At 35.8% G+C, this 144,179-nt stretch overlaps 4 protein-coding genes and 2 long non-coding RNA genes across 18 annotated transcripts in view; 4 read left to right on the plus strand and 2 right to left on the minus strand.

Annotated features, from left to right (window-relative positions):
• Positions 1-8,008: 8,008 nt before the first annotated feature.
• LOC18424570 (protein LATE ELONGATED HYPOCOTYL) lies at positions 8,009-36,459 on the plus strand. Of its 2 annotated transcripts, XM_020676657.2 has the most exons (8): positions 8,009-8,251; positions 8,427-8,447; positions 8,568-8,759; positions 8,883-8,994; positions 9,135-9,196; positions 33,133-33,363; positions 33,471-34,979; positions 35,833-36,459. In XM_020676657.2, exons 3-8 carry the CDS (start codon positions 8,721-8,723, stop codon positions 36,313-36,315), a joined length of 2,436 nt encoding a protein of 811 aa, XP_020532316.2. In that variant the 5' UTR covers positions 8,009-8,251; positions 8,427-8,447; positions 8,568-8,720; the 3' UTR covers positions 36,316-36,459. The 2 variants fall into 2 exon arrangements, with proteins under 2 accessions (XP_020532316.2, XP_006829218.2); XM_006829155.4 differs by lacking the exon at positions 8,427-8,447.
• A 7,553-nt stretch (positions 36,460-44,012) lies between these two features.
• Positions 44,013-84,015, minus strand: LOC18424571 (Protein kinase superfamily protein). 11 transcript variants are annotated; one of them, XR_016041371.1, is made up of 16 exons: positions 83,333-83,998; positions 53,922-54,039; positions 53,671-53,729; positions 52,242-52,306; positions 51,551-51,615; positions 51,343-51,436; positions 51,064-51,144; positions 50,855-50,966; positions 49,864-49,915; positions 49,574-49,713; positions 49,239-49,313; positions 48,765-49,147; positions 45,781-46,129; positions 44,826-44,896; positions 44,618-44,709; positions 44,013-44,500 (listed from the first exon to the last, which is right to left on the minus strand). XR_016041371.1 is itself a non-coding variant. In XM_088847781.1 (16 exons), the coding sequence occupies exons 5-16, from the start codon at positions 52,272-52,274 to the stop codon at positions 44,133-44,135; spliced, it is 1,668 nt and encodes a 555-aa protein (XP_088703907.1). In that variant the 5' UTR covers positions 52,275-52,306; positions 53,671-53,729; positions 53,922-54,039; positions 63,922-64,015; positions 83,333-83,945; the 3' UTR covers positions 44,013-44,132. The 11 variants fall into 11 exon arrangements, 6 of the variants coding, with proteins under 6 accessions (XP_088703907.1, XP_088703906.1, XP_088703903.1 ...); XM_088847781.1 differs by lacking the exon at positions 44,618-44,709 and adding an exon at positions 63,922-64,015 and having other exon boundaries at positions 44,013-44,345; positions 83,333-83,945; XR_016041369.1 differs by lacking the exon at positions 52,242-52,306 and having other exon boundaries at positions 44,013-44,345; positions 83,333-84,015.
• Positions 68,999-73,583, plus strand: LOC148780429 (suppressor of RPS4-RLD 1-like). Its single transcript, XM_088845909.1, has 5 exons — positions 68,999-69,201; positions 69,325-69,766; positions 73,067-73,111; positions 73,227-73,328; positions 73,410-73,583. Exons 1-5 carry the CDS (start codon positions 68,999-69,001, stop codon positions 73,518-73,520), a joined length of 903 nt encoding a protein of 300 aa, XP_088702035.1. The 3' UTR covers positions 73,521-73,583.
• Positions 84,016-133,543: 49,528 nt separating the features above from the next.
• On the plus strand, positions 133,544-136,383 carry LOC110006688 (uncharacterized). Of its 2 annotated transcripts, XR_016041374.1 has the most exons (3): positions 133,650-134,226; positions 135,843-135,905; positions 136,036-136,383. It is a non-coding gene; the product is annotated as an uncharacterized LOC110006688 (long non-coding RNA). The 2 variants fall into 2 exon arrangements; XR_002279842.2 differs by lacking the exon at positions 135,843-135,905 and having other exon boundaries at positions 133,544-134,226.
• Positions 136,384-137,361: 978 nt separating this feature from the next.
• On the minus strand, positions 137,362-139,914 carry LOC105420127 (uncharacterized). The gene is made up of 2 exons (XR_966452.3): positions 139,463-139,914; positions 137,362-138,067 (listed from the first exon to the last, which is right to left on the minus strand). It is a non-coding gene; the product is annotated as an uncharacterized LOC105420127 (long non-coding RNA).
• Positions 139,915-143,124: 3,210 nt separating this feature from the next.
• LOC18427407 (Protein kinase superfamily protein) overlaps positions 143,125-144,179 on the plus strand; it is a 6,583-nt gene continuing 5,528 nt past the window's right edge. Inside the window, exon 1 of the mRNA XM_006836454.3 lies at positions 143,125-144,179. This exon is cut by the window's right edge and continues 205 nt beyond it. Coding sequence (XP_006836517.1) covers positions 143,637-144,179 — 543 coding nt within the window. The 5' untranslated portion in view covers positions 143,125-143,636.

Genomic DNA, 144,179 nt, shown 5'->3' on the forward strand with positions numbered 1-144,179 from the left:
ATAATTGACTAAATGTGAAGTAGATGAATACAACTATAAATCGAGTGCAAGAAATAAAGCAAACATAAAAATCACATCACAATAACACGCGATTTACATGGTTCACCTCGTAGGGCTACATCCATAGCCTCGGCAACTAGCAATCCACTATCACAATGAAGATTACAATTTTGGATTACAAGATATCATACATATCTAAACATCGATAAAAGACCATCATAAATCTTTCTTTCCAAATCTGCTTTCCCGACCGAGCAACACCATCGATCAACATCCTCTAACCTCAAGAACAACATAGAGATTTTCTCTCTCTAAAAGTGGCAGTTAATCAACCAAAAACTCATGAGAATATCGTCCCTTTTTCAGAGGCCAAGTCTCTCTCTCTCTTGGGAACCCAACCCATAGCCTCCAAATGGGTGACCCTCAAAGGATGGGTATTATGTCATCCTTCACTCTCTTATAAAGATATCACTTTCTTGTATACCAAGAAAGTTAATTTTTTATTTCCCATAATACCCTAATCTTTAGAAGAAAATATGGGTATGGTGATTTAGCTATCACTAAACCCAACAATCTCCACCTTGATAGCAAAATCACCATAATTGCCTTGACAAACTTTATTTAATAGATTTCTTGATTTCTTCATACTTGCCTCCATTGTGAAATTTTCACAAATACTTTACCTTCATATTTCTCCACCTCAAACTATGGATCCATCAAACTCCACCATTCATCATTTTCTTAAGGCAAGCCTTTAGCCTCGTACACCTTTTGCTCTTATACCAATTATAGGGTTCTCGGTAACCCCTAGGGTGCGGAACCAGGAATCCCAAATACCAGAATCCCACCCAAGATCGTGTACATGATTGGCTAAATGTGAAGTAAATGAATACAATTATAAATCAAGTACGAGAAATAAAACAAAAATAAAAAATACACCACAACAACACACGATTCACGTGGTTCACCTCTTAAGGCTACATCCACGGCCTTGACAACTAGAAATCCACTATCACAATGAAGATTACAGTTTTTTGTTACAAGAGATAATACCTATCTCTAAACATAAGTAAAATACCATCATCGATCTTCCCTTCTAAACCCGCACTCCCGACCGATCAACATTGTAGATCAACATCCTCTAACCTCGAGAGTAACATAGACATTTCTCTCTCTCGAAAAACATCATCTAACCTCGAGAGTAACATAGAGATTTTCTTTCTCTCGAAATGAAAGTTAACCAGCTCAAAACTCATGAAAATACTGTATCTTTCTCTTGGAGACCCATCCCATAACCCCCAAAGGGGTGACCCTTAAAGGATGAGTATTATGTCATCCTTCACTCTCTTATAAAGATATCACTTTCTTGCATACCAAAGAAAGTCAATTTTTTATTTTCCATAATGCCCTAATTTTTAGAAGAAAATATGGGTATGGTGATTTAGCTATTACCAAACCCAAAAAAAATGTATATATACTAGAAAAAAAAAAGAAAAAAGAATTGAATCTTCTAACAAGATTTAGAGGTGCATTCTTTTATCGTAATTCTCTAAGGGCATTTTCTTTTATACGCTAAACTACTCATATGTCCACTTTGACCAATCATATTAGTGTTTAAAGTCATTTTCGCCTAGAATTTATGCTTTTGGAGCTCCAAAAACATTCAGATTCAATGATTGTCACGATATGAAATGAACATTTGGAAACCGTTGCAACACTACAATTTTTTTTTTTTTACTCATAATTTTGGTATTATAAATGTTAGACCTGTAAAATCCAAAGCCAAAATTTTGTGCTCCCATAGAAGTTTATTGTACATTTATTCCCTCGACTAAAACCTAATCTTAAGGGTGGCAAATGGGCTAGGTGGCCGGCCCAACCCACGGTTTGAGGTTAGGGCCTTGGCCAAGGCCAGCCCGGTTTGGCCCAGCCCCGGCCCAACCCCTTTTTTTATGCTTTTCTTGTTATATATATATATATATATATATATATATATATATATATATTGTAACAATCCTAAAATTTCAAAAAAAAAAAAAAAAAAAAAGAAAAAAAAGGAGAAAATATGCTTATAAATAGGTGATGTTCTGTTTGAATATGATGGTCCTTGGGGACCATCACTGTTTTCAAAAACTTTTGCTTTGGATTAACTTTTGCTTTGCCTTTACTTTTTTCCTTTGCCCGCTTTTGCCTCCTGCTGCTTGCAGCTGGCACGGACGTGGTTTTCGTACGATAAAGTTCTGCTTTTAACGCGACACCTCAGGTATGAGGTAGAGCGTAAGAAAATAATATAATAATACGTTATAAGAATTTAAATAGGGGATGTGAGCACTCCCACCCTAAAATAAAACTTTGAGATCTCTCTCTGGTCGAAACACAGTGAACTTCTCTCTCGAACCGAAAATTTTTATCGGAAGCTCCCTCTCAAATAATTGTGGGTAAGTGACATCGTCTTTCTGAAAATAGTCTATTTTTAATAAATAGTGATATTTCCGTCCAGGATCTTTATTTTATAAGTTTTGTGTGTAAGTGACATCGTCTTTCTGAAAAATAGTCTATTTTTAATAAATAGTGATATTTCTGTCCAGGATCTTTATTTTATCAGTTTTGTGTGTAAGTGACATCGTCTTCCTGAAAAATAGTATGTTTTTAATAAATAGTGATATTTCCATCCAGGATCTTTATTTTATCAGTTTTGTGTGTAAGTGATATCGTCTTCCTGAAAAAAAGTATGTTTTTAATAAATAGTGATATTTCCGTCTACGATCTTTATTTTATAAGTTTTGTGTGTAAGTGACATCGTCTTCCTGAAAAATAGTATGTTTTTAATAAATAGTGATATTTCCGTCTAGGACCTTTATTTTATAAGTTTTGTGTGTAAGTGACATCGTCTTCCTGAAAAATAGTCTATTTTTAATAAATAGTGATATTTCCGTCTAGGATCTTTATTTTATCAGTTTTATGTGTAAGTGACCTTATTGTCTCGAAAAATAATCCATTCTTTTTAAAAATAAAATGAAATAATTATTTCTGCTTATTATCATGAATTTTAGGCGCGATAAATTTTATGCGCACGTGACCTCATTATCTTGAAAAATAATCTTTTTAATAAAAATTGTGATATTTTATCTATGTTAGAAATTTTGAATGCTGTAAATTAGAAAAATAAATTTATTTATTTTTCTTGTCTATTGTTAGAAATAAATGTGATATTTCTGCTTTTAGTAAAATTGTGATATTTCTTTCTACTGTTTTGAATATTTAGACATTGTAAAATTCATGTGCAAATGACTGCCTTATTATTTAAAAATTGACATTTTTTCAATTGATTATAGTATTATTGTGAAATGTTTATTTGTGAATTGATATTCCATAAATTGTGATAATTCCGTATTCTTGAATTTTTATAAGAGTTTTTCTATACATATTAAATTGGCAATTATGCTAGAATGCCTTTACAAACTGCTACCTTTCTAAATTTGAGCCCAAAATATTTGATTGGTTATTTTTGAAATGTTATAGAGAGTGACTGTTATTAATGGTTTAAGTGAAATTCATATTAATGGTTTCAGTGATATGTTGAGTACATGATATTGCTGCTTTCGAATGTTTAAAGAGATTTAGAAATAATTTAAGTATGCAAGTGGACTCATCCGGTTCGCCGGTGAGATATAAGTGGACCTATCTGGGACGCCAGTAGGGTTTAAGTGGACTCATCCGGTACGCCGGTGAGGTATAAGTGGACCTGCAGGGATTAAGTGGACCTATCTGGGACGTCGATAGGGATTAAGTGGACCCATCAGGACGCTGATGGGGTATATAGGTGACCTACTTGGGACGCCAGTAGGGTATTTTGTGAAATCCTTTGAATTTTGTCTGCCGTTAAAAGTGTTATAAGCATTTCAATTACTCGGATTGTACTTAAAGTATACATTTATTGAAAGTGAAACTGTTGATGCATTTCTGTTAATAGATCTCATTTGGAAAAATATTGATATCTTTCAACCATGATTATTTTTAGGATTATGATGATCACTTACTGAGTAGCCAAACTCATCAAACTATGGTAAACATTTTTCAGGATAACTGCGGTTTCATTTGTGTCTTCGCCAAGATCAACTTTGGGAAGATATTGTAGTTTTATTTAAACTTTCTTTTGTTACTTTGTAAGACCTCGCCACTGTAAATTTGTCCTATCAATAGATGTATATATGTTTTGTCTGTCACATCTCAGGCATAACAGTACTGTAAATTCTTGGGGTGTGACATATATATATATATATATATATATATATATATATATATATATATATATATTATTTATTTATTTATTTATTTATTTTTTTTATGTCATTTGACTTGGGCTGACCCGGCCCTGATAAGGCTAAGGCCATGCCTGACCTGTGCTATCCCTATAGAGACTAGGGCTCGGGCTAGCCCAACCTATTGCCAGGCATACCGAATCTAATAGTATTTTTATGGGAAATGTATATAAGAGACCATTTACTTTTAATACAAGGAGGTCACAATCGATTTTTTCTATCAGATTTCAAATCAGCTAGTTGTGAGAATGTCATTGATTAAATTCAAAGTTCAAAGAAATTTTTTTCAAACTTTGTGACATACCCCAAGCCATCCGATTTGACATATAATAGCTACTACTAACTGTGACCTTATAACATATATAAATGATCTCATAGTATACAATCCCATTTTTATGACCATAAGTTTTAGGGATAAAACCTAATCAACCCATAAACCAACCTCAATAATTCTTTTTTTCCAAATCGTGCTTTATATGTGCATCGAAAAAACAATGTTCCACGATTAAATACTATCAAAATTTTGGAAGGCGAGATCCGAGTGTTAGAGAACTCAAAAGCCAAAAACATTTTCTCTTGAAAAGCATTATCTACTAATTCTTAGGTAGGGGTGGCAATCAGATGGAAGGCCAGCCCATTTAGTCTAGCCCTAAAACCTAGTGATTGGGCCACAAAATACAGCCCATGGGTCGGGCACTATGTTGGGTTTTGTTGCCATTTAAAGGCCTTATGAGAGCATATACTGAAAACACATATAATGACATGTTGGTTCCAGAGGGAGTGTGGTCTATTTGGACAATGGGGTATTTTTAATACCCAGATATACCTAAGCTTTGACTGGTTATGGTTTAATGCCATGTCCAAAAACCCATAGTCCTAAGCACATGTGAACACAATCGATAAAGATTTTCGAAGTGGGGTTATCCCTTGATGAGATCCGAGTTGTAACTAAGACAATTGGCCAGGGGACATGAACGTGACCCCTATGTGTGAAGGATGACCTGAGATGACAATGGCCTAAATCCTCATCATTGCCATGACACGACATATATACTAGATAGCCGTTCGAGAAGTGGCCTTTTGTGGATAAGGGTGTATGATGTGTATATGTGTAGAAGAGAAGACTCCCTACAACAATGGATTGTGGTGGAAGGACTAATGGAGCATATTGTTGAAATGGAGCATTGATTGACTTTGATAGTCAAATCATAATCCCTGCGAGAGGCTGTGGATCATAGGGTCTGTTGGGTCAGTTTGAGAAGGTGCAATGAGATACAGTCTCTAGAGAGGATGAGTCATCATTATATTTGTCATAATCCTAACTATATGGATCCAATTCCGATTGAATTTTCTTAGATATGTTTAAATATGTTTTAATTAATTTTCAGATAATTAAAATGAATTTTTAGAACTCTCTAGGTATTTTATTTTCTTGAAAAATAATTTTTAAATAAAAAAATCATTTTTTTCTAAATTTGTTTTCATCAGAGAGTAAAATTAATTATTTAGAGACTTTATAAAATTATTTTATTATCTAAAACTATTATTTTAATCATTGGATGCCCATTAGGGCTCATTGGACCCACCAATATTTGGGGCATGAGGCCACATAGCCCACCAATGGGTGGTGCACCTCCTTTCTAATTTCTATCATGGCAATTAAGCCATGAGTTGTTTTGAGTTTTTAGGAAAGTGTTTTGTGTAGAGATTTTGATTGCTTTCAAAAGGGAAAGTGTAAGAAAATAATTTGAATAGATTTATTACTTTCTCTGCACAATATTTGATGGGAATGAAGTTATGAAAACTGAGGGATAATGGTTCAACTTCATTCCTTTAATTATGATGACTGATCTCATAAATGAATTGATAAAATCTCTTCACTCCACATGTCTTCAAGAACAAAACTCAGATTAAATCTCATAATGATGGCAAAATCATAACCATAGAAATCCTAAGCTTGTTTTATAAAACTAGCTATGGGATTTTCATTCTCTATACACCTCAACTCTCTCCATCTGAGCCACAAAGGGGTAGCACACCCCTCTCTTAACTTCTCTCTTCTTCTCTCTCTAAAGTTTAGGGTCTAGGAAAGAAACCTAACCGTAAAGGGTGGCACGTCCAAGCCACATAGGCTAGCCCTAGGTCTTGACTTTATGCTTATGTGTTAAGCCGTGGTCAAAGGATATCCCATGTTATGCTCTTTGGTGGTTTTGCCTAGGCTTTTAAAGTTGTGAGATGAGATTTTGAACTAAGATCCTGTATGACGTTGGGTGAAGGAGACCCGGTGTGGGTTTATGAAGTCCTTCGAGGAAACCTGATGCAAGGTATAAGGTATTCTCTTGGTTTATACTATCTATATTCCATTGCATGTTTAATCAATGGTAAGCAAGTGAGAGTTCGTGACAATCTTATTTGATTTATATATTGTATTTGAACACTTTGTAAGTGACTCGGGTGACAATACAATAAAATAAAGATAGAATATTTTAATTGATATTGACTTGCCCAGTCATATAGTCTACCTTCGACACTAAGGACGGAAGGGCCGGCCCTGCCTATCCTATTTTATTTATTGTTTTTTCTTATTTATTGATCTTATATCTAGCTCGGCCAACCCTCATAGGGTAGGGCCGGGCTGACTTGGGCTGAGGCCACTTGGCTTCATGCCTGGGCCGCCCCTATGGAGAGTGTTTTTATGTAGTTCCCAAAATTTGAGATTGAAAAATTTGAGGTACTTCCCAAAATTAGTGTTCTGGGTTCAAACTAAGAAATGGTAAAACAAATGAAACATGCATAAGGGGAATGCCATCTGGAATAAAGTTTGTGGCTCAAGATACAAATTTCAAACCCTCTTGTCAAATCATGGCTCGGGAACCTATTAATTAATAAAGAAAATTTGTTTGATAGGGCTGCAATCCTATCAAAATAACTAAAGCCTCACATAATATGCAATTCAAACATTGAAAAACCTTTACATCGATCATTTTGACTTGAATATTATGGCTGTGTAAAAAAATTAGGATTTCAAACTCTAAAAAATAGTGTATATTTTAACAAATTATCTATACCATCTAGTTTGCCCTAAAAATAAGTGCTCAAAGATCTACAAAATCTGTATTATTTTTTGAGTTTCAAATTTTATTGTCAGTATTGGAAATTGATTTTAAAGCCATCATGAAAATTTTCGTTGCCGAGAATGCTTTCCAGATGAGGATTTGAGGTGAGGCTCTATTTGGTTTTCATAAAACCTAGGCCTTATGGAGACTTCATCCTTAATTAAGTATTGGACTACTTACCACTCGTGCTCCACAAGTTCAATGAAGGGCACGTGAACCAAAGAAATGGCCACGTGTATCACTATGTTTTTTACGGTTTTGTTGGAGGGCCAAAAAAGCGGCCCAAAGGTACTTGTGGACGAGAAGCCCCCTCGCCACCCACGCAAAAGTGCAGCGAGTGCTGAGCTGGCAGCCCTCTGCCCCCCAAAAATCTCAGCCACCAATATCCCGCCACTTGTCGCCATATCCTTTGCCCATCTCATCTCGCACGGCCGCCGCTACTTTGGCCTCAATAAAAAAAAACACTTTTCTCCACAAAACTAAAAACCCTAGAAAATAGGAGAAAATAGTAGTGGCTGAGAATCGGTCTCCAATTTTCTGTCTGGTTTTAGGTCATCCACTGCCTGCAGAGCCTCACTGGATATAAGCTCTCTCTCACACTGCACACCTTTCCTTCGCTGTTTCACTCTTCCTCTCTCTCTCTCAACTCGCCATTGTAGTTTTGGGGGTCCACTTTGAGCTGCCGTTGAAGAGGAGCTGCGATCTAAGGAGTAAGTTCAGTTGATTGACCGTCATGGTGGTTCTGACTGGGACGAGCTGTGCGAAGTTTGAGTACAGTTTGTCTATTAGGCATGGCTATGAAGATCGCAGAAGGTGAGTCAGGTTCTTGCCTTTAATTTTCTGTTTGTTTGTTTTTTTTTTTTTTTTCTTGTTTCTGATTCGGTTTCCTATTGGTTTGGTTAATGTGATTTTAATGGATGATGGGTGATGGTTTTGAGGAGCGGTGGATGTTACTGATTTCTTTTATCTCTTTATATTTGGTCTCCAGTTGGATTGCCTGTCGATTTTGGTGAGGAATACACGAGAAGCAGTTTTTTTCCTCATCATCTTCGATACTCGATATTGATTCTGGATTCTACTCTGTGTTTTGAAACAGATCCAATGTCTGCTCAATTTTGCTTTTTTGCAGATTGTTTTAGTGATGCGGCTTTTTTGTTAGTAGCCGTGTCTTTTAAAGATTTGTACTTTGAGAAATGGACGAAGGAAATTGTTCCTGGAGATGATCAGGGAAGAGAAAGTGAGAGTCCTTTCTGTGTAGGGTTTATGCACGAATAATTCGGTTATGGAAACTTATTCTCCGGGAGAAGATTTGGTAGTCAAGGTATGAAGATTTATCCTTTTCAAGTTGACATAGACTGCTCATCTTGTTAAATTCCTGCATGCTTAGATTATTTAAGAAAATTCTTTTCTTTTCCAATCTTAAAAAACTCTTAACTTCATCCAGACGAGAAAACCCTATACAATTACAAAGCAGAGGGAGAGATGGACAGAGGAAGAGCACGACCGGTTCTTGGAGGCTCTGAAACTCTATGGTCGGGCGTGGCAGCTTATCGAAGGTTAATTGTTAGCTGACAGTGATTTTAATCAATATGTATCCAAACAATTAACAATTTAAAGGGAAATGTGCTCCTTATATCAATGCATGATTTCCTTACTTGGTAGCCTGTTGTTTCTTCTCATCTTTCATGGGACACAGAGCATATTGGTACAAAGACCGCAGTGCAGATTAGAAGCCATGCTCAAAAGTTCTTCTCAAAGGTCTCTCGGTATCTTCTGACTATATGATGCATAGATCTTTAATCTTACTAAACTAATTAATCTTTTGTCTTTTCTGTTCTTTTGATGGGTTTGCTGACTATTAGTCCTTGCTGGTACATAAACTCATATAGATCAGTGAATAACAAGATTGCATAGGATTTGGACGCCCAATTTCAGGAATTTAGTCATCGATTATTTTGTTTATCTCATCATGTGCCGTAGTCCTCGAATGTCAGCTGATAGTGGCTCTTTTGATATTACCGTGTCTCCTTGGGTAATTCAATGAACACGTAGGAAATCAGCATGGAAATGAAAAGAATCACTGTCGTTGCTTTTTAAAGTTCTTGCTTAACTACCCTATACTCTATTGCAAACAAGTTACAATTGTCTATCATTGAGCAGAACTACTATTGTTTAATTTCTCACATATTTATTTCGTTGTTGTGCACAAAACATTCATAATGAATGTATGATCTATTTCAATTGAAAAATAGACTCTTTTAGGATCCTCAAATACATACTGAATTATGAAATGAAACTGTTTAGCAACACAACCACGTCTACAATGACTTATAGCATGCACAAACGATTGAAGAATGAGTCAATCATCTAAGAGTTATTATTTCATTCGTTTAAGACGAATGTGCTGTACTATTAAAAACTGCCGACAAAGAATAGTTGTAAGGCTTTCTTTAATGAATAAAGATACATACATTAAGCTACATAGTATCACGTTTAACATTAGAAACTCAGTTGCAGCCTTGTAGGAACTCAAACTTGTGTTAATTTCGCTCTCCCAAAGAAACTGTTCCGTTTGATGGATTCACACCTTACCACGTCTCTAAGAGATTTTTCTAAGCAGTTCTTGTAACTAATGTTATGTAAACTCCCAAAACTTTGCAACTAGTAGAACAAAATCTCAATGCTTGCAAGATACGTGTGTTAGGATAGTTTCCCTTGTGTGAAGTCTATTTCGCTGCATGTTAAATTTTTAAATTTTCCCATGATTGGATTGCTGATAGAGTTTAACCAAGAAGTCTATGGTCACTTGGTGTTATGAAATTTTTAAAAGATGCGTTTGTTGATGGGTCTCTATGAACATGGGTTGCATCCCTACATGTGTTGGGTGTGCATCTGCATGGATAGTTATGCATGAGTAGTTATGTGGTTTGTACGATAGTACATTGTCTACGAGGGACTATGTTCAAAACATCAGCAGCCTAGGCAGCTGGAGGCCTTACCAGCCGGTATTGGGAATATTTGTCCTAGTGCGGGGCGGTGGTTCCGGGGTGGCCTAGGGCCCTGTCTGGGCGGGTACCCTACCCCCAGTGCTTGGGCACTCGCCCAGGGCCCTTTTGATGAAGCCTGAAAATGAGCCTTGCCAAAAGGGAAAAATAATTGTATTTTGGCCCCCCAAAATCCTAAATAACCTTATTTTGCCCCCAAAAATTATTTTTTTGGTTCAAAAAAGAAATATTTTAAGGATCACAATCGAAGTTGTACTTTTCGATTTCTTGCGGAATGGAAAGGCATTCCACTGGAAACTTTTTAAGGATTAAATATGTTACAAACATTGTTCGCAAAATCACACGATCTAATCGCTAATCGCCCTGTTAGATCAGAACCGGCCCCTGACTGGTTCCGGTTTTGGGTGGTTAGGGTGATAAACCGGTATAAATTCAAAAAAAATGTATACAAATGCTAAAAAATAAGGAATTTGATTTGTAATGCATTTTTAAATATTCTTTACATTATGGTAACGATTAAAAATTATTTTAGTCACTAATACTCACTTTTATATTTTCCCATCATTTTTAGAAAATTTAAAAAATAGCCCTTGAAAAATATAAAAAGGGTTAAAATCCATTTTTTTCATTAATTTTCAACTTCATTTGAATGTGTTTTATTTTAATCATTCTTTATATGCTTTTCATATTTTAATAGATTTTTTTTGTATCTTTTTTTATTTGTTTTCAACACTTTTTTTACCGCCTGGGACTTGCCCGGTTAGAGCGGTTGAATTGGCCGGTTTTCCGATTAGGCCAGTTAAACCGCTTCCAGGTCCATGTCTGGTTAACTGTTCCGGTTCGATTTTGCGAACACTGGCTGCAAAATACAGCTTTTGGCAACCGAAAGTGATCAATTCAAACGTACTTCTATTAGTTTTTTGAAAAGTTCGTAAATACAAGTGTTTATGTTTAAGGTTTCATATTTATTGTGAGTGTTGTGTTATGCTGTGCTTTTTTTTTTTTTTCATTTAGTTAGCTTTACATTTATATGAAACTTCATAAGTGTCCTCCCCCCCACCCCCTCTTTTGCTAATTTTTTGTGATTATAATATATTTATGGCTTTTTGGCTATTTATGGTGCTAATGTTTGAAAATATTACTCTATGTATAGCTCTAACTATAATTTATAATGCAAAATAATAAATTTATAATATATATTTGGCTATTTTTTCCATTATTTGGCTATTTTTTCCATTATTTGGCTATATGTATGTAATGCAAAATCATAAATTCATAAAACCCAAACCCTCCCAGTGACCCATTTACTTTTCTATAGTGCTTGCCCAGGCAGTTGGGCACCTCAACCTCTTGGACGCCCATTTCCATTTTCTTGAACATTGATGAGGGATGATATGTTACTTGGAACACTGAGATGTAACTCAACCTGATTAAAATCTTAGGCATCTATAACCTTTTCTCATCAATATTTTGGTGATTCTTGGATGGGAAATCAATAGCCAAGATGTGTGAAGCTTGGGTCGGGTGAAAACATTTTTGGTTTGTTTTGTGGAATACGAATTTTTTGCTAGCGACTTTATACCTCAGTTTTGAAGTTTACTGATCTCTTTTTTTTTCGATCTTTTCTTATACATGTGGCATGTTAGATTTTGGTGGTCTCACCACGTTTTACAAGACATCACAATAGACATGAATGCCCAAATAATCGGGACCAAGTTTTAGGGGATCTGGAAGCACGAGATGCTCTCGCTGTCTTCGAAGTGTTAAATGCCCCCATCTCAAAAAAAGTCTAAGGTGCAAACGGGCCCTGACGAGTACATTTCTAGGATATAACCAGATCGAAAATTAATTCATGAGTCCTTGAGTTGCACACTCAAAAGAGTCTAAATTCCAATCCATAATCTAACTTCTAGTCGATAGTCTGACTGATAGTCGATAGCGTGAGTTACGGTCGATAACTTGACTTACAATCGATAACTTGACTTACAGTCCATAATCTGACTTCTAGTCGATAGTCTGACTGTAGTCGATAGCGTGACTTACGGTCGATACCTTGACTTACAGTCGATAACTTGACTTACAGTCCATAATCTGACTTACAATCGATAGTCTGACCTATGGTCGATAGCGTGACTTACGGTCGATAACTTGACTTATAGTAGATAGCCTGACGTATAGTCCATAATCTGACGTACAGTCCATAGTCTGATCTACAGTCCATGGCGTGACTTACGGTCGATAACCTAACTTACGGTCGATAACTTGACTTACAGTCAATAGCATGACTTACAGTCAATAGCATGACTTACAGTCTATAATATGACTTACAGTTGATTGTCTGACCTACAGTCGATAACGTGACTTACGGTCGATAAATAGCATGACTGACAGTCGATAGAGAGTCTGACTTATGCTTGATGAGCCCGATAGATGCTCGATAAGCCTTACATACGCTTGATGAGCTTGACTGACGCTCCATAAGCCTTACGCTTAACAAGCTTGACAGACACTCGAGAAGCCTTACATACGCTTGATGAGCTTGACTAATGCTCCATAAGCCTTACTTACGCTTGATAAGCCTGACAGACACTTGATAAGCCTTACATACGCTTGATGAGCCTGTCTGATGCTCCATAAGCCTTATGTACACTTGATGTGCCTGACAGATGCTCTCTATAAGCCTTACGTATCCTTGATGATCCTGACTGATGCTCCATAAGTTTTACTTACGCTTGATGAGCTTGATTGATGCTCGATAAGCCTTACATACACTTGATGAGCTTGATAGACGCTCGATAAGCCTTGCATACACTTGATGAGCCTTATGAGAGTGGAAGTGGAGGCCGCTTCCTATGGGAATTGGGCATTCTCTAGAGCGCTCATGAAAACAGGATCGGCGCAGGGCCTTTAAATGCACAAGCTTTTTAGAAAACCATAGTTTTTGAAAGTAAATGTGCGATATGTGGGAGGCTTATCAATAAAAGACATAGTTTGTGTCCACTCACTGTCTCGATAAGCATTTGGCATAACACCACATGGATGTTCAAGTCTAAAAGATACCTTCACTTATGCATTCATCTTTCTTGATATGTTCAAAGAGAGATCTGTTGTTTTGAAATAGGTGGGGGATTGTTAGCTTTTTGCTAAATATGTGTTTCAAAACAATATTATTTGTCTGCTATTTTATTTAGCTCTTTGTGGTCTTGTAGGACCACTATTCCCTTTTCCCATCTTTTTACTCTTCTCCTCATATGCTGTTAATGCACCTTACCTCACCCCTCTCTTCCCCCCTCTATTTGGCACTCCTCTCTCACCACTTGTCCCTCCTACTCTCTCTCCTCTTGCCACCTCTCTTTCAAGCTATTAAAATATTGTTTAACTCATATATAAGGGCTTTTGGGATGAGAGAGAAAGCAATGAGATGGAGGAGAGGTATGGGTGGAAAGAAAAACAGAGAGTGAGAGAAATGAAAGTTTTGGGGTGAGGCTTTGGGTTTTCGATGAAAATAGTGAGCTTTCTCTCTCTCTCATAAGGCTTGTACTCTCTCTTTAGTAAGAGATAGTGAAGCACTAGCCTCACATAAGTTTAAGGTAACATGTTCTGTTATATTAATAACTTATTCTGGCATGGGATGATCTTTCATGTGCTTCATTTTCCCAATCGATGTTTTAATGTAGTATATCGATTGGATGATAAATTTTGTATTGAGAGGAAGAAGTATGTTTCCAATTGATGATTTCTGTTTCATACCAATTAGAAAGACATATTAGATTTATAGACTGTGGTTTTGTACGGGTCTTTTGAATCCGCAACTCAGGGACTCAGGAATTAATTTTCAATCTGACTGTATCCTGGGAGTGTACTCACCTGGATCCATCTACACCTCAGATTGTTTTTCGAGATGGGGGTGTTTAACACTTTGAAATTGTTAGATTTTGAGGGTCTCACCATGGTTTACAAGACATCACGGTGGACGTGAATGCCCAAATAATCAGGACCAAGTTTAGGGGATCTAGAGGCCTGAGATGCTCTCGTTGTCTTCAAATAGACACATTCTTTCCATCAATTCTGCTAGTGACTCAATTTTGCTCTCACGTGAAGAATACAATAAGTTAATCAAGATAGTCAACAGGACTAGTCGTGATTTAGGGGGACGTCGTGGCAGAGGGAGGCAACAGTAAGTGAACCGATGGATCAACCACACAGCTGATAAATGTTGGGACAAGTTGTGGAAGCCCACTTGGCCTGATTAGGCAGCTTATGTTTATTAGAGTGGTGGTGTGTATCCAGTTGGTTCCAATGATCATAATCATGTTCTCAATTTGTCTAGTGACTCAATTTTACTTTCACATAAAGAATGCAATAAACTAATCAAGAATAGTCAACAACCAACTACTCATCCCTCCTCTTCCACTGCCACTTTGGCAAATTCACGTACTTCTGCGTTCCTTGTGTCTCAGAGGCTAAATTCCCAAATCATTGATTCAGGGGCCTCTAATCATATGACTGGTAAGTCTTCTATGTTTTCCCTCTTGGTCTATCAGATTCCACTGCTTTTGTTACATTAGTTGATGGTTCTTGTAGCATGTCCGGTAAGGGCATTATTTTTCCTATTTCTACTTTCATCGTCATCTGATCTTTATGTTCCAAGTTGTCATTTAACTTATTGTCAATTAGTGAACTGACCAAACTTCTTCAGTGCTCAGTAGCATTCTGTCCTTCATATTGTGTTTTTCAGGATCTAAAGACGAAGAAGATAATTGGTGGTGGTCATGAATCTTGTGGATTTTATTATCTCGCTTGACTGTGGCTTTGTTGGTGCTGCTCTCCATTCTTGTGTTTGCCCTCTTCAATGCCAGCTAGATCATCCATCTATCAATACTTTGAAGTTGTTAGTTTCCTCATTAGAGTTTTTGCCAACCTTAGAGTGTGAGGCTTGTGAGTTAGGCAAGCATCATAGGATTTCCTTGCATCAGAGAGTCGATAAACGAATGTTTATTCCATTTGTGGTTGGTCATTCACCTATTTGGTATCCCGCTAGAGTTTAGTGTTTGTCTAGTTACAATATTTTATAAGATTTGAGGCTTGTCTATGTTTTAGTTGTTGTGTAAAGAAATTCAAACTCAGTTTGGAAAAAATGTTTGTATTTTTGCGTGTACATAATGCTAAAGAATATTTGTCCCAAGATTCTCAAAAATATTTAGCCTGACATGCCATTCTATATGAAACATCGTGTGGACACACTCCTCGATAGAATGGGGTGGCAGAGAGGAAAATTCATCATATAATCGAAGCAACTCGAGCTTTATTGTTAATTATGCATGTGCCAAAAAGTTATTTGGGGAGAGAGTGCATTGACTACTTGTTATTTAATAAATCATATGCCTTCGTCTATTTTAAATGGAAAATACCAAATTCTATACTTCTTCCTAGCAGTCCTTTGTTTACAATTCCTCCTCGAGTTTTCTGGTGTGCTTGTTTTGTTCATGTTCTGGACCCCCAGCACTGGCAAATTAGACCTCTTTCTGTTAAATGTGTGGTTTTTGGATATTTTTGTACACAAAAAGGTTATGAGTGCTATCATCCTGGTTTGAGGAAAAACCTTAGTTTGATACCATCTTTTTTAGAATACTACATATTTTTCTGATGAGGGTCCAGTTGACTTAAGGCATTCCATTCAAGGAGAGAATTTGCATAATGAAAAGCTCACATCTTCTTCCTCTTCCATTCCTATCCCTTCCGCGATTCTTAATTCTGTTGATGACTCTTTATCACCAGTTGAAGTGTATACTCCTGTAGATTCAGTCTCTGCTCCTATTGTTAATGTTCCACAGGACTATAGGAGTAGCCTCTCGAAGTATATATGAGAAGGAAAGTGAAGTAAGTGCCATTACCACCATCTCAGCCAACGATCAATCTTCATCGTTGTCTACAAATCCACTATCAGGTTCTGAACCTACTCTTGGGCATGATGATGGTAATCTTCCAATAGCTCTTCGTAAAGGTCAATGATCTTGTACTAAACATCCAATTGTTCATCATTTTGTTGCGGTAAATTCATCTTCTTGCTATCAGAAGTTTTCTTTTGCACTTTCCTCCATGCTATACCTAAGTTCAATCTAGAAGCTCTTTCTCATATTGGATGGAAGAGAGCAATGAACGAGGAAATGACAGCAATTCAATCAAATATTACGTCGGAGCGTACTAATCTGCCGGTAGGAAAGAGACCGGCTGGATGTCGTTGGGTGTATATAGTCAGCCAGATGAATCTTTGAAAAGGCTAAAAGCCAGCCTGGTGGCAAAGGTACATGCACAAACTTTTGGTATTGATTATTTAGAGACATTTGCTGTTGTTGTCAAGCTTAATTGTCGTCAAATGCTCATATTTCTGGCAGCAAATAAGGGATGGCTATGTGGCAACTTTATATTAAAAATTGTCTTACTTCATGGTGATTTACAAGAAGAGAAGAGGTGTATATGTATTAACTACCAAGGATTGTTGCTCAATGGAAGTCAGACAAGGTATACAAGTTGAAGAGAGCAATTTGTGGCCCAAAGAAGTCCCCATGTGCATGGTTCGAGACGTTCAGTGAAATTGTTCTAGTGTATGGGTTTCGATGGAGTCATATGGATCATTTAGTATTTATCTAGAGACGATCCTCAAGAATAATTTTCTTGGTGGCTCATGTTGATGATATCATCATTACAAGAAATAATCAAGAAGGAATTAAAATAAATTGAATGGATATCTGCCACAGTATGTTCAGATGAAAGACTTGGGACAGCTGAGGTATTTTCTTGGAATTGAGGTAGCTTGGTCCAAGTATGGTATTATTCTACCCAAAGGAAATATGTCACAGATTTGTTGACAAAAATAGGTATGTTGGGTGCTAACCCAGTTGATACAGCTATAGATCCAAGTACTAAACTATCAGCAAATCAAGGAGATTTATTTGAAAACTCAGGTAGGTACAGAACGCTTGTGAGTGGACTTATTATCTACCTAACTATTTCTCGGCCAGACAGTTTTTACTGTGAGTGTTGTGAGTCAACTCGTGCATTCTTCCAAGACACCACACTAGGAGGCAGTAAGAAGTATTTTGCGATATCTTAAAGGGCCTCCTGGTCAAGGACTGACCTAGAGGAAGAATGGCCACTTTAGTAGTGAGAGCTATTCTGGTGCTGATTGGGATCAACTACTGGCTATTGTACCATTGATGGAGGAATTTGGTAACCTAACGAGCATTAGGTCGATCTCAAGGGTTGAATATAGAGCAATGGCTCACACCACATGTGAGCCATTGTGGTTGAAAACTTGATGTAGGTGATGGGATTCACAATTATTGAGCCGATGAAGATGTCTTGTGAGAATTAGGCAGCCATTCATATAGCTAGCAAACTAGTAGTTCATGAGATGAGAATGCATGTTGAGGTTGATTGTCATTTTATTTGGGAGAAAGTAGCAAGTAAGTAGATAACAACTCCATATGTGAAGTCAGAATCAATTGGCAAAGATCTTCACCAAGGCTCGTAGTTGTAACCAGACTCCCCAAACTTGTTCCAAGCTAGGCATAGATGACATTTATCCTCCTGTTCAAGGCGAAGTATTAAAGATTAGATTATTTTATCTATAGGTTCTAAAATATGGGCTATGGGGCATTCTTGTCTTTTTAATATATTCCAAGCTACGCATGGATGGCATTTATCCTCCCGTTCAAAGCGAAGTGTTAAAGATTAGATTATTTTATCTATAGGTTCTAAACTATGGGCTATGGGGCATTCTTGTCTTTTTAATATACTTGAGAACGTTAATTACACTAGGGTTACATATAAGGGCATTTCTGTAATTTGCAAAGTCTTTTATTATTATAAATAAGTATGAAACATGTATGGAGGTTAAGTGCTACAGCCATCTCTGTCAATTTTCTTCACACTCACTATTCTTTTTTCTCTCACGTCACTCAATCTCTTTCTACATTGTTCTTCTTGTAGCAACCTTTTTAACACGTTTATGGAAGTATCAGCTGGTCTAGAGCCAAGCTTTCCTGTATCCTTAGGGAGGCCTACAACAAACTTCTTTCGAGAGATAAAGATTCCTCTCTTAGACCTGGCCACGTCTATCCTAAGAAATACTTCAACAGACCTAGATCATTGATTTCAAACTCCCTTGCCAAAAAGCCCTTCAGTTAGTGAATTTCCTTTGGAGAATTACCTATAACAATATCTTTCACATATACAATCAGAGTAGTGATACTGATCTTGGTATGATTCGCAAATAAGATATGGTCAATATCAGTCCGAGTATACCCAATTCTTTGGACAACACCAATAAACCTCTTAAATCAAGATCGAGGGGAGTACTTTAGCCCATTAATGGCCTTTCTCAATAAAAACTTTTCCCTCATCCAGCAGCTCTAAATCCAGGTGGAGGTACCATGTACATGTCTTCTGGTACTTCCCCTAGACACATTCTTTCCATATATTTGAATAATTTGTGGTCGAAGGCATTGGTTATGTATGAGGTCTGTTTTGCATCGGATATGGACTTTTATTTCCATTTTATTTTGGTTACTTGTTAGCTAATTTTGTCCTGCTGTTTGCCTCTGGCTCTTCATTTTTGTCAAGAAATTTTTTTCGAACCTAAGTAGTTTTATTTGGAACATTTTCTTTTATTGAGAAGTGTCTATCCAATTAGCTAGGGAGAATTTATAAAAAGGACTCTTTGTGGCAGCTAACAATAGAAATTATACTCTTAGCTGAGATTAAGGGATTACAATAACATTATATTGAATGAACTAAGCAATGCAAAGGTTGTTACACTAGAGATGTTAAGGAGATCAATGCCTAGTTGACCAAAGCACAGGTATTCTTGAAATGTCTTGGAACATTGGGAAAAATTTTGTTATCTAATAGGCCTTTTTTTTTTGGGCTAAGTTATTATCTAGTAGGCCTTACTAGGTTATATTGGCCAAAATATTTCTAAGCATTACTTAATGAGATTGATCTATCAATGCCCACTGTTGCCTATTACCCCCACATCTAGGATAAACAAGCTTTCATGGAACCTTTCTCCACTATTGATGCTCTGCATGCCTTAGAACATAATATGATATAATTATTCTTTCATTCTCCACATCAGCGATCATCCTAGTTTTGATGATGCTCGGGCCATGTTTACTGATTAAGGCACTTTAGCTCTTTAAATTCTTTTAGTGAATGCTTTAGACTATTGTCTCATCTATCTCTTGACAACCATCAACATTTATACATTACAATGATAGAGGAACAAGTGCTGGATTTCCTAGGCTATTTCTTGAGAGAGGTGTCTCAGACTGTTACTTTAGGCATTGACCAATTGCACCAGTATTGAACGCCGATGATAGGACATTATTTTGGATATGCCCTTTTATTTGGTCCTGTCATTCTAAGTAAGAGGTGATGTTATTTGGAAGAGTTTGGGCATGCTAAGAATAACTATCCTAAGAAGATCAGGGTCATAATTGCTCTTGGCTACTGTGCAGTTGATGGTTCATTTGACTCGAAGCATGACATCTCGCACGAGAGCGATTACCTATACTTCTTAGAATCTCATTGAATAGACCAATTATCAGTGGTTTTGGGTTTCTCTTTTAGTGCATGTAGAACATTACCAGATGGGGATCTTCAACAGATGGTTCAGGCTCTTTCCATGATGTCCTTGTCAGGCATACCTTCTTTGTCGAAATCTGTTGTGGTTATGAAATCTAGTACCACCTGCCATGCAAGAAGAAATGCAATTTGCATGTCCCATTTGTTCATTTCAAGCCCCAATGCTTATATAACCTTGCTTCTCTCATGATCACGTAGTTCCTAATTCCGTACATCACTATAGAAGCCCCTAATCCCTATTATGTGTATGGATATGTTATGTGTCATCATGGTGACCTTGTGTTTATAGAGATGTGTCATCATGACCACATATATATTGACAGTAAATGAGCTATTTCTTGTTCCCATGTGTGGCACACCTTTTTAAAGAAATTATTTTGTATATATATATATATATATATATATATATATATATATATATATATATATATATATATATATATATATACAGATATATATATACATAATATCCCTTAAAAGTTGAAGAATTTTTAGAATGCCCTTGTGTAGTTCCATGATTCCCACAAGGGCTAAAACAAATTATAAAGTTCTTTGGTTTAGTCTAGGATACTACATGCTCTTGCATTTGTCATTTTTAAATGTGTTAATTTAGAAAATCTCCAACAAATTCACCTTTCAAATTTCGCTAAGTTTAGATCTTAGGGTCTCATAGTATACTATCCTTTTCAAAAAAGTTTGTATTAGCATAAACAAATTTATTTTGTAAACTAGGATGATAGCAACAATAACCTTTCTGGAAGCGTGAATTCCCTAAAAAAACACACTTAGCAGCTCCATGAACTTATCATTATTAATACCCTAACAAATGAACAAAGAAAACACACCCAAACACTTGAGGAACAACAATAAAAAAAGAGTAATAGGAAAGAGAGCAGTGTGGTGTTTTTCCATTCAAAACTAAAGAGGGTATTCAAATAATTAAATTATATGAGGTCAGCAAGGCATCTTAACAATAAACTTTGGGAACATGCATATTAATTAGTGGAGTCTAGGTCACTTAAAGTAAATGTTGATTTCTCCTTTCATCAACCCCATTTCGTTGAGGAGTATGCGCTCAAGAAGTTTGAAGTAATCCATTTTGAGCAAAACAATTTTAAAATTCAGTGGGAAAATATTCTTTAGCATTATCATAATGTAAAACACAAGTATGCTTGAATTAAGTGTGGATATCCTTGTGAAACAATTTAAAAATGGAGAAAATCTCATCTCTCTCTTTAAAATGTAATAATGTCATTCGTGAATAATCAATGACATAAGTCACAAAATATATATGACCAGGCAAACTATGTACTCTAGTAGGAACCCAGATATTAGAATGAACAACTATAAATGGAATAGGTCTCTATTTATCAATCATAAGAGGAAATGACCATAGTTGTTGGAACCTTGTAGGAAAGGTCACATACCTGCTCCAAACCTTGATTCCGCTGTTCCAGCTAGGAATCTTGGATGGAACGCGCATCCCTATATGTTGATCCGCATTCCCAGCAGGTTCGAACCGTGGTTCTCAAGTGTATGATGATTTTTTCTCTATCTGGCACTGATTGATATGCAATGATTCAGTTTTGTGCCAAATTGTATTGTGAACACATCATTCTTGATCCCTTAAAACATACTATTGTGATAACTTCCCCATGGAATCGTGCTTCCTTGTGACAAGGATCGCGCTCCCTTGATATAGGATTGTACGGACGACGATCCCAACCACAAGGAGCTTCCAACAATCCACGGTTCTGTGGACCCGAGTCCGCTCCTGCTCCCAGAAACACACCCGCACCCGACCACTATGGAAATGACACCCTATGATATTTGCCTAACAGACTAGCCTCACACTCTAAAGTAGACACATACTCTTAAAAAGGAACTAACAACTTCAAATTATTAAGAGAAGGATGGCCTAGCCGACAATGCCAAGAAGGGAGAAGCAACAAAGTGAAGGGCAGCACCAATTAGGTCATGATCCATAAAGTGTAGGCCACCTCATACCGCCACCAATAGTTCTCCTTATCCTTAGATCTTGAAAGACACAAGAAGGATAAAAGGTTATGAAGCAGTGGATAGATTTTGTTAATCAACTCACAACAAACTGAAAGGAAACTTTACAAACATATAACATAGGAACAGGGAAAAAGAAGTAGGCATAAATAATCTGGTCTGGACAAACTAGATAGTGATCTATCGGCTAAAGTAATAAAGGAATTAGGAATACACTTATTTAGAGATGCAAAAACAGAGGATTCACCAATCATATAGTCGAAAACTCTTGAGTAATAACCCAATGAGTAGGTTTTTGAGATACAAGAAGCACAAAATTACCTGAGTTAGCAAGGGTGGCAGTGGAAGTGGAAAGGTGGCAGTGGAAGTGGAAAGGTAGGCTATCGTATTTATTTAACAAGTTTATATATTATTCTCATGAAAGCACAACACACTAACCAGGAGAATTGGACTGTTGTTGATGAATACTAAATCCATTCAGATAAACACCATCACATTCATATAGTGTGATTTGCCTATGCAGACTTGCCAATCTTATCCCATCACCCATCAATAGTATCATTTGTGTTGCCCACAATGCATACACTTTCAAGTTCCACAACCCCTACATTCAACACCTCTACCACGGCCTCTTCCTAAGTCACTACCACATCCTTGACCTCTTCCCCATCACCTCTCCCCACAAATGTGTTTCGATGCAAATCCCAGTCAATGGAGAGGCTGAATTTTTCAAGTTCTATTTTATTTATTAAATCTAGGGATATGACTGAATATTTCTATTCATAATTATTTAATTTACGGCTTTGTAGATTAAAGGAAATCAGAGTTGTTGTCCTGTTTTTATGGTGTAGGGTTTCTTTAGGTGGGTATTCTTCCCTCCTATGTTGAGCAAGTTGTGGGCCCTAAAGGTAAGATAAGGATTGGCTAGAGATTTGATGGTTAGGAAGTGAGAGAGATTAATATGAGAGAGAGAGATTAACATGGTGGGATAGAGAGAGATTAACATGGAGGGATTAATATTATTTTATTTTTGTTTATTCTTTTGTTTTTATTTAAAGGTAAGGATGTCCCTTTTTGAGAACTGGTTATCTTGAGAAGAAAGAAATTGTTTATTTCTTTTGAAGAGATATTTGGGGTGGACTCCTTTATAGACTCTGATGTTATAATTTCTCACCTATTTATTTTGATCTTTTTTATTTTTTGATTTATTTATTTCTTTCTCAACTACTCTACATCAAGTGGTATCAAACCTTACAAAATCCATCGTCACAAGGCCACCAAACTTACTCTTCCTGCGATTGATGATCTAATGCCACAAATTGCAGACGGTATAAACAAAGCCATGGAAGATATTCAGAGCAACATTCTCAAACTTTGAGGAGAATGCAACAAAGTGAATCATCAGTTGCAAGGGTGGTAGAACACTGTTCAGCAGTTGAAAAATATTGTTATAGAGAAGAAGGTGCTCACAACCACATAGATTCGGTATTAAATTTCAACCTAGAGATTAATGAAGCAAATTATGAGGCAAGAACCACAACCTGAGGAATGCCCAAGCGATTTTGGTAGCAAGGCCGATCTTCTAAAGGTTCATCATGAGTTTGAAAGAGAAATTAAAATACTCTTCAGCATCACGATGTTCAACTGCAATTTGCTTATGAAGTGTTTGACTAATTAACTCCTTAAAGAAAATAAAATACCTCGGCGAATGGCGGGACTACATCACTAGTTATTCGATTAGCCTTTGAAGGATGTGATGAAAACAATAAGCTCGAGGTCAAGCTCCTCCCAACCCTGAGGGAATGACACAAATCGTAATCAATAGAGAGGCTGAATTTTTCAGGTTTTATTTTGTTTATTAAAATCTAGGGATGTGACCAAAATTTTTTTTATTCATGACTGTTCAATTTGGGGTTTAGGTGATTATAGGAAATAGGAATTGATGTCCTTTTTTGTAGTCTACGAGCTCTTTAGGTAGTTGATTTTTCCTCCCATGTTGGGCAAGTTGTGGGTCCTAGGGTTTAGGAAACTAGAGAGAAAAAATAGGTAAGATAAGGATTGGTTAGAGATATGATGGTCATGAGAGAGAGGGATTAACATGGGCTTGAAAGTGAGAGATTAACATGGAGGGAGAGAGGGTGTTTACTTTTGTGGGTTTTTTTATTATTTTATTTCTGTTCTTTCTTTTAGTTTGTGTATTTAAAGGGAAGGATATCCTTTTTCAGAAGAAAGAAATTGTTTTGATCTTGAGATCTTTGGGGTGGACTCCTTTGTTTTTATTTTGACCTATTTATTTTTATATTTTTATTTTTTAATTTATTTATTTCTTTCCCACCTTCCTTGCATCATATTCAATATCGATGCATTACTAAGACTCGAGTCAAAAAAAGGTTTAGGCAGGGCAGATATCTTGACATGTCATATGCGTGCATACACATTATTGAGGGATGGTAACTTACTACTTGCCAAAATATGTCCACATATAGGATGGTACTCAAGATTAAGACCCAATAATATTTGGTAACTTTGAATTCTTCACGATGCTTCCTCAATAATTCCACATCCCTAGATATAGACTGATATAAATTTAGTTCTTCTCACATACCTCTAAGGGCACAATACTCACTCTTATTAACTATGTTGCACTCGAAACATTTTCTCAAACAGTTCATGTACCCTAGAGATATAGTTATCTGATGAATATGTTTCTTCTAGAGTGTCCCAAATTTCTTTAGCAATGTTAATAAATATCACATCTGAACTTATTTAAGGTTCTATACTATACACAACTAAGTTATGATTATGTAATTTTCTCTCATACAATCTCTATATTTACTATCAGATTCATTAGGCTAGTCCTTAGTCAAATATTTCAATTTCCCCTTGGCACCAAGGGATACTTTAACAAATTGAACCCATACAATACAATTGGGCTCATTTAGTTTTACTAAAATAATTTGTATTCCCACATGTTCCGGATGATTAGAGGTTTTGGGTTTGATTGCATTAATCTTGAGTATATGAATTAAAAGATAAAGAAGGCAATCGGGTTCCACAGATGACAATCACTCACACCAAGTCCAATGCAAATGCTTGGAACAACTCAAGGGCAAAAAAAAAATAATTGAGGGATATTTATCATTTAGATCTAAGCATAGCCACTTTCTCACGCTTGAACAAACTAGGGCAAGATCACATTATCCAAATCCGAGCATCATGATGCTACCACTCTTTTAGTAGACTATGGCAGCATCTATACGTGCGATTTGGGGTTTTAAAGAGAAAACTCTGGTGGATCATCTTTAATTGCCCACAAATGTTAAAACTAGGCAAGGATTCCTCTATTTGTCTCCATCTTTAGAGACAAACAACAACATCACCACACTAAACACAATCCCACATGGATTTTTTATGCACAACCTAGCAAACAATCCTTGTGTTTAGATCGAATAGCCCTAGGAAGTCACCGTAAGTTTTTTTCTTTCTTTTCTTTTATTAGTCACGCACGCAAACCCAGGGCTTGGGTAAAACAGTGTGTAGTAAAAAAAATTTTGGGTAGAAATGATACAAGAGTGGATAAAGACCTAGGGGATTAATTCTCTGATACCATGTCAAGAGGTAGGTAGACGAGAGAGAAAGAGAGTTTTGAATAGAGAGCAGTGTGAGAGTCCAGTAGGCCTCATGCACCTCTTATATATTCTTGTTATATTAATGAAATATGAAAAATGACAATACTGCCCATACAACTGAAAATAGGACGTAGAGGTCCTAATAACTTAAATGAACAAAAATAAAATGACTTAACAGTCACAATTACTTTAACTATGATTCACCTTTGCCCCTTGTACTAGATAGCAAACCATGAAGTTAGGCATGGCAAGCTACAACATACATATATCCCTAGTGACCCAAACTTAGGTATTAGTGTCGAACACAATCCCAACAATGTATTGATGGGACCAAAAAGTGAAAGTGGACAACATGAACTAGCACGGTTTATGTAGTTTAAAATTTCTCTTTTTTCCAAACGGGCTGGGACACATAAGTCCAAAGATTACAAAAATAAACTCAAATAAACAAATAAGAATACAGATTTGGATTCTCACTTGCTGCCACTTTAACAACTCTTTATTTCATGAACAAAAATCACATAACCATTAACTTGGGAACAAGAAACATAAACTGCCGCAAAGTAAAGGAATATGCCAACAGACTAACTCAATTGGACTTGATACACCCCACTCTGGGTCTCCTCCACTGATGGCACACGAGATCAAAGTTTTCTTAGATCTCACAACTATGGAAAGCCTTGGCTAGAAATCTTTGAGAGATATGAGAGCAATGGGTTAAGCTAGGGCCTTGGCCCTTGATCTAGTGTGTATGGGGCGTGCTCCTCTTAGGCTTAGAGAATGGTTTGCTCATGCCCCCTCTTTTTTTTTATCTTTAATATTTTTCTAAGTATGAGAGAGCTAGATATGAGGCTAGAGAGATGACAGTGTGGTGTGAGAAAAGAAACCCCCAAAGAGATCTTTTATAGGCTTGTCATTAGGGTAAGGGTTAGGATTAGGGTTTTTAGGGCTTAGCCATCCTTATGGAGATTTGATCTAAACCATTGATCAAAGGAGACGTGGGGTGTGAGATCTTAGCCTTACAATCTCTAGATCAGTCATCATGATCTTATGAAAAATGCTAGAACCTTATCCCTTGGTTTCCTTAACCTAATCCCATAAAAAATGTAATGTAGAGAAAACATAATACACTTGCCTTTTATTTTCATTAAATCTCTACACATGCTTCTTTTAAAAAGTCAATTAGCCTTATTATAAAGCTTTCCAATTTTGTTTAAATCAATTGAGTGGCTTCTTACACAAGTCAATACATTAGGAAAGGGCATGAAAGAGGTGGGGTGTGCCACCCATGGGGCACTTGAGGGCCCCACGCATTCCTAAACAAATAACCAGATAGGCGGGGCCCATGAAGTATAATAGGCCCCCATGTGATTTAATAATTTTAAAATTAATAAAATCTCCTTCCAATGCTCAATCCCAGGTTTTCATTGAAGTTAGCTGGTCATGCTCATGGCAAAGGACAAGTCTGGTCTTGTTCTTGACATGGCACACATTAGAGATTCTACTGCACTGCGATACAATATTCTTTTCATGGCCTTTTTCTCATTATCCTCTCTAGGGTACATTCGAAGGCCACGTTTTGTCTTCTTGTCGATAGGGATCGATATGGACTTACAAGTGTTCATTTCAGACTTTTCCAGTACTCTTTTGCAGCAACTCACATGAGAAAGTTGAATAGTTTGATTCCTCTCTATTTCTTGTTATCTTGATGGCCAACAAATATGAAGCTTCTCATAGATCTTTCATTTCAAAGTGTCGTGAAAGGAATTCTTTTGTTTTCAACACAAGGGCCATCGAGTTACTAACTATTAGCATATCTTCCACATATAAAGATATGATTATGACATCACTCCCACTAGCTTTATTATAAATGCAAGGGTCTTCCTCATTCAAGGTAAACCCCTCCTAAGACAAGGTCTCTTGAATTTTGATGTACTTCTGGTGCGATGCTGGTTTTAGGCCATAAAAAGGGATTTTTTAAGTTTGCAAGCTAGGTTCCCTTTTCCTTTCTCTTCTAAAACCTTAGGTTGTTTCATGTGTATATTTTCTTCTAATTCCCCATTGAGAAAGATTGTTTTTATACCCATTTGATAGACCTCAAAGTCAAAGTGGGCAGCTATGACTATTAGGATCATAGTTGTTGGAACTTTGTAGGAAGGGTCACGGACCTACTTCGGAACCTCGATCCCATGATTCCAACTAGGGATCTTGGATGATGCAGTGCATATGATGTTTTCTCTATTCGGCAGTGATTCATATGCATTGATTCAGGTTTGTAGCCAATGATACTGTGAATCCATGCATCATTCGCGTTCCCTTAAAACTTACTCTTACGAATCCTTTCTCATTGAATCGCACTTTGCTGTGACAAGGATCCCACTCCCTTGTTATAAGATCATACAGATGATGGTCCTAACCACAAGGAGCTTCCAACAATCCACAGTTCTACAGACCTGAGCTCACTCGCGCTCTCGGGAATGCACCCGCACCCGACAACTATGATTAGGATTCTAATGGATGGAAATTTTTCATCATAGTCAATCCCTTCCTTTTGATTGAACCTCTTGGCTACTAGTCTATCCTTGTATTTTTCTAGTTTCCCCTCTTGAAGACCCATTTGCACTTAATAGCTTTACGGTTTTGAGGTAAAGACACTAACTCCCAGACTTGGTTTTGGGTAATGGATCTATATTCATATTTCATGGCTTCTACCCAATAGTTATTTTCAGGTCAGGTTATGACTTCTTGGTATGTGGTAGGCTCAAGGTCTGGCTCATCCCCAACTCTCTCATAGTGTTCCCCCAGGTAGGTGAAGAACTCCGGTGGTCACCTCATATAGTTACTTCTCCTAAGTTGTGGTTTGGATTCTTGCGACTCAACGTTGTCACTAGCCATCTCATAGAGATTGACTTGCTTGTGACTTGCTTTTGCTTCAAGGAACTCAGCCTCAAAGAAGTGGGAATCCCGGCTTTCTATGACTGCCCCATTTTCAAGGTTGTGGAATCGATACCCTTTACCATGGTTAAGGTAGCCATTAAAGATACATTTAATAGTCTTGGGATCAAGTTTGGTCCTATTTCGGTATGGGATTAGAACATGACCAGAACAACCTCATACTCTTAGGTGGTCAAGGGACGGAGTACGACCAGTGAAAATCTCATGAGGAGTAAGAAGAACAACCTTGGTGGGTGCATGGTTCAGGATATATTCTGCTACTAATACTGCTTCTCCCCAAAATCCAAGGGATAGCTTTGCATGTTCCATGATACTTCTCTCCATTTCTACCAACGTCCTATTCTGTCTCTTGGTAACTCCATTTTACTCGGGTGTATAAGGCATGGTGTACTGATGAACAATACATGCTCCACACACAAGTCCCTAAAGAGATATGAGGAGTATTCACCGTCCCTATCAATTCTTAGGACTTTTATTCTTCAGTTTCTTTATCCGGCTTTGTATTCCTTAAAATGGTCTAATGCTTCAGATTTTCAATGCATAAGGTATGCATGGCCATATCGCGAATGGTCATCGATAAAGTGATGAAGTATCTCTGGCGACTTTTGGTTGCCACATTCATAGGACCGCATATGTCGCAATGGATGATTTCTAAAACATTAGAAGCTCTTTGTGCCCCGGTGGAATTTTTCCTTATCAGTTTTCTTGCACATATGATTCACACACTTTTGATAAATCATCTTTGTAGTTTTCGAAAATACCATATTTTCTTAATCTCTCCATTCTTTTATAACTTATGTACCCTAATCACATGTGTCATAGGAAAGCATCAATCTCATGAGTGGGAGACGAGACATAAGCAACTTCTTCCTTTATTTCAATAATAAAAAGTCCATCTTTGAGAAGACCGGTCATAAGTACTTCTACTGTAGTTTCTGACTGTCAGAAACTCAAGAGCATAAAGTATTTGCTTTAGGATCATAGTCTTCCCATTCTTCATTTCAAGTACATAGTCCCCAATGCCCAACACTTCCGTCTTTTGGTTACCTCCCATAAAGATATGTTGCTCACCCAGCTCCATGGGTTTAAAGTTGCAGAACCATGTTTGGTGTTTGACACATGGAATACATGGGCTGTAGCACCCGAGTCAAGACACCAAGATGTTCCCTTGGGGTCGCTAGTATGCTCTCAAACACGACACATGCATATTCTATATTTCCCTCATTGTTCCTATTGAACCTACAGTTCTTAGCAATATGCTCAACCTTCTTGCATACATAGCATTGCCTCTTCTCTCTCTTTCCTTTATAATTTTCTACTTCTCTCTTTCCCTTTTCTTTTCCTCATTCTTTTTCTTATTATTGAATCTCCCGTTCCCCTTATTTGGCTAAAGTAAGGTTTACAATTTACCTTGTGCATCGCATCTTTGGGTGTCAGTGCTCTTCTTTAGCTTTAAGCAAAGTAATGAGCTCCTCTAGCCCGGGAGCAATCTCCTTAGCATCAAGGGAAGCTACAAATACCTCCAAGAGGCATAGAGAGTATTTAGTAGGTGAACCACTTGCATGGGTTTACCGGGCCACTTCTGGATTGCCTTCAATTTAGATCATTGTAATCCTTCGTGGCCAGAGTCCTTATAAGAGAAGAATCAGCAAATTCCTTCTCAAGTCGCTAATGCATCCCTTTTGCAGTCTTGATTGGCTTATACTCGGATGCATATGAGTTATGCGTAGCCACGAGTAGGATATTGCCTTGCAAGCTTATTTTTGCACTCCCACTCAGCATTGTATCTCTTGTAGCCTGAGACGCATTCCCCCTAGGCTGAGATGGTGGAGCCTTAGTGAGGATATTATGCAAACCCTTCTCATAGAGCACATAGCCTTCTTGCACTTCCATGAGGCATAGTTTGTGCCATTAAACCTTTCAGTCTTTAAAATTTCAGCAATAAAGCTTCTTGCAGCCATGTATTCTTGTCCTAAACAATGCAAAATAACAAACTAAAATAGTGGCAACAAGAAACCCTTGCTCTGATACCAATGAAAGTGGACAATGTGAACTAGCACAGTTTATGTAGTTTAAAATTTTTCTTTTTTTAAACCGGCTAGGACACTTACATAAGTAAAAAAATTACAGTAATAAACTGAAATAAACAAAAAAGAACACAAATTTGGATTCTCATTTGCTACCACTTTAACAACTCTTTATTGCATGAACAAAAATTACATTACCATTAACTTGCGAACAAGAAACATAGATTGCAGTAAATTAAAAGAAGATAACAAAAGATTACCTTAATTAGACTTGATACACCCCACTCCTAGTCTCCTCCACCGATAGCGCACGGGATCAAGATCTTTCCTAGATCTCACAACTAAGGGAAGCCTTGGCCTGACACCCTTGAGAAATATGAGAGCAATGGAACAAGCTAGGTCCCTAGCCCTTGATCTAGTGTGTATAGGGTGTGCCCTTCTTAGGCTTAGAGAATGGTTGGGCCGTGCCACCTTTTTTTCTTTTCTCTAATATTTTTCTGAGTATGGGAAAGTTAGAGATGAGGCTAGGGAGATGAGATAGGGTGGCATGCCACTTTTTGGAGAGAGAGAGAGAGGTGTGACTTGTGGTGTATAGAAAACAAACCCCCAAAGAGATCTGTTTCAGACTTGTGGTTACGGTTAGGGTTTCCAGGATTTAGCCATCCTTATGGAGATTTGATCTAGACGATTGATCAAAGGAGATCTGTGGGGTAAGGAATATTAGCCTTAAAATTCACATATCAGCCATCATGATCTTATGGAAGGTGCTAGATCTTATCCCTCGGCTTTCTTAACCTAATCCCATCAAATATGTGATGTAGAGAAAACATAATACACTTGCCTTTTATTTTTATCAAATCTCTACACATGCTTCTTTTGAAAAGTCAATTAGCACTATTGCAAAACATTCCAATTTTGTTTTAGTCAATTGAGTGGCTTCTTACACAAGCCAACACATTAGGAAAGAGGATGAAAGAGGTGAGGTGTGCCACCCATGTGTGGGCCCCACACACTCCTCCAAAATAACCAGATAGGTGGGGCCCATGAAGTATAAGGGGCCTTCATATGATTTAATAATTTTTAAAAAGTATCATATACTTTAATTTTCTCTATGAATTATTAAATACCTGAAAATGCAGTTTAAACCTATTTATTATTTTGTTTTGAGAAAATAAAATATCCAGAGACTTCAAAAATTTATTTTAATAATCCAAAAATCAGTTATAATTAAAATAATTAATTTCTTAATTTAAATTTTGATGGGAATCGGATCCAACTTCGTTAAGAAAAATACGAAAATACTAAGGCACTCCATCTCTATTAGATACCATGTCCCACACTCACTTTCTTAAATTGACCGAATAGTTCTTATGACCCACCATCCATCATAGAGGGTCATGATTGGGCTACCAAAACTAGCCAATAAGAGATGGGAACACAATCCTAGTCTATGGATTACAGATCGCCTGGGACACGTCTAAGTCACACAGAACTGTGGATACACATCACAATTGATGCATGAGGGCTATTTCTCGGACTTGTACATGCCACACCCTCAGTGATGTTTACTTACCAATACGGCTATCATATGTATATGCCATATGATGGTCATGATGACGATTTTCCCCTCGTCCCTTTAGGCCTGCCAATCACACTCAAGGGTTACATAGTCCGTGGTCAAACTGCCCTGGGCATCTCTCCAACCTCATGAAGGGATAACTCTGCTAACCTTTCTCAGTTGTGTTATATGCCAAATTATTTTAGGGTTTTAGAGCTCAACTGGTCTAGCTCGTTAAGCCTAGTTTGAGTCTCAACATCAATATTGCCAATTGCGGTCCTTCTGGACCATACTCCCATTAGAGTTCATTATTTCACTATCATATGATTCATTGCATGCTGTCATAAGGCTTTTAAATGGCCATGAAAACCCAATGAAAAGGTATCCACATAATAGAATGGATAGCGAAACATGCACATAACCGATAAGAATTACTAGAACAATCTCAGAAGCACAAGAAAAAGGCAGGAATAGAAACCATCAAATCAATAACTGTGTTCTCCATATTGAATATATGGCTTCTCCAAGGCTCTAGTGTCCAAAGTGACATCATGTACCTTAGCATTATTCAGATATTCATCATATTAGTTTCTGTTACATTTATTTTGTTGTCCCATTATGAACATATGCAAAAGTTACATGCATTATCTCACATATATTCAGGCAAATATGTGATGCAAGTTTGTCTACATAAGATGTATCCAATTGTTTACAGTGTACTGTACTCTCTTGTTAGTAGCAGCCTGCAGCTTCTCTCAATTGTATATATGCTCTATCCTTCTCCATAATCACATCTATGGGTATCCTAAGGATATGAATCCCCTCACTTTGCTAACAAGATTTTCCTGTCTTACAGTTGGAAAGAGAAGCTGTGATCAAAGGACTGCCTGTTGGGAAAGCTCATGACATAGACATCCCTCCCCCTCGTCCTAAAAAGAAGCCAAGCAATCCATATCCTCGAAAGACTGGTATAGGTTCCGTAGGCCCCTTGACAGGTGGGATAAAGGATGGGAGTTTGTTAATGAAGGGTCCTTCTGCATGTTGTAGTAAAGCAGGACTCAATTCTGAAAACAGCCACATTATTCAGGTATATTCCTCTGTTTATTTTGCATTATTTCATATTTCTTTGATTATTTTACAGGTTCTTCCAATTTTTTTACGTATTTTTTTCCCCTTTCGGAAACAATCGATCAGGGATCGACCGAGACTGCATCATCTCAAAGAGCAAAAGAGACCTCTATCGACAACGAAAATCTGGAAGTGCTGACCCTCTCTCTTGGGGCCCCTTGTTCCTCTGTCTCCTCAGCAAGCAAGATTTCCCCATTAGTCAAGTCGAAAACCTCAACACCTACAAGCCCTGGTGCATTCAAAGAATTCATGCCCACAAAGAAGGACAGTGGTGACCAAACTCAAACCGATGAAGGCTCTGCTACTAGTAAATCCAAGAAAACCCCCAAGCCAGATAACCAAAGTGAATTGACAGAATTAGAGATTGGAAGGCCCGATCAATTGAATTTGGACTATGGATCTGCTGTGTATGTTACTAGTACTCATGTACCAGTCAGGGATAATACAGATGATTTAAAACATCCAAGAAAGCTGGAGCTTCCACGAAAGAATGACACTCAAGCTACCCAGAACTACCCTAGGCATGTACCAGTGCATGTAGTTGATGGGACCCTAAACAAGTGCATGCATTCATCTTCCTCTAATCCAACAAATTCAGTATCTACTGTTCACCAGATGGGAGTTCATGGAAACCCAAGGCTAATTGCAACCCCTAGCCTTTCTGTGACTTCAGATTCAGCAGCTTCTACCATGTGCCCACAATTCCCAATGTTCCACCCATCTTTCACCCCTTTTCATCTCAACCCAGAAGCTTATAAGCTCCTAGCTCCATCTGCCATGAACCTATCATGTGTACTCTCTAGCTACATTATAGCAAATCTCCTCCAAAACCCAGCTGCTCATGCAGCAGCCACCCTTGCAGCCTCGTTCTGGCCCGGCTTGGACTTTGAAACCCCTCTTGATGCCACCACTGCTGAAATACTCAGATCAAGTGCTCCACTAAATTATGTGGATGTTTCTCCACCAAATATAGCGGCAGTTGTAGCAGCTACAGTAGCAGCTGCTTCTGCTTGGTGGGCCTCTCATGGGCCACTGCCCCTTTCCCATCCCCATCCCCATCCCCACCATACATGCTTCTTTGCACCATCTGCAACTCTGGTCCCTGTAGCTGAACCTTCCCCTGTGTCTGAGGAGAAGAAAGAAGAGAAAAACAAGGAAAGCATGGATCAGGATGGACCTCCCTTCAAGCAACCACAGAAAGCGCAAGCCCGTGATGCAGATTTTTCACCCAATTTACAAGCAAGAATCCCAGTTTCCACAATGGCATCTTCTTCAGACTTGGAGGACAGCGAGGGAGTTGGATCTGATAATTCAAAGCCAAAAGTTTCAGAGCACGAGCAGAAGCTTCTAGCTGTAGAGGTGGTTAATGGGAAACCCAGGAAGCAGCTGGATCGATCATCGTGTGGCTCTAACGCATCTTCTAGCAGTGACATAGAGACTGATAATTTGGAGAAGAATGATGAAGGTAAGGAGGCATCCCCAGTTGCAGAGTTCTGTTATTCTGGAAATGAATTTGGTCGTCGCTCAAGGACGGCAGGAGCCATCAGCGATTCATGGAAGGAGGTTTCAGAAGGGGTAGTTTTTCTTTTTCTTTCTCGTCTTTTTTATTTTTCCTTGCTGCAATTTGTGTTGTTCTTTGATGATGCATGAATCAGCACTAATGAGATGCATTCTGCACTATACCAACATAGCGTTTCTACATTTCATAAGACGCAAATGGACATTTAGGGTTTCGACTCAACTGAATTGAGAGTTCAGAAAAAAGTTAATGCCAAGTTCACTTCTCTGAAACCCACAGCACTCAATTGGAAACTAATTTAGCGTATGAACTGGTGCTGATTGGTTGGGGCTACAAAGTGGCCAGGATGGTAGAAGGCATATTCTAAGAATATTGTCTCAGTAACGACAAGAAGGGAATCATAAAAAGATGAGCATAAACTTGGTTTGAAAAAAAAGAAACTCGTCAAAAGAAATGGCAAGATATTAAAATGCCACTAATTTATTAAAAATTGTATAACAGGTGCAAATTATTTGTGGTTTTTTGCTGTATTTGAAAGATACTTTTTTTGGTTGGTATTCTTTGTAATAGATTGTAACTTGACATCTTCAATTTTTTTGCTGTATTTATTTGAAAGATACATTTTTTGTTGGTATTGTTTGTAAAAGATTGTAACTTTACAACTTCAACTTTTAGAAGCATTTTTCAATTTTATTCGACTCTTCCCAGCAATTTCTTCAAAAACATGGAGATCCCTATGTCTGCATCAAACAACTGAAGTATGCCCACATTCACTACACAGGTACTCTTATTCAGTCTACAAAACAGTCCAAATACATCTCACAAATTTATGACCAGAGAAATAGTGCTCACATCTAAGCACAATATGCATGGTACAAGTGAACACATTTTCCTCCTTTACATTTACAGGGACGCCTGGCCTTCCAAGCATTGTTTTCTAGAGAAGTCCTGCCTCAGAGCTTCTCACCCCCTCACAATCAAAAAGACAAGACTAGCAATGCCACACATATCGATGGAGAAGTAAAGCGAAAAGACATGAGCAAAAGTTCTGACAGCAAAGAAGGAAATGTGGATCTCAACACTGCCACGTGGGTCGAGGATCACTGTACCAATGAAGATTCCTCTGATACTACAAGGGGGAATCGGCCCCAAACAGGGAGTTCTGTAAGTGAGGAAGAGAAAGGGAATGGAAAAACAGATACATTGAATGGCAAGTTGCAGGCTTGCAGAATGGGGTTTGAGCCTTACAAGAGGTGCTCAGTGGAGGCAAAGGAGTGCAGGCTTGTGGATGGAACGAGAGAGAAAGGATTGAAGAGGATTCGACTTGAACATGAATCCAACAGTCCAACCTCTGTTGGGAGCTTCTTAAAGCGAGCTCATTGCCCATCGTAGGAAGATAATGCTGGAAGTCTCCGTCGGTTAAAGTATATGCCATGTTATGCCTCTGGAACGGTGCCTTGTATTGTTATGTACAATCATTATTCAGTTATTAGTATTTTGATGATATTCAATGCAGTAAAGTTCTTTGTTTTGTTATTATCAACTTTCAGGAACAACGAAAAAATAGGCCTAAAATCCACCACCAGTTCAGATCAGTGATGTTTAGACCGGACTGGCCTGTCAAGCACTCAAACAACCAGCAGGTCCCTTGGCTGGGTGTTTAAACCGACTTTTGCATGCTACAGTCAAGACCAGTTCACAGTCGGACCAATATAGCTAGCTTGTTTTTGCTGGTTCTTTCCCCAAATTCAAAGTCTTTAATTATTTTAGCCTTTCAGCAGAGACCAACTTCCTTGTTTTTGAGTTTTGGCTGATTTTTGCCTGATCTTTTAATTTTACTATTTGTGTGATTTTCATCTGCTCACATGATGTTTTAAGTTCTAATCGCCTACTTTTTAACTCAAAATTGTTACTCCAAACTTAAAAAATTAAAGCCCAGCATAAGCATCCCTTTCTACTCTCAGTCTCTCTATGCACTAACACAACAATTATCTGATGGAATATCCCGCAGTTTCCGTCTAGAAAACATCTTGGGACTCAGATGTACACTATCATCTACGTGGAAATTTGCAAAGCCCCACTGTGAAATGGCTAAAATACCCATGCTTACGAGTATCTCTAGGAAGAGTAGGAACTGCCTCCTTTCACGGTGCACAAACTGGGCTATTTCCAGACCAAAGTCTGGCAAATCCAATGAGAGAGAAAGTTAGATATTTCTTCATTATGGTAAGTGTTTATTCAAACTTTTGAACCTTTGATGCATCCTAATTTTTTCCATTATTTTGTTTTCTATTATTTTTTGAACTTCTTATCTTGAAATTAATTTGATGGTTTTTTGTTTGTTTTTTTTTTTTTGGTGGAAGTAATGGTCTGAGCAGTGGGCGGAGATCCAACTGGTCAACTAGAATGTTTGACTCGTGTTTTTTCTTTAATAGATAAATTGTAAGGGAACATATACTATGCTCCCTCGGAAGCATAGTTATACTTCTACTCCCTTGATTAGATGACCTTGAGAGGATTTTTTTCGGTCTGAATTTTGGTAACCACCTTGCAGTCACTAGTGATTATTCTCAAAAAAAATTGAAATTTGAGTTCTTTAAAACTCGAATCTCACCGTCTAAAAATTTAATGGTTTCTATTCAATCTTGAGATATTATTATTTTCAAGTGCATAGAGGCTGCAATTAGGAAGATCCTTTTTAGGGTGTGGTTTCTATAAGGTTGCAATCTTAAAAATCCAATTAAAGCGCACCACCAAAATTTATCCTAACATGTAATTTTGGTGTAAAAAATTATTAGGAATATCAGAAAATTTATTTTCATATCTAATTATAAAATTCGAAAGTCATAAACTGGTTAAAATCAAGTCGATCTAGACATTGAAAATTTTTGAAAATGGGTGGTTTAGATAATCTGTTGCAAGATGTATTGTTTTTGGGACTAAAAATATATATATTTTTTTTCATATTCATACATCTCGAAGTCGAAATTATTTTCAACATTAAACTTCGAGATTATTTTCAACATTAAAACCTCCTTTTCTGATTGATTTTTGAGCTGCATGTGTAATTCTGTATTTCAAGGTTGCAACCTTATATAAACTTTTTCTTTCTTTTATTGAAGCTAATCTACGTGTTAAAGATGTTATATCCCCAAAATTTGGGGTGTGCAGTATACTCCTGAGGTAGTAAAATATCTTTTGACAAATTATAAAGTCAATGAGTAGGATTGGAAAGTAACGGTGGGTAGATGAAACCTTGTAAGTCAAGCGGTGCGTTTCTTTTTCTTTTTTTAGTGCTTTACATTTCTCAACCAGATGATATCTTTACACTTAATATGGTGTAACTTTAAAATCTCATAATGTAACCCCATGCTTTTCCATGGGGATCTTCTCTCTCCTTAAGATCTGAGGGTTAGTTTGTTGACCTACTGGGCTTTCTCTAGCATGCTTACTCAGTTTCTTATCACCTTGAACCATAATTAACGGAGTAAGTTTTCTCGTAAATATTATTACAAAATCTAAATATACAATTTAAAACAAATTATTCTAATATCATGTTTGAAGTAGTTAATTAGTGAAAATAAAACTATTTTATTTTGGAAAAATATATAATTAAATAATTTACTTTTGCTACAAGGTAGTCATAATTGATCTTGACCAATGGATGTGAAATTGGATTGTTGCATTTATTCCATTGATCAAGCTCAAACCTCAAAATAAATTTTCTGAAATTTTGTTACACACCCAAGCTATTAGATTTCATATAAGATGGTTGTAGCTAATTGTGACCTTGTATAAAATGCAAATGGTCTCATTATATACAATCCCTTTCATTTTTCTTGTAAAAACAATTGGAAAGTCCCTTTTCAAACTTAGGAAGAGAAGGCTAGTTATGGAACTAAACTCTCTTTTAGGCATTCCCTACCTACCCTACAACCTCATCTATACCTTAAACCAACCCAACAAACCCATGATCCACAAGTCTCTATGCGAAGGGCTCATAATTGATTTATCAAAGTTGATTGAGGCTTAGAAGTGCTGCAACACAGCAACAAATTCCATGTGTATCACATAGACCAAGACAATACTGTGTTATCCAGGTTTATTTCTTCAGTGTATAGAGAGTCATCTCTCTTCATTGTATGAGGAGTCATGTGCATGTGCATGCTACCAATCCATTATCAAAGAACACGACTAGCAGCAGTAGTCAAGCCGGGTACGAAGTTGTGTTGAGGCACCATCCTAATACACTGATGTTTTATCTCTTGGTTAAAATATAATCCACCATTGGGCTATACCGACCTTGACATAATACCACATTTGACCTCTTTGTTGATGCGCATCACAAGGACTAAGCGTATGTAGCCTAGGGTGTGAGTGAACTCTTCTAGCCAAGCCCTAGTTTTACACCAATATAAAGAGTGATGGAGGTCATAGCGTCCCAAATAGAGGTAACTTCAACCGGCTCTAATGTCCTATTTGATCTAAGTAGAATAAACTCATGCCCACACTCTAATAGCATGTTTCACCCAAGTAGAGCTCATCTACCCTACTGACCTATTTCTTCCAAGTAGGGTAGGTTCACATGGCTTTTTTCATCCATGCGAGTCTAACACTCTACTCAAATAGGGAAAGTTCAATCAAGGGGAAAACGAAAGAGCCTTTATGGAAAGGACCGTGTCAAGGCCTTCTTTACACGTAAAAAATTGAGCCGAGATTACTCAATGTCTACTCAACCTGATTTTAAAAATTGAAATCATAGGAAGAGTTTTTAAAAGGTTTCGAAAAAATAATAAACATTAAAAATAAAATAAAAGAATGGCTTACTTGGTGACCAAGCCCACAGGCCTGACACCTACAGTTGGGCCCGGATCAGGTGAAAATGTTGAGATATCCTTCTCCTCAATCTTCAAGAATGACTTTAACAAGAGATTATCTTGAATTGGAAAAGGGGATTTCAGACCTAGGGTTTTATCTTGACCTTAATTAATGGCTTGGGGTTTTTGGTTTAATAACTATTCGAATTTCAGGGAACAGATGACCTAGGATTAGGGTTTCCAAGGCCTAAGAATGAGAAGATCAAATAAAGCTTAGGATTCTAGGTTTTGGTTGTGGAAGCTGTCCTAAAATGGTTTATTTACATACAAATGTTTCCAATTACTGGAATCTCCATGACAGATTTGGGTCGTTGGTGCCTTAGCAGTCCGCATCGCTGAGCTCGTTACGCCCTAAAGTTTGTGCAAATCCCTACTGTTTCCTTTATTGTGAAGACGGATTTTCCCTTGTACTGTGCCCAGTTTTGGTAAATTCAGATCTTCTGCCTTCTTGAACTTGAGAAGTAGCCATTTTTGGGTGATGGCTTCCTAAATGGTGTTTTGGGGTTTTTCGATATTTTTGAAGGATGTCCTAGGGTGTATGGAGTATGATTATGATACATTACGCTTTATTAGGCTAATGTGGTCCCTAATGGTTTATAGTTATGGGTTCCTAAGAATTCCCTTAACCAAAATTAGAGGGGTCTCTACAAGTAAGGCCATAAAACCCCAATGAGCTTGAGAGTAGGTAGTGATTGTGAGTATTATCTAGGCGTGCCTATAGTGGAAAAGGAAATTTATTCCCAACATATATCCAATCTTTAAGTGAGATCTTTCTAAGTTTTTCTTAAATACTGTCAACTCATAAAGAGGCAGAGAAAGTTCACGGTATTTTATTAAGGAAATATAGGGATGTATTTCATTAAGGAAATGTAGAAGTATAAATATACTTTATGTGACAATGGCTAAGGAAATAGATCCACAAAAGAAAGAAACTATCCCAACACATAAGATTTATACGTATCATACAATGTATTTTTAACACAGTAACTGAAGTTTGAATAATAAGTAGCGAAATCATGCCATAGGATGAGTCTTTGTGAGTAGATCAGCCAATTGGTGTTCTGAATGAACAAAGGGAAGTGTAATAGTTCCTTGCAAAAAATGACTTTGAGTGGAGTGGCAATCAATTTCAATGTGCTATGTTCGATCATGAAAAACATCATTGTGAGTTATTTGAATAGCAATTTTATTATCACAAAAAATAGATGAAGGGCTAGAATGAGAAACACCCATCTTAGAGTAACCATCATGATAATTTCACAAGTAGTATGAGCAAGGGCACGATATTCAGCTTCCGCACTTGAGTGAGCAGCTACATCTTATTTCTTACTTTTCCAAGAGGCTAACCAGGTGTTTGATGGAGAAGATAATAGATCCTAAACACGAGGCCCTGTCTATTTGCCTGAAACTTGCTCAAATTCACAGATAGATCTAGCCATTGATGCTTATTCAGAGTTGATACCATGTCAACTCGTAAAGAGGCAAAAAAGGTTCATGGTATTTCATTAAAGAAATACAGAGGTATAAATGCACAGAGGTTAATGAAATACAGGGGTATAAATGCACAAAGATTGTTATATGTGACAGATGACACATATCTATACAAAGAGAAAATAAATCCCCAAAAGAAGGAAACTATCCCAACATATGAGATTTACACACATCACACATTATATTTTCGACAAAAACTTTTTAACGGTCGAATGATATTTTTAATGGTCTCTATCTTGTATTGTGTTTTGTTAAATCAGACAATGACATTTCTAGAAATATATCATGTTTAAATAAAAGACTTTTTTGAAAATAAACTTTTGTTTTATTTAGTTTTTAGTTTCTGGCAGTTAGTTGTGCAATATGGTAGTTATGTGACCACGTGTGGGCCATCCGATGGACCACATTGGACCACTTGGGCCCACTCTAATGGGACCTCTCATAACCTTCCCATGAATGGTTAGGTGCGTGGAACTTACAACCCACTAACCATCTCGTCCTCACCAAGAAAGTTTTGGAAAAGACTGAAAACCTTAATGGGCTATTTGGATATCTGGAAGTATATTGTTTATGAAATATATTAATGACATAATAGATATACATGCAAATGGATTGTTACTGTTTGGGTAATATTTAGATGTAACCTGGGAAATACATTGCTCTTGTTTGGCTATGTCTAGAAGAAATATAGGAAATGCACTACCAACATTTTACCAGCACCTACCTAAATGCGGAATTAAAATCATCATCATACCATTCCAAAAGTATTTTTTAATAATAACATCATCACCATTCCAAAAAGATTTTTTAATAATAACTTGTATCATTTTAAAATCATCATCACACTATTTCCTACTTATTTTGTATGCCTTTGGCACTTGTGTGAATTTCCTACTTATTTTGTATGCCTTTGGCACTTACATAGAATCACTTGTTTTCTAACATGATTAGACTTTGATTTCAACATGATAAGTCATTGGAATAATATGATTGGAATAACATATTTTTATTGTGATAAACTTTATTTTTACTTATTTTTTATAGAAGTCTTACAAATGTCTCTATATAATTTCAAATAAGTAATAAATTTATGATACCAAATTCAAAATATTTATGGTACAAGTTAAAAAATGAGAAGAAATTTGATTAGTAAACTACAAGGTTTGGTAATTGCGGTAGAAATTTTTGAGTCATTGGAGGAGACTGAAGAATAGGGCTTATCGACACCAAAATAACTAGTTAAAGAGAAAGTGAGCACCTTATGCAAACCAGTTATTAGAACGCTAGAGAAGGAGTGAGCTTAAAGAGGGAAGGAGCACCAAGAGCAAGCTTAAAGAGGGAGGGAGCAAACTAGTTACTAGGGCTCAAGAGAGAGGGCCGATAGACTTATGGCTCAAGAAGAGAGAGAATAGGGCTTAAAGAGGGAGGGAGCAAACTAGTTACAAGGGCTCACAAAAGAGAGGGCCGATAGTTACTAGGGCTCACGAAAGAGAGGGCCGATAGACTTATGGCTCAAGAAGAGAGAGATTAAGGCTTACAAGTGATTATGGCTCAAGAAGAGAGAGAATAAGGCTTACATGTGAAAAGAGAGAGAATAAGGCTTACTAGTGAGATCGCTTTGGTGAAGAAAGAGAGTAGAGAGAGAGTAGGGCTTACCAATGACAAGAGAGAGTAGGGCTTACCAGTGAGAAAAGAGAGAGTAAGGCTTATCAGTAGGGTAAGGCTTATCAGTGAAAAGTATCCTTTGGTAAGTGCGTCAGACAAGTTTGAAATTCTCCAAAGATTTCTCGTCAGTCCGCGTAATAGATTTTTCACCCCCTCACTCAAATCTCGATAATCTTGGCTAATCTTCTTCTTTTCACCCCTCACCGCCTGATGCGTAATTGGATTCGGCAATTTTAGAGAAATCTCAATAATCTTGGCTAATCTCCTTCCATCTCACCACCTTATGCATAATTGGTTTCGTCATTTTTGGAGAAATCTCGATAATCTTAGCTAATCTCCTCCCATTTCCATAATATTAAAGTGTACCCAAACGATTCCATAATATTAAAATGTACCCAAACGATGTAAATGTCATATTTCCTTGTAACCTATTGTCTGTAATAGATTTCTCTTCCCATTTCCATAATATTAAAGTGTTACCAAATAGTAGAGTATTTGGAGGAGTATTATGCAAAAAAAAGTACTTCTTTTTTCTTCAAGTGAGTGAAGAACGCTTGTACTCATCAGCTGTACTCATCAGCGCTAAAGCTTGCTCTACAATTACCTAATTCGAACAATTACCTAATTCAAATTCCCAATGGTAAGGACTTTTGCCTTACAGTCCTAAGGAAACAATTAGGGAAGTGGAGAGTCCTGGGGCAGTAGCAATATTGCAGAAATCAATTGTCTTCAAGGCCCTGCGACAACAATTTACCACGTATATTAAGAGTGCGGTGCCCTATCTGTTTTCCGCTGAATTCGACCATGTATGAACATGATCATGTGTCTACCTTCATGGCTTGATCATGACCATGGCGGCAAAATTATCCGTGCATATTATTTCCTTCTTGTTTTCTTCTCTTTTTCTGTTTTATGATAGGAGAAAAGGGATTGCACATGTAAGGTTTTATGCATTATAGAGGAAATCCATAGAAGATACAAAAATTGTTGAAATACAAAATCCAGCACGAACCACGCAACGAACATTTGAGGGATATGTGCCATAGAAAATCCATGTCAAAGAAAATCCATTTGTAACTGCATTGATTTATATTAGTCCATGTCAAGCACATTTCTGTAGCTAAAAAAAATAAATCATTTTGCCATTGTAATATACACACCATGGCATAAGTATCATTATTTATGAGCTTCTATAAGTCTTGAAATGTAGTCATAGCGTTCCTTTAGTTTATCTATGTACACATGAATTCTCTGCTGCTCAGAAACAGATAAAGAAAAGCGTGGTCTCAATGGCAGGGAAGGTGCTTCTTTCACAATGAATCTAAATAAACTTATGGCTTTCGAGTAGGATGCTACTGCGTTGCTCATGTCTTGCAGCATCTCATAACCCTGCAACCAAAGATGGCAACAATGTAGATCACAGTATAATCATGAGGATAAGAAAACAAACCATTTCATCCATGTTATGCGTCACCATGCAAACATTCCTATCCAATGGAAAGAGAATTTCAAGCTAATCTGTCAAATTTGAAACTATTGTCCAGCTGTAGATTGACAATAAGATGAAGATAATAAGATATCAATGGCAGATCATTACAACTAAGCATCTCTTAAATGTCAAATAAAAGAAAACAGCATAGAGAGTGCAATGCTTCACATACACCGATTGAACAGCACAGAGTTGATACTTTGGTTTCCTTTGTGCGTACAACTTTGAGAGTGCATGTTAGCAATTTAAGCACATAATCGACTACTGCTCATATGAAATACAGCATAACCAACATGAGATACAGAATAATCAATTCATTATTGGGTATCAAATTCAATCAAATATGCTACTATCTAAAAACGTAAGAATAAATGACTCACCCCACCCTTTGCCCCAGCATCTTGTGCAGCTTCATAAATAATAAACATACCATCTGGCATCTTGTCATCATCTAGCATACAACAAAAAGAGCGATTTATCAAAATACCCATGAGAGATAGACAATTTAACATTTTACCCACATTATTTAATTTAATTTCAAAATACACTTGATCATGAGCTGGAATAGTTGCAGTAAGTGTAAAATGTTAAATAATGCATCTCTGATCACTATTTGGATAAATTTCCCTAACAAAAGAGAAGTCAGTGGAAATAAATTTATGGAAAAACATTTTATTGCTAACAATTGTACTACAACAAAGTGTAGAAAACTGATAAAATGTCGAGATCAATGTTTTTAAACTCAAACTCAAGAGTAACTCAGCCAAGTCTGAGTAGACTCAACTGAGTCCTCTATAGGGACAAAATATTGTTAAAAATAGTTAGAAATCAGAAAAATCTAAAATAAGTAGTAAAAATAAGTAAATATCTATAAAACATGGAAAATTTATATTAAAAATTGATTTATATCCTGAATTATCTCAGAAATATCAAAAAAAAGGAAAATAAAAATGGATGTGGTAACAAGAAAAGTAACCAAATCATCATAAACACCATAGAAGTTATATAAAAATAAATCTCTAAATCATATTATAGTGATTTTTAACAAAAACTATAATTTTCTTTTGAGTTTTAAATCTAGGTGAGTTGTCCACTGAAACTCGCCCCGGCCGAGGCTGAGTTACATGGTCAAGTCCAAGTGGACTAGGCCGAGTCTTGAAACACTGGTTGAGATGAATAGTAAGAAGATAGTCCCATCCATGTTTGCTAACCTTTGGGATTCCATCCCGCTTTTGTTACCTCTATATGAGGAGCCAATGTTTTTCCCAAGTACATGTTTTTCTAATCAAAAGCAACAAAACAAATAGAAGTATGGAGCATGCCAAGAAATATTACCATTCTTTACGTAATTGCCAGCCTCTTCAGCTCGAGTAATTGCCTCAATTAATCCCTGCCTCACCCATAAGCACACAGATGCAGGGCTGCTGAAATCCACATCCTTGTGCATGCTTAAAGACGAGGATCCCCCTTCATTTTGTGCTTTTCCGATAAGTGAGCTTCCGCCTTCATGGGCTTGAGAAGCTTCACGAGCCAAAGCATTCTTGATGGATTCTCCCTTTGAAAGTGACTCAGCCCAGGATTTGGATGCATTGTTACATTTTGTCCATACCTTCAAGGCTACAAGATGAACCACAAAAGCTTCTCGATGCAACTGCATTTTCCCTTGACACAACCCTTCTTCAGTCTGTAAAAGCGCAAAATATTATCAAAATACATCGAACTTGATTTCAATTTATAAAAGTCAAACAAATCCAGTTGTCAGTTTTCTTTTTGATATTGTAATAGATATCTTAAACAACAAACAATCATGAAATGACATATCAATAATATTTTATCGTGAATTGCTGTTTGCAGATATGAATTTTGGAGTAAACTTCAAAAAAATATTTGAGTACATTAGTCTACATGTATTCATGCCCACCATCTTATACTTTGCTCACCCTTAGATTATTATTCCCCATAATTAGATGCTAACTTCCCCAAGGGGAATATGTCTATCAGTCGGGATCAAATGAAAGCCTTCATCCATGTACACCATCTCATAGAAAATCCCATGGGGTTAAGATAATCAAAGAAACCCCAATCTAGGTGATCAAAACCTTCTCCAAGTTTAGCTTGTAAATGAGGCCTGGGTTCACTAGAACCTGGAGTCTATGCTAATTAATGGAAATTAAATTTCATTGTGCAAGAATTGAATGTCCAATGCAGTGAGGAGATTATGAAGAAATTACCTAGCATAGTGGAATGGACCTTTGCTAGCATGCTATACCCACTACTAACTCAGCTATGGGTCTTATCAAATGGCAATGCCAATAAAAACGAAGCTAATGAGGTGATAGATTTTGATCTCTTCTACAACTGCTGATTTTAGTGATGAACCCAAATGGACGTCAAAAAGATACCAAGTAACATCATACCCTTTAGGGCCTGTTTGGATGTGCTCGTTATCATTGATAATTCACTGTCTCAATAAAATTAATCATAATAATAAATTATTTATTGTTTGGCAGCGGTCATATAAAGTTATCTACGATGAACTTAAAGCAGTTTTGCATACTCCTTTTTGAAAAGCTGCTCTTATTTATGCAAAGTGATTTGCCGAAAATCACATTTTTGTAGACATAAATAGTTGAAAATAGCTAGAAATCACCAAAAAAGTTAATAATTAAATGATAGTATACATAATACAAGGAACATACCAAACGGCTAACAATATAATATTACACAGGGTAGTATACTCCAAACAAAGTCATCCAAACAGGCCTTAATCCATGCAGGCAAGAATGGAGCAAGGCTAGGAGACTGCAAGAGAGTAAGGAGTGGATCACCCCTAAAGTAACACGAGAGAACTCAGGATTGAGGGGGAACTTTGAAGGGACTTGTTCCCACACAGCCAACCAAAAGAGATTAGCCAACAAAGAGAGAGGTCCTTTCAAATATCAAGTTGTCTAGGAATTTGAGTGAGCTTAAGGAAAGATGGTGTGTCTATAGGACAATTCTATTTGCATGAAGGTTCCACGAGCAGTGTAAAACCATAAACGTAAATTCCAAGAAAAGGGCAATTAATATCAAGCAAAAATGTTTGGCAATGCAAGGATCTGGAAAGGCCTTTTCAGATTTGGAGCTATCTCAAAAGGAACTCTAAGAAAGATTGCATTCTTGAGAGCAGTGTTTCTAAAGCGGACCGCCCAGCGCCTGGGTGGCCACCTAGGCGGTTCTGGGGGCTTGGGCGAATCACCCAGGCCCAAGCGCCCAAAAAAACCAGATATCCCTGGGTGCCCGCTCAGGCGCCCGGGAACCCGCCTAGGCGGCCGCTGCGGCCGCCCAGGGGCGGAAATGCCCCTCGTTGAAGGTTTTTTTGGGTCATTTTTTTAATATTAAAGGTGCAAAATTGTGGGTTTTGGATTCATTTGAAAACTAAAACCTATTAGAGCCTATTTTAGAAAGAGAAAAACCCCCTTAAAAAACAAAGGTTTCTACTGGGCCGCTTAGGTTCAGGACGCCCGCCTAGGCGTTGGGCGGCCTGGACCCCCCCGACCGCCTAGGTGCCGCCTAGCGTTTTTTGAAATACTGCTCAAGAGATTGACCTGGGTGATGAAATTGCAACTATTTGGCATAATATCGACCAATAAACAAATAAAACGTTGGATTCCTAACTCATACAGTATTCATGATGGGAGTATAAAAAGGCCCTAGGCAGGTGCCACTAAGCTCATGGACCAGTTAGTAGACCTCATTAATTAGCAAGATGGGGGTAGCTTGGCATCCAACAAAAGGTCATCAGCATGAAACATCTCTGAAAGATTCAAGAACACCTTACTTAGCTCTTCAAACTCCATGGTTGTGGAAAATGAGTAACAAGTTGAAGGGAACTTCTATATGAAGATATACCTAGAGGTCTCCTGGTGAAGCATAATTTACACAAACACATGGCAACAAGATGAAGGGTGTCTCATGACAATGGCTGGAAAATGAGAAGCCAGGAAATCAAGTGGAAAGAAATCCACGTTCTTATAGAATTACCATGGGTTCAAGGATGTGATTGTGGGGAGGCTCACAAGAGATCATCAGACATTTTTGTGATATTAGGTGGCTTTAGTGCCCCTCATATCCTTTCCATATGGCAACTTCTTAACATCCTACAATAGTTACTGATGATCATTAAAACTAATTGAGGTCTTAAAAAAGATCAAGTTCACTGCATAAACTATGATTGCATTTCATCAATTAGTCATTGACCATTAAAATATGTAATCCCACTTGTGTTCCCATGTTGCCAGCAATAGAGATAAAAATATATCAAACTAAAGATGGATTACCTTTTGCCTTGCTAGTTCTGAAAGAAGGTGAGCGTACTTGTACAATAACTGGATCCTCTTCAAAGGTGGCAAAGTTGATGGTTCATGCACATCATCTGATTCAGTTGATGTTCCAAATGTCAATGCTTGATATGTTGATGATTCAGATGTTGCTGATGGGGGCAAACCATGGCTTCCCAGATTACTGATACCACATACAGAGCTAACACTTTGCTCTTCAATTTGCAATGGTGCAGAGGCTACACCCTTAGTCCGTCCACATCTATGGAGCTGGGCAGCAAGTAGATATTGTTCTGAAGTCCCATAAGAACTGGAAATCTCCAATGAGGAAATATGCGCATTCACCAGAACATAGTCTTGCTCGATGCTCTCCAAAGAGTCAACTAAAACAAACATGATCATATAGCATTAGCTATAAGATAAAAAGGGTCATGATGATCAAGAATAATTATGTACAGGACATAGGAAACTGACCATTTGATGTGGCTGTAACTAAAAGTCCTTTAGGGGCACTGCCACTTTCTGAGTGCTCCACATTTAATGACCTCACTGGATTCGGAATTTTGAGACAAATTCAGTCAATTTCATTCAATTTTATTCTTTAAAGTTTAAAGAAATAAAATTCTGAAACAACATGATAACGTTCAAGATAATTAGTCCAGAATAGGCCAATCTCAATCAAAATTCAAAGTTTATATGGAGAATGGGGCATATGAATGCCAATTTGGGTCAATGCCAAATTTTCCATGGGCAACATACTCATATATAAAGCCATTTAATGCATGAAAATGCCCTACAGGAAAGCAAACCTTTTATAGGTGAAGAAGGATGCCCTTCAGACATATCCAAAGAGGTGGATGGTGCCAAGTCCACTGCAGACCCCACTACATGTGTAACTGGAGGCATGTCTTCTGTTATTGGTGCCTGATGCTGGAGAACCTGCAATGGCCTAATTTGGAAAATCAGGGGATTTGACTACACAATTAGGGATACACTGGTATCGCCATTTTCAGAAGAAATAGCTCCATAACAACAAAAGTTTATCATGAGCCTCCAAAGGAACTAATAAAACAGCAGTTAAAAAAAAAAAAATACAAACCTAAGAGCCAAGAATTTGTGATTGAAGAACTCCTCGAATGTTAATCGCTCAACTGCAACATATTTATACTGTCAATACATAATAAACCTTCTTTTTTTTGGATTGAGTGTACTTGTTAGCTCTCCACTAAGTGACATTAAAATAGCCAACTAATTACTGGAGCTTGTATTCTTTTTTTCCTTTTTTCTGATAGAATTGTAACCCCTGGTAGCTTTAGAAAAAGAACGTTCAAACTTTCACCATGTAAAAGTGAATAAGAAGCAAACAGGTCAAGGACAAAACTGACACAATTTTACTCGCATCTAAAAGACACAATTTTACTCGCATCTAAAAGACCGTATAAACTGATATTTACAATCAACCAAATATGACTGCAGAAAAAAATTCAGTTTTGCATATAGAAGCAAAATAACTTTTGTTTCTATTTAGCAGTAGCATAAAACTGTACTTAAAGATTAAATCCTTTTTTACTTGCCCCTTTCTACCAGCACCGCTCCAAGAGCCTATCTGATATATAAATTTGTTTATTAGTTGAACATTGTGATATATGCTAATACATAGAAATCATTAGGAGCATTGAGAAAGTTGGACATTTTGATATATGCTAATACATAGAAATCATTAGGAGCATTGAGAAATTCTAATGTAAGATACAGTTTGCAGACCGAGTTTTTTCTATAATTCAAGAAGGAATAAATCACTCTTCATTGGGAATATCGCCCTTTTCATTCTTAATGACTTGTAATGTAGACAAGTTCTTCATTTCTTGTACCAGCATATTTCTAGTATTCCTACTCAGACTGATGATGACAAAAAAGAAAAATGAATCATTGGGAGGCACATAAATGCTTAATGCTAGACTGCAATACAAAAGAAGTGCCATTATATTTACCAAAATTTGATCCTAGGGCATGCTAAAGGATGATAACCATTTTAAAGCAACAATATATATATATATATATATATATATAAGTGTTAGCCTGAACTCCACCTGGATTACGACGTAAAAGGCTTCTACACATATCAATGCAATCAGGATGTAGGTTCCTAATAACATCTGGTGGAAACTGCAAATCAGTAGACTTCAATATGTTCTGGAAAAGCTGAAAAAAACAAAAAAACAAAAAGTAGAACAAATTAATAAATGGATTAAGAGAACCAGTCTACTAACTAATCATCAACTGCAAATCTTCTAGAAACCTGAAATTGGTTATTTCCTTCAAATGGAGGTTTCCCTGTCAATAGCTGGAAAAGGATTGTACCGACACTCCACAAATCTGCCTGCAATAGCACAAAAATGAAAATTACTTAACGTTTTATTCATAAAAATGGTTGTTCTCAGACAAAGGTTTCAATGATTTACAGGTCACCAATAACCCAGAAGGACGACATTTTCAAGAAAAATGAATGATAATGGAAATTGCCTATAAAACCTTGTGCATATACAGCATTATCCAAGAGAAAAGAAAATCATGCCACCTTTGCATCATATTTTTGGTTCTGAATTATTTCGGGAGCCATATATAAAGGTGAACCACACAACGTTTCTGCCAATCCTTGAGGATGCAGATGCCTGCCAAAATATATTTAAATATTCTCAGCGCAATAAGATATAGAATAAAAAATGGATGAAGCAATTTCAAATGAAACCCCAGTGAAAACAAAACTCTTCAACCCTAACTCTTACCTGGCGAAACCAAAATCTCCAATCTTTAGCACTGGGTTTTCATTATTTGATGACAACAAAAGATTCTGCAAATCACTAGTACAAGTCAAATCCATGCACTGAAAACTTAGTCAAGAAAGATCTGATACCCTTTGAAAACAAAAAACCCTATCCTGACGTTCATGAAAATCCCAATTCGCAAGCTGGTGAAGTTCATGAAAATCCCAATTGGCAAGTTGGTGACCTACATTACCTCCAACAGACCACATACCAGGAATATAAGAAGATTTCACATAGAAATGGATAAAATACATCAAACAGTGCCTAGTGACGATCCCAAAAAGTAGATATTTTTCCCTTCCATGAGTTAGCATATGAATTAATCTAAGACAGGGTTTTAACAGGTTTCATATGAGGATTGGACAAAAGTTGGGATGAGCTTCCATTAAAAAAGGGAAGTATTGTAGCTCCAATAAGAAAGTGCACTAAAGAGATGAGACTACCAGCCAAAGGAAATGGTATAAAATAAGAGATTAGATAGCTTTTGGGGAATCGTAGCTAGGTTTGGATAAAATCCCTTTTGTAGTGGCTACCATCCTCCTCTTCTTTGCTTGCTTTGAAAAGAAGCAAGCAAAGACAATGATTTTGAAAAAAGAAAATTTATTTGCTTGCTTTTTATATGAAACAGTTGGAATGTTACATACGGTCTTACCCAATAGCAAATAAGATGCAAGCATGTGATCATTGATTGGAATCCTGAATCACAGCCTTCCTTCTCTGGTACATGTGGTATATAAGGTTAAACTCTTAGAGATGAGACAGTTTCAACAAAAACACGATCGAACAATGCAAAGAAAACATCCTCATTATCTCCACTCCATGTTACCCTAATGTCTAATATGGTACCTTATCAGCTGGTAGATGGATTGAGCAGTAATATATTTGGCAAAGTTGGAGTTCCCTTAACCAACTGGGTTAGAGGAGCATTCCTTCATCAATTATGCTATAAGCAGGACTAAATAGAACTGCCACAATGTGAAGTTAATCAAGCCCAAGTTTCTCTTGCTCAACATAAGCAGCGTTCCACAAGACAATGCCACAGCCAGGAGCCATATGGTTTAAATAGGTTCTAGAATCGTAGTGATAGTGAAGTAGATAACAAATATGAGCAATTGCCAAAAGAGGTGAAATAAACATTTGAAGATGCAACATGCGAGTCATCATATAAATTTTAAAAAGAAAGGAAAACAAAGAATATCCAGAACTTCAACCTTGAGGACAAGGTTCATTTGGAGCATCACAGAATGTCAACATTCCAAGAGATACGGAATTTTTTTTTCATATTCTAAGCCAGCTTCCAAATTAATTTGGTATAATGGTCGGCCAGGTTTTATTTGAGGCTTGGACCGAAAGTTGGGGTGAGTTGGCGTTCCAATAAATTAGGAATAACCAACAAAAAGAGGTAACTCAAGAGATTAGGTATCTCTTTTTGAGGATCGCAGCTAGTTTTCTACGAAAGCCCTTTGAAGTGGCAGCCATCTCCTTTTCTTCTTCATCATCTTTTGATTTTCTTCAGTTGTAGAACTATCATTGGATTGAGAAAAATGTACCCATTTGCTGGATTTTCTTGTGTCAGAGTGGACAGGTTTCATTGATTTACTTACATTTTACAAATTTCAGACGATTTAAAGGAGAAAAGAACTAAGCAATGGTGCAACATTGCTAATTAATTATATAATGTAAACCACAGAATCAGGAAAGTGGCCCTAAATGTTGACTAGAAGAAAATTATCACAAACATACCACCAGAAATATTTCAGAGAGGAAAACCACTACAAACACAAGTTAAATTAATATCCGCATTTACAATTCCAAAATACACATATAAACATAATTTACCCAAAAACATTCCAAAATAAACATATAACTAAAACCAAATCTATCATGATAACCGACTGATTCTTTCTTGATTATGTGATAATACAATCAAGGTATGAACCGCAATCACTCATCATGAACCCCCATCAAGTTAAATGAGTCATGCCCGTTGCAGAACTTAACATTAGTATCATCCTAGCAGAAAGAAATAAACATCAAATAGACTGAAATATGTACAAAATATAGGCCTAAGAAATGATTACCTGTGGTTTTAAATCTCTATGGATAAGATTGTTTGCACGAAGAACTTGTAACCCTAAAGCTGCAGGCGTTAAAGAAATTAAAATGCACGGAATCAATGATTTGTCTTCAATGCCTATAATCTTAAGAATAAATCAAGCAAAATCTCGTAAGATAAGAACAGATGCCAATGGCCCCAACAAGGCATTATTAGAGAATAACCACTCAATTAAATTTGTTATGTTAGGACATATCACCAACTAAAGTTATATACCTAAATGCCTCATAAAGTGCCTAGCATTGTCCTCTGCAACTCTTCCATGGTGTTGAATGTATGCAGCAAGATCACCCCCAATACAAAACTCCATTACTAGGAATATTTTGTCTTCAAGCTGCCAGATTTCCATAACACCAAATGAATGCATAAGCTATCCTACAAATCGACAGGAATATACTATAGATGCAATGATAAACAGTCTCTCATGCATAGTTATAAAAATATGAACAATGAAACAGTAATATTGCAGCCTAGCAACAAGAAGATTGTGTTTCATATCCAATCAGTTAATCATCAGATTGAGCCAAAAAAAGAAATAGAGGCAGAAACGTGGATGAGGAAAACACCAATAAAAAAGCAGAAAACAAGACATCTACGGGAAGTAGAAATAAATGTAATCTTGCAGTCTTTATTTTTCCTGGTTCTGATTGCATGCCATAAGTCAAGCGTGGGTCAGTTCAGCGCAAGTTTGTCAAGCGAGATGAAGTTAAGTTGAGCAAGAAAGTTATAGGTTGAACAATAGATGATTTTAATAAGAAATCAAAATGTCACAGGTTTTGTATTAAGAGGGAAAAGGAATTGGGTCATGGACGTTGACTCCCAAGTGTTAAGGGCTCCAACCATGACAATGGCATGTCCACATGTCCGAGATGATACCACTCACAACTATGTTGTAAATGTAAGTCAAAAACCCACACATAAGCAATGGTATCCATGGGTTAGAACTAATTGGAGCATATTATTGAAAGTAGGTCAACTCATTGTGCAGTCTAATTGGCATAGTATGCACATTCTTTCAAAATTTTAGGCCTGTAGAGAAAATCGTACCCTGCAGGTTGTCAGTTCTCCTTAACTATTTCTCTTCAATACAAAATTACCATATAGTGAGAAGAATTGAACCAAAGATAGTTAAAAGTCCAAGTATCTCTCCAGAAAGTCACGACTCGAGCAAGTTTAATCCAGGAAAACAAGATAAAATTTAAATTCATTCATCTACACAGAGATAACTATTCACTTTAACCAGCAGAAGAAGACCAATATCACGAGAATTCTGTTGGAATGGTGATACAAAATCACATTTAATGGTATATCAGTCTCTCTTGGAGGGCATTTTGGTTACAGCAAAGTTACTTTAAGTGAGGGCTTTTCAAAGCAAATTTGTAGAGAGAGAAACATATTGAGCAAGAGAGTTTTGGTGTAAGAAGGGATTGGAGATTTTGCTCATCTAATGGAAAAAACCTAACCATTGTTATGCCCTTTATTAGGCAGGTTTCATCGTGTTTCCTTGTGTCGGAACCAGTCAACTATCAAAGAAATGAGTCGATTGATGGTATTCTTATGGTAAGGGAAATCAAATTGCGTTTTATTTGCATTGTGAGGTAATCGCTATGATAAATATAAAAGTCGTAATTTTTCTTCCTTGATAATGAATAATGTTGCCCATTTAGGGTGAACCACGTAAATTTGTGTGCTTTTGGTTTGTGTTTGTGTTGTGATTGTTGGATTCCCATTTTATTTACTTTTGGTTGTTTCCATATTCTTTTTTAAATCAGCTTGTTGGTAATTGGCAAGTTGGCATCAAGGTATTTGATTTATTGTTATAAGGAGCTCACCACATCAAGTAAAAAGTAGAGTTGTCTCGGTTGGCCAGCAAGTGGTATAAGAGCTCAAGGAAGCCGTATGGTGGTTTTGGAAAAATGGCAACTCATAAGTTTGAGGTGAAGAAATTTGATGGGGAAAAAATTGAAAATTGAAATTTAAAATGCAGGATTATTGGCATGCCAATGCCAACAAGAGGCATTACTAGGAAATATAAGAAACTGACAAATATGAAGGGACAATGATTTGGAGTAATTCGATATGAAGACATGTGCCACCATTCTCTAAGGTTTAACAAATCAAGTATTGTCTAATACTGTTGGGATAAAAAGGGCAAAGGATCTATGGGCAAAGCTAGAAAGTTTGTACTAAACAAAGTCCCTCATGGATCAAATCTTCGTACGAAGAAAATTGTATTCGTTGAGAATGGAAGAGGGTGCAAAAGTATTTAAACACTTGAATGAGTTCAACATCATCTGCCAACTTGAAGTATCAGCGTGAAAATGGAGGATGGGGATAAGGAGGTTACATTACTTTGTACATCGCTAAACTTTGTCACTACATTGTGTTGTGTTAAAGAACATTCCCTTGACTTAGGCCCAATTTGTAATACTCTCCATGCTGATGAACTTTGAAAGTAGGCATTTTTCATTGTTTTGATTGAAATATAGATGCAATCTCTTGTGGCAAGCGATCGATTGAATGAACGAAGTAGTTCATCAAAAAATTATATGAGAAAACTCCGATCAAAGCCAGGGGGGCTTAATGACAACAAGGTATGTTGGTTTTGAGGCAATCCCGGTCATTGAAGGAATAGTTTTTTTTATAAGGGGTGGATTCTTCAAAAGATTCTAATGCAGGAGGCAAAAAGAAAAGGGAATCTCAAAATGAAGTCCACCAAGTAGAAGAATCGGCGCCTGGAATCCTTGACGATGAAGTATTGATGGTGGCTTGCAATAGTGGAGCCACTAACCATATCTGTTCATACAGGTCATGTGGCATAATATGCTTGACTTCTCTTCCTTCTCTAGATTTGAAGGGATACAAGTTCACCAGGCGGTTGGGGTAATTAAAGCTTCAAAAGGGGCTCCAATTGTGTTGGAAAGAGTCAGAGTTGCAATTTTATACAAGTTTTTAGGAAACCCAATAATAGGCGATGAGGAGAACTCGGAGGTAGAAAGTGAGGAACTTCCATTTTGCTTATGGGCATGACATAGAAGATTGGGACACATAAGTGACACGGATATGGTGGTCATGATAAAGAACCTCATTCCTACACTTAATTTGGTGGATCCGAATTTTGTGAGCATCATCGTGACTTTGGTCAACGACATAGCCAAGCTCTCAAGACCGGGAAACATGTAAGTAATGCATACTTGATTGTGTTCACTCAAATGTATGGGGTCCTTCATTCAGTATGGAGGTGCATTGTACTTTGTCTCATTTATTGATGACTTCTCAAGAAAGGCATGGATCACAACTCTCAAGTCTAGAAGTGATATGTTTTGTGCATTTAAGCATTTCAAAGCCCAAGTAAAAAAAATTTAAGGGGTGTCACATGCAAGCTCTTTGAACAAATAATAGAGCAGAGTTGGCATTAAAGGAAGCTCAAAATTTTTTGGAAGGCCAACATAATTACTAGGAATTTTACAAATGCCTATAATCCTCAACAAAATAGTGTCGCCGAGGATGAATCATACTTTGATGAAGCAATGCCAGTCTAGAACAAGGGTTATGGGCAGAAGCCATATCAATAGTATCTTATCACACTAACTGACCCCTTCAGTGACATTGTGGAGTAAATCTCGCATTGAGCTATGGTATATAATTCCTAGTTATTATTCTGATTTAAAAATCTTTTGTTGTAACATTTATGCACTGATTTCAAGTTGCCAAAGGAACAAGTTGGATTCAAGGTCAAAGGAGTGCATCTTTGGGGTTATAAATAAGGGTAAGAAAGGATAACGGATAGGATCCAAGTAATTGAAAATAATCACAAGTCGGGATGTCTATTTTGATAAATCCACTGGCAAAAGGGTTCACAAGGGAAGGCAATGATCAAGAAGTGAAAGGTGATAGCCAAGAGTAGGGGATGATATACCAATGATTAAAACAATGCCTTTCGATGATATACCAATGATCTTAGTGAAGGACGTGATGAATAGGGGATGAAAATGAAGAACCACATGGTCATCAAGGTGAAGTTGCACCGTTGGTTTGTAACTGAGTAGTATAAAGATCATGTGAATCAAAATACTTCATAATTTAATAGATGAAAATAAAGAGCTAATATCATATCATAAGCCATGGAACAAAATGATTTGGGCTATGGCTGTTGGAAACGTCTGCGATTCCGAATCGTTTCTAGAATCGGACTTGCGGAATCGCATGTATTAGAAGTTTCTGAATCTAGGAATCGCTTTCCGTATGATTCGGATTTGAGAATAATGATTCTCACTATTTTGGAATTGCGATTCCAAAAATTAGGAATCGTGTTTTCTATTTGCAAGAATCGATGTCTCTTGATGTTGGAATCGCGTTTCATACCTATATCACACATGACTCCACTTGTTTCGGTGGTTGCTGGAATCATGATTCCTAAAACTATGGAATCGTGATTCCTAAAAATAAGGAATCGTGATTCCTAAAATTCTAGAATCGTTGTCCTCATCAATTTGGAATCAACATTCTCACTATTCCGGAATCGTGATTCTCACCATATTGAAATCGAGATTCTCCCCTTACTAGAATTGTAAACCAATTCTCTCCGATATATGAGAGAAGTATTCAAAAAATATATAAACTTTCCCATCATTACAAGATCGAATTTTGGTCTATATATACTTAGTCCAAGACTCCAAGTACTAATGTCAACCTTTATGATATCTTTGTGGACAATCTTATACAATGGACTCGGTCTATCAATAACCCTATTATGCCTACAAGGTCTGGAGCTAGTCTACGGCATACAAGGAGTGAGAACAAGGGCAAGCTCCTTTTATCTCCTTTCCTTGAATTATAAAATAAGTACATGACATAATAATTTTTCCTTGTTAAATGTAGTTTTGAGTCTTTTGATTTATGAAATTGAGTTATTCAATTTTTAGTCAATTACTCTAATATTTAGTGATTAATTTAACCTAAAACACCACACAGGGCACTTCGCTCATATCCTTATTATCTTCTTATTCTACTTAAAGAAAAGAATTTTTATCCTCTTATTCAACTTGAAGAAATAATGGTGCCGATCATATATTAAACATTATTACATTAGTAGTTTAGTACCCACACCATCTACCAAACATCATTAAATTTGAAGTAACATATTTTTTTAGTATTATTTATTCTTGGTAAGAGTTCTTAAAAAGTAACATGGAATGAAGGATGGAAATTAGTAAATAAGAAAATAAAAAATTTAACATATTACTCATATTTTAAATTTTGATTTTATTGTCGTGTTCAACAAATTCAAATTCTCTGACACTGTCATACATGTCGCACTCACTCATGATTGAGCACACATCGAAGGGTTTCTGCTCTCCTTATGCTCATATTACTTTCATGTTATATATTATTTAGTTGAACACTTGAAGTTCCTATTCTTACATTACTTTTATGTTATATTATTTAGTTGAAGACTTGAAATTCCTATTCACGCATTACTTTCATGTTATATTATTTAGTTCAAGAATTGAAGTTTCTATTCTCACATTACTTTCATGTTATATTATTTAGTTGAACACGTGAACTTCCTATTATTTAGTTCAGGAATCACATCGTTGTGTAGCATGGATTCGCAATTCCAAAAAATTTGGAATCAACCTTTCTCATAAGCAGAATCGCATTATTGTGTAGCTAAGAATCATAAAGTCCTCGATATGGAATCTTGATTCCAACAAATCAGGAATCGAGATTCCTAAACTAGGTGGAATCGCGTTCCGCAAAAAATAGAAACGTGATTCCTTTCTTTTAGAATCGACTTTCGCCCGGAGAAACGTTGAATTGAGATTCCAAAACGGAATCGCTACCCTCATAGGCGATTCGCGTAACTAAAATTTGGGCAATTGGAAGAGGGCAATAGAAAAAGAGATTTAGACTCTACAATGAAACAAAACTTGGGATTTGGTATAGATATCAAGAGGTAGAAAGGCGGCTGGTTATAAATGGGTGTTCAAGGTAAAGAAGGGGTCTGATGGCTTCGAAAATATAGGGCAAGGGGTTTCCGGCCAAGCAAGGCATCAATTTTGATGAAATTTTTTTAAGTATTTAAATTGGTCTCAATTCATTTGGTGCTTGGGTTGGTTGTTATGCATAATCTAGAACTCGAACAAATGGACATGAAGACATCAATTTTTGCATGGAGAACTTGAAAGTATACATATGACAAATAGAAGCCTTTTTGGAGAAGGGCAAAAGAGCTCTTGTGTGCAAATTGAAGAAGTCTTTATATAGGCTTAAACAAGCATCAAGACAATGGCATAAAACATTTGATATGCTTATGATGAGACTGGGTTACACAAGGAGTAAGTATTATCACTACATTTATTTAAATATTTTTATGATGGTGCATACTTGATCATAAAGATTTGAGATGAAGGATCTTAGACCAACAATGTTGGGATTGATGAACTTGAGGCATCATTGAGCAAAAAGATTTGAGAGGAAGGATCTTAGACCAACAAGGCAAATCCTTGGGATTCAAATTGAAAGGGATAGGTGAAATAAAAAATTGTCACTGTCTCAAAAGGGTTGTTTAGAAAGGGTGCTTAACAAATTTGGCATGAACAATGTAAAACCAGTGAAGACGTACCTAATGACTCATTTCAAATTCTTCAATGAAAAGACCAAGGACAGAAGCATGGTAACGTGTCCTATGAAAATGCAATTCAGTGCTCAATGTTTGTCATGGTATTTACTACAATCGATATTACCCATGTTGTTGGTGCTTAAGTCAATTTATGGCGAACCCCAAAAAGTTGCATTAGAAAGCTACAAAACTTCGATATTGAAGAGGCACTAGTGATTATTCAATCACATTCAGCAAGCACTCGAATCCAATGCAAGGACTTTTGGATGCAAATTTGGCCGATGTTGATAGCAGAGGAAGATCAACTATGCATTTGTCTTTTGGTTTGCAAATAGACCGATAAATTGGATATCAAGGCTCCAAGACATGGTAGTACTATCAACTAAGGGTAATGAACATGTGCACCAATGACACAGATAAAAAAATGGACCGGCTCCATCACCCCACCGTCTCCATCTCTCCTCCTCTCATCTCTATTCCCACTCTACCTGCGTCTAACCTCGCTAACCTTTACAAATCTTCCCTAGTTGGTGTCTCCCACAGCACAATGACCACAAAGGAATCAAAAGATGGGCTAAGGAAACCTGGAGAGAACCAGAGCTTACATGTGGGCCCCTCTACGACGAGTCCTATCTGTTGTCCTTCCCCTCTGTTAATGCAGCCTCGTCTATCCTCCATCGCTCATCTTTGGACTCTTTCATAGGAGCTTCCCTTTAGCTCTCCAAATGGACTGAAGAACTAGGCGCCTTCCGCCGACAGAAAGTTTGGATCACAGGTTCTGACATCCCCCTTCCTTCGTGGTGCCTAGACACTTTTAAAGCTATCGGCAACGCTTGTGGCTCCTTTGTAACTGTCCACTAGAAATCGATGGAAAATATACCACTTGGGTCCCTTCGCCTCATTGTTGACATCCTTGACCCTCTGTCCATCCCACCTTCCCTCTAGTTAGAGGTGGCTGGGAATTTTTTCATGATTTTCATCTCTTGGTCGGCGGCTTCCCCCACCTCGCCTCGCTTCCTTTCCCTGGCCGCAGCGAAGAAGGGGGTTTCCTTTCCCCACGACTCACTTGATGCTTCTCTCGAATCGTCGAACACCTGGACCTTCATCCCATTCAAAAAACCATCTCAGAGGAACCGTCAACCACTGCCCATTGCTCGTCGGGCCTTGCTCATCGCAAGGCTCTTGCCCAGCCGGACCCACCATCACCTCTTCCACCCTCTCCTACCTTTCAACCCCCGCTTCATACCCTTCCACCCTCGCTACCACCACCACCACCTCCTCCACCTCCTTCCCCACCTCTGTCACCACCTCCTCCTCCGCCTTCACCCCCACCGCCCCCACCCATTTCCCCCATTGCGGCTTTGCCCACTCTCCATACGCATTCGGACTCCTCGCTAGCAAGGCACCAACCTCCGTTGACCCCGATGCATGGCGGACCGAAAGGCATTTCCTGCAGCCTCCGAGTCGAGCCTTTGTACTAGCCTTCCACCTCCTTTTGACAAGTCCCGGACACAATCGCCTTTGCTCGATGACACCTCGACTTTGGCGAATGTTCTGGACCCTTCTGCTTCTCGTAGCATGCCCCAAAGGCCCCCTTTTTGCCGCCTCCATCACCAAACACCTGTACGGCGACGACCCCCTCTACTGCCACTTCTACTCCCCTGGCTCCCCGTCTTGAGGCCACTCCTACCCAAACCTTCTCCCACCCTCCATCAAACCTACATCCACAGATCCTCTTCGGCTCCCTGCTTGAGTTGCTCCATCTACCCTTTACTGGTTTGCCAGCTTCACTTTCCTCGTATCCCATCGTCACTTCAGCACCCTTACACCGCCACCCCCCTGAGCCTCCGCCATCATCACCTTCTATCCCTCTTGAGACGACCTCCATGGCCCCTTTCCTTTCACCCTTTCTTCAGGGACCTGCCCCCTCTCCTCCTCTATCGCCTCTCCTCATCGATTTGGAGTCTGAAGGAGGCGAAGATCCTGAGCAGCCAAAACCTTCTCCTAAGATTCATTCGGCTGAACAGGAACGCTCACAAGCAGTGGCTCCATCAAATAATATGGACCCTAATCTCCTCGCTTGCAATCTCTTCCCATCTGTTCTTGTGGGCATTCCTGCTGATCCACTAAGTGAAGACTCAGTAATAATCTTTGTTCCTGTGACCCTTGTTTCTCCCATTCCTGTTTTCATTCCAAACCTTATACCCTCATCCCCGCAACTTGTTACCCCTCCTTTTATCCCTTTGCCGCTTCTTGCCACCAAACTTTCACACTCCTTACTCACCTACTTCCAGGGCTCCTCTAGGCCCCTGCACTATCTACCCTCCCTCTCCATTCCTCTCAAACTCTACTAGCCTTGTCTCTCTTAACCCCCAACCAGCAATTCATTCCATCTCTCCCTCTGTTAACCCCACTACTGGGTCCAATCCCACATCGGCCACTCTACTCTCTTTAACCTCTAGCTCAACCATTGCCGAAAAGGCAGCTGGTCCCAACTCAGCTCCACCCTCTACCCCCAAGAATGTACATCCTTAACCCTCTCTTTCTTTTCTCGAGCCTGTTAGCACCACAACAGATGATCCTTTAGGACTAGCAACGGGAATTTTCATACCTACAGAAGCCGACGGCTTACTATTCCCGATGATACCAGTCTTACCTACCCCTGCTTCATCTACGCAAGACTCTGCAGGACACTCGTTCTCGGTGGACACTATGGGGACCCTCTTTCTCCCCCACCGGTGGATTCAGATTATGTCAATGGCATTGATGCGGGCCAAGGACAAATTCGGGACGTTTTGAAAGTCATTGGCTTCCCACAAACTGGACCGAAAGGACTGTTTCTAGAGTTCTTCTAGGACGACTTGCAATCACAAGTTCGGGTAAGCAAGAAGGGTACGCGGGAATTAAACAATATGGCCTGCAATATAAATTACGATAAACCCTCTTCCTCCAACCCCTCCTTTTCCCTTCTCGTGCCTAAAGATCAGCCCAATGGCCCCTTGGTCAGGCGATCTCTCAGGATCTCCCCTATTGCTTTCACACCCCAATGCTGATTCTCTCATGGAATATTCAAGGGCCCGGACTACCTCACAAAAAGCAGGTAGTGAGGGACCATTTTGGCCCTCACTGAGATGAAACTTCTTGAACCTACCCTGCTTCAAGTTCGACAAGTCTGGGGACGTAGACCTTGTCAATGGGTCGCACGTCCAGCTGAAGGGGTCTCGGGTGGAATCTGGGTAATTTGGGACCCCACAACTCACTCCCTGAACACACAATTGGTTCCCAGATTCTTAGTTTCTATCCTACTCTCCAGGATCCTTGACAGTCTGGCTTGGAAATTTTCAACGGTTTACGGTCCCAATTTGGACGCTGATAGACCAATATTATCGGAAGAACTCAACCATGACGATTTATGTCAATTTACTACGTTATGTGAATACTGTATAGAGAGAGTGTGTGCCAAATCCCCACAAGAAACCATGAAAGGGAGAGAAAAAAACCTAAAATTAGAAATATGTGACGTATTTATCCTAAATTGGTTGAAATGCTACAAAGTACTGAAAAAAATAAATTTGGGGAAAGATTTCTTACCTCAAAGATCTGATGAGGTGATGGAAATGAGGAAGAGAGACCTCGTGAGAGATTGAGGGCCAAAAATCTTGAGCTTGAGAAGAAGAATAGAGCCCTAAAATGGTAGAATCAGAACCGTAAAGCAGAAAATGGTTTCGAGTTAGGGTTTATAAGGTCGATAGTATTACAGCATTTCGAGTGCCGTAATAAAAATTCAACTTCTTACGGTAATAAAAATGCCATGTAATATGGTTAGGTTTGACAGTACTTAAAGTACCGTAATATTACTTCAAGTTATTACAGTATTTGAAATATCGTATAAAATGCGATATGTATTACGGTAATACGACTTCCACAAAAGGTTATTTTGGTAAAAAAAAAAAAAAAAAAACCAAAAATGGGGAAAAATGGTGTAGATGAGGTTTATAGAAAACAAAAGTTTTTTTTTTTTTTTTTTTCCAATTAGGCTAAAATTAAGGCATATCTCTAAATAGAAATGTAACATTTATGGCATGATCCATTTAATAAAGGGTGTGGTTTGTCTAGAGCCTAGGCTCTAAATAATTAAATTAGAGCCTACCTTCAAATATCGAGAAATGTGGTTTCAATATTGGAAATCTTTGTGATAGCCTTAAAATATATGTTCATATTTATTTATATAGTTTAAAGCATAAAAAATAGTGTAGATCTACAGATCTGAGAAAACTTGAAAATCTTGAAAATTTGATGGTCCAAAAATATGTTGCAAAATATACTATTTCCAAACTTGAAATCTATTTTTTTTTATCTTGATATCGAGATGATCAATTTGGAGATATTTGGGCATAAAAACAACCTCTTCTGGTGAAAGTTTTGAGGTAGGCTCAAATTTGATTGTTTAGAGCCTCGGTTCTATATAAACTTTTCCCTTTAATAAATGACCCCTAATAATAATATAGCTATAGCAATTATTGCAAGTGAAACTAATCGTAATGGAGAATGGGCTTGGGGTCGTGTTGGTAGCACCACTTGTGCCTCAACTAAGGTCTGGGCTTCCATTCTCACCTAACGCATTAAAAAACCACTAACAATTTCAAAAAACGGGTAGTGGCTCATCCCCACTAAATTACTAAAAACAAAATGTAAAAAAATGTAACAAAATGGGTAGGGGCTCGTCATCCCCACTAAATTATTTGTTATTCTTCTTTTCTTGGTAGCAAATTTGTTTCTTTTAGGTTTGTAATTTGCGAATTGCATCAAAGTAAAGAAAGAAAATGTAAAAAAATAAAAAACCAAAATTAAAAAAATAAGCGGTAGAAGGAAATTTCTTATACTATTATAAGCACTATTATAACTTTTATTACTTTATTAATAATTTCTAATATTGCTTGTATTTTATGGAATTCTTTATCAGAGAATATTTTTATTTTCTAATATTCTACAATTATATTATTAACCTACATAATTTGAATTTTTTGTTTACTATTCTTTAGATTTTTTCTAATATAATTGAAATTAATTACTTATAAGTAAATATATTAATATATTTACTTATTAATAAATATTAAATTGGATCCTTTTTAAAAGATATAACAAGTTTGCTTGGTGCACAATAAAAGTTGAACAAGGGAAAAAATTAGTACGTCTAGGTAGTAAGTTTTTCTATTTTTCAATTTAATTTTTATATTTAGTAAACTAACAAAATAAAAATAAAAATAAAAATATAAAAAAAATAAAAATAAGAAAAAATAGAGAAATTTTTATTTTTTAAAAAAAAAATTGACTCATAAGTTATATGTTTTTAATTATAAGACAGTGCTTTGGTGTTGTATACTATTGTTTCAATTATATTATTTCCCTATATCATTTGTATTTTTGGTTAAATATTTCTCTTTTTTCCATTTTCTTATGCAATTCTTGGTTAATAATTTGCATTTTCAGTTAGCAAATATATTGTTTTGTTGATGCAGATATTAATTAGGAAATTTTGGAGAAACGCAAATTGGAACACGAAAGGAAATAGAAAAAATATTAGATTTTCTTCAATATAAACGTAGGTCACGTTTTGCTTTTAAAAATGTAATATGTTTATGCGGCAATTCAAATTTTTTCTAGTTTTCAATCTAAATTTTTATTTAGGAAATTCAAAAACGAAGATAGAAAAATAAAAAATAAAAAATAAAAAATAAAAATATAAAAATAAGAAAAATAGAGAGGGAATTCTCTTTTGCATTTACAATTTTACTTATGTGTTGCACTATATAATTTTCATAATATACTATTACTTCAAGGGTGCGGTTTGTATAGAGCCGAGGCTCTAAACAATCAAAGTAAAGCGCACCTGCAAATAATGCCCAGAAATGTGGTTTCAATACTGAAAATCTTTGTGATAGCCTTAAAATATATTTTCATCTTTAATTACAAAATTTAAAGCTTCAAAAATAGTATTGATCGATCAGATCTATGAAAATTTAAAAATGTTGAAAACTAACGGCAAAAAAATATTTTACAAGATGCACTATTTCCAAAACTTCAGGGTATTTGGGCATCAAAGCAACCTCTTATAGTGAAATTCTTGAGGTAGGCTCCAATTTGATTGTTTAGAATCTCGGCTCTATATTAACTTTTTCCTTGTTTCAATTGTATTATATCCAATATTTGCAATTTCGGCTAATTATTTTTGCATTTTTTTGCATTTTTTGGATACTTGATTTGCATTTTGAAGTATTAAATATATCATTTTGCTTCTATAAATATTAATCTAGAAAATTTGAAGAAATGAAAATGCAAAAAAGAAAAGAAACATAAAATAGCTTTTCTTTATTTATTTATTATTTATTTTTGTTTCCGATTACAATGAAATTTTAATGACAACTATATTTACAAAATTTCTTTCGATTTTCCAAACAATCAAATAATTAAAGTGATATTGTTTATACTAGAAATTGCGTGTAGGGGACTTCGCCCCCGCTTTGGTTTTGGGTGCAAACAAATCGATGAGTTGATAGAGTATGGGTCCCATCAAATTACGATTCGAGGAACAATCGGGTCCTAAGACCTTATCCCTCTCGGATCGCCGACAAAGCCGCCTTCCCTACTATCTTAACCTTGGAATTCAAACAAGAGAGCTTTCAAAAGAAGGTTTGAGATAAAAGGAAGATTTTAAGAAAATAAATTTAACAGAAAAAGGGAAGAGAACCACAAATAAGCAACTAAACTTAGAAGATGCAAGTAAATAGGAGTGACAAATCTGACTACAAGATGCAGGAATAATAAAAAATTAAAGAGCATGGTAACAATAGAGTGGATCTAGTCTAAACATTCATAACATAGAATGAAAGAGAGAGAGAGAGAGAGAGAGTATTATGGTAATGCCAACACGATTACGAAGAAGGAAAGATGCGGGCTCCTCATCAACGAGGCAGAGATATATGAGTATGAAATATGAATAAAGATAATAATATAACATAAGAAGAGATAAAATGAGAGAGAGAGAGAGAGAGGGAAGAAAGCTAATACTTGTAAATAACATGCAATGAGAGTAATAAAACTAAATTAAAAAAAGAGATAGAAGGAAAGACTATAAGAAAGAGTGTTAAGATGAATGAGATAGATGGAAATAGGGTGTGATTCACTAAAAAGGGAAAGAGAAAAATAGATGAGTGCAAATTACTAATAAGAAATAAATGCAACAAGAAGATGATAAGAGAGACAAAAGCTATTGAACAAAATATAAGGGAAAAGATAAAGTAAGTATGAAAGAAAGTAGGGAATGAGAGGGATGGAGCTGATGAGATTTAAACTACATAATAAGGGGAAAGAGAAGAGATTAAAGTAAGTCTCCCTAACTAAGATGGAAAAAACATAATAAAGAATAACGAACAAGCACCATATAGAGAAGACGAGAGATGGGAGAGATATACATTATTAAATGAGTAAGAGGGGGAAAGAGAACCATACAACAGATTAAAAGAAATAAATATAGCAAGAAAAGAGAGAGCCTATACTATCAAATAGAGAAAACTAGGAGGACGCATCAATGTAACAACCTAAGAGAATGGATGTTCATGAAAGATGAAGAAAATAAATCTATGCTAAAGAAAATGATAGAAACGGCAGATCTACATCATAAAAATAAATAAAATGAGAAAAAGGAATAACCACAACAAACCCAATCAAGGGATAAATATTACTAAGAAGAAAAGGGAGACTACTTAATGAAGAGAATGACAGATAAGGGGTTTAGTGAAAAGAGAATGTTTATACCACTAAATATTGAAGCAAAGAAGAGTAATAAATTCCATAAAACAAAAGAACCAATATAAGGTAAAATGATCATGCAAAAAAGGGAAAAGAGAGGATTAAATATAGCTAACTATGTATATTAAATACTACATTAAATGAGAAAGTAGATAGGATTAGTGTTTTAAAAATCGGACGATCTAAATCGGATATGTCCAACTCGTTCCGGATCCAACGGAAAAATAGGATTGGCCAATTCTCGGCAGTAAATCGAGTGATGACATCACGAGGTCTCCTGCTTACCTCAGGGACTACCACGTGCATACTTTTGTTAGATTTTTTTTCAAAAATTACAAGCGCGTCACTTTTTGCTGGCGAAAAAATAATATATTAAAAAATTTATAATATAAATAAATTAATAAATAAAATACAAGATTTGGTTGTCAATGTATAATTGGTAATTATAATATAATAATAAACATGATTAAAAATTATTAAAAAATGCTTCCATATCATATGATAAAAAACAAAATAAAATCCCCTATAAATTTTAATGTGATCATATTTATATGATTATACTGACATAAGCTTAACAAGTTATTAAGATAAATAAACAATACGACTTTCAATATAATTATACTAATTTTGGTAAAGAATTAACTAGAATTTCTTTATGTAATTATATGCAATTAAAACTCAACTATATCTACTTTTATTTTTTGTACATTATAAAAATATATATATATATTATTAAATCATTAAATAGAATTTCTTAATTTATAGTATTAAAAATATTTATAATTACACAACAACACCTGGTGAAAACTACACGTTATTTTGAAAGATGCTTGGAGCGCTAAAGGATGGACTACGCGTTATGATACAACAGCACAATGTTTATTATACGCTTGGAGCACTAGTGAAAACACCTGGTGAACACTACGCTTGCATTGCTAAGCGATGGGGTACGCTTGAAGCACCTGGTGAAAACTACACGTTATTATACAACAGCCGATGGAGCAAGTCCCACATTAAGAATTTAAGAAGAGCACGGCTTAATAAAAGCCTTGGGCTTGCACGGTTGGTTGTCACATGCAAAGCGCGCTGAGAAAAAATTGTCTCAAATGAGACATGCCACGTGGTTTGTGGATGAAGGCTGGGTCAATTGCTGTTCTAGGTTGTGCTTTGTCCTCTATGGGGAAGATTTGAGGATGCTTTGCGTGTCTGGGAGCACGGTTATGGGCGTGCAGCCAGCCATTGCACTGATTTGAAACAAATACTGGAATTGGAAGAGCTGTTAGCTAATGCTAAACTAAATGGACATGCCGTCTGTGAAGAGCAGGCCATGGGATCGTCTTGCACAGTTACATCTAGTTCTGAATCAGACAGCGGAAGTGCCCCCAAATCACATCGAAACGATCAGAATATTGAAATAACTTCTGCTATTGTCAATGCCTGTGAAAGTGTTGGTGTTATGGAGAAGAATTCTATTACTATTGAACCACATGATGTTGGCGGTGTTGTGGAAGAGAGTTCTGTTATCAGCAGACCACGTGAAGGTGTTATGGAAAAGAGTTCCCGTGCTAGGGTTTCAAAGACTACATCAGTATTTGTGGATTTTCGTTTATCTCAAGGAATAGCAGAGGTTAATGCTTCTTTGTCATGTACAAATAAAAATACTATTAGTTGGATTTGCTATCTTGGGAAATTTTTGATTGCATCATACATATTAAACTGAGAATACCTACCACATATATAACTACTATAATCCAGGCAAATGATTCAAACATGGCTTGTGGAGGGGCGCAAGACGCCCCAAGATGCTAGCATACCCATACTACCTCTTGGTGATATGATGCTACCATTACCTACAAATAAATACCTACCTGAGCATGGTCTCCACCCAGTCCTTGCAGGTACCAAAAATGAGAATTGTGAGAAATCCAGGTGTGTAGATCAAAATTTATTCCGAAACTGCATACGACCAGGTTACATGATAGAACGAACCCGAAAACAAAAACTTCCTTCTAACATTCTCATTTGTTTGCTATATTGCTCTAACTTAGGTATGCTGATTTTCATTCCTTGTAATCATTTTTCAGTTTGTGTGAAGATTGTATCACGTATTTCAATTTCTTTATGTGTGGTGTCTGTGTGGTGTCTTTTACTATTACTATTTGAACATTGAATATATATACATATATATATATATATAGGGAAAAGTTTATATATAGAGCCGAGGCTCTAAACAATCAAATTCGAGCCTACCACAAAAATTTCACTAGAAGAGGTTGTTTCTATGGCCAAATATTGATCATCTCGACATCAAGATGTATGGACATAAAAAAAAATAGATTTCAAGTTTTGGAGATAGTGTATTTTAATAACGCATTTTTGGACTGTCAATTTTCAAGATTTTCAAGTTTTCATAGATCTATCGATTTACTCTATTTTTGAAGCTTTAAACTTTATAAAAAAAGATGAAAATATATTTTAAGGCTATCACTAAGATTTCCAATATTGAAATCACATTTCTCGACACTATTTGAAGGTAGGCTCTAATTTGATTGTTTAGAGCCCAGGCTCTATACAAATCGCGCCCATATATATATATATATAGAGAAAAGATCCTGTCAACCCACAGGCTGATAGCTACAGTGTCAGCCAATGGCCCAGGTTGAATCTCGGCCGATCTGACGGTCACGACCTTATTTCGTGTTTGAATTTTCATTTGTTTTCTACAAATCCAAATCACTGGAAATTTGGAGCATCTATTCTTCAAAAATAGAAGAATCTAATAAACATATAAAAAAATAATTCGTAAAATATTAATTGATATTTCGGGGGTATTTTGATCAATTTATATTTTGCGAATTATTTTTGTATATTTTTATTTGGTGTACCTTGATGAGAAGAATGAGCTCCTAAAATTTCAAGTGATTTGGATTTGTAGAAAAAAATGAAAATTCAATTAGGAAATAAGATTGTAATCGTCATATCAGCCTATATTGAATCTGGGTCAGTGACTGACACTATAGCAGTCAGCTCGTGGGTTGACAGAATCCACTCCCATATATATATATATATATATATATATATATATTAACTTGAGAAACTCTACTTTTACTCAACTTGAACAGTTGCTGCGTTTTTTGTAAATGAGAACTAGGTATGCCTGAGTGTTTCATATATGTTTATTTTGGAGATTTTGTTATCTAAGTGGGCATCTCTGAAGTAAGAGCATTGTGGATTTCATTCGTTTTAGAAAGGTTGACTCCGGCCGAGTCCGAGTAACTTGGCTCGAGTAGTGCCGCGTACTGTGGCAGCAAAAAAAAAGTCAAAAGAATTATAAAAAATGAAAAAAAAGGAGGAAATGTATGTTTAAAGTAGGATTAAGCAAAACACTTCAAGATGAGGTTACAAGAGCAGTAAAAAAATAGATTTTAAAAAATAAACTTATGATCGGGGTATTTTCAAAATAATTTAGAAACGATGGGAAAATGTGAAGATAAGTATTTGTGGCCAACACACTTTCCAATCTTAGCTAAAATGATAGAAAACAAACAAAAAACATATCACAAATAAATTCATTAATTTCAGGAATTTTTATATATTCTTTAATTTTTTTTAATATCTTGGAGTGGTACACCAAACTTGGGGTATCTAGGGCTCTCTAGGGTGCCGAGCTTGAGTACTCGGCCCGACTACTTGGCACTCAGAGGAGTAGTCAAGTACTGGTTTTTGATTTGTTGATGAGTTGGGTTCGAACCCCCATGATAGACCACATGGTTTTTTTTCCTCCTCATAAACACCAAAAAAAAAAAAAATTATTTTCCTTGTAGACTCTTCAAGTTGGTGGGTCAACTTCGTTTTTGGTAGGGATCGAGTTAATCACTGAGTTTGAGTTTTGAAACATTGTTATTAAATTCATGTTCATGTAGTAACCAGGGCAGGGGTTTGCATGTTGGTTTCCAAAGCGTGTCTAAAGTTACACAAGGCCCGAAAATTGCAAATATATAATAAAAAGTAATCTTTGTAATCAATTTTAAAAAACATTAGTTGTTCTTAAGTTCCATAGTCACAATTCGGTGATTTATCTAACAAAAGAAAATCAATTAAAATTTATTTGCCTTTTCTCTTTTTATATATTATTTGGCTTATTTTTTGGCAACATTGGCTTCTGAGTATATATACATTTCATACTCAACCTTCATTGGAATTTATGAAAAATATTTACAAGATGGTTATCCTGTAGAAGCTAATATATGTCTACATAAACGTTTAAAATTTATAAATAGGAATAAAATTTATAATATTTTGTCAATTGTCTTTAGCTTGGTCCTTGATGTTCTTTATTTTATTACTAGTTGCCAAAAAAAAGAGAAAAAGAAAGAAAATCCTTTTTCTTAAAGTTCTATTGATAATACAACTTCGAAAAATGATTCACTTAAGGAATCCATGACTTGATCGTAAAGTGCTTGATTCCAAGCTAGGAGGTCACAAGTTCAAATCATCTGTGGGAGATTTCGTTTTCAAGAAACCTGGCCTCTTTTAGTCTAAACTTTCTGGTTGGACCCATTTCTAAGCATGTCAAATTGTTTCATTCTGTTAGAACGTGTCAATGCTCAAAACCATGCCCAAAAAGGGATATTTGGTAACAAAGTTGTTACATATGAAGATTTCAATTGAGTGTATTCATCATTAGTGTTATGTTACAATATGTTTCAGTTATATAAAATATAGTTTCTTTAGAATTTGCTATTTTGATTGTTCTTTTATTTATGTACAATTTTTATGTCCTGTATCAGAACTTAAACCAAATCCTTGTCTTGTTTCAGAGCATGAAGACTTTATGACTGTTGGAGTTATGTCCAATATGCTGGAACAAATTAAACTTGATCGTTCTCCAAGATATCCTGTTGTCACTAATATACTCTGTCAGCAGGTAAATGAAGGAAACTATGATCAAGCTGTGTCTACTTTTGAGAAGGTATGATTCGATCCTTGTGCTTTGGGAAATGTTTTTGTTATTCAATTTACATTTGTATGCTATTTGCTTTTGTCTTATGTAAGTATTATTTATATTAATATGGTATTTCTTACAGGTGTTGCAAAGAAATCCAGCATCTCCTGAGGCTTTAGTTGGAAGGGGAACTGCCTATGCATTCCAAAGAAAACTTGAACTTGCTATTGCTGACTTTACCATGGTAAGAGTATCTTTTTATTCATGAAATATCTGATGCTCTAATTTCATGATTGATCTTTTTCCTAACTGGAGTTTCATGAAGGCCATACAATTAGATCCATTGGCTGGAGAAGCATGGAAGAGGCGTGGGCAGGCTCGTGCTGCTTTAGGGGAGATTCCAGAGGCAAGGCTCATATCTCTATTGTCTTTGTAACTGAAGCATGGTATTGCCTATGCCACTTTCAATTCATGATGTGTTCATGCTGTTTCAGTTGGCATATTCTATGTTTGTTGTGCTATTATGAAAATCGTATTAGTCAAGATCGTGTGTTCTTTGATTTGAAGGGTGAGTAGGAAATTAGCCCTAATGTTCAATCTGCTGCCTTTGGCCTGTAGAATTGATTTGAAATTCGGGCAGGCAGCAATTTATATTACTATAATCTGGCTGAGATAGTCATGACCTTATGGACTACTATGAGATAAAACTTGCTGTAGTTTACACGTACAATTGATTAAACAAATGAGAGTTAGTTTAATAACATAGGGTCAGGTTGGGACGTGGTGTGTTCTGAGCAGAGTTGAATAGTATCCCGAGCCTCAAGAATTTCAATGAGCTCAACAAACTTCACTGCATATAAAAACATGTTTGACTCATTTGAAACTCTTCTGACTTGGTACAGACTTAGTTGGTGCCCGAGGTAAGTAAAACTCAATGATTTTAAATCTTATTGCGCTCCACATTTGCCTCATAAGGCTCTTGCATAGCTGCCACAAAAGGGATATATGTGCCCAATTAGAGTTGACTATGGGAGACTCATAGCTGCATGACAACCCTGACAAACCTGCTATTCTGAGGCATTTCCTGTCCAGTCTAGTTCATGCTAGGTGCTTTCTTGCATATTAGTGTGCATCTACCATTTTTAAGAAGTCATACCTCTAGTGATTCATGTTGTTGTCTTTTTAACTTCAAAATATTTAGTTTTATTAGTAGGATGGTTTCTTTACATCAATTTAATTACCACTGTTCCTGTAATCATGTTTTTTATCAGCATTACTACCATTTAATATGTCATGGGTAGTATTTTTTGAATCTGGTCTCAGACTTGGAATCGGGCAGGGCCCAGGCCCAGGTCTAAGTTGGGGACTCACAATATGACTTGCGCTTGGCCGAGTCATCAAAACAATAATAAAGAAACCTTGGAAACTGGTGATACTTTGCCTGTTCGCAAGGTTTTTTAGTTAGACTCAGCACTTGCCAGGTGCAAGTGAAGTGACTCAGTTGAGTCTGAGTGTTTGAAACACCAATTATAAGAAACTTTGTTTATCAGGATTCTGTAGCTTGTAAGTACTGGAGATTTTGATAGATTGTATGAATGTGATCCTTTGGGATCCAAGGTTGGCTTGGCAGCAGTTATTTTTTGATGGGTGTTTGAAAAGAAAGGAGTCTCCAAAGGCTATATTGACATGGTGGGAGATATGTGGGAGGGAGTCCTAACTAGTGTGAGGACAACTAGTGGAGAGACCAGTGAATTTTCAGTGATAGTAGACCTACATCAACGGTCAGCACTGAGCCCATATCTCCTTGTTTTGGTTAGGGACGAGTTAACTAGGTACGTACATGATGAGGTATCATGGTGCATGTTGTTTGCGGATGACATAGTTTTGTTTGATGAGACTAGAGTGCAAAGTTAGAACTTTGGAGGGAGCTCTAGAATTGAAAGGTTTTAAAATTAGTCGGACTAAGATGGAATATATAGAATGAAAGTTTAGCAATAGTAGGAGTAGAAACGAGGAAGTAGTTAAGATTGATATCCAAGAAATACCTAAAAGAGGTTATTTTCAATATTTTAGATCAATAATCCAAGAGAGTGGAGAGATTGAGGAAGATGTGCATAGAATTAGAGCTGGGTGGGCGAAGTGGAGATGCGCGTTTGGAGTTTTAATTGATCCCCGCATATCAATGAAACTGTGGGGGAAGTTCTATAGGACCGCTGTAAGACCAACCATGCTTTATGGGACAAAATGTTGGGCAGTCAAAAACAACATATCCATAAGATAAGTGTAGTTGAGATGAGGATGTTGAGATGGATGAGTGACAAGACATGAAAGGATATTCTAGAATGAATACATTCGAGGGAATTTAGGTGTGGCTTTAATAGGTGATAAGATGAGCGAAAGTAGACTTAGGTGAGCTGACCATGTGTAGTATAGACCTAATACAACAACGGTTGGGAGGTGTGATTTGGTTCAAGTGGCAGGCTCTAAAAGGGCATGGGGAAGGTCCGAAAGTATATGGATGGAAGTAGTGAGAAAAGATATGGTGACATATGATCTTACTAAGGGTACGGCCGTTGATAAAGTGGAATGGCAGAAAATTAATGATATCCAACGGGGGGACTTCAATGTATAGGGGGGGACTTCAATGTAACCAGGTGGTCCCATGAGAGAAATAACTCAACCAAAATTACTCCGGCAATGACAGCCTTCTCATATTTCATTGCCCTAAACAACCTGCTAGACCTACCCTGCCAAGGAACTCAGTTCACCTAGTCTAACCACTCTACCAGCCCAACCCTATCTAAGCTTGACCGATTCCTCATCTCTATAGAATGGGATTCCACTTTCCCTGGGATGCACTTTCTAACTCTCCCAAAACCCACTTTTGACCACTGCCCATTCTTCTTTACTCTAACCCGGTCGAAACAGGACCTAAACCCTTTACATGGTTGGAAGAACCTTCCCTCCTTAGCCTTTTTCCAGAATGGTGGAGGTCGCTTTCTGATATGGTAGATAGTTGGGTAGGATTCAAACTTCAACATAAGCTGCAATTATTGAAGGCTCACCTTAAATCTTGGAGCAGAAGTCTACCGGGGTTCTTAGGGCCACAAAAAACCTCTACACTTCTGGCCATTAAGACTCTTCACTCGCTTGAAGAGTCCAGAACACTTTCGACGTGGGAATTCTATCACAAAGAAGACCTTAAGCTACAATATCAAGCCATCCTCAAGAAAGAGGAAATATTTTGGTACCAAAGGTCCAGAATCAAGTGGTTAAAGGCCGGAGACCTCAACACTTGATTTTTCCATAAGACGGCCAATTGCAGGTGCAGAGACAATACCATCACACACCTACTGGTAGGAAAGAACCTACTAGACCAGCCCCTAGACATAGAGCAAGCCATCCTTGGCTATTTCCAGAACCTGTTCACTGCCCCCCCTATTTCTCGGCCCCCCAGACTTCGAGTTCCTCGCTCTACCCCCTGACAAAGCTACCTGGTTAGAAAGACCCTTCTCTGAAACTGAAATTTTAGCTGCAATTTCAAACCTAGACTCAGACAGGGCCCCTGGACTCGACGGATACCCCATTGCACCCTTCAAACTCTTTTTGGAATCTTTTAAAGATGACTTTCTGAAAATGTTCAATGAATTTTTTGATAAGGGTATTATCAACAAGGCCCTGAATGCCACCTTCCTCACTCTTATTCCCAAGATTGAAGGGGCTACCCAACTGAAAGACTTCTGCCCTATAAGCTTGGTAAACTCTACCTACAAGATCCTAGCCAAAGTCCTCGCGTCTCGTCTCAAAGAGGTTCTCCCTCTTTTCATCTCTACTTCCGAAAGCGCCTTCATTAAAGACCGTCGAATTCTTGATGGGGCCCTAGTTGCCCACGAGTGCATGCACTCCAGAAATCTCGCCAATGTCCCAGGTATTATGGTCAAGCTGGATTGCGAGAAGGCTTACGATCACGTAGACTGGGACATCCTAGATGAAACTCAAGCCAAGATGGGTTTCGGGATTAAATGGAGAACATGGATGAAAGCGTACTACTCGCACCCACACTTCTCTATCGTCATAAACGACAGCCCCAAGGTTTCTTCCCTTCAACAAGAGGTCTCAGACAAGGAGATCCCCCATCTCCCTTTCTTTTCGCTATAGCAGCTGAGGTCTTTAGTAGGCCTATTTCCAAAATGCATGCGGCTGGACGCTTACATGATTCTCAGTCGGACCTCGGGCTCTCAAAGTATCTCATCTCCAGTATGCAGATGATACTTTGGTATCCTGCAATGCCACTCCCGTAGAGATCAATAACCTCTTCATGTTTCTCTAATGCTTCGAATTTGCATCTGGCTTCAAAGTGAATTTCGACAAGACCAAGATTATGGGTGTTAAGCTTGATTCAACCACACTTTCTAACTTTGCCGAGAGATAGATTTGCGAGGCTGAATCATTGCCATCTAAATAGCTCGGACTGCCACTTTGCATAGGCAAACCAAAATCGAGACTGTGGTCTCATATCATAGACAAAGTGGACCGCAGACTCGCAGGATGGAAATGTCGTTTTCTCTCTCCAGGAGGTAGGCTAACACTGATCAAAGCCACTCTAGCCAATATCCCGGTCTACCAAATATCCATCTTCCACATGCCTGTGATAGTCAGATCCAAAATCGAACTCTTAATGAGAAGGTTTTTCTGGAGCGGAGATGGAACCAATAACAAATTCCATCTTCTTGCTTGGGATAAGCTCTGCCAGTCCAGGCATAGGGGAGGTCTGAGAATCAAGAATCTTAGAACTCAGAATTTGGCTCTACTAGGTAAATGATGCTAGCGCTTAACAAACCTCAGGGACCAGTTGCGGATTGACATACCCAAACAAAAGTACCACCTCTCTAATACACCGTGGCTGCCAAACTGCAGGACTAATCAAAGATCCTCAGGCATTTGGAGGTCAATATGTTATGCTTTCCATGCCTTCAAATTTAGAATCAGATTCCACCCGAGATCGGGGAACTGCATCCCTTTTTGGCAAGACCGATGGTTAGGTCACACACCTCTTAGGGACAAATTCCTCGAACTCTACTCTCTAGCCAAAAATCAAGGGGCCACCATAACAGACGAAATGTTATGGGCATGGTCAACTCACTCATGGAATCTAGTCTTTGGGAGGGCTCTCAACAACCATGAGATTGTGAGCTTCTCAACTTTGGCAGCAGAACTCCAAACCACCTTCTTAGCACCCATAGGCCCGGATAGAATCATTTGGACACCTGCACCCTCTGGACTCTTCACAGTGTCATCCTTCTATAAAAGCCTTACTCTACCTCCAACACTCCCCTTAGCTCTTGCTGCTATTGCCGCTCAAGCTTGGGACTCCTTCGCCCCCCCCAAAAATCAAATTTTTCATGTGGTTGGCTCTCTACCAAAGAGTCCTCACTGTCAATCAATTGCAGAGAGGGGGTATTCCAATCCCTAATCGATGTGTCATGTGCCTATCAGCTGAGGAAACAAACAACCACCTACTGCTGCACTGTCCTTTTGCCAACAACATATGGGGGGCAATTCTAAAACTCTTCAAAGTTCAGTGGGTTTTACCGGCAGAGGTAACCTCAATCCTCTCAGCCATTAAACCTTATCCATGGTCAAAGGAGGGGATACTTCTTTGGAGATCCTTGGTGGCAGCCACCTAATGGGCCATATGGATCGAGCGAAACAACAGAACGGCCATGGGGGATTACTCCACTTGGACTAAGGTATTCGACAAACTAAAGTCCTCCATTAACGTTTGGGCCACCAATCACCACTATTACAATGGAATTCCAGCCTCGGTGCTTAGCCAGGATTGGTGCAATGTCCTTCAAACCCATCGAGTGGGTCTACCTAGGACCACTAGGTGGAAACAACCATCATTATGATAACTCAAACTGAACTTCGATGGATGCTCCGTTGGGAACCCCAGCCCATCAGGAGTAGGAGCCATCCTTAGAGACCACATAGGCTCCACTCTGGCCATAGTCTCCAAATTCACAGGCCACGCCAGCTCCATGGAAGCGCTAGCACTGTTGGAAGGCTTAAAGCTTCTAGACCCTGTCCACATAAATTCTATAGTGGTAGAGGGAGACTCCAAGAACACCATTTCCCCCTTCCCCCCCCCCACCCCCCAATGGTTCCTGGCACACATGTTTGATGAGATTGATCACCTATGCAGAAATATGTCCGTCATGTGGATGCATACATAGAGGGAAGGAAACCAAGATGTTGATACGCTCGCCAAAGAAGCAGTAGAGAAGGCGAACAACTAATGTGTTTTGGGGTTTTGGACTGTTTTGGACAGTCCTTAGTCTTTTCTTTCGGATCAACCAGTTTTATTAGGTTGCTTTATTCCATTGTAACCTCCTAAAAAAGGACTTGATTCTTCTTTTTTGGCTCTTATCTCCTTTGAGCATCCTACTCTGTGGATCACCAAGGCATTTCGTACTTATCTCTTTTTTCTTCCATTAAAGGTTAACATCATCAAAAAAAAAAAACTAAGGCCAAATACATGGTACCAAGTAAGGCATTAAAAGTAGATGATTGAGATGGGTATTATGTGCAAACCATGGAACTATTTATCACAATTTGGGTTTTGTTCACTTGGCCAAGAATTAGATGCTTCACAGGAGGTCAAGACACATATTGTTCAATATCGCTATATTAGGCAAGTTGCTAAAGACGGGAGAATTCGATTGGTCAAGATTAAAACCAAAGAAAAGACATGCTTATTGAAGCCAGTTCAAGTAGAGAAGTGAAGTGGAGCCCAACTTCCCTTGATTTCAAGAAAAGAAAATATTGAAGGTTTAGAAAGGAAAGGGTGCGATGCAGGGAGAAAATAAAAACCAGAAAAATAACAATAAAAAAAAGGTCGAGAGAATATACCCTCTCTTAAGGTCTGCAAGGAAATCCACCCCAAAATAATCAACTCATTCACCAATTTACAATGAAGGAAAATATCCCTTAAATAGACTAAAAAAACAGATAAACACTTTCCTATTTTATCTCTCCTCCCTATTTTCTATCTATTAACCTATTTTCTCTCATCCCTATTTTCTCTCTCTTAAATTCACGTGCCACCCACGTTTTACAATTCACATTCCACCCACGTTTTACCTAAAGCTATTGTTGAAAAGATAAACCCCCACGTTTTACCCAAAGCTATTGTTGAAAAGATAAAACTCCCTTTAGATTTAACCTTATCCTATTTACATTCCTAAACTAACCAGATTTAACCTTATCCTATTTACATTCTTATACTAGCTAACCCAATCCATAAATATCAACTCACTCACAAACTCAATGCCCACCCACTTATCCCTGCGCACCTTCTAAGTTAAAAGATAAACTCAAAAACTAATAATAATAAAAATTATTATTATTTTTTTATTCTTTTTATTTTTTTATTTTTTTTCTCTGCATCATTCTCTCGATGTTGGGAACAGCTCGACCTCGAGCTTGATTCAAAGCGGATTTCCATCTTCATCACCATGGAGGTAATTTGATCTTCTGGAACTTCCTCCTCTTCCTTAGTCAAGTGTACCTCCATCTTCTTTTTTGGGTATTCAAACGAACGATGTCCTGGTTCGTTCTATCGATAACACATAAACTTTGCATTATCTTGTTTTTCTTCATTAAATTTCAGTTGGCGTAAAACCTGCTTCTAAGGGTAAAAGCGTTTATCGGTGCTCCCTTGGTATTTCGTTTCTACTCGTAAAGCAAGTTGAAAAGCTTCACTTAAAGTCCATGGGCGATGTAGAAAAACGTCATCCCTAATGGTAGGTTGAAGGTCATTTACATATCGAACAATCTTTTGTCCTTCCGTCTCTTGGAGGTTATTTCAAGCAACTAATAAATAAAACTCCCCAGTATATTCTTCTACTTTTTTTTATTCTGTCGGAGATTTTGGAGTTCTTGAAAGAAAATTTGATCATGATCCGCAAGAAGAAAATTTTCTTTCAATTTTTTTTTCATCTTTTTCTAGTCAGTAATTTTTCCTTTCTCACCACGAAGTCGGGATTGTTGAACTTGCGCCCAGGCCGCAGCATACCCGCAGAGTTTGGTAGCAACAAGTTTACCCTTGCGTTCTTCTGGCAATTCACTCCATTCAAAATAATTCTCAGCTGCACTTAACCAATCAATAAAACCATCGATATGGAGCACACCATGAAATTTTGGTAGATCGACTTTAATACCAAAATCTCGCCGTCTCTCTTTATGACGTGGATCTGGATGCGGATCAGGCCTGTAATCATCGTTACGCTCAAAATCAACACCCTGGATTTGTCGTGGAATTTCTGGTGCAAGATTAATGCGGTTGCTAGTACCTTCTTCACGAGGAAGGTTATTCTCCAATCGCTACAACCTCTGATCCAACCGTTGCATCCCCTCTTTCATCTCACATACTTCAGTTCGAACATCCTCTAGGGCTTAGTCAAATTTTCTATAACTTGTCCCTAACGATCATCCATAACAGGAGCAAGATTAGCTTGATTAGCTTTTGGTGGCATTGTAAAAAACCAGATATTTCTGGCTCTTACTTGCTCTCTGTAGATCTAACTTCTCTGGATCTAACTTGCTCTGATACCAATCGATGCAGAGAGAAAATAAAAACCAAAAAAATAACAATAAAAAAAAAAATTGAGAGAATATACCCTCTCTCAAAGTCTGCAAGAGAATCCACCCCAAAATAATAAACTCAGTCACCAATTTACAATGAAGGGAAATATCCCTTAAATAGACTAAAAAAAAGATAAACACTTTTTTATTTTATCTCTCCTCCCTATTTTCTATTTCTTAACCTATTTTCTCTCATCCCTATGTTTTCTATCTTAAATTCACGTGCTACCCACGTTTTACAATTCACGTTCCACCCACGTTTTACCCCAAGCTATTGTTGAAAAGATAAACCCCCACGTTTTACCCAAAGCTATTGTTGAAAAGATAAAACTCTCTTTAGATTTAACCTTATCCTATTTACATTTCTAAACTAACAAGATTTAACCTTATCCTATTTACATTCCTAAACTAACTAACCCAATCCATAAATATCAACTCACGCACAAACTCAATGCCCACCCACTTATCCCTGCGCACCTTCTAAGTTAAAAGATAAACTCAAAAACTAATAACAATAAATTTTTTTTTTTTTTTTTCTCTGCATTAGAGTATAATTTTGTATCATGGCGGAGATTGATGAGACATCATTGCAAAATCACCTCCACAGTATATTCCTCTTTCTTTGAGGGCATTTTGGTCACAGCAAAGTTACTTTTAAGTGAGGGCTCTATAAAGCTAAATTTTAGGAAGAAAACCTAGTAATTGAGAGAGTTTTGGGGTATCACGAGATCAGGATTTTTTCTCATACATTGGCAAACCCTGATCATTGTTGTGCCTTTGTATTGGGTCGGGTTCATTAGTATTTCCTCGCAAGGTGATTGAGCCGGCCGACTGCCAAGGAAAGGAGTTAATTGATAGCATTCTTATGGTAGGGGAGAAATCAATTTGAGTTTTCTTTGCCATTATGAGGTGATCTATATAGTAACCACAAAATTTGCATTTTTCTTCTTAATAGTGAATACATCCTTGCCTATTGCCTATGGATGCAGCCCATTTTGGGTGAACCACATAAATTTGGTGTGTGCTTTTGATTTTGGCATATGTTGTGGTAGCTAGATTCCATTTTATTTACTTTTGGTTCTTTTTATAGTTTTCTCAAATTATATTTCACACAGTGTTCTGGTATATGTTGATTTCTTGAAGCCGGTTTCCTGGCGATTGGCAAGTTGGTATCTAGGGTGTTGGGTTTGTTATTGTGGGGAGCTCACCAACAAAGTCCTATATTTTCAAAAGAAATCCAATATCAAGAGGCAAACTTCAGTCAATGCTCATCTAATTACCCTTTGAACCAGAGATACGGTCACTTTAAGAACAAAAATCATATTCTAATTTCAATGAAAACAAACCCAGATAAAAAGAGAAATAATAGTCAAGAAAATATTACTGGATTCAATGGACAGTAAAAAAATAAAAAGAAAAAAAATAAATTTAGAATTAAATAATAAACACATTAAAGAGCACAAACAAAAACAGACCACTACACCTAGACCATGTCATGGATCCGAATTAAAGTCAATTAAATAAAAACAACCACACCACAAACTTCAAATTGAATATGCAGTTAAATAAGAGAACCCAAAGCATTAATAGAAAGACACTCACGTCAATTGTTTCATGAAGTCGAATTATATTGGGGTGATTGATTTGCCTAAGTATCGAGATTTCCTTAAGAAGGTTCTCGCTCAGTTTGTTAGTAAGCGTTTTCCTGTCAATCTCCTTCACTGCCACAGGCCATCCCTTGTATCTATGCCTTGCAAGCCACACCTCAGAGAACGACCCCTTACCTATCTTCCGCCCAAGTATATAATCCCCAATCAACCTGCAACTTATCTCTTTTTGATCCATTGCCTCTCACCCCAAAACTCCAAAAAACTTAATTTCAAAGAATTCAAGCTTTGAGGTCATTCTCTCTTCGAGGGAAAAAAAAAACCCAATTTCATGAAAGAAAGAAAGAGAAGAAAGAAACCGATTTTGACCCAAAAAGAAGAGCTCGAGTCCAGTTAAGAATGGAATTTACAGGGAGACTCGATTGCAGAGGTGGGAATGGGGGTGAAGAAAAGACCCATGCCACGACCCAATTCATGGAAGGTGGAACGGAGACCCTTTGGAAGTGGACTTTGAAGAGAAGCATCTCTTAGAGGAAAAGTGATTATAATGGAAGTTAGAGAGATTGAGATAGAGGGGAAAGGAGTCCTGATTTTCATCAAAGTCTGATACGATAGTTCCCGCAGAGAGAGAGAAAGATCGCTTGGTTTTATGCATGGAGATATTTGTGGGACTCCTTTGAGTGAGAGATAATAACAAGCGATAAAAAAAAAAAGATAAAAAAAAAAACGAAAAAAAAAAAGCAAAATAATGGAAACCAAGATAACCCCAACTTAAAAACCTTTGTCGCTTTTTTCCCCTACTAAACTTTGTATTCAAATACCCCCAACCAAAAATAAATATTGCTTAAACTACCCTCCTTTAGTTGTACTTTACCCATGCCTCTCTCTTCTCTATCCTACCAAAATAGGGGTTCGGGCAATGTGTGCAACACTCTCTCCTCTATCCCACCAAAATAGGGTCTCGGTCACTATGTGCAGTACGGCAATAGAGCTCCGCCACTATGTAAACTGTTGTCTAGTAGTAGGGCTCCAACACTATGTAAAGTGCGGTCTGGCAATAGGGCTCCGACACTGTGTAAAGTGTGGTTGAGCAGTAGGGCTCCGGTACTGTGTAAAGTGTGGTCCCACCAAAATAGGGGCTCCGGCCGGTCTGGCAGTAGGGCTCCGGCACAGTGTAAAGTGCGGTATGACAGTAGGGCTACGGCACTGTGTAAAGTGTGGCCAAGCAGTAGGGCTCCAAGACTATGTAAAGTGCAGTCCGGCAATAGGGCTCCGGTACCGTATAAAGTACGGTCCGACAGTTGCAAAAGGCGGTCCGACAGTAGAGGTTACTCGATTCCAGGACTCTAGCACTATATAAAGGGCGATCCGGTAGCAGTTATTTTCGGTCCAGTAGTTGTCTTAGGGCGATCCAGCACTTGTGCTCCGGCAATGTGCTACTGGGATCCAAAAGTCAACGTGCCCAAATGATTTTTGTGTACTAAAAAGCTATTTATGCTTAAAAAATGAACTTTTTCCCTTGAGGGGGTATTTGCATAGAAAGTTTGTTTTGGGAAAAAAGTGAGAAATACTTAAATTGGGGTAAGTTGCATAGAAAGTGTGGTCTTGGGTTTTTTTGCAATTTTTACTAAAAACAAGGGAGAGGTAAATTACCATTAGGAAAGGACAACTATTTCCCTATCAAAATAAGTAAATCCTCACTTTATAACTCATCGAAAAAACCTTTACATTGTGAAAGAAAAATAGTATTTCAAACTCAATTGTAACAAATTATCTAGACCGCCTAATTTGCTTTAGAAGTAAGTGTTCCAGATCTGTACATATTTTTTAGTTTCAAATTTTATTGTCGGTATTGGAAATTATTAAAAAACTATCAAATAGAGGTTCATAAATAAAATTTTCGCACATTTCAAATAGTTTACATAAAAATTCATTACTCTAGGGAAATCAAACATCATAGTTATTTTCTTGAATAACTACATAGTTCCATGAGAGAGATAGTAGTTAGAGGTAAAATTTAAGCCTTACTTGTATTATTGAATAGAGACTATCTGATTGAATGGTCGAGCTTAAAAGGTGATTTGAACAAACATGTACAAGTTGATATTATACATAGAGACAAGAGAAAAAAATGTTGTGGCTTCTCCTACTTGGATATAACATGTAATATGCTCTCAAAGCATTAAAGACGAGCACATTAATTGAAAGCCGACAATACTAAGAAACCATAGGAATAGAACAAGAATGGGATAGTTGAAAAAGCCTATACCTAAATTTCTCACATGTCTCCATGTATTTTAAATCCTCTTCTCTCTCTCTCAAAAGCGAAAAAGTGAAATCTCTCTAAACCTTACTCTCTCTGTCTTCCCCCCTCCAAATTAAGAGTTCGGTGATATGATAATTTAAGAGAGATGGGGATCGATCTCATCGTGTGAGCCATTGTGTATTAGGTCTTTGTAATTATGAATTATATGGTTTGACAGATCATAAAGATATATTACAAAAATAAGGATAAAATACTATGTGCCTCAAAAATCCTATGGAAGATGATGTTCTAACGTTGGAGATCCCTCCAATTGATCCTCAACTTCGAGATGTATAGATATGGAAGAAAAAAAAAGAAAAAAAATCTAAAGTCTTAAAAATCGTATATTTTATAACATAGCGTATAGATTGTCCATTTCAATCTGCACCATTTTTGGGGTTTTAAATTTCATAATTAAATATAAAAATAGATTTCAGGTTATCCTAGAAATTTTTTGCACCAAAGTTTATTCTCCAACCAAGTTTGGAGGTGCACTTTACTTTGATTGGATAAAATTGACACCTCATACAAACTGCACCCTAGAAATAATGATCCATTTTAATTTTAAAGAGAAGTAATGACACTTCATTGATTGAAATTTCTTTTGAAATAAAATGAGTGCCTAATTTTTAACTAAAACTTAATTATGAACTTTATTAAATTCAAATTATAATCATCATTATATTATAAAACAAAACAAAATATTAAAATTTAATTTAGAAAAACTATCATTTTACAAGTTTATTTTATAAAGTGTTGAGATGAGGATGTTGACATAGATGAGTGGAGGGACAATAAGGGATAAAAAATGAACACACTTAAAAGAACTTAGCTATGGCTCCAATAGGCGATACGATGAGAGAAAGTAGACTTTGGTGGGCTGGCTATGTGCAGCGCAAACTCAGTATAGAACTTGTTAGGAGGTGTGGGTTGGATCAAACGGAAGGCTCAAAAAGGGCAAGTGGTAGGCCCAATATGACATAGTTTGAAGTAGTGAAAAAAGATATGGGGACTTATGGCTTCACTGAGAATGACCCTTGATAGAACAAAATGACATATCCTGAGTCATGTAGTCGATCCCAAATAATTGAGAAAAGACAATGATGATGACGATTTGTAAGGTCTTAATATAAATAACAAATGGTAAATTAATATTCAATGTGAAAATTTTTACTAACGACAGTAATTTTGGTCACTCAGTTTTTAAATTATTGCTTTCGATTCTGAGTGGCAATGCTGATATAACTACCAATTTGACCACCTAAAATGCCTTGCAGATTTGAATTTATTTGCCACCCACTTTTTTAATATGGGGAATGAAGTTTATTTTCTCTATACATATTGTGCAATAAAAAAACTCACGCCGCCCGATTTTTTCGGATGGTAATGAGCCTATGGGCGAAAACACTGTTCATTTTTGCCCATAGGCGTTGCGTAGATACTTTATATATATATATATATATATATATATATATATATATATATATATATATATATGGAAAACTCATATGTTCATATGAGCTAATGGGCTAACCCCATCTTTTTCCTATATGTATATAGTAATTATCTTCTGAGACCCTCCCACGCCTATGTGTGTAGGACCCCAAAGGATCACCATTAAATTTGACACAGATCTCTAAAAAAGTTATCACATGGGTGTGAGACTTGACTTTTTTAGAGATCTGTGACAAATTTAATGGTATCCTTTGGGGTCCTACACACATGGGTGTGGGAGGGTCTCATAGGATCATTACTCATATATATATATAGGAAGATACTATAAAACACCTATAGGCGAAAATTAATTTTCCCTTTTTTTTAGGAAGATTACCAATGCTTTGCCAATTGGCATGTAGAGCAAGTCGTCTTATTATCTAAAAAAAAAATGGAATTGAGGGTGCTCAAGGTATACTTCCATGACGAGTCATCTGAGACAAGATAATGGAATAGTAATTTCACCTACCCTCATCACCGTCCAAAGTTCAATGCAAGGTCACAATTATCCATCAAAACTAGGAGAACCTACGAAAAATATCAAAAACATATTTTACATTAAATAAATTGACCAAAATACCCCCAAAAAGTTTTAGGGGTATTGTGGTCTTTTTTTGTAAATTATTTTTTTAATATTTTTATTAGGTGCGCCTTACTAAGATGTACACACGATCCAAATTTTCGATGATTCCGATTTGTAGAAAAAAATAAAAAATAAAACACTACTGGACAATCGTGACAGTGCGATGAACCTTAGACGGTGATGAGGTTAGGCGAAATCACTGTTCATTTTCGCCTATAGGCATTGGAAAAACTTTTCCATATATATTTATATATATATATATATATATATATATATATATATATATATATATATATATATATATATATATATATATATATATATATATATATATATATATATATATATATATATATATATATATATATATAAAATAGAAAAAGCTCTCGAACACTAGCCAGCGATATGAATAGTACTTCGGTGGAGGGCGAACAGTCCATCGTCCCCACTAAATGGACGAATGGGATTAAGTCTTAAGAAACAAAGGCTCTCATGGCTCTTTTAAAACAGGGGCTCTCACGTTTCTCTCTCTCTCTCGACTCCCGTCCCACCAAGCTCCCTGTCTTCCCTCCATCTCTCTCTCTCTCTCTCTCTTCCCCAAAGCTCTCTCTCCGTCTCCCCCATTTTTGCTTCACCCCCGTCCCACCAAGCTCTTAGCGTAGAAATCCAGTGCAAAAAGTGGAAGGACGAGGGATAGATCAGAATCAGCCCTAATCTCTATCCAAAATCGATAAGAACTCTCTACTCCCTATAGCATCATCAACTAACTCTCTCTCTCAGAAAGTGAAATTTTTTTGCAGTTCCTTTCTCACTCTCTCCCATTTTTCCTCCCTCTTTCTCTCCCTCATCCCCAAACGCCATAGCTAGAAAAAAATTTCTTTAAAAAAGGAAAATCTTACTGTTGCAATAGGGCAAAAGCCCTATCTGTTTTATGTTTTCTTTTTTTGTTTCTTTCATAGATACAGTAAACAATACTCCGAAGAAATTTACGTTATCTTAAGTCATCAATCAATAAACAATACTCTGAAAAAATTTATACAGTAAGCAATGCTTTAAAAAAATGGTGTCCAAAATTGGTGTCTCAAAGGAAAGCAATGCTTTGAAGAAATTTGTGCTATTTTAAGTCATCAATCAATAGCTGGCAAACTTTCGTATTTGTAGGTGTCGAAAGATTGGTTTTTTTTTCCTGCTCTAGTATTCCCCCAATTAAAAAAATAAAATAATCCAAATCCATAATTATCCAAAACCCCTATATTATCGATTTTTCAATAAGGAAAAAAAATAATAATCTTACTGTAACAATAGGGCAAAATGCTCATATGTTTTTTTTTTTTGGTTCTATGAAGAGGTTATGTTTTTCAAGTGCCGTGTAGAATTTGAATTTTTGTTTTAGTTACATTCTATATATTTTTTTTATCTAATAGTGCTAAAAAATTTTGAATTAAAGTTTCTTATTGTGATTAATTTTCACGCATTGGTTGTATCACTTTGTTGTTATGCGATGTATCAATAGAAGGATTTTTTTTTTTCCATTTTTTTTAGGTGGCTTTACAATCATTAGATGAACAATGTTAAAAAAAAAAAAAAGATTTTGAGTATGTAAAGGCTAAGATCTTGAAATTCACCAAATGAATGGTCTGGACTCGTTGTTGGAGGGGACTCATTTTGATATTATCTAGGATTCAAATTGAACTTTTTTTTGGGGGGGATTAATTGTTAAGATAAAAAGAGTGTGTGTGCAAAATTTTGGGTCATACAGATAACACTAACATGGTTTTTTAGAAGTGTGGTTGCATTATACTATGATACAACCGTTGCATTAGATCACTGCCCTATATATATATATATATATATATATATATATATATATATGAAGATATTACAAAACTCATATAGACGAAAATGAACAGTGATTTCGCCTACCCTCACTACCGTCCAAAGTTCATCGCACGGTCACGATTGTCTGGTAGTGTTTCGTTATTCATTTTTTTTTCTACAAATCAGAATGATCTGAAATTTGGAGTGCGTGTTCATAAAAAATAGGTGAATCTATGAAAAATGTCAAAAAACTATTTTATATGAAATAAATTGACTAAAATACCCCCAAAATATTTCTGGGGTATTTTGGTAGATTTTGTTTCGTGAATTATTTTTTTTATATTTTTATTAGGTGCACCTCACTAAGATCTACACATGCTCCAAATTTCAAATCATTTCGATTTGTATAAAAAAAAATTAAACTCTTTGACAATCATGACCGTACGATGAACTTTGGACGGTGATGAAGGTAGGTGAAATCACTATTCATTTTCCCCTGTAGGCATTGGAAAGACTTATATATATGGAAAAGTTTATATAGAGTTATAGACACCCCATTTTAAATCTGGCAATTTTTGTCATTTCTTGAACCTTTAGGATCATACTTTACCTAGGAAACCTAAATCTATAGTTCACACACCCTATCTCGTGACCCGGAACCAGTCTGCCTGCCTGGAACCCTGCAGAAACCCTATTTTGACCCAGATTTTTGTAAACGCCTTGTTTTACCAAAAAATCATTAAAAATAGCAAAAAAATGCATTTTAACCCAAAATCTTTCTGGTAGCTTCACAAGAGGCTGAAGAACACACTTGAAAAGAAAAATTTTCAATTTGGAGCATTTTTAGTTTATGCGACACGGGGCGTGCCACCCATGAGACACGACTCGTGCTGCTCGGTTGAGGAACACACCTGAAAAGAAAATTTTCATTTGGGAGCTTTTTTTGTTTGTGCGGCACGGGGCGTGCCGCCCAGGTGACACGACACGTGCCACTCAGCCTTGGGCGACACTGGGTGTACCGCCCAACTTCTCCTCCCCAAAATGGTATCTTTACTGGGGGGGATTTGTTTGTTGTGGGAGGATATCCTTCCCAACAGATACCCTCTTTTCGTGGCATTTTGAGGGGAGAGAGATTAAAACCTAAGGAGAGCAAGAAAAACGCTACAGAGCTGCAGAAGAGAAAATCTGAGAGAAAAACTTAAATAGAAAATCGTAAGCTAGCCTGAGAACCCTAGTTCTAAGCCATTTCCAGGGCACAACCACCTTACTCAATCAAGACTTGCTGGCCGAATCAGAGAGTCAAAGAGGACGCTGGTGTTGATACGAGCGAGCCTTCAAAGGCTCTGGAGTCTCGAGGCATCCGGCCCTGTTTGGTATCGTTTTCTTCCTTCGTTTTACTGTTTTAATTTTATTTTGATTAGTTTTATTAAAAAATAGTGTTTTTTATGCTTTGCATCATGCTGGCTCCGCCACATATCTGAGAGCAAATCAGCTCGTTTTCGGGCAGATCTAGCCTCAGATCTGAATTTGATTTGTCTCACTTTATTTACCACTTATTTCTTTCATTTTCATCATTTTAAGGTGTCAGATCAGACAAAATCTTCATTTTCAGATCTGTCAAATTTTGCATCATAAACAGTTTGGCACCCACCGTGGGGTGTTTTGAGCTTGATCCAAGTGTCAAAGTACAGTTTTATTTCATTATTTTTCATTGTAATCCGTCACAAAAAGTCCCAGGAATCTACGGGTATCAGGATCTAGAGTTTCGGTGCTCCGAAACCCTGTTTGATCACGACGACACCAGAAGTGTCGCCTGGACGACACCACCAGTGCCGCCAAGATCCAGGGCGACACTCCCCTTGTCGCTCAAATTTCGAAAGTTTCAGAATTTTCTGAAACCTTGCAAATATATTTTAGGGCCTTTTTTATGACTTCTCACAAAATTTCAGACCAAAATTAAAAATATGAAAAAAATATTTTACTTGATATAGATCTGTTCTATCTGCTTTTGTCTATTTACTCTATTTTAATTTATTTCATCAAAAATATATTTTTTTCATACTTCTTCTAAGTTTAAATAGTCTTATTTCATCAATATTAACATGATCAAAATATAAAGCAATATATAAAAAAATGATTTGTTTTTTGAGTGACCCTATTTGCCTTGTGCGACACGAGGCGTGTCATCCAGGCGACACGGGCCGTGCCGCCCAGGTCCATGGCGACACGCCCTCCGGTGCCTCCCGTCGCCCAAGTCATATGCTTTTGAAAATTTGAAGGCTGGGTCCTGGGACTCTCTTGTAACTGCTCAAAAACTTTTGGAGCAAAATAAAATTTTTAAAAATACCAAAAAAATATTTTGCTTGATACAGGTATGTTCTATCTGTTGTTCTTCTATTTCACTTTGTTTTAATTTTATTTCATCAAAAAGTTTGATTTTTCTACTTCTGCAAGTTTCTGTAGCCTTATTTATGTAACCTTATTTCTATAGGTGCGACGTGACCCGTGCCGCTCGGGTGACACGGCCCGTGCCACCCTATCACAGAGGTCCTGGAAAATTCCTAAGACAGACCTATTCCAGAGCCTTTTCGCTTCTTGTCACCAAATTTTGGCTTCAAATAAAATTTTTAAAAATATATAAAAAAAAATTTGCTTCAGATAAGTTTGTCATGCTCCTGACTTTTTCTTTTTTATTTTAGTTTGTTAATTTTGACTAAAACCATGTTTTCCTTGCTTTTCACCATGCTTAGTTTAACTGTGTTTCATCAAAATTAAAAAAATAAATATATAAAAAATAAAAATATAAAAAAAATACATCGAGGGCTGCTCGCGCCCTCCCTGAACCGTGTCCCGTTCGAGTCACCCTCGACCCGGGCCGTGCTTGACTTAGCACGAATGGTGCCTGGTCTCATTGTTCTGACTTTACCTTCTTTGGGGTTGCTTATCCCGCCATCTATATTGTTCTTCGAGTGAGTTTCACCTCGAAGTACGCATTGTTAAGCACAATTAGTGCTGAGCGCTCACTTATTTCCTTTCTTGTTTTGTGTGCATTGTGTGCTTGAATTTATTTTAATTGCGTGCTTCTTTATACAATCCACCACACATCGGGCCAGGAGTGCATGGGAAACCAACAAACAAATATTTCAAAGCCCCCAAAAAACGGCATGAGAGGAACCTAGCTTTGAGAGTCGAGACGGTTGGGATTCGCGTAACTTTAACTGTAAGCGCCCCTCCATAATCCTTTGCCTCAAAGCAACTCCACGTATAGTAGGACCTGGTGAACATCCTATAACAGGAGGCCAGGACTTATGTGGGGACCTATATCAGCCTAGCTGCATTTTAATAGTTAAGAATCCACTCTCAAGCCAAACCTACCTATAATACTAGGTCAAAAGTTTTTGTGTGCTTGCTTGCTTATTTCTGGTTAATTAATCTTAGATCTCAGTTCAAACCCACTTTTGGTCCAAGCTGAACTCTCTGGGTCCAAGTTCAGGCTTATACCCAGCTTTGCTCAGGTTTGATCACACCCAAGTTCGAACCTGGTCCCCCTCTTGGTCCGAGCCGAATGCTCGTTCCTAGTTCATCCTTGATCCAGTCTGGGTCCACACCTGGTTTGATTATCACAACCCCCTTGGTCCAGGCCTTGGCTTGCACCCAGCTCAGTCCAGGTCCGAACCAGGCTCACACCAGGTCCGAACGTGGACCCAATCTTGGTCCAAGCCGAGACTCATACCCATCTAGTCTAGGTCTTAGTCCAGGGTCTAGCATAGGTCTAAGCTTAGAGTTGCCCCTAGAGCTAGACAAGGCTTACCCTAGTTCAGGGTTCAAACCAAAACATTGAGTCTAACAGGTTTCATTGAGTCTAACAGGTTTCATTAAGTCTAGTCCTAACCTAGATCTTAGTTAGGGTTTTGCCCTTAGAGACATAGTAGGTCTATCATGAGGCATCGAGTCTAAATCTCACAAAGTCCAGGAATTATGACCCAGGATCATGGCAGAGCAAAGTCCAACCCTATGACCCCAGCTCAGTTTAGATTTAGAGAACCTAGTCAGTTCGAGAGGCACCATCACAGTGCCCCCTCATAAATCATCAATAGCACTCTTGTCAGTGAGCCGACTCTCTAACCGCATAGAACCGAATCTAGCCGTCCAAGCCGCCTTCAAGGCCGCCCTTTAGAAGTCACGAGCCAATATGTTGGTAAGGTTCGTAATACCCTGAATAATCAAGGGTTTAGGTCAGGGGCAATCCTCAAAGACATAGGGGTTAACCTCAAATCCAGTCGGCACAACAAGAATAAGGCCTTGACCCAAATCTTTAAGTCAGCCGATCTCAACCGTGTGAACCCCGATAGTCAATTAGCAGCCCAACATTCCAATCTTGGAAGTCAGCCAGTTAGTGGGCGAGTAGGTTCACACACAAGTAGGGAAAGCCTACCTGAGCAACCCATCACCAGTAAAGATCAGGATTTTGACTTTACTTGATATAATGACAATCTTAAAGTACATGCTTACTTTCAAGACCTCAATAGAGGATACACCATCCAGTGCACTCAATCCAGGAAATCCATATCAGAAACTCAAGCCATATGCCAAGTCCAACATTTTGACTCAAACCAAAATGATCCTAAGGCTGTTAGCCTGTCAATTCAGCCCATTACAGGCCAGGGGTCTAGTTCTATCATCACTCGAGCCCAAGACTACCTAGAGGGTAGACTCCCTCTGCCAATAGTCATGGAATTCTTTCACCCTTTCAGTCTAGTGCTGGGGCAAGAGAATACCCTAACCCTAGGGATAGATCATCCAATCAAGGTTAGGGTCAGGTAGACCTAGCCGCCCAACGTCAAAGGTCTAATCATCATAACAGCTTGAGTCGTTCATCTTAGTTAAGTGGTGATCCTATCCTGCAGGCCTTCTTGCATGGCCAAGTTGTGCAACCTCTGAGTAATGGGTATGCTCTGACCCAATTCAACTCGGGTGAGCCTACAAGTCGACAATTGGCACGTCAAGTTTAACACATTCCTCAGGCTCAGTCATTGGGGAAACCCGCTACATGGGCCTAACAACCGGTTTATATGAGTCACATACCACAAAATCAGGTTCAATAGACCATACAACCGAGCTAGCTCACAGCTACAACAACGACTCAATTCGCTCGTTTTAAACACCTCCAAGACGCTTTGGAGAAAATGGGGATATGGGATTTCTCAACTCCTAAAGCTTATGTACAAGAAATTCTAGGAAACCTAGAAGATCTACCAGTGGGGTTTGTGATGCCATAGTTCAAAAACAAATTTTCAGGGAAAGAGGATCCTGAGGCACACATCAACACCTACTTATTGATGGTCCACACACTGTGAGACTGACCCAATTAACTTAAGGTCATGTTCTCGCATAGCTTAAAAGAAGAACCTTTGATGTGGCACCGATGATTCATGGAGGAGGACCCTCAAGCATTTCCTGACGAAATGTTCAGGCAATTTTCCTCTCTCTATAGCAGAGGAAGGCAAAGACCCGTCACCCTTAATGAGTTAACTTCCACCAAACAAAAGTCAAGCGAGTCTCCTTCTCTATTTATAACCAGATTTAGAAAGGCTGCTATGCGAGTAACTGAAAATCCACTCCCTGAAGTCGTGAAGGTAAGCATAACATTAGAGAACACGACTCTAAAATATGTCACGTTCTTCAGTATGGGGGCAGTCCCTTACTCATTTGATGATATGCTTGAAAGAGTGTCACGATATGAGCGAGCCAAGGAAGATAAAGCCGCAGTCGAAAAACCCTCTCAAGAAGGAGAAGTGAACATGATCAAGAAAAGCAACTCTTATGCAAACCATTCATAAGAAAAGACTAAAATCCATTCTACCACATGGAGAATGCGGACTTCCACACCTAGGGAATTCACTCCCATTCATGAGCCTATAACCGATGTCATGAAGAAATTGCTTAAGGCAAGGCTCATAAAATTACCGACAGCAGCCAAGATTCCTCCTTTTCATGGAGGTGATACATCTCGATGGTGCGATTGGCACAAAAACTATTCCCATAACACTGAGGAATGTCGAGCTTTCAGACATAGAGTTCAAGATCTTATCGATAACAACATGATAAGTGTCGAAAAGGAAGATGTTGACAGCAAAGAAGAATAAAAAACTCTAGATGTTCCGACAAAGGTTACTGATGTCAACCTGATTAACTCAGGAGAATCACAAGTTGTACCCAAACCCAAAGAGCATCCATAAAGTCCTTGAAGCACAGGAAGAAATCAATTGGAATGTCTAGTAGATGAAGAACAAAACGAGCATAACCTCACCCAAAGTTAATGACTGAGGATACTCAAGATCAAAACAGTGATGATGACCTTAGCTTTAAGCCCATAACCGAAGAAAGGGGTATCGCATATGGAATTCCACTCCAAGATACACTTCCAAAAGTAGCACAAGAAATCCCCATCGTCAACAGCATAAGCTCAATAAATGGTTCATACGTGTGTGGCAACGAATCAAACTCACAAGAGCAATATGAAATCGAGCATAAGCTCAACCAAGGTTTTGAAGCTATGAACTCCCAAGCCCATGATGACAAGAAAAATTTAATTCTAGGACAATAATCTGTCAGGGGGCAAATGAACAAGTGCTAAAAGGAAGGCCTTCATGCCAAAACCTTCACTACCCACCTAAGTGGGATCAATATGATGAGGACGATATGTTAGAAATTGATGTGATCCAGATCAACGAGAAGGGATCATCTTCTAAACGACGGGTCAACACCCCAAAGTCTCCCATTACGCTTCTAAATAAGGGGCCAACACCTCAAATATCAAAAGAAGTTGACCTTTTAGAAATTCTAAGGGGCTCACCTGGGCCACCTTCACCAGACTTCCTCGCTAACCCACCTACATGGGATGAGGAGCCAAACTTAAATATTTAATCGAGTCACCTCTAGAGGTGAACCCAGTTATAGATGATGGAAAAGCAAAGAGCCCAAATTTGACTATTCTCAAAGATTTGACATCTTCACTAGAGTTGATAGAGCTCGAACCTTTAGAAATTCTAAGGGGCCTACTTGGGCCATCTTCATAAGATTTCTTGAATGATCCACCAATCTGGGATCAAGAATTGGATATTGAAAATCCAACTATATTACCTTCTCAAGAGGTAGGCTCTCTAAAAGTCATTAACGACATGAGCACAGCTCTGATAATCGGAGCACCGCCATATCAAGAGAATTCATCATGTGAAAAACAAGCTCCCAATGGAATAGAAAGCCCTGCATGGGCAACCCCATCAAAATAATCAATAGGGGCAAACTCATCTCATGAAGAGGATACAATATGGGCAACTAATGAGATAGAACTCTTGTTCGTTGACTTCCAACATGCCGTAAGGCCATCTGATATTAATTTAATCATTCTTCTCGTGCGAGAGTCTCACCTAAGCTCAAGCACTGAGAAAGTGCCTACTACGGAGTTAACCCCCGAAAAGCAACACAAAATCTGTAATGAAAAAGATTATCGAAAGGAGTTGGGTGATCACTGACCCTTTGCAAATAATCAAATGCGGCATTCATGCCTTACACTTCAAAAAGCATTAACGCCTAATGTGTAACATGAAGTACTCCATTGACGGGAAAACCCTGATGAGCCTATCCGTCTGTATAGAAGGCTAAGGGATTTGGAAACTGAGAGTGATTTTTAGTCCCAAGATCAAGGTTCAAGTGGGGCAGTTTAAAGGAAAAGTTCAACGGAGTCTCAACAACCATTTTCAAAGAGATTTTGGATGCCAACTTGGGTCAAGGGAAATCAGATGAAGACCGATATTAGAACCTCCCTATCACTTGGAGGAGGGAAAGATGATCGAATTCTTATATGATCTTAAGGCAAAATGCTAAAAAAAAAGGGGACACCTTTGACTCTTCTTCCTCCTCCTCATCTTCCTTTATCATTGTTCTCTTCTTAAAAAAAAAAAAAAAATGCGCTGGGTTGAAAATCCGAAATGAACCCCAAGCGTTGAAAAAAAAGGCTATCGGGTTGAAATCTCGAAAAGGACATCGGCGCGATGAAAAAAATAAAAATAAAAAATAAAATAAAATAAAATAATATATATATTAATGGATGAATTTACTTAGGTTTCTTTCTCCTAAAGTATTACTCTTAGTAGTAATATTTTTTGGATACTTTTTAAAGAAGACTATAGTGTGGCTCTGATACCAATTCTAAAGACCGTTAAGGCCAGGAGAGCCGCTGAGGTCGAAACAGACATAAGAGGTAGTCAAGGAGGACTGTCCAGATAACACTCATCCGCAACCTAATAATGGAGAATTTCATTAGGAATCTATCAAATAAAGCATTACCCCAAACTAGTAATATTCTAAGGATAAAAAATAAAGAAGAGATAGTAATAGATAGTATTGAAAACCAAATACAGAACTGGAATATACCTAAAATCCCTATAAGTGATATATATAAGAAAGGATCTTTTAACTTCAAAGTAGGTTATGCTATAAAAACCGTAGAACAAACTTTATCAGTAACAAGTACCCAGGAAGATTTTCAGTTATTAAGTAATAAAATAATACAATCCCATAATGATAAAAGTTACAATTACCTTCATATAGGTTTAATACAAGTAGCTATTAAACCATTAACTAGGTTAGGACTTAATAATTCAATATTAGTATGTTTAAGAGATATTAGACATAATAAGTTTAATGATTCCTTATTAGGTATGGTAGAATCTAGTTTATGTAATGGTCCAGTTTACTTTAATTGCTTCCCAAATTATTTTATATCATTAAAAGATCCAAATATCCTTAAGGTATTAACCCTAAACCTGAAAACCCAAGGATTCGATATGATCCCAGGATCTCAGAATTTAGCCATAGTATATAGAATATGTTACAAAGTTATGACCACATTATGCCCTAATGTTTTACAACATGATACAAAAGGAAAAACAATACTTTTCCAAACCAATATTGAAAAATCTAATACTATTATACCAAAAACCATCGAATGGTCAGAAATTATTCTACCCGAATCATGTTCAATCTACAATGAAAATCATCAGTACCAAACCCCAAGAATAAATAATATTCCAGAAAGAATATTAGAAAATCCTAATGGTAAAATAGAAATCCAATTTACCAACAATAGAAGAAATAACAGTAAAGATGATTCTGAAATAAAATCATCTACAAAACCTATAATAGAATTACCAAGAAGTTCTACTTCTTCTATAAATCCAAACTTAGAAAGTCTATATAGAACAAGAGAAAATATTATCATCCCACAATATAGGTCCATACAAAAATCTGAACCAGAAATAACTGACTCAGAAATGGATTTTCAAGTCTTAACTCTTACAGAAGAAAAAAGACTTAGCAAACAATTTATAGAACAGGAGAAATAATACATAAAGCTGAATTAATTCCACATGTAATAGAACAAAATAACTATACAAATTTATATATGCAATCTTTAGGAAGGCAAGCATCCAGAATTGAAAATATGTTAAGACCTGTACCAATAAAAGAAACCAAAAATGTTTTATTTAAACCACCTACATCACTTGATAAAGAAAAATTTAATTTTGGAGAAGATAATAAAACCCTAATGGATCAATTAATATCAAAATTATCTAAATTAGAAATTAAAGAAAAAATTTTTAACATTCAGGACAAAGAAAAAGAGAAAATTGCTACAGAAATCCCTGAATCATCTACATTAACCTTACAAGAAGAGACACCTATAATTGCCAACACAATAGAAAATATGGAAGAAGCCTTTACGGAAAATAGTCATGAACAAGATAATAATAATATTCAAAGAATAGTATATGGAAAATCATGGAAACCTTTAACAGCTAGGCCCTATCATCATAGACCTACCCCTGTTGATATACAATTCGAAGAAGATTTGGTAGCCCAGAATATTTCCTATTCAGGAAGATCAATAGTAAATTGGAATATAGATGGATTATCTGAACAACAGATATTAGACACTATGAAACATATGACCATGTATGCCTCTGCGTGCAAAATGGTAGGCAACCATGATCAAGAGGTCGCCAAAGCCATTGTTTGTGGTTTCACAGGATGGCTTCGAGGTTGGTGGGATTTCCACTTACCTGAAAATACAAAACAACAAATTTTGAATAATACTCGCCAATGAACTGTTAAAAATGAAAATAATCAAGACGTCCTATATTCCGACAGTGATGCTGTTAATACTCTCATTTACACCATCACCCTTCATTTTGTGGGGAGTACAGCCTTACTTGAAGCCCGATCTGAAGATTTATTATCTAATTTAATATGTCCAACCCTATCCCATTATAAATGGTACAAAGATGTTTTCTTTTCCAGACTATTAAGTAGAGAAGATAGCCAACAGGATCATTAGAAAGAAAAATTTATTGCTGGATTACCTTATTTATTTGCAGAAAAAGTAAAAACTAGATTAAAAAATAAAAATGGAGGAATCATACCATATTCTGTTTATACATTAGGAGAATTATCTGCAGAGATATGTGCAGAAGGATTAGCCCTATGTACTGACATGAAATTAAAGAAACAATTAGATAAACAAAAAATGACTGGTAAAAAAGAATTAGGAGACTTCTGTGAACAATTCAGATATCATATAGAAAAATCTAGAGATAAATTTCATAAAAAGAAAAAATATAAGACAGAAAGAAAAGAAAAGAAATCTTATAAAAAGCACAAGAAAGATAAATTCATAAAAAGATTCTCTCCAAAATACAAGTACCATAAGGGTAAAAGGAAATTACCTGTATGTTATAAATGTGGAAAAGTTGGCCATTATAAAAGCCAATGTAAAATAAAAAAGAAAATAGATATTATAATCTTAGAAGAATCCATTAGAAATAAGCTATATGATATAATACAAATATATGATGATGATTCTTCTGAATCTTCCACTGATACTACAATGGTAGGACAAATAGAAGATGAAGACTATTTCATGTCCTCAACAGAACAATCTGGATCTGAACAGAATATAGAAGAATGTTCCTGTAATATGCTATTCAAAGAAGATACATTAATATTAGACCTTATAGAAAAAATAAATGATCCAGAGGAAAAAAGAGAAATTATTACCCAATTTATCACATTAACAAAAGCAAAAAAAAAACCAATTCCATTACTCAAACCACCCGAGGATTAAAATTTTGCTGAAATACTCAAACGAATTAATAAAAAAGATATACTTCAAAGAGAACCCACAATATCTGAATTAAAAAAAGAAGTAAATGAAATAAAAACAGAAATAGGACAATTAAAAACTAGAATCAAAATATTAGAATTACAGAATGACATATCAGGAGCTGTAACTGATACAGACGAAATCGAATTTGATCAATTAGCAGACCCTAGTAATAAAGAACCAGAAACCTTCAAAACCAAAGAAGTTGAAGAAAATATATCGGTAAACTTAGTAAATAAAATTATTTCTCAAAAATGGTTTATATTAGTAAAAATCATCGAAGAGGAATATAATTTTCAAACATTAGCTTTAGTAGATTCAGGTGCAGATTTAAATTGTATTAATGAAGGTTTAGTTCCATCAAAATATTTTGATAAAACTACTCAAATACTTAATACTGCTGATGGTAGTAGATTATTTATTAAATATAAATTATCAAATGCCATGGTATGTAATAATGGACACTGTTTTCCAATACCTTTTATTATGGTAAAAAACTTAAGTCAGGCAGTCATACTTGGAATTCCATTCCTAACCTTACTATATCCCATAACAATTAATAATACAGGAATAGAAACATCTAGAGTAGGACAAACAATTAAGTTTGAATTTTTAGAAAAACCAAAACTTAAAGAAATCAATAGAGTCAAAGACAAAATGGATAATAAAGAAGTTTCTATGTTCCCTTAAAATAGAAATAAAATATAAACAAATAGAATAAGACTTAGAAAACCTTGAGGTAATAACAAAAATTAATAATCTTCGAACTCAAATAGAAACAGAAATTTGTAGTAACCTTTCTAATGCCTTTTGGGCAAGAAAGAAACATATAGTAGGATTACCTTATGAAAAGGGATTTGATGAATAAAAAATTCCTACCAAGGCTAGACCAATACAAATGAATACAACCTTATTGGAATTTTGTAAAAAAGAAATTGATGATTTACAAAGCAAAAATCTAATAAGAATAAGTGCATCTTCTTGGAGCTGTGCTGCTTTTTATGTCAATAAAAATGCGGAAAAAGAAAGAGGAGTACCAAGATTAGTAATAAATTATAAACCTTTAAATAAAGTTTTACAATGGATTAGGTATCCAATACCAAATAAAAAAGACTTACTAGATAGACTTGCTACTGTTACAATCTTTTCTAAATTTGATTTAAAATCTGGTTATTGGCAAATACAGATAAAAGAAGAAGATAAATATAAAACTGCATTCAATGTTCCATTTGGACAATATGAATGGAACGTAATGCCATTCGGATTAAAAAATGCTCCATCAGAATTTCAAAAAATAATGAATGAAGTATTTAACCCATATTACAAATTTATGATAGTATATATTGATGATGTTTTAGTCTTCTCAGATAATATAGAACAACATTTTAAACATATTCATACATTTGTACAAGCAATTAAACATGCAGGTTTAGTAGTATCTGCTAAAAAGATAAATCTTTTCCAAACAAAAATAAGATTTTTAGGCCACCATATTCATTATGGTACAATTATACCAATAGAAAGATCCATTCAATTTGCTGATAAATTTCCTGATGTTATTTTAGACAAAACTGAATTACAAAGATTTTTAGGATGTTTAAATTATATAGTAGACTTTTATGAAAATTTGGCTATAGATGCTAAACCATTATACGAACGGCTTAAAAAGAATCCTCCTAAATGGACAGAGGAACATACTCAAGCTATAAAGAAAATAAAAATTAAAGCTAAAGAATTACCTTGTTTAAATCTCGCTAATCCTAATGCTTTCAAAATAATAGAATGTGATGCTTCTGAATTAGGATTAGGAGGTATTTTAAAACAGCGAATAAACTCTAATGAACAACTAGTCCACTATACTTCGAAAGCTTGGAATTCTACTCAACAAAATTATTCTACCGTGAAAAAAGAAATACTTTCCATAGTTCATTGTGTTACTAAATTTCAAAGTGATATACTTAATACACATTTTCTTATTAGAACAGATTGCAAAACCGCCACTGATATTCTTACTAAGGATGTGCAAAACCTTGTCTCTAAGCAAATCTTTGCTCGATGGCAGGCAATATTATCATCTTTTGATTTTTCTATCGAACACTTAAAAGGTACTACTAACCATCTTCCTGATTTCTTACTCGTGAATTTTTGCAGGGAGGGCAACACTGATCATTTTGATCCACCAGCTTTATCTTTTCCACTAACTTTGTTTTATGCAAATATGAATAAAAATAATAATACTTCTACTCCTGAGCAAAGGGGAAAAGCCCTTATGGAAACCTCACTGGATATCATTCCAGTAAATATTACCCAGTCACCAATAAGAATAGAACCTGCTTTATCACCTAATAATAATCCTATTTCCTATTCCCCAAATATCAATTATCCAACTTATTCAAGCCAACCTTCAGCTTCTCCTCCAACTCCAGTTTTCCAAACCTCTACGCCAAAAAAACCAACTTTATCCAGCAAAACTCCATATCTTGAAACCTATTTTGTTGTTGATGTAATCATAGAATCCAGACATGTGAATGACAACCCAAATAGTGTTGCTAAGTATTACTTATGCAATAATCTTCGTCCATCTGTAGGTACCAAAACAAGAGAATGGTACGAAATGATTTTGCTAGAAACAGAGTCTATTTCCTTGGTACATTATAATCAAAAGAATTCAAAAATAGTAGCATATTCAAAATTACAAATAAGGAAAGTATTATCTTTTGAAGATTGGGGATCAGACCCTTCCAAAGCCAAGAGAGTATATTCGCCAGATTTTCCAAATAAATACTACAGACATGCTGATTACATAGATGCTTGGCATAAGATACTGACACTTCAAAACCCATATAATTCTCACACTTGGTTCTTACAGTTTAAAATGCCTATAAACACTCCATTTCCAAATTGGTTTCGTAACTGGTTTGCAACATGGGGATCTTTAACCCAAATACTTCCTGAACCTCTGCAACTCTCTCAAAACCGTTTTATTGACTTCAATGGGAGTGATCCCAATATAGATTACCACTTATATTTTATTGCTATGTATCAAGTACCATGGATCGTTAAATGGAATTTTGTGATATCCCCAAATAATACAAATAATTTTGAATATATGTCATGTTTAGGCAAACAAATTGCCATAAAATGGTGGGACGTCTTTGTCTACCATAATATTGAACCAGACAATATACAGCTCAAAAGAATCCCATTAGCATATGGCTCTCATTCATACTCCAACCCAAATAGTCTAGCAGAATATATTACCATAATGAAAAAGCAAAATCCCAGAGCCACCAAAGAAGAACTAGAAAAACAACTACTGAAAATATTTGAAGAAGAGGCAGAAACTGCCAGCACACCAAGCACTCCTGAAATAGAAATACCACTTGATACACCAGACCTATCAGGACATGGAATGTCCCAAAAACATACCTTGTATTAACCCAAGGTGGATACCATAATATTTATGATATGACATAAAGCAAAGATGTGACCATATGATATGACATAAAGCAAAGATGTGACTATGTGATATGACATAAAGCAAAGATGTGACCATATGATATGACATAAAGCAAAGCTGTGACCCAAAGCAAAGCTGATGTGACCCAAAGCAAAGCTGATATGACCCAAAGCAAAGCAGATGTGACCTAAAGCAAAGCAGATGTGACCCAAAGCAAAGCAGATGTGACCTAAAGCAAAGCTGATGTGACCTAAAGCAAAGCTGATGTGACCTAAAGCAAAGCTGATGTGACCTGATGTAAAAATAAAATAGATGTGACCCAGATATGACCCAAATAAAGATGCTCGAACCACCGACGAAGCTCCACCTGTCTCCACAATTACTCAAAAGATGCTCCAGCCATCTCATCAACTGATCTTTTACAAAAGCAAGAATCCCCGAAGATAAGATGGATGATCCTACAACAAGGACCAACCACGTGGCACCCACTTACATCTCTTACTTCTCTATAAATAGGGAGGAAGAGAAACATTGAAACACACTCTCCTCTCAGAGAACAACCCCGCTTCTCTTTTCATCTCTCTTCTCTTTCAAAACCATCTATGTGTGACTGTAACGTCAAAACCTTACCAGATTATTACCCAGACGAGTGGAAACTATTATGCAGTTACTGTATCTGCACTCTGTAAGTTTTGTTATACGAGTCTGTAAGTTTTCTGTAAGTTTTGTTTTGTTATATGAGTCTGTAAGTTTTCTGTAAGTTTTGTTTTGTTTTATGAGCCTGTAAGTTTTGTTTTATAAGTCGCTTTGATTTTTTCAAGTTTGCTTAGTTAAGTTTGAGTCTGTAATAAGTTTGCTTTCAGTTTGCTTTAAGTTTGTAACAATTTACAGTTGTTATGATAATACGTGTTGTATGTAGCATAAAGATATATCAAACTACTTATAATACATGGATTACTATTGATATTACTCGTGTATCTCTCATTATTATCATAGTATTAAGCCTCTATTTTGGTTATCTAAGACTAATAGTATAGAATCTTTATTAAATTTAGTCTCTATTATGGTAGGTTAGAATTGTGGTAGATCTTGGTTAGAATTGGGTAGGTTAGAATTGTGGTAGATATATATATATATATATATATATATATATATATATATATATATATATATATATATATATATATATATATATATATATATATATATATATATATAAATTCGTTGGGTTGAAAATCCTAAAGGAAACCCCAACGTTAGAAAAAAGGCTATCGGGTTGAACACCCGAAAAGGACCCCAGGGCAACAAAAAAAAGAAGTTCTCTCCTTCCTTCTAATCTCCAAAGTCTTTTCTCTCTAAACATCTTCTTTTCCTCCCCGGAATGTTATTAAGGACCTACATCGTCTGAAACTTCGAAAGGTGGGTGGTGGAGGGACGAAATCAGAAATCCAAAGAGATTATGAACATCCAAGGACAGTATTGTTTATTTTCAAGACTCTGTTTCACTCGAAACTTCAGAGAACTCTCCTTTAATTGCAATACAAGAGCTGAGGTTGGAAGATAAAAAAATACTTGATGATTTCTCGTCCCGAAGATTCAAGCAAAGACCTGATACACTCACATGGGATCCACCAAAGGGGTCACAAGTGGTTAAGCTGTAAGACCTACATTAAAAAAAACCACCCCCAACAGGGGCAGCAAAAAAAAAAAAAAGTAAAAACTCCACGGTTGTATGAGTATAACTACCGACTACACCATCATTAAACTGCTTAGAAGGCTCTAATGTTGCAGGAGTTACAACTGCTAACCAAAATTTGTTTTTCAAAATATCTTTCTTTTTTTTTAAATTTTCTCACTATATATCTTGTGTTTTCAAAAACTTTAATTTCTTTGTTAAAATCGTAACCTGTCCCTGCTTCGGGTTCTATTTCAAATCTCCCCCTACTTTCAAAATTTCTAAAATGACTTTTAAAAAACGAAGGAGCTTGGACACCCGTATATGATGGTCACCGTGTTGCTGCCTCGCCTCTCTCTTTGGATTCAGCCAGATAAGTCTATTCATATAAAAAGCTTTAGGAAACCCTAAGGAAATACAGGAAAATGCAAGTTTGCAGATTTGAAACTGAAGTTAAGTGGCATGGCCAGAAAATCCAACTCGAGTTTCAAGCTTGTGTAACTCACCGATATCTCACGCCGAAAATAGGAGGAAAAATGCCCTAGATGGGTGAGCTCCGATAATGCAATGACTTCGAGGTATAGTTGGTGTGTCATCTGACCACATGACATCAGGAACAAAATTTCAATGTCTGCATTATTCTCTCTTTTCCTAAACCTATAGAAAGCCTCAGGAAACCCTAAGAAAATCAAAGAAGATGCCAGGGTTAACAAACTGCAAAACCCCTGAAGTTGAGTGGCATGGACAGAAAATTCAACTCGAGTTTCACGCTTGTGTAACTTATCGATAACTCATGCCAAAAAAAAACCCTAGGAGGAAAAATGCCCTAGGTGGGTAAGCTCGGTGAGCGCAATGACTTGGAGGGATGGTTGGTGTACCCCATGACCACGTGACTTCAGAACAAAATTTAAAATGTATGCTTTGTCTTTAACGTTCACTTGCCTCTCGAAGGACAGGGAACGCCAGACTGTCTATTTCTTTGTCACTCACCTGTTCCCCGAAGGACAGGGAGTACTGAAGAGAGGCAACTGTGGACATCCCATTTTAAATCTAGCAAATTACGTGGTTTCTTGAACCTTTAGGATCATACAAATCTATAGTTCACACAACCTATCTTGTGACTCGAAACTAGTCTGCTTGCCCGAAACCCTGTTTTGACCTGATTTCTATAAACTCCCTATTTTACCAAAACAATAATTAAAAATAGCAAAAAAAATCTGTTTTGACCCAAATTTTTTCTGGTAGCTTCACAAGAGGCTGATGAACACACCTAAAATTTTTTTTATCATTTTGGAGCATTTTTTGTTTGTGCGGCATGGGACGTGCCGCCCAGGCGACACGACCTGTGCCGCCAACCTTGGGTGACATAGGGCGTGCGGCCCAAATCCGCCTCCCCAAAATGGTATCTTTGACTGGGGGGATTTGTTTGCTGCAGGAGGATATCCTTCCCAATAGATTTTGACCCCTAAAACCCTCTTTTCGTGGCATTTTGAGGGGAGAGAGATTAAAACCTGGGGAGAGCGAGGAAAACCCTAGAGAGCTGCAAAAGAGAAAATCTGAGAGAAAAACTCAGAGAGAAAACCCTAAGCTAAGTCTGAGAACCCTAGTTCTACTCCATTTCCAGAGCACAACCACCCTACTCAATCAAGACTTACTGGCCGACATCCGAATCAGAGAGGCAAAGAGGATGCTGGTACTGATACGGGTGAGCCCTCGAAGGCTCGGGAGTCTTGAGCCATCAGGCCCGGTTTGGTATCGTTTTCTTCCTTTGTTTTACTGTTTTAATTTTATTTTGATCTTATTTTGATTAGTTTTCTTAAAAAATCGTGTTTTTGCTGCTTTGGATTATTCTGGCTCCGCCACAGATCTGAGATCAGATCTGCTCGTTTTCAGGCAGATCTAACCTCAGATCTGAATTTTATTTGTCCCACTTTCTTTACCACTTATTTCTTTCATGTTCATCATTTTAAGGTGTCAGATCCAACAGATCTTCATTTCCAGATCTGTCAGTTTTTGCATAAAAAACAAGAGTTGAGGCTCTAAACAATCATTTTCGAGCCTGTCACAAAAATTTCACTAGAAGAGATTGTTTTGATGCTTAAGTATCCTCAAATTCATCATCTCGACATCAAGATGCATGGACAAGAGAAAAAAATCGATTTCAAGTTTTGGAAATAATGTATTTTATAACGCACTTTTGGACTGTTAATTTTCAAGATTTACAAGTTTTCATAGACTTCTCGATCTACACTATTTTTGAAGCTTTAAACTTTACAAATAAAGATGAAAATATATTTTAAGGCTATAAAAAATATTTCCAATTTTGAAACCATATTTCTCGACACTATTTGAATGTAGGCTCTAATTTGATTGTTAGAGCCTAGGCTATATAAAAACCGCATATATATATATATATATATCCTTCAAAAAGAAGGGATCAAACTTCCCTGAATTTAAAATAAATATGGCTCAAAATGCCTTCCAAACCTTTCATACAATCAAAGGTACAAAACTAGAATCTATCCATCCCCCTGAATCAGGTTAATAGTTAAAAGTAGAAAAACATGAAATAAAAGCTTCACCTTTTAAGTTGGAACCTAAGGAGTCAGCAAACCAAATGGCCAAACTTGATGGAATACCACACATTATAGAACAAAATAATTACACAAATCTCTTCCTACAAACAATAGGAAAACAAACCACTAGAATTAAAAATGTGTCAAATAACTTGAAAACGGCATATGATAGGTTTGGCAATTTCATGATCATTATTTCTACTTGCTTTGTAAGCGGTGGCATACATTATTATGTGTTTCATAAGGTCAAGAATATGATTTTTAGACATGCCATCAAAAGAAAAAGAAGAAACCGAAGATTACAGTCCACTCAATGGTGATGACTGTGCATGGATTAATTTTTCCCCGATGAATTAAAAGAAAAATTAATAGGGACGGTACGACTCCAATTCACCCAGGACACGTGTCCCTAAAGCTAGTAGCAAAAGATAAGAGCATTATTACTACTGACGAATTTTTAACAAAAAAAGAGCATTATTGCTACCGACAAAACTGTTTACTATAGGGAATCTTGCTTTTCCCAAAAGGTGTCAGGTTCACAATAGGGAATTTTGCTTTTTTCCAAAAAGATGTCGGTGCGGACTTAAAATATTTTGAAGTCCGACTCCTTCCCCAATATAAGAGAAGCAAATAAGAAGAGGAAGGCATCCGAAAATAGGCAGAGAGTTTTCTTGAGTGCTTGGTTCAGAGTTTGAGAGTTTGTTTGAGTGTTTTTTTTTGTAAGAGTTTGTCTGAGTGCTTGGTTTGAGCAGAAGTAAACTACCCCGTTGGTGCATCAAGCTTACCCTATTTGTATTAAGCCTACCATGTAAGCTTCATATTTCTATATTTATTAGTTTAAGATATTTGTTACTATTGTTATTTAATCGAAGGTATTATGTTATTATTGATATGTAGTCCCATTGTTATATCTGATCAATTGAATATTGATGATAAGGGAAAATTAGCAGTCGGTGAACTGCAAGTTCTTCAAGAAGATCCAAGTTATACAAGTCAAGACATATCTGAAATAGAAAAAGCTTTTAAAACCGAGAACTTAGATATTAGTAGAGTAGATTATGGGAGGAAAACTAGGCCTGTTGCTCCAACTAGAACGTATTGTCTTCGACCTACTCCTGTAGATCTTCAAATAGAACATAACCTTATTGCTATTTAAAAATGCTATTAAAAACCTGAGTTTTTCAGTTGTTAAACTACTCAATGCTTGGTTTAAACTACTTGTTAAAAACCAAGTTTTTAACAGTACTGAAGATTAATCAAGTGAAAAACTGAAAATCCATGCTGGTTAATCAAGTTGATTTAAAAACAATTAATCAACTAAAAAACAATTGATCAAGTTGATTCAGTGAAAAACTACTTGATCAAGTATTTAATCAGTGATTACACAGTTGTTAACTGGTTAATCAAGTTGATTTAAAAAGAATTTTTAAAAAACTGAAAAACAGTTGTAAACCAACTGAAAAACTGAAAAACAGTTTTAAAAACAGTTGTTAAACCAACTTGATTAATCAACATTGTTAACCATGTGAAGATTAATCAAGTTGAAACCAAGTTAAAAATCAAGTTTTTAATAGTTGAAATCAATAGACTATTTAGTTAATCACATTGTTTAGTAGTTTAAACCAAGCACTTAGACAAACTCTTAACCTGAATAGATTAATCACAGTGTTCAGCACTGAAATGCTGAGTGCATTGAAAAACTATTCAGCGCATACTTTAAACTATGTTTAATTGAAAAACTATGACGTGAAAATAGAGTTACACGTGAAAATATATACACACACACACTAGTTATATGTACGTGCGTTACACGTGAAATTAATTATTAATTCTAAAAATAAATTTTATTTTAAAGTAATATTTTAAAAAGATTTTCGATTATAGAGAGAGAGAGAGAGAGAGAGAGAGAGAGAGAAAGAGAGAGCTTCAAATAGATCCATCTTGACATAATTATAGAGAGAGAAAATATACCTTCTTTGCCGGTATTATTTGATAAAAAAATTGAGAAACGATACAATGAGTACAAAAAAATGAATAGTTCTCTCTTTTTCTAATTTAATACATTATGCTAACTTATGGGTCAAACCAAAGCCCAAAAAATTCCTTATTATGTTTTTTTTCTTTTTAATTATATCATTCACTAAAGTAGTTTACTTATATTAATATATATATATATATATATATATATATATATATATATATAGTGATTTCATTCAACGGTTGTATGGTAATATAATGCAACAATCTTCAAAAACCATGTTAGTGCCATTTGTTTAATCTAAATTTTTAAATAAATACTCTTTTCATTCTAATAAACAAATACAGAAAAGAAAAATTTGAAAACGTAACCTAAAGTATTTTTTTAGCCCAATTAACATAAGCCGTCGATATTGATAAGATGCTTAGATTATTTCTTTTCCATTTTTTTTTTAGATGGCTTTACAATCATTAGATGAACAATATTAAAAAAAAAAATCAATGATTTTGAGTTTGTAAATGCTAAGATATTGAAATTCACCAAATGAATGGTCTAGATTTGTTGTTGGAGGGGACTGATTTTGACATTATCTAGGGTTCAAATTGAACTTTTTTTTGGGGGAAGGGGGGGATTAATTGTTAAGATGAAGAGAATGTGTGTGCAAAATTTTGGGCCATACAAATAATATTAACATGGTTTTCTTGAAGTGTGGTTGCATTAGATCACTGCCTTATATATATATATATATATATATATATATATAGACACACGCACACACAGGCCCACACACACACTCACTCTCTCTCACTAGTTATATGTACGTGCGTTACAGGTGAAATTAATTATTAACTCTAAAAATAATTTTTATTTTAAAATAATATTTTAAATGGACTTTCGATTAGAGAGAGAGAGAGAGAGAGAGAGAGAGAGAGAGAGAGAGAACTTCCAATAGATCCATCTTCATGTAATTATAGAGAGAGAAGATAGAGCTTCTGTGCCTGTCTTGTTTGATAAAAATAATTGAGAAACTATACAGTGAATACAAAAAAATAAATATTTCTCTCTTTTTCTAATTTAATACACTCTGCTAACTTATAGGTCAAACCAAAGCCCAAAAAATTCCTTATTATGTTTTTTTTCTTTTTAATAATATCATTCAAGAAAGATGTATAAAAGAACAACAATAAATAAAATAATATATTATTTATTAATATATATTATTTATTAATATATATTATTATTTATAAGTTAGTATTATTTTGATAAACTAACAAAACTAAAGATGTAAAAAAGAACAACAATAAATAAATTATTTTTTATTTTTTCCATTTAGCAATACAAGTTTTATTATATTATTTTTATTAATTAATTTTCTGTTTTTATATTTTTTACATTATTTTTAATATAATTATTTTTATTTTTAATTATAAAAATACATATATTCTTTACTTATTAGTAAAAATTGTTAAAAAATTAGAGAATATGAAATACGAAAACATGTCACATGATACATATAATAAAATCATAGTAAACAAGTATCCATTGCAATCAAAACTAATCATAGTATTGGTATTATTATTTTTCCTTTTTTTATGATTATAAAAAATTTCTTCTTTTTTTTTTTAATTTTTTTTTGAATTTTTAAAATTATAAAAAAAAACTACAGATTGAAAATGAAAGGATTAGAAGAAGAACAACATAAATGAATAAAGAAAATTGAAAGATTTTTTTTTTTTTTTGTAATTATTGATATAATTTAAAAAAAATACGTGAAATATAAAAAAGTTCTTTAAAATTGAAAACAAATAACATTAATGATTTCAAATATATGAAAGAAAATTGAAAACAAATAAAATTAATGATTACATGAGATAGAAGGCTACATTTTATATCATACATTCAACTGCTCACTAAATAGAAAAAAGTTTTTATTCAAATGTGAAAGAAAATAATGTATAATATGTGTAAATGAAAGTTATGAAAGGGAGAAGTTTTGAAATGTGGGGAAGGTAAAGAAATTTTAGGAAAGTTGATTTATTAGGAAATAGGGAGAGTGTAGGTATGTGAGACTATTGGTGAGGAGAGAGAAGAGAGAGAAAATAGGAGGGATAGGATATAAATTTTAGGAAAATTGATTTACTAATAGAGAGAGAGAGAGAGTAGGTAGGTGAGAATATATGTGAAGAGAGAGGATAGAGAGAAAAATGTGGCACAATTGTAGTATTATATTAGTATATATTTTATAATAATTCAATAATTATTATTGAAAAGTATAATAAAACTAATTTATTTTTGTTGCTATTTATAGCTAAATAGTTACAATTGTAGTATTAAATATATTTATTACTAAGAGATGATTATTTTCTTAAAAATATATTATATTTGTATGATCCATATATCAAAATAAATAAATTGCTGGAATTAAACAATGAGTATCGCACAAAAAATGAAAATTCACTTAATGCAAAGATGATGATGTAACATTCACTCTTCTTCATGAAATTTTGCATGGGTCCAAGCATGGCAACTAATATTTTATTGGGGTATATTTTATCATTTATATAAGCTCTTTGCATGACTTCATTGCACATGTAGAAGTATAACTGATAAACAATTAAAATTATTTAGTTCTTACATTAAACACTACACACACTTCTAAGCAAAAGTAAAATTGAAATAACTCTAATATCCAATGAAAAGCCAAATGAAGGCTCATCTAGGTTCTCTCTCAAGGTAGCCAAGGCTGCTAGAGACATCTTTTTTGCTTCTTCCATGGCATGTAGTAGGCTTCATCTATGGGTTCTTGAAAAAGACAAAGCCAAAAAGAAAAAGAAAAAATATAAATCATGATAATATACAATATTAAAAGAAAATAGAAATCAACATACCTATATAGAGGAAAAAAATATGATGGCCTTGCATAACTTCATTGCACATGTAGAAGTACAACTGATAAAAAATTAATATCGAAGAACTCTAATATCCCATGAGCAGCCAAATAAAGACTCATCTAGGTTCTCTCTCAAATTAGGCAAGGCTACTTTATACATCTTTCTTGTTACTTCCATGGCGTGTAGATGGGCTTCATCTATGGTTATTAGAAAGAAAAAAAAAAACAGAAATCTAAACAATATACAATATCAAAATAAAATGAAAATCAAGATATAGACAATGTACAATATCAAAAGAAAATGGAAGTCATTATACCTATGTAAAGGAAAAAAAATATGGTTGCCTTGGAGAGAATTAGCATAGTTGCATTTGTTATGTGCGAAGCACATGTTAGAAGTTGAGAGAGAGAGAGAGAGAGAGAGAGAGAGAGAGAGAGAGTTGTGCAATGCATGAGAGAGGGAGAGAGTTGTGGCATGCATGAGAGAGGGAGAGGAGAGAGAGAGAGTTGTGGCATGCATGTATGTGTGAGAGTAATTTGGGTAGAAATATTGTGAGATGGGGAGAAAAAAAAGTAAGAAGGAAAAAGATGGAAGAGAGATATGTGGGAGAGAAGTATGTGGGACGGGAAGATAAATATGGGAGAGGTAAATATGAGAAGGGAAGATAAATGTGGAAGGGAGTGAGAGTAAATCCTGAAGAGAGAGAAATGAATTTACTTAAATTGAAGAGAGAAAGGAATTTACTTAAGCTGGGGAAAGATGGAAGATAAGGCCTCACCACATTAAAAAAAAGAGTTACCTAGAAAATGATGTGTCATCATGCTAAAAAATGAGTTACCTATTTTTATAGGGAGAGAGAGAATGAGGATGTAGAAACTTGGGAGAGAGAGAAAAATGAGTAAATTAAGTTTGTTTTAATTGGGAGAGAAAGAAGATGAGGTGTCATCCTACAACAAAGTGAGTTACCTATTTGTATGTATTTTCATGCACGTAAGATGGAAAAAGACATATATAAAATAGAAATGTGGAAGAGATAGATAGAAGATGATGTGTCATCACACAACCAAAGGAGTTACCTATTTTTATGTATTTGCATGTATGTAGTTTGGAGCGAGAAAGATAATGAAGAAACATAGGTGAGATAAAAAGTAAGAGTAAATTAAGGGAAATAAAAGAGAGAGAAAATGTGTAGAAATGTGGGAAGGAGAGAGATAAGAATTGAATAAAAAAAGACATGTAGCGTAATAATAAGAGGGGTGTTTCTCTTGCGTAATATATATATATATATATATATATATATATATTAGAGTTAACAACCCCTCAAAATACAAAGGTTCAAGTTAGAAGGGGCTGTGATGGTTTATTTATCAAAACAATAATTACTTTTTTATTATAAAATTATTTAAATATGTAACTTTACCAATAAGCAAGGGAAAATTTGAAATTTTCACAAAACTATAATGGCATTTTGGAGGTTAGTGTCTTCGAACTTTATTTGTAGAGTGCCATTGTACTTTAGTTAAAATTTCAATTTTACCCCTTATGGAGAGGACAAAAATACCCTTTGTCTTATAGTAATATTTAAAAAATTACCCCACAAAAGTAATTTTTTTTAAAAAATAGACTACAAAATTAATAAATCCACCCCTTACAACTCTCTCTATCTTGAACCTTTGTAATTTGAAGGGTTGTGAAGTTTTATATATATATATATATATAGAAAACGTTTGTATATAGCTGACGCTATAAACAATCAAATTTGAGCCTACCTCAAAATTTCACTAGAAGATAATGTTTTGATTCACAAATATCCTCAAATTGATCATCTCGACATTAAGATGCATGGATATGAGAAAAAAATGGACTTTAAGTGTTGGAAATAGTGTATTTTATATCACATTTTTTGACTGTCAATTTTCAAGATTTTCAAGTTTTCATAGCCTACCTCAAAAATTTCACTAGAAAATAATATTTTGATTCACAAATATCCTCAAATTGATCATCTTGACAACAAGATGCATGGACATGAGAAAAAAATGGATTTTAAGTTTTGGAAATAGTGTATTTTGTATCACATTTTTTTTGGACCGTCAATTTTCAAGATTTTCAAGTTTTCATAGATCTATTGATCTACATTCTTTTTGAAGATTTACACTTTATAAATAAAGATGAAAATATATTTTAAGGCTATCACAAATATTTTCAGTATTGAAACCATATTTCTCGATACTATTTGACGGTAGGCTCCAATTTGATTGTTTATAGCCGAGGCTCTAAACAATCAAATTGGAGCCTACCTTCAAATATATATATATATATATATATATATATATATATATATATATATATATATATATATATATATATATATATAGGAAAAGTCTTCCCAACGCCTATAGGCAAAATTTAATAGTGATTAAAGTCTTCCCAACGCCTATAGGCAAAAATTAACGATGATTTCGCATACCCTCATCACCTTCCGAAGTTCATCGTACGGTCACGATTGTCAAATAGTATTTCATTTTTCATATTTTCTTTTTACAAATTAGAATGACCTGAAATTTGGAGCGTGTGTACATCTTAGTGAGGCGCACTTAATAAAAATATAAAAAAAATAATTCGTGAAAAATAAATTGATCAAAATACTCCTAAAATATTTTAGGGGTATTTTGGTCAATTATATTCATGTAAAATATTTTTTTTATATTTTTGGTAGATTCGCCTATTTTTGATGAACTCATACTCCAAATTTTAGGTCATTCCGATACGTAGAAAAAAAAATGAAAAATAAAACACTACTAGACAATAGTGACCGTGCGATGAACTTTGGACCGTAATGAGGATATGCGAAATTACTGTTCATTTTGGCCTATAGGAGTTTTGCAGTATATTATATATATATATATATATAAGAAGCCACTATGCAATGCTTATGAGTGAAATGAACAGTGTTTCGCCTATAGGCTCGGTGCCGTCCGATATTTTCGTAGGCGTGGAAAAATCAACCGCATCAGATATGCTATGTCAGTTGCGGTGCGGTTGAGTTTTTACACGAAAACATAGGAAACCGCAACGGGGTAAAATACTATTCATTTTCACCCTATGACGTTTTAAAGAATTTTTAATATATCTATCTATTATTATATATTAAGCAATTGTAGCACCCTCTTTATTCTTGCACCACGAATCTCAACATATTAATAACTCTATCTTCTCTCTCTCCCTACATCTCTCTCATGCATTTATCAGTTAAATGACTATTTTTTAATTACACACGCATTTATATTTTCTCTCTTAATGTTAACTCTATTTTAGCAACACCCCAGTTTCCATTCTCTATCTCTCACTTAATATTAACTTTCTTTTACTAACCCCCCCATTTCTATTCTCTCTCGTATCACATTTAAAACCACATCCTTAATTCTTTTATTTTTAGAAATGCCTATATATATATATATATATATATATATATATATATCTCCCCTATCACATTTAAAACTACATATGTAATTCTTTTGTTTTAGGAAAACCCCCCTCTCCCAGATTTTTGGAGGCGTGGAAAAACGCACCGGACATGCCATATCAGTTGCGGTGCGGTTGATTATTTACACAAAAAACATAGGAAACCACAACAGGGTAAAACACTATTCATTTTCATCTTATGATGTTTTTAAGACTTTTTCATACATCTATCTATATATTTATATATTAAGCGAGAGGAAGACCCTCGTTATTCTTGTGCTGCGTGTTTTTTTTCTTTTCCATAATTGCCCTTTCTCTTGATTCTCTCTCTCTCCTTCTTCTCACATGTCACGACCCTGCCCGCTGCAGGGTACGGGTTCGTGCTCTATAGGTAGCGAACATGACTCAGGAAAGAGTTGCGCATTGCTTTGATAAAGCTGTAACTTAAGCAAACCAATTAAGTAAGGAAAGTCCAAAACTAAACCCAGAAACTACGTAAAAGGAGAATTAAGAATGCCATTACATAAACATCTTAAAGTAATACATCCGTTCAAGGCACATAAGTCCCAAAATACAAAATACATATTTCCAAAAGACCACCAAGAACATGGCCCACAGCCGACAAATACATACACGTAAAAAGTCTTTATCACAGGTACAAGCCTTCGTCAACCAGATTGATCTCCCCCAATCGGCAGTCCGTTAACCAGCAACTTCTACTCTACCGAGGTGGAAAAATGAGAAATGAGCTATAAAGTCTAGTAAGAGAATCTAGAAGTTATGTATCTATAACATATCTATTTGGCATTATAAATAATTCTTTTATCTATGAGCAATCACAATGAAAAAAGCATCCTTTTAGCAATCTTATCAATACATTCATTACATAAGGCATAGTGCATATCATGATGATCATAAAAAAAATCAGTATTACTTCCAGCATTCACAGTCACAAATTCAATTATTAACCACTCACTCCTTAGATTCACCTACTCCCAAAGTAGAAACCCTACTCATTAGGCCAATCTAGTCTCATTGTTTAGGACTTCTACCATCATTCGAGAGAGAGGGCAATTCCATTCAGTAATGCCCATTGTACTCACACACGCAGCCCCCAACGCGCTTTGAGGCTTTGATAGGCACTAGCCTTGCAAGGCACGGTTCACTATTTTCTGTTTATAATATATTGAATTTCGGGGGGGCACGACCCACCTATTACACTTTCTACCTAGCTCCCCTCCTATTATACAGGGAGTTAGGGTACATTGCCGGTCTTACTTTCTTATCGAATCACTTCATACCACCATGGGTAACCCGTACGTGGCCTCAATGAAACACTTCACTATCAGTAATCACAATAGAGGGTTATGCTTGAGGCATGCCATCGAGTCACTTTTTACTTAGCATTCATCATTGCGGTACTTAAGGCTTCTCACATTACTAACACATAGAATCTCATCATTACTTAGCACTCATAAGAGGGCATATACATTTCGCCCAAGTATATCACATGATAGTCATGGTATAGCATTCATACTTAACAAATGAATAATTCACGGCACTTATTGAATAACATTCTCATCCATCACTTGTATATCACATAACATTCAATAAATAGCATTCTCACCCATTACTTTAATATCACATAGTATTTAATAAATAACATTCTCACTCATTACTCTAATATCACATAACATTCAATAAATAGCATTCTCACTCATTACTTTAATATGCACAACTTCTGGAAAGTTCTACCCGTAGTGATGTGTTTTCACATTTAGCCATATAACTTTCAAGTTAGGAAGAATTTTAATAAGTGCTCAAACATGTGATTTCAAGCTCCCCTACAAATCTTTAAAATGATTGTGGTTTGGAAGAAAATAAGCATCATTTGGTCATTTAAAATGTATGACCATAGAAACATCAACTCTGCAATTTATTATAGCTGTCCACAGTGACCTTTCTACATAATTGAAAATATAGCTTATTTTTCATGAAAAATTTGGACATGGTTTTAACATGAACGTTATAGTGGATACATACACTGTTCAAATGGCGGTGGTTTGAATGAATTTGAACACTAGTTGGTCATTCAGAAGTTTGGTGCAAGGTGGATGACAGTGGCTGGAAATCTGCTGTCTGTGAAACATTGACATATCCTTACTTATAAATCTCAACATGTGCAAAATCTCATGATTTCATAAGAATAAAAGTTGTAGTAGACACACATAGATTTCATTAAAAACCAATTTGAATTCATTTGGTCACTGAACCATTTGTTACAAAAACAGTTATAGCTCCTGGAAATTTCATTTTTCCCCTTTTCTTTATTAAACTCTTCATATAGGCATAAGCACAAACCATTGACTTTCAACTCACAGTTGCTAAACAATCACCATCTACTCTATTTATACTAAAATTCATAAGAATATTGCCAAGCATCATCACTGTACATAAAGATTACACACCCATGGTTTCTAACATACAACTCCAAGGATTCCAAATTCAATCTTACACATGCATACATCCAAATACTATGCACAAAACATTCATGATGCAGACTTCTAAATCCCCTTACCTTAGATGCACACAACCTTAAATTCCTTCTCCCACAAAAGCTCTTCCACTGCCACACCTTGCTGCTAACACTTGTGAGGTAAGAGAACCTCCTCAAGCCCTTCACTTGCTTTAGAGAGGGAGAGAGAGATTGATGCTTTAAGGACGTAAGGTGGGAATTATATAGAGAGAGGAGGGAATGTTAAAAACAGAGAGAGAGAAGGGTAGAGAGTTATATGGTAACTTCCGTGTACGAAAGAGAGAGAGTGCACTTTTGTGACACCTCATTAGGAGGTGTCAATAGAAAATCAAAAGGAGTGTTGACTTGTCATCAGAGAGAGTATAGCATGGGAGAGGGACATTTTAAAGTGTACACCTCATAAAAAAAAATGTCTTCACATAAGTTTTGCCGTGTAAGGTATGCAAAATAAACTAATCCCCTCATGAAAATATTACAAGCAAAGAGTGGTGGACCAAAACTCCATACTAACGAAATGGACCATCACCATTTTATTATTACTATTTTATCAGTTCTAAAAATTTGGGTCGTTACATCACAATCTAAGGTACCTAAAATCCATTATCTCTCTCTTCGTCTTTCCAACTCCAATCTAAGGTTCCTAAAATTGATGCGTAGAGATGAGGTTCTTAAATAGAATGAGCTTATTTAGAAAACATGCTCTTTCTTTCTCTCGCCAACAAATTCTCTTTAATTATCATCTAAAAAAACTTGATGCTTGGAGATAAAGTTCCTAAAATTGGTGCATTGAGATCATGAGAGAATGATACAGAGAGATAAATACATAGAGATAGAGAGATAAATATAATGAGTTTATTTAGGAAATATGTTCTTTCACTCTCTTTCAACGAACTCTCTCTCTACCGTCATTTAGAAAAAGAGAGATAAATAGATTGCATTTATTTAGAAAACATGCTCTTTTTTTCTTTCTCCAACGAACTCTCTCTATCATGGAAACATATCGTAATCTACAATTTTTCCCAAATCACTCTCTAGGAAACCTTATCTCTCTTTATTCTTTCTTAAACAACCAGCAAATACATTTATCTCTTTAAATCACATCCCAATAAACTCATCTCCCTCTCAAGTCTCACCTATATATCACATATTCGTTTATAGCCTCTAAGCTCTCGTGGTATTCTTCTTCATATGGGAGGTGACTCTCTTTTCTTCTTATTTTCATAAATTATTCAAATATTGGTTTATTTTTTAAATCTTTTTTATTGTTATACTTAGGCGTTTTCATTGATAGGTTTTAGGTTCATGGAGAGGTGACTCTCTTTTCATCTTCTTCAGATAGATTATTGGAATATTGGAATATTTTTGTGCCATGTGTCTTTTTTTTTTTACATAATTGCCCTCTCTCCATTCTCTCTCTCTCTCTTCCCACAATCTAAGGTTTATAAAATCCATCATCTCTCTCTTCCTCTACCCAATGCCAATCTAAGGTTTTTAAAATTGATGCGTGGAGATAATGTTCTAAATGGAATGAGTTATTTAGGAAACATGTTTTTTTTCTCTCTCTCTCTCTGTCTCTCTTTCTCTCTCTTCAACGAACTCTCTATCATCATCTAGAAAAATTGATGTGTGAATATAAGGTTCCTAAAATTGGTTCACAAAATTGGTGGGTGGAAATCATGAGATAATGATATAAAGAGAGAAAATATAAAAAAGGAGATAAATAGAATGAACTTATTTAAGAAACATGCTATTTCTCTCTGCAACGAACTCTCTTTATCATCATCTGGAAAGAGAGATAAATAAAATGAGCTTATTTAGGAAACATGCTATTTCTCTTCCTTTCCAACGAACTCTCTTTATCATCATCTGGAAAGAGAGATAAATACAATGAGTTTATTTAGGAAGCATGCTCTTTCTCTTTCTTTCCAACAAACTCTCTCTATCATGGAAACATATCACAATCTATAAATCTTCCCAAATCACTCTATAGGAAACCTTATCTCCCTTTATTCTTTCCTAAACAACCAGCAAATATGTTTATCTTTTTAAAGCACATCTCAATAAACTCATATGCTTCTCAAGTCCCACCTATATATCACATATTCGCTTATAGCCTCTAAGCTATTGTGATATTCTTCTTCTTTTCATAGATTATTCAAATATTGGTTGGATTTTTTTAAGCTTTTTAATTCTTATGGTTGAGTGTTTCCATTTATAGGTTTTAGGTTCATGGAGAGATGACTCTCTTCTTCTTCTTTCTATAAATTGTTACAATACTGGGCTATTCTTGCGCCATGTGTCCTTTTTCTTTTCCATAATTGTCCTCTCTCTCTCTCTCTCTCCATCTTCCCACAATCTAAAGTTCCTAAAATCCATTATCTCTCTCTCCCTCTTCCCAACACCAATCTAAAGTTCTTAAAATTGATGCGTGGAGATAAGGTTTCTAAATAGAATGAGTTTATTTAAGAAATGTGCCATTTCTCTCTCTCTCCAACAAACTCTCTCTATCACCATCTGGAAAAAATTGATGCATGGATATATGGTTCCTAAAATTGGTGCACGGAGAACATAAGAGAGTGATATAAAGAGATAAACACAAAGAGGGAGATAAATAGAATGAGCTTAGTTAGGAAACATGTACTTTCTCTCTCTCTCTCTCTCTCTCTCTCTCTCTCTCTCTCTCTCTCTCCTACGAACTCTCTCTATCATCGTCTAGAAAGAGAGATAAATATAATGAGCTTATTTAGGAAACATGCTCTCTTTTTTCCCCTCCAATGAACTCTCTTTATAATCATCTAGAAATAGATAGATAAATAGCATGAGCTTATTTAGGAAACACGCTCTTTCTTTCTCTCTCCAACAAATTCTCTCTATCATAAAAACATATCGCAATCTATAAATCTTCCCAAATCACTATCTAGGAAACTTTATCTCCCTTTATTCTTTTCTAAAGAACCAGCAAATATATTTATCTCTTTAAATCACATATCAATAAACTCATCTCCATCTCAAGTCTCACCTATATATCATATATTCGTTTATAGCCTCTAAGCTATTGTGGTATTCTTCTTATTTTCCTAGATTATTCGAATATTGGTTGATTTTTTAAAAGTTTTTTAATTGTTATGGTTGGGTGTTTCCATTGATAGGTTTTAGATTCATGGAGAGGTGACTCTCTTTTATTATTATTTTTGTAGATTATTGGAATACTGGGCTATTTTTGCACCGCATGCACTTTTTTTTCCATAATTGTCCTCTCTCTCTCTATCTCCATTCTCTCTCCCTCTTCCTACAATCTAACGTTTCTAAAATACATTCTCTCACTTTCTTCTCAAGGCCAATCTAATGTTTCTAAAATTGATGTGTGGAGATAAGGTTCTTAAATAGAATGAGCTTATTTAGGAAACATGCCATCTCTCTCTCTCTCTCTCTCTCTCTCTCTCTCTCTCCAACGAACTCTCTCTATCATCATCTAAAAAAAATTGATGCGTGGATATAAGGTAAATAAAACTGGTTCATAAAATTGGTGCGTGGAGATTATGAGAGAATGATATAGACAGAGATAAATACAAAGAGGGAGATAAATAAAATGAGCTTATTTAGAAAACAAGCTATTTCTCTATCTCCTTCTATCATCATCTAGAAAGAAATAGATAAATAAATAAGCTTATTTAAGAAACATGCTCTCTCTCTCCCTCTCCAATAAACTCTCTCTATCATCATCAAGAAAGGTAGAGATAAATAGAATGAGCTTATTTAGGAAACATGCTCTTTCTTTCTCTCTCCTATGAACTCTCTCTATCATGGAAACTTATCGCAATCTATAAATCTTCCCAAATCACTCTATAGGAAACTTATCTCACTTTATTCTTTCCTAAACAACCAACAAATATGTTTATCTCTTTTAATCACATCTCAATAAACTCATCTCCTTGTGAAGTCTCACCTATATATCACCTATTCGCTTATAGCTTCTAAGCTATCGTGGTATTCTTCTTCTAAAATTGATGAGTGGAGATAAGGTTCTTAAATAGAATGAGCTTATTTAGGAAACATGCTATCTCTCTCTCTCTCTCTCTCTCTCTCTCTCCAACGAACTCTCTCTATCATCATCTAAAAAAAATTGATGCGTGGATATAAGGTAAATAAAACTGGTTCATAAAATTGATGTGTGGAGACTATGAGAGAATGATATAGACAGAGATAAATACAAAGAGGGAGATAAATAAAATGAGCTTATTTAGAAAACATGCTATTTCTCTATCTCCTTCTATCATCATCTAGAAAGAGATAGATAAATAAATAAGCTTATTTAAGAAACATGCTCTCTCTCTCCCTCTCCAATAAACTCTCTCTATCATCATCAAGAAAGGTAGAGATAAATAGAATGAGCTTATTTAGGAAACATGCTCTTTCTTTCTCTCTCCTATGAACTCTCTCTATCATGGAAACATATCGCAATCTATAAATCTTCCCAAATCACTCTATAGGAAACTTATCTCACTTTATTCTTTCCTAAACAACCAACAAATATGTGTATCTCTTTTAATCACATCTCAATAAACTCATCTCCTTGTGAAGTCTCACCTATATATCACCTATTCGCTTATAGCTTCTAAGCTATCGTGGTATTCTTCTTCTAAAATTGATGAGTGGAGATAAGGTTCTTAAATAGAATGAGCTTATTTAGAAAACATGCTATCTCTCTCTCTCTCTCTCTCTCTCTCTCCAACGAACTCTCTCTATCATCATCTAAAAAAAATTGATGCGTGGATATAAGGTAAATAAAACTGGTTCATAAAATTGGTGTGTGGAGATTATGAGAGAATGATATAGACAGAGATAAATACAAAGAGGGAGATAAATAAAATGAGCTTATTTAGAAAACATGCTATTTCTCTATCTCCTTCTATCATCATCTAGAAAGAGATAGATAAATAAATAAGCTTATTTAAGAAACATGCTCTCTCTCTCCCTCTCCAATAAACTCTCTCTATCATCATCAAGAAAGGTAGAGATAAATAGAATGAGCTTATTTAGGAAACATGCTCTTTCTTTCTCTCTCCTATGAACTCTCTCTATCATGGAAACATATCGCAATCTATAAATCTTCCCAAATCACTCTATAGGAAACTTATCTCACTTTATTCTTTCCTAAACAACCAACAAATATGTTTATCTCTTTTAATCACATCTCAATAAACTCATCTCCTTGTGAAGTCTCACCTATATATCACCTATTCGCTTATAGCTTCTAAGCTATCGTGGTATTCTTCTTCTTTTCATAGATTATTCGAATATTTGTTGATTTTTTTAATCGTTTTAATTGTTATGGTTGGGTGTTTCCAGTGATAAGTTTTAGGTTCATAGAGAGGTGACTCTCTTTTCTTCTTATTTTCATAAATTATTAGAATATTGGTTAATTTTTTTAATCTTTTTAATTGTTATGTTTGGGTGTTTCCATTGATAGGTTTTTAGATTTTAGGTTCATGGAGAGTCATGCTTCCTATCTATTAATATATATTTTGTTAACAATAGGGATTAAAAATTAGTGAAAGGTTATTGGATTGAGAAAGGTTGAACAAGTTATACAAGAGGATAGCTTCTTCTTTGAGCTCTTAACAGATAGAGTTTCTCTCTCTAGAGGTACATGAGGATTGTTTTCTTTTTATCGCTGTCTCTCTCGATCTAAGATTTAGTTTGATAATGATTTGGTGTAATTTTTTTCTTTTTGGACATGTGTCTACGTTTTTTTTAAAGAATTGATAGGTGTTGTTTGTTTCTTTTTTTTTGTCTTTTATTTGGTTATCATGTTTTGCTTTCTCTTCTTCTGTGTTGCTGTGAGTAAGACACATGATATTTTTAATCCATTGATGTACACGTTAAGGTTTTGATCATGGAAGAAGGCTTTTATTCTTTTTCTTAAGTTTGGATCACATGTATATACACACAATATGAAATTTGAAAAGTGATCCACTGTAACTAAGAGTTTTTGGAGAGTAAGAGACCATGGCGAGCAAGACAGCATGCTGCCTTTCTCTTCTACAGAAAAAGAGAAAGCATGCAGGTACTTAAGAGGAAGAAGAATATTTACGATGCCATGTGTTGTCATACGAGGTATGATTTCTGTTATTGCTTAAGAAATTAGAGTTTTGTAGTTGCCTTTGATTCTTTTATATGAATTTTAATTTTTTATATATTATTTTACTAGAGATTTTGAACACTTGATCTAGAAGATTTACTTTGATGTATTATATTGTTGGGTTTGAATAATTTCTGACAATAACTTTTTATTTGGAAAAAAGGGCTCACTATTTTTTGAGAAGACAATTTTTATTTCTTACATGTAGACTTTTTAGCAATTTTAGATCCATGCATTTAGAATAAAAATTTCAAGATTTTGCTTTGAATTATTGAGTGAAAAATTCAGGGTTTAGTAATAAATAATGAAACTTTTATATTTTTATATTTTATATCAATTAATAGTATTTGTCAAAAAATAGTTAACATGAGTATAATTAATCATTCTTATTAAATTAAAAACAACTTAATAATCGAATGATTCCTTTTTGAAAATATTATTTCAAAATGAAATTTTTTTCAATTATGACTAAATCAGATCACGTGCATAACACTAGTTATATATTAAGCAAGAGCAACACCCTCTCTATTATTGCGCCACGTATCCCAGCATCTTAATAACTCAATCTTCTCTCTCCCCCTTCATCTCTCTCATGTATTTATCGACTAAATGATAATTTTTTAATTAAACACGCATTTATACTCACTCTCTTAATGCTAACCCTTTTTTTAGTAACACCCCGGCTTCCATTCTCTTTCTCTCTCTCTTAATATTAACTTCTTTTTAGTAACACCCCCATTTCTATTCTCTTTTTCTTTCCTATCACATTGAAAACTACATCCTTAACTCTTTTATTTTTGAAAATGCCTCTGTCTCTCTCTCTCTCTCTCATTTAATACCATATATGTAACTCTTTTGTTTTAGGAAAGCCCCCCCTCCCCCAACGTTTATATGCTCTCTCTCTCTATATCTATCTCTTATCTTAACTCATATTTTTATGGATAAGGGCCTTCACTTCCATAATCTCTCTCCCCTAAAACCACATCCCTAAAAATTTTCTCATCTCTTTTCCTAAAATGTCTCATTTCTCCTTTTAATTTGTCTTAATTTACTCTACTTCTTTATCTCCCTCACATGTTTCCTCTATCTCTCTTCTTTCCTTTTTTAATTTCTCATGATTTCTTCTATTTCCCTATCTCCTTCCCAAGTTTTTTCTCTCTCTCTTCTTTCTACATACATACAAATACATAAATATGGGTAACTCCTTTTTTGGTGTAATGTTCTTATGTAACTCTTTTTTTGGTGTAATGTTCTTATGTAACTCTTTTTTATTTAGTGTGATGTCTCTATATCTCTTTTTATATTTAATTTACTCTCTCTACCTTCTACTTTTCTCTCTCCCTCTCTATTTAAGTTAATCGCTCTACCTCTCAAGTTTCTCTCCCCCTCCCATGTTTCTCTTCTCCTTTTTCAATCATCTCTCTCCCTCCCTATCTCACTTTAGGAAAAAAATTTCTCTCTCATAATATATTTCGTTTTAAATTTCTCTCTCAATCTCTCTCTTCCTAAATATCTCTTTAAGAACAAGCTCTCCCATTTTTTTTCACTTAAAAGATTAAAACCCAAAAACCATCTATATTGGTTATCCTATCACTCTCTCTAGCATGTTTTCTATGTCAAAATTATTTTTCTAAAAGAAAGGTAGAAGGTACATTATCCTTCTCTATCTACATTTATATATTTTGAAGTTATAATTTAATTTCTTTATTATCGAAAATAAGTGGTTTGGGCACACTCACTGTCTCTATATCTCCTAATTAACTATAATAGTAATAATAATAATAATAACAATAACAACAACAACAACAACTATAGTTATTGAAGCATTTTTATTCTATAACTTATTTATTTATACTACTATTTCTTCAAGCTTTCTCTTGCTATTTTTCAAATAGATTACGTCTCTTTTGATCTCTATATTTTTATTTTATTTTATAAGTTACTTTTATCTTATTAGGTAAAGCCCATTGATCATGAATGCTAAAAATAGGATTATTTTTTACTTTTTGATTTTTATTTTAAATGGTTTTAAATGATGTATCGATTTGTTTTCATCTCAAATTTTCTCTCTATGTGTTTTTTAATTATAATTTTTAGGGCAATGATTTCATGCAACGGTTGTATCATACTATAATGCAACCACACTTCTTAAAAACCAAGTTTGTGGTATTTGTAAGACCCAAAATTTTGCACACACACTCTCTTTACCTCAATAATGAATACTAAAAAAAAAAGTTCGATTTGAACCCTATATATGGTAAAAATGAGTCTCCCCTCCAACAACGAATCTAGACCATTCATTTGGTGAATTTCAAGATCTTAACCTTTATAAACTCAAAATCAGTTTTTCTTCTTTAACAATGTTCATCTAATGATAATAAAGCCATCTAAAAAAATTGAAAAAGGAAAAATCCTTATAAGGCCTAGATCTAAGCATCTTATCAAAATGGACGCCTATGTTAATTGGGCTAAAAAAATATTTTTTAGGTTTTGTTTTCAAAATTTTATTTTTTGTGATTGTTCATTAGAATGAAAAGAGTGTGCATGTTAAAATTTGGATCAAACAAATGGTCTTCACATGGTTTTTGAAGATTGTTGCATTATAATATGATACAACCGTTGCATGAGATCACTACCCTAATTTTTATATCTTTTAGTTTTTTATGACTTTTGAACATTACATTGGCTTTGTAATTATAATATTAATTTTTAGCAAAAAGTGCTAAAAAATATGTGATGGAGCATATATAAGAAATAATTTTTTTTTTAGAGATACGAGTAATTTTTTATTTTCTAATTATGAATTTCGATCCCATCTCCTCTAGCTTTCTCTCATTATTTTTCATTTGCACTATATCTGTCTTTATTTTTCTATTTAAAATAGCATTTAAGATTTTTTGGTCTCCCTATAATCTTATTTTATTACAAATAGTATATTTGAATTATTTATATTTCATTCATGGTTCCAAAAAAAAATCAAAATTATTTAATAAAATTATTCAATTGTGTGGACAAATTCAATGATCTCTAAGACTATGTTTTATTGAAAATATTTTTCATGTTTTAGTGATTAATATTAACTACCATGTGCAACGCACGTGCATATTACTAGTATATATAATGAGACCGCTTTTGTACAAGGTGGTCACAATTAATCTTGACAATTGGATATGAATTTTAGTGGCTGCATTTATTTCATTAATCAAACTTAAAGTTCATAGGAAATTTTCTCTTATTTTCTGATAACCCAAGCTATCAAATTTTACATCGAATGATTATAAATAATTGTAACCTCCTTGCACAATAGATAAATAGTTTTATTGCATATTTTTAATTTCATTGGGAAACGATGAGTAGAACACTTTCGTATAATTGCATAGATAGGAAAAGAGTGAATGACATCATTACCTCTACATAAATGACCTTCGATATACGAAAATCTTAAATATTTTCATTGTTCATAAAATTAAATCAAATGTATCTAAATGTACATTTTCATGAACTTGCTTTCAGATTTCAAACACGTCCTATACGTAACACTTAACCAGAACTGATGGACTGTTTCATCTACTCTCATATAGTCGTACCACATTTGTGTGTAACTCTCATATAGTCGTACCACATTTGTGTGTAACATTTGATGGACTCTTTCATCTACTCTCATATAGTCGAGTTGCAATTGCATCCCACATTGGTATGAATTCATGTCCAGCCCTACTCTAAGAGCCGATAACGTAGTTTCAGTGTTCTCGTTACCCTCATCTATGTTTCCAAGACTTGAGTGTTAGAGCCTGACTTGATTTTGGAGTCTATGTGACCAATAATCTAGACAAAGTCATGCAATATACATTTACAGATGACAACGTTGAGCTACGTATCGATTTGGGAAGAAAATTAGGTTAAGATGGAGAAGCAAATTATATATATATATATATATATATATATATATATATAGTCAATGTTGTACGCCCATACGTGAATGGCCCAGATTGAATCTAGGCCATTATGTGGCCGATCTAACGCTCACGGATGTTCGATAGTATTTGAATTTTAATTTTTTTCTATAAATCCAAATCTCTTGAAAGTTTAGGCACATGTTCTTTTCATCAAGACGCACCTAATAAAAATATAAAAAATAATTTGTGAAAAAATAATTGACCAAAATACCCCGAAACATTTCAGGGGTATTTTGTTCCCCGAAATGTTTTGGGGGTATTTTGGTCAATTTATTTCATATAAATTTTATTTGATATTTTTTATAGATTCGGCTATTTTTGAAGAGAACACGCCTAAAATTTCAAATGATTTAGATTTGTAGAAAACAAATACAAATTTAAACACTATTGGATATCCGTGATCGTCAAATTTGGGTTGTGGGCGTTTACTGTAGCAGTACGACCTGGAAGCATAGAATCTTTTCCCATATCCATATATATATATATATATATATATATATATATATATATATATATATATATATATATATATATATATATATATATATATATGAAAATGTTGAGATTAGCCTACTAGCTCATATGAACATATGAGCCCAACGGCCCAGATTGAATTAGGGTCCATTTGACGGTCACAACCTCATTTTGTATTTGAATTTTAATTTTTTTTTATAGGAATCCAAATAACTTGAAATGTTAAGCATGTGTTCTTGCCATCAAGGTGCACCTAATAAAAATAATTAAATTGACCAAATACCCCCAAAACATGTCAGGGTTTTTTTTATCAATTTATGTATTGCAAAATATTGTTTTGATATTTTTAGTAGATTTTCCTATTTTTGAAGAACACGTCTAAATTTCAAGTTATTTAGATTCCTAAAAAAAAAATTAAAATTAAAACATGAAATGAGGTCGTGACCGTCAGATCAGCCCAGATTTAATCTGGGCCATTGGGGTCATATGAACATATGTATATGCCCACTAGCTCATATCAACATATGTGTTCATATGAGCCCAACGGCCCAGATGAATCTGGGCTGATTTGACAGTCACGACCTCATTTCGTGTTTTAATTTTAATTTTTTTCTAAGAATCTAAATAACTTGAAATTTTAGGCATGTGTTCTTCAAAAATAGAAAAATCTAATAAAAATATCAAAACAATAATTTATAAGAAATAAATTGGCCATACCACTTGTGCCAGAAGGCCCACAAGCTGGGATCACTAAAGTTGATCAGACTAACGGAAAAAAGCGCAGCTAAAGGTGGAGTAGGATCGAGGAGCTAACGATCAGACTATCCTTGTGGTACAAGCCAAGTAATCAGACTCCTAGTAATTGACTTTCGTCAGATACTAGTTCCCTCTGTTGAAGTTGTGATCGTCAAATCGGCCTAGATTTAATCTGGGCCATTGGGCTCATATGTTCATATGAGATAGTAGGCTAATCTTAGCATTTTCCTATATATATATATATATATATATATATATATATATATATATATATAAGGTTGCAACCTTAAACAATTCAGTTAAGGAACACCTCCAAATTTTATCATTACATATAATTTTGATGTAAAAAATTCTTAGGATTATCTGAAAATTTATTTTCATATCTAATTATAAAATTTTGAATTCCAAAGAGGGTTATGTTAGGGTGCTCACACTATGAAGTAATTTATGATTGTACTCAACAAATTTTGGATACTTCTACCCTTGTTTTGTACATGAAGCATTTTTTAATAAAAGTATTTTTGGTAATTAGGAGGGGTATAGTGTAATCTACATGGGGTGTGACATCACCCGCATAGGATATACTAGTGGCATTTAATGCTTTATGTGGGTGATGTCACACCTCATGTAAATGACGTCATACCCCTCTTAATGACAAAAAATACCCCTATTAAAAATATCTCAATGTACAAAACAAGGGTATATAAATATCCAAATTTTATTGAGTACAATGACAAATTCCTCTACAGTGTGAGCACCTTACTATGAAGCTTTTTATTGGTAGGGTGCTTACAAATAATATGGAGGTTTTTAAATTACTTCATATGTTAGGGTGCTCACATCTCATGTAGGTGATGTCATACCCCATGTGGATGACGTCCCACCCCTCTTAATTACAAAAAATACCTTTAATAAAAATGCTCCATGTACAAAACAAGGGTATAAGTGTTTAAAATTTGTTAAGTACAATGATAAATTATTTCGTGCGAGGACCCTACCATAACCCATTACTTCATATGCTAGAGTGCTCACACTATGAAGTAATGTATCATTTTATTCAACAAATTTGGATACTTATATACCATTGTTTAGTATATAGATTTTTTTTATTAGTAAGGGTATTTTTTGTCATTAGGATGGGTATGACGCCATCTGCATGGGGTGTGGCATTACCAACATGGATGGGATGTGGCATCATCAACAAGGAGCACACTAATGCCATTTAATACTCCATGTGGGTGATGTTACAGATGACGTACACCTCCTAATGACCAAAAATACCCTTACTAAAAAAATACTTCTGCAACAAACAATGATATGAAGTGTCCAAAATTTGTTGAGTACAAGGATAAATTACTCCATAGTGTGAGTACCCTAACATAACCCGTTTAACTATTTTTGGATTTTTAAAATTTTATAATTAGAGATGAAAATTTATTTTATGATAATCCAAAGAATTGTTTACACCAAATTTACATGTTATAATAAAATTTGCAGGTGCGTCATTATTTGATTATTTAAGCTTGCAACCTTATAGAAACCACACCTATATATATATATATATATATATATATATATATATATATATATATATATATATATATGGATGGATGGAAGTGGATTTTGTACACCCACTAGCTGACCGCTACAGTAAACGCCAATGGCCCAAATTGAATCTAGATCGATTTGACGGTCACGACCTCTTTTCGTGTTTGAATTTTAAATTTTTTTTTATAAATTCAAATAAGTTAAATTTTAGGTGTATATACTTCTCATCAAGGCGCACCTGATAAAAATATAAAAAAATAATTCGTAAAATAAAATTGACCAAAATACCCTTAAAATTTTTCAAGGGTATTTTGGTCAATTGTTTCCATGTAAAATATTTTTTTTATATTTTTAAAAGATTCACCTATTTTATAGTATAATACAACGTACTTCTAGAAAATCATGTTTGTGGTATTTGTATGACCCTAAATTTTACACACACCCTCTCTTCATCTCAATAATTAATCCCCCCCCAAAAAAAGTTCAATTTGAATCCTAGATATGGTCAAAATGGGTCCCCTCCAAAAACGAATCTAGACTATTCATTTTGTGAATTTCAAGATCTTAGCCTTTATAAACTCAAAATCATTTTTTATTTTTTTAACATTGTTCATCTAATGATAATAAAGCCTTCCAAAAAAATTGGAAATGAAAAAATCCTTCTAAGGCCTAGATCTAAGCATCTCACCAAAATGAACGGCCTATATTAATTGGTATAAAAAAATACTTTATAGGTTGTATTTTCAATTTTTTCTTTTTTTGTGATTGTTCATTAGTATGAAAAGAGTGTATATTTCAAAATTTGGATCAAACAAATGGCCATAAAATGGGTTTTTAAAGTTGGTGCATCATATTACTATACAATGGTTGCATGAAATCATTGCTCATATATATATATATATATATATATATATAGGGTGCGGTTTGTATAAAGCCTAGGCTCTAAACAATCAAATTAGAGCCTACCTTCAAATAGTATCCAAAAATGTTGTTTCAATACTGGATATATTTGTGATTGCCTTAAAATATATTTCCATTTTTATCTATAAAGTTTAAAGCTTCAAAAGTAGTGTAGATCGATAGATCTATGAAAACTTGAAAACTTTGAAAATTGACGGTTGAAAAATGTGTTACAAAAGACATTATTTTCAAAACTTGAAATCCATTTTTTTCTCATGTCTATGCATCTTGATTTCGAGATGATCAATTTGATGATACTTTGGCATCAAAACGATCTCTTCTAGTGAAATTTTTGATTGTTTAGAGCCTCGGCTCTATATAAACGTTTTCTATATATATATATATATATATATATATATGGAAAAGCTGAGGTTAGCCCGCTCGCTCACCCCATTAAGCTGCGCCCAATGGTCGATGGTCAGGATGGCTTAGCCGCCCGCTCTCTTTTTTTAATGGGGCGCTGACACATCCGCTGACACATTATTAATGTTAGCCTCTCCCTCCTATTCTCTCTCTTTTCACAGACCTCCCTCTCTCTCTCTCTCTCTCTCTCTCTCTCTTCACAGACCTCTCTCCTATTCTCTCTCTTAACAGACCTCCCTCTCTCTCTTCACGGACCTCCCTCTCTCTCTTCGCGGACCTCCCTCTCTCTATGTTTAGCAGTGTTTAGCAGTAGCGATGGACGCGATGCAGCAGTAGCAATGGACGCGATGGCAGCAATGCAGCAGCCATTGAAGCCCCTGGGCTTGAGCATCGCCTCTCTCTCTTTATCAGCCATTGAAGCCCTCTCAGCCCACACAGAGGGATGGACACCTCTCTCTCTATAGCTACAACAGCAGCATCACATCCCTCTCTCTCTCTCTCTATATGCAGTCATTGAAGCCCCTGAGCTTGGGCATCTCTCTCGTTTTAGTAACTATTGAAGCCCTCTGAGCACACACAGAAATAGTAGCCCTCTCGTCCCTCACCAATAGCAACTATTGAAGCCTTCTCACTCTCTCAAAAAAAACCCTGGCTGGCCTCCCAACTGTAGCCCACCCCATCTCTAAAGGTAATCTCTCTCTCTCTCTCTGTATTGGACTCAGTCAAATACAATCTGCTATCTACAATTTCCATCGATTTGGGGTTTTTAGACAAAACCATGACGACGACATGCATCTCTGTATTGGATGAGATACAAATGCATCAGATCTTTTGCGTCTCTGTTTTGGATGAGATAATTTCTCGTTTGAATCTGTGTTTCCTATGAACAATAGAGAGGGAGAGTGGTTGCTGTTGTTTTTTGAGGTTGAGATGGACTGGTCTTCCTAAGATTGAATGCGAAATTGAAATATAGATTAGAGAGAGAAATAGTGAATTCATCGAAGCTGCATGTTATATATTCTGGAATGTGGGTTTTTTGTTTGTTTGCTGAAACATTTTATCTGATATGATATAAGATTAATTCATTAGATTTGGGGGAGTTTTTTTTTGTTGTGTTATGATAATTTGGTGAAATGTTGATCATTCATTATTTACATATTTAAGACAAAATTAGGTCCATTACGCACGAGCAGCAGATATTGTTACAACACACCATGCCACTTACTCATTTAGTGTTAAAACAAATAAAAAAGAATGTCAAATTAGTTCTATAGAACTAATCTAAGATCAATTCTGTGAAAAATTTTGATTGAGAACAAGCTTTGGTGTGACTAGTTGAAATCAGATGACTCGAGTTGTTTGGCTGAGGTTTTCTATTGAAGAAGTCTACTGGCTTTCTTACTTCCATATACCTTTCTTCTTCTTCTTTTTCTTCTTTTTTCTCATGTATCTTTACGGGTATTAAAAATTTAGAGCCTCATGGGTTCTTGACTCCATTGTGGTGAATGATCGTTCATGTACTTCCAGTTTTGTAAAATGTAATTGGTCATAATGGTAATCTTACATTGCATGGTGAGATAAAAGATACCCAAAAAATATCTTGTAGATGCAAATATCTGTGAATATATATGTCTTTGTATATACTCTTCCCCGTCCATAGCTACCTTATTCCCAAAATGAATATTACATGAATGTGGCATAAAATATTTGCTGAATTTTGTTAGAAATGTGCTTGTTTGGGAACACAGGGCAGGACTGTTTAATGGCTTCCCAATTCTTTCATAGTAACAATGGAAACAAAAATGGATTCCATTGAAAGGGAATGAGTATCACGATACTTGTATAATATTTGTAATTACCATCAATACTCTTTTTTCAGGACAGGATCGCTGATGTTTAAATTTGTATCGAACTAAAATTGCGGAAAATGTTACTTGTGGCCTGATGAATGCATGCTGCTAGTGCACGCTACAAAATTACAAATTAACATGTTATTTGTGGCCTGATGAATGCATGATTGGTATTATTAAAATTGAAATAAATTGAGTTTCTTATTTCTGTTCAATATCTTCATGTGGCATCTGATGCACCATATAATGAATCACTTACTCTTAGAAATTAGAATACATATGTTACAAACATTTATTTATTTTTTCAATTATCTTTCTCTCCCATTTTGTTTCCCTTTATGCTTTTTTGTTGCAGTTTTGTTTTTGGCCATTGGGTTTTTTCGCCCCTGTTGCATTGAGTTTATATCACAAGTATGTAGTATCTATTTGTTACAATTTTATCTTCCTCTTATAGTGCTAAGAACAAAACACGTAATAAGCTTCGGACCCATAAGAAGCTAGCAGACGTGAGTTGATGGTAAGAAGCAATTGTTTAGTAGTCATGTTTGCAAGTTCATTTTGAAACATTTGTATGTGCGTGGAAGTTCATATTTGTAATTTCATTTGGAACACTATTGTCACTTATCAAAATGTGTTTTATGTCTCAGGCAGAGAGGACAATTCATATGGAACAACTTCAAAGGAGGGGCTCTGTTGCTGTTTTTTTTTGAAAAGTTTGTTGTTAAACTATTGCCATTATTGATGTAGGTTTTATGCCATTCACTCAAAGAAAAGACATAGGTTGTATGCCATTGTACTCTTTTCACTTCTTTTTGGGTTGTTAGGTGATATGTAAAGTGATTGGGTACAAGGAACGAACCATTATTTGATAATGGGCAGGACTACTGAACTTTATATGAATAATTTTGTTATTGAATGGACTACCCCATTTGGCAGGTAGTTGATGAATTGTATGTAATATTATAGTTATCAAATGCAATGTATTATCACTATGGCAATAATTTGTCAACCTGTTTCTTGAAAGGCTTTTAGATGAGTAGAATGTATTTCAAATTGTTATTAGATGCTATATATTATCACTAGAGCCTGTCTCGCTAATTGTGAGTCTTTCAATTTGTTAAGTGTACAATCTCAAGGTCAAGATGATTAACTATAGGGTTTTGATATCTGAACAACCTTTCAGATAGATTTTTCAAACGTGCCTTACTTCTACAATATAAGGTTGGCACCTTATATAAACTTGTTCCTGCTCTTAGCTACTAAACTATAAGCCCAAGCTACATGAAATTCTCTGGCTAAAATCAGCAAGGAGTTTTAGATGTATTTTTCAACAAATTTCCATGCTCATTTCATTGAGATCATCCACATATCCCTCAAAGGTGGGATGCCTGGATCCTCCTTTTGATCAGACTACCATCCTCATAAAAAAAAAAAAAAGGATTCACAAGCATTCTGTTAAGTGCCTAAAAATATAATGTCTTCAGATCGAATGGAAATCAACCCGTATTTGGACAGTGAAATCTAAGTGCTTATAATATCCAGTTTTCTTTGTTGAGAACATTCTAGTGATTTTGTATCGGATCCTAAAATTTTAGATCAAACAAATACTCCCTAGTAGATTTTCTACCCAATGCTAGCAATAGTAATGCTGGCAGTAGATTTTCTACCCAATGCGCACTTGTGCATCTTAAGCAGTCACTGCTGGCAATAGTAAAACAACCACAATATATGTTTTGGGTAGTTTCTGAAGTGGCCTAAACTGCACAAGATCACAAGTTTCTCATAAGAATCAAGGTGATGAAAGACTCCAAATGCTCTGCTTTAGAATGGCTTACAAATTAAATTAAGTTTAATAACTTCTAGTTTAATCATCCTTTTTGGATCTTTATAGAAATCTTGCTCAAATGAGAGTCCCATGACTCAAAAAGAGTTCACAAATATTGAAACCAGATGCACAAAAGGAGGAGCACAAATTTCATAATTCTTTTATCATTAGCATCCCTCTTTGGGGAGTCAAAAAGTAATAGCAAATACACAGTATCACTCTATATGTCACACAGAGCACATAGAGAGTGCGAAACAATCAAGAATATTGTACCTACAAAATATGAATACAATAAAGATTAAGTGCAAGCAAACCTCCAACATCAGAGACCCCATGTAACCTCTCCCCATTCTCTAGCGCCCCTCTCTTTCTAGCTTAAGAACAAGTAAACACCGCCATCCTAAAATGGATGGTGGTGGCTCTCTCCCTCTATATCTCTCTCTCTATCTCTGTCTCAAGGTTCCAAGGAGCTAGAGAGGGCGGGGGAGTAGGGAACATGGGTGGCACTGCAGAGAAGATGATATTGTTGTCGATGGAATGTGACTCACAGGAGAGAGCAACCAAAGCAGCCACTTAAGTAGCATTGCCAGCGAGAGTGGGCTTGGTGTCATTGTAGTTTCCTCTTACATCTTTGAAACCATCGTGCTTGTCGGGTCCTGGCACCATTGCCCCCACACGTGTGTTTGGGTTAGGTTTGGGCGTGTCCCTCCCCATTTCCACCCACCCTTGTAAGAGTACTTGATCTTGTTCTTAGGGATTGAAGTTGTTCTATGGTGTACATGTTTTGGGTTGTGGTTTTCGAAACCCACAATATAGCTCATCTTTCGAGGGTTCTTGCCTAGAATAAAATCAATCTGCAACATGGAAAGTGGTTAAACATTAGTATGAGTAATTTTCAGTATTAATCAACCAAAAGGCCTCTCTCTTTCTCTGAAATTGTAAAGTTAAGCATGTATGTGCAAGAAGAGTTTTGGATCTCATGGAGAAGCACATGCGCCACCACACTCGCTCTGTAAGAAGGTTTTAAATTCTCCCAAAAATATTTAGCTTACCCCAAAATTAAGCTTACATGTACAAGAACAATACTAAGATGGGTCACTCCTGGGATTGGAGTGTGTTGTGTTGTACTTACACTAGCAATGAAATGCTTTTTTTGAGTTCTATTATTTATTATAAGAAAAATTATGGGCAATACTTCCCGAACATTGTATCCAAACCAGAAAACTACAAATTTGGCTAAATTTTGAGAGATCCTAGTCCAGGATCCAATATTTTGGAGGAGGGGGGGGGGGGGGGGGGGGGGAGGAGAGGTTCAACCCTTAGCTAAAAACTGTTTCAGTTTCACAGCAGACCCATTTGAACAAAAGTTTCTTTTTTTTGGTCATTTCTCCAAGCCTTATTTTTGGCTAAATTTTGCAAGATCATAGTCCAGGATCTGACATTTAGGGTTTAACCTCAACTATTTCAATTTTATGCCTGTGTACCTATTTGAACCAAAGTATTTTTTTTTTTTGCCCTGAGATTTATCTCGTCATATATCAAATGATAGATAACTTGCTTAGCAATCAATGAGTAAAATAATTTATCCAATGAAAAAAAAATATTATGCAAGAGTACTTGGGTTCTTGCAAAATTGCGTAGAAAATCACTTTGGCATTCTTTTTTATTTGTTTTAACACTAAATAAGCGGCATGGTGTGCTGTAACAATATCTGTTGCTCCTATGTAATGGACCTAATTTTGTCTTAAACATGTAAATAAAGAATTATCAATATTTCACCAAATTATCATAACACAACAAAAAAAAAACTCTCCCAAATCTAATGAATTAATCTTATATCATATCAGATAAAATGTTTCAAGCAAACAAACAAAAAAACCCACATTCCAGAATATATAACATGCAGCTTCAATGAATTCACTATTTCTCTCTCTAATCTATATGATCCAATTTTTCAATTTCGTATTCAATCTTAGGAAGACCAGTCCAGAAACCCACCTCAACCTCAAAATACAACAACAACCACTTTCCCTCTCTATTGTTCATAGGAAACACAGATCCAAATGAGAAACTATCTCATCCAAAATAGAGATGCGAAAGCATCGGATGCATTTGTATCTCATCCAATATAGAGATACATATGATCATCATGGTTTTGTCTAAAATCCCAAATAAACCCCAAATCGATGGAAATTGTAGACAACAAATTGTATTTAACTGAGTCAAATACAGAGAGAGAGAGAGAGTACCTTTAGAGATGGGGTGGGCTACAGTTGGGAGGCCAGCCAGGGTTTTTCTGAGCGAGCGAGAGGGCTTCAATAGTTGCTAATGGGGAGGGGCAAGAGGGTTTCTATTTCTGTGTGGGCTCAGAGGGCTTCAATAGTTACTAAAAAAAGAGAGATGCCCAAGCTCAGGGGCTTCAATGGCTGCATATAGACAAAGAGAGAGGGATGCGCTACTACTGCTGCAGCTACACAGAGAGACGTGTCCATCCCTCTGTGTGGGCTGAGAGGGCTTCAATGGATGATAAAGAGAGAGAGGCGATGCCCAAGCCCAAGGGCTTCAATGGTGCTGCATCGCTGCCATCGCGTCCATTGCTACTGCTGCATCGTGTCAGGGAGGTCCGCGAAGAGAGAGAGGGAGGTCCGGGAAGAGAGAGAGAATAGGAGACAAGTCCGTGAAGAGAGAGAGGGAGGTCCGTGAAGAGAGAGAGAATAGGAGAGAGAGGCTAACATTAATAATGTGTCAACGGATGTGTCAGTGCCCCACTAAAAAAAGAGAGCGGGGGCTAAGCCATCCTGACCATCGATTTCGAAAGTTTTGATCACGACTGTTGGGCGCAGCTCAATGGGGTGCATGAGCGAGCTAACCTTAGCTTTTCCTATCCATATATATATATATATATATATATATATTAGGATTAACTGAAAATCTATTTTTATATCTAATTACAAAAATTTAAACTCAAAAAATAGCTAAAATCAAGTAGATTTATAAACATATGAAAATCTTGAAAATAGACGGTCTAGATAATGTTTTGCAATATGCACATTTCTGGGACTCAAAATCTTTTTTTTTTTCATATTCGTACATCTCGATATCAAGATGATCAATTAGAAAGTTTTTCAACGTTAAAACAATATTTTCCGATGGATTTTTGAGGTGCATATGTAATTGTAATTCTACATTTTAAGGTTGCATCCTTATATAAACTTTTTTCTCTCTCTCTCTCTCTCTCTCTCTCTCTTTTTCTCTCTCTCTCTCTCTCTCTTTTTCTATATATATATATATATATATATATATATATATATATATATATATATATATATATATATATATCGAGAGAGAGAGGAAAACATTACAAAAGGCCTATAAGTGAAGTTCTACAGTACTTCACCTATGGTTTAATCAAAATTCAAAGTTTATCACACGGTCACAGATGTCTGATAGTATTTGAATTTTAATATTTGTTCTACAAATCATAATGATTTGAAATTTTGTAAGTGTGCGCGCCTTAGTGAGATGCACATTAATAAAATATAAAACAAATGATTTGAATGATAAAACTTATGCAAAATAGCCCTAGAAAATTTCAAGGGTAATTTTACCAGTTTATTTTGTCTATTATTTTTTAAATATTTTATTTTAGTGCGACTTGGTCATATGTACACACGCCCTAAATTTTAAATAAATCTAATTAGTACAATAATTATAGAAATTCAAATACTTCCGGACAACTGTGTTAAAAACTTTGGATGGTGATGAGGTATAGGTGAAGTATTGTAGAACGTTACTTATAGTAGATGCTTCTATATATATATATATATATATATATATATAGGTATGGTTTCTATACGGTTGCAACCTTAAACAATCCACTTAATGAATACCTCCAAATTTTATCATAACATGTAATTTTGGTTTAAAAAATTCTTAGGATTATCTAAAAATCTATTTTCATATTTAATTATAAAATCTTAAACTCCAAAAATAGTTAAAATCAAGTAGATTACAAACATATAAAAATCTTGAAAATGAACGGTCTAGATAATATGTTGCAAGATGCACTATTTTTGGGACTCAAATCTATTTCTTTTTTTATATTCATACGTCTCAATGTCCAGATGATCAATTAGAGGGTTTTCAACATTAACACAACCTCTTTCAATAGATTTTTGAGGTGCATATGTAATTCTACATTTTAAGTTTAATATTTATATATATATATATAGGGCAAGCTTTCTATGCTTCCCCTACAGTATAAAACTTATATGCTTCCCCTTATCCAACCGTCCATTCTGAATGGAGGGCTAATATTGCCCTAATCACAATGTCACGTCTCTACACTCTTTTATTTTAAATTTTTTTTATAAACTATTTTGACACCAATTTTTGGACGTTCAATCCTCTATTAAACTCGCACTAGTGAAAAATATGAAACAAATATTTTCAATAAAATAAAATGATCAAAATACCCTTGAAATTTTTAAGGGATATTTTGGTCATTATATTTTATCAAAACATTATTTTTAATTTTTTTTATAGGTGTGTCCAAATGAGAAGATGACACATACCAAATGTCATATTCATACAATTTGTATAAAAAAAACTAAAAATAAAATACTTTGAAACGTCGAAACTAAGATCCAACGGTGAGTGGCTCTCTTGATCAAAATTGGACGGCTAGATAGTAGGGGAGGATAGTTCTTCTATGCTGTAGGGGAGGTATAGAAACCTTTCATATATATATATATATGGGCAATGATTTCATGGCAACCGTTATATAGTAATTTGATGCAACAACCTTAAAAAACCATCTTATTGCCATTTGTTTGATCCAAAATCTGAAATATACACTCTTTTCATTCTAATGAACATTCACAAAAAAAGAAAAAATAAAAACACAACCTAGAAAGTATTTTTTTAGTCTAATTAACATAGGCCGTTCATTTTGGTGAGATGCTTAGATCTAGGTCTTAGAAGTATTTTTAATTTCCAATTTTTTTGGATGGCTTTATTATCATTAGATAAACAATGTTAAAAAAGGAAAAAATGATTTTTATGTTTTAAAGGCTAAGATCTTGAAGTTCACAAAATGAATGGTCTAGATTCGTTTTTGGAGGGGACTCATTTGACCATAGGGCAAATTGAACTTTTTTTTTTGGAGGATTGATTATTGAAATGAAGAGAGTGTGTGTGTAAAATTTGAGGTCATACAAATACCATAAACGTAGTTTTCTAGAAGTGTAGTTGCATTATATTATGCTACAACCGTTGTATTGGATCATTGATATATATATATATATATATATATATATATATATATATATATATATATATATATATATATATATGTATATATACATGTATATATACATGTATATAGGCACTGATTTCATGCAAAGGTTCTATAGAAATATAATAAAAAAATCTTCAAAAACCATGTTAGAGCTATTTATTTGACTTCAAATTTTAAATATACACTCTTTTAATTCCATTGAACAATAAAAAAATTTACAAAAATTAGAAACATAACCTATAAAGTGTACTTTTAGCCCAATTAATATAGGCCATCCATTTTAATGAGATGCTTTGATCCAGGCCTTAGAATAATTGTTTTTCGTTCCAAGTTTTTTTGTTTGTTTTCATATCATTAGATTAACTATGTTAAAAGAAAAAAAAATTGATTTTGAATTTGTAAGATGGTCTTGAAATTCATGAGATAGATAGTCTCAATTCATTATCGGAAAGAACTCATTTTGATCATATTTAAAATATAAATTAAATTTTATCATTTTTTAAAATTAATTATGAGAATAAAGATTTATGGACAAATAAACGTCATGAATTTTTTAAAAAAATGTGATTTTATTATATTACAAGGATAGGGTGATAGGGATTATTCCCTTCCATAACATTCCGTGGCATTGGGGTAGCCCATTGGCGGCCCTCCCTCATGGGACGCGACACCCAACGCTACTTTGAATCCAAGGATTCAAAAAAAATTGTTCCCGTTGAAACCTGAAACACTCTCGCTATCTATCTCTGCACGCACCTCGTTCTTTGGAAATCACGAGATGCTCACACCCCATCTCTTCAATTCTCTCGCACTGCTGCTCGCTTCTCCACGCCCCACCCGACCTTTACAATCCAGAGGCAAATTCCCACCTTCTCTGTGCGACACCTCACGCCCATCAACTTCCCACCTTTACAAATCCAGAGGCAAATTCCCACCTTCTCTGTGCGACACGTCACACCAGTCAACTTCGAGAACCTCCTCTCTGTCTCTAACCCCTTCCTTCTTTCTCTCTCCTCAATGCCTTGCTTTCTCTCTCCTCCATGGTTTGCCCATTTCTTCTTTGCCAATACCATGTCGGGTCTTCTCCTTCTTCTCTCTGACCTCATCCTCTTTCTCACTCCTTCATGGCTCACTCTCTCTCTTCTGTCACCACCCATTTGCTTCTCTGGGTTTCTCTCACATGGGTCTTACTCTTGTCATCTTACCTCTGCAATTCACTTCCTGGAATTGTGAACAAATGCAATGAAAAATGTGGCCCCATTTCCATTACCTACCCTTTTTATCTCAAAGAATCATGTGGTTTTCACGGCTTCAGACTAGGTTGCTCAAACTCCACACCCACCCTTGAGTTAAATTCTGAAACTTTTACAGTTCTCGAAATTTCATCAGATAGCATCTCAATCGATTTTCCTGGTTCTTCATGTCGATTTGATTCAAGAGATTTTGAATTTAAGGGTAATCAATTCTATGGAATTTCTATTCAGAATGTGATCCAACTATGGGATTGTGAGAAGAACTCTTCTTTATGTAAATTGGACTGCAGGGGGCCTGATGAAGAAAATGAAAATGTGGGTTGTGAAGGAAATAGCAGTTGTTGTTATCCGCTGAGTGATACGAGTTTCTGGCAACCTGGTGATGGGTTTTCTGTGTTTGATGGATTTGGATGT

The sequence above is a fragment of the Amborella trichopoda genome, chromosome 9 (assembly GCF_054954075.1).
Source record: "Amborella trichopoda isolate Santa Cruz 75 chromosome 9, AtrichopodaSantaCruz75HAP2 v2.0, whole genome shotgun sequence".
Taxonomy (NCBI): domain Eukaryota; kingdom Viridiplantae; phylum Streptophyta; class Magnoliopsida; order Amborellales; family Amborellaceae; genus Amborella; species Amborella trichopoda.

Excerpts from the sequence above, each read along its gene's own strand:
- LOC18424571 (XM_088847776.1), bottom strand. The coding sequence starts at position 83,575 with ATGGATCAAAAAGAGATAAGTTGCAGGTTGATTGGGGATTATATACTT. Across the intron at positions 51,616-53,670 it reads ATAGAGATTTAAAACCACAG|AATCTTTTGTTGTCATCAAA; the intron begins GTAATCATTTCT and ends AGTGATTTGCAG. Across the intron at positions 49,148-49,238 it reads AGTTACAGCCACATCAAATG|TTGACTCTTTGGAGAGCATC; the intron begins GTCAGTTTCCTA and ends TGTTTGTTTTAG.
- LOC18424570 (XM_020676657.2), top strand. The coding sequence starts at position 8,721 with ATGGAAACTTATTCTCCGGGAGAAGATTTGGTAGTCAAG. Across the intron at positions 8,760-8,882 it reads GAGAAGATTTGGTAGTCAAG|ACGAGAAAACCCTATACAAT; the intron begins GTATGAAGATTT and ends AACTTCATCCAG. Across the intron at positions 33,364-33,470 it reads AAAACAGCCACATTATTCAG|GGATCGACCGAGACTGCATC; the intron begins GTATATTCCTCT and ends ACAATCGATCAG.
- LOC148780429 (XM_088845909.1), top strand. The coding sequence starts at position 68,999 with ATGATACAACAGCACAATGTTTATTATACGCTTGGAGCACTAGTGAAA. Across the intron at positions 69,202-69,324 it reads AAAAGCCTTGGGCTTGCACG|ATTTGAGGATGCTTTGCGTG; the intron begins GTTGGTTGTCAC and ends TCTATGGGGAAG. Across the intron at positions 69,767-73,066 it reads TATCTCAAGGAATAGCAGAG|GTAAATGAAGGAAACTATGA; the intron begins GTTAATGCTTCT and ends CTCTGTCAGCAG.